The sequence below is a fragment of the Patagioenas fasciata genome, chromosome 1 (assembly GCF_037038585.1).
Source record: "Patagioenas fasciata isolate bPatFas1 chromosome 1, bPatFas1.hap1, whole genome shotgun sequence".
In the NCBI taxonomy this organism is placed as follows: domain Eukaryota; kingdom Metazoa; phylum Chordata; class Aves; order Columbiformes; family Columbidae; genus Patagioenas; species Patagioenas fasciata.
This window is the reverse complement of record NC_092520.1, coordinates 108,831-212,500: the sequence shown is the minus strand read 5'-3', so window position 1 is coordinate 212,500 and position 103,670 is coordinate 108,831. Positions and strand designations below refer to the sequence as shown.

The 103,670-nt window shown below is 54.4% G+C and overlaps 3 protein-coding genes, 1 long non-coding RNA gene and 2 other non-coding genes across 19 annotated transcripts; 4 read left to right on the top strand and 2 right to left on the bottom strand.

Annotated features, from left to right (window-relative positions):
- Positions 1–18,461: 18,461 nt before the first annotated feature.
- Positions 18,462–25,725, bottom strand: LOC139827543 (uncharacterized). The gene is made up of 3 exons (XR_011738266.1): positions 25,473–25,725; positions 19,759–20,048; positions 18,462–18,717 (listed from the first exon to the last, which is right to left on the bottom strand). It is a non-coding gene; the product is annotated as an uncharacterized lncRNA (long non-coding RNA).
- Positions 25,726–25,783: 58 nt separating this feature from the next.
- Positions 25,784–57,242, top strand: LCMT2 (leucine carboxyl methyltransferase 2). 3 transcript variants are annotated; one of them, XM_065835229.2, is made up of 14 exons: positions 25,784–25,870; positions 26,095–26,219; positions 28,189–28,270; positions 29,637–29,817; positions 32,759–32,915; positions 33,322–33,511; positions 33,937–34,044; positions 37,514–37,604; positions 39,718–39,969; positions 40,613–40,837; positions 42,293–42,390; positions 50,230–50,417; positions 50,506–50,641; positions 56,887–57,242. In XM_065835229.2, exons 1-14 carry the CDS (start codon positions 25,832–25,834, stop codon positions 57,154–57,156), a joined length of 2,142 nt encoding a protein of 713 aa, XP_065691301.1. In that variant the 5' UTR covers positions 25,784–25,831; the 3' UTR covers positions 57,157–57,242. The 3 variants fall into 3 exon arrangements, with proteins under 3 accessions (XP_065691301.1, XP_071662035.1, XP_071662061.1); XM_071805934.1 differs by lacking the exons at positions 25,784–25,870; positions 26,095–26,219 and adding exons at positions 26,249–27,370; positions 27,561–27,675; XM_071805960.1 differs by lacking the exons at positions 25,784–25,870; positions 26,095–26,219 and adding an exon at positions 26,251–27,370.
- A 2,704-nt stretch (positions 57,243–59,946) lies between these two features.
- LOC136097389 (U2 spliceosomal RNA) lies at positions 59,947–60,137 on the top strand. Its single transcript, XR_010650779.1, has one exon. It is a non-coding gene; the product is annotated as a U2 spliceosomal RNA (small nuclear RNA).
- Positions 60,138–64,483: 4,346 nt separating this feature from the next.
- On the top strand, positions 64,484–64,674 carry LOC136097390 (U2 spliceosomal RNA). The gene has a single exon (XR_010650780.1). It is a non-coding gene; the product is annotated as a U2 spliceosomal RNA (small nuclear RNA).
- Positions 64,675–67,482: 2,808 nt separating this feature from the next.
- Positions 67,483–71,570, bottom strand: LOC136109610 (aurora kinase B-like). 3 transcript variants are annotated; one of them, XM_071805544.1, is made up of 9 exons: positions 71,529–71,570; positions 71,297–71,345; positions 70,883–70,922; positions 70,650–70,698; positions 69,784–69,975; positions 69,128–69,266; positions 68,636–68,804; positions 68,119–68,293; positions 67,483–67,722 (listed from the first exon to the last, which is right to left on the bottom strand). In XM_071805544.1, exons 2-9 carry the CDS (start codon positions 71,342–71,344, stop codon positions 67,527–67,529), a joined length of 1,008 nt encoding a protein of 335 aa, XP_071661645.1. In that variant the 5' UTR covers position 71,345; positions 71,529–71,570; the 3' UTR covers positions 67,483–67,526. The 3 variants fall into 3 exon arrangements, with proteins under 3 accessions (XP_071661645.1, XP_065708493.1, XP_071661653.1); XM_065852421.2 differs by having other exon boundaries at positions 68,656–68,804; XM_071805552.1 differs by having other exon boundaries at positions 71,533–71,560.
- A 14,659-nt stretch (positions 71,571–86,229) lies between these two features.
- LOC136112142 (maestro heat-like repeat-containing protein family member 2B) lies at positions 86,230–101,376 on the top strand. Of its 10 annotated transcripts, XR_011737806.1 has the most exons (24): positions 86,230–86,300; positions 86,876–87,333; positions 87,435–87,713; positions 88,233–88,372; positions 89,039–89,161; positions 89,913–90,078; positions 90,475–90,573; positions 91,554–91,705; positions 92,073–92,216; positions 93,119–93,211; positions 93,751–93,820; positions 93,930–94,034; positions 94,494–94,567; positions 94,776–94,895; positions 95,683–95,790; positions 95,986–96,142; positions 96,454–96,494; positions 96,643–96,784; positions 97,098–97,150; positions 97,361–97,600; positions 97,675–97,794; positions 97,995–98,105; positions 100,518–100,639; positions 100,766–101,376. XR_011737806.1 is itself a non-coding variant. In XM_071805332.1 (23 exons), the coding sequence occupies exons 3-23, from the start codon at positions 87,689–87,691 to the stop codon at positions 100,527–100,529; spliced, it is 2,295 nt and encodes a 764-aa protein (XP_071661433.1). In that variant the 5' UTR covers positions 86,230–86,300; positions 86,876–87,333; positions 87,435–87,688; the 3' UTR covers positions 100,530–101,376. The 10 variants fall into 10 exon arrangements, 9 of the variants coding, with proteins under 9 accessions (XP_071661433.1, XP_065712751.2, XP_071661406.1 ...); XM_071805332.1 differs by having other exon boundaries at positions 100,518–101,376; XM_065856679.2 differs by lacking the exons at positions 100,518–100,639; positions 100,766–101,376 and adding an exon at positions 98,489–99,148 and having other exon boundaries at positions 87,437–87,713.
- The last annotated feature ends 2,294 nt before the right edge of the window (positions 101,377–103,670 follow it).

Genomic DNA, 103,670 nt, shown 5'->3' with positions numbered 1-103,670 from the left:
TGTCTGTGATACACACAATTTAACAAAGATGTTACCATTAGGTAACACAGAACGCTCTAATCCAAGTCACCATCCAACCCATCCCATAGGTTAACAACGCACACAGAAGCCTCCCACACCCTTTGAAAGGTGACTCAGGCCTCCAGGTTAATTCGCAGCCGTGCGGCTCCTCCAAGGCAAAGCCAGGCTGCGAACAACCCCTCAGCTGATCCTGCTTCACGCACCCTCGAGGGCCATAACTGACCCAGCAGGAGGAAGAAGATAATTTTGGTTTATCAGTCAACTTAATGATTCTTGAGTATCTAAAAATACCTCGGGCCACGGTGAGGCACTATGGGATGGAACAGGGACAGGTAATCCAGAGGGAACACAGAGAAGTTATCCAAGCAAGCGGATATGGGGGAGGCAAAAGCAAAGCTCACGTGGAGCCAAAGCCGGGAAGAGACGTGAAGGGCAACGAGAGGCTCCTGCAGGTGTCCCAGCGGCAACGTGAACACTGCTAAATGGGGCAAGAACACTGGTGACAAAGGACACAGAGAAGCAACCGTCAGGAATCCCAGGCCCCTAGGACCAAAGGGAAACCCTGGAGCAAGGCAGACTGACCCTGGGTGGAGGGGGTTGGGTCAGGGGCCGCTGCAGCACCCCGGGCTTACACAAGCCCATGGTGGAGGGGGGCTGGGTCAGGGGCCACTGCAGCACCCCGGGCTTACACAAGCCCATGGTGGAGCGGGGTTGGGTCAGGGGCCACTGCAGCACCCCGGGCTTACACAAGCCCATGGGACCTGGGAGAACGCACCACGGGTGGGGAGGGAGCTGGGTGACACCGCTGCAGGGCCACTCTCGATGACTCTGACAGGTCACAGTGACCGGAGAAGGCTCCTGAGGACTGAAGAAAGCCAATATCACTCCTGTCTTCAGGAAGGGCAAAAAGGAGGATCCATGGAGCCACAGGCCAGTCAGCCCCACCTCAATCTATTACAGGCCGAGAATTACATAGACATGACCCATTTTATCCAGCTCCCCTTACTGCATCCCGCAGCTCATGGACACGGTGGGGCCCATCAGACAGGTTTTACAGCATGTCTAATGAACTTCTGGAAGGTGTTTAGGTTTTGTGAGGAAGGCAGTTAAAAACTCTGTAGACTGGAAACTGCGCCTTGTCTGCTTCCTGTGCCTGCAGCCCCAAGGCAATTCAGGATAACAGAATCATAGAATCATAGAATCATTTCGGTTGGAAAAGACCTTTAAGACAACTGAGTCCAATCGTTAATCTGACACTACCAAGTCCAGCGCCATGTCCCTAGGAACCAGATCTCCGTGTCTCTTGAGCACTCCGGGGTGGTGACTCCACCATTCCCTGCGCAGCCTGTTCCAATGCCCCACAGCCCTTTCAGTGAATAAATTTTTCCTGATCATAGAATCATACAATACTCTGGTTTGAAAGGGACATTCAAAGGTCTAATATTGAATCTAAACTTCCCCTGGCATGACTTGAGGCCATTTCCTCTCATCTATCACTTGTTATCTGGGAGAAGAGATCAACACCCTCCATGCTCCACGCTCCTTTCAGGCAGTTCAGAGATCAGAAGGTCTCCCCTCAGCTCCTGTTCTCCAGCTGAACCCCCCAGGTCCCTCAGCCGCTCCCATCACACTTGTGCTCCAGCCCCTCACCAGCTCCGGTCCCTTCTCTCCACTCGCTCCAGCACCTCAAGGGATGTCTTGTAGTGATGGGCCCAGAACTGCCCCCAGGATTTGAGGTTTGGGCTCCCCAGGTCCCAGCACAGGTTCGGTCACTGCCCTGGGCCTGCTGGCCACCCCAGTGCTGGTCCCAGCCAGGATCCTGTGGCCTCCTGGCCACCTGGGCACACGCTGGCTCATGTTCATTCAGCCAGATGTCAACCAACACCCCCAGGGCCTTTTCCGCTGGGCAGCTTTGCAGTCTCTCTTCCCCAAGCCCGTAGCATTGCCTGGGGTGGTTGTGACCCAAGCGCAGGACCTGGATCTTGGCCTTACTGAACCTCATACAATTTGCATCAGCCCATCCAGTCGAACCTCCTTGCCCTGGGCAGGGACGTCTTTCACTGGATCAGGTTGCTCAAAGCCCCATCAAACTCACCTTGAACACTTCCAGGGATGGGACATCCATAATTTCTCAGGACAATCTGTTCCATTGTCTCACGACTCTTCCAGTAAAGAATTTCTTCCCCATGTCCAATCTAAATCTATTCTCTTCTAGTTTAGAACCATTACCCATTGTCCTGTCACTACAGGCCTTGGTAAAAAGTCTCTCTGTCTGTCTTGTAAGCCCTTTAAGTACTGAAAGGCCACAGTAAGGTGTCCTGGGAGCCTTCTCTTCTCCAGGTTTAACAACCCTGGCTGGAAGTGATCCAGCCCTCTACCCACTGACACGGCCCCCTCCGGGTGCAGGGCTGGCGCGGTGCTCCGGGTGGGCTCCCAGCAGGGCAGAGGGGGAGTCCCCTCCCTCAGCCCGTACCTTGTATCCCCAGCCAGGACACGATTGGTTTTCGGGGCTGCAAACGCACATTGCCAAGTCATTCCAGTTTCTCACCCACGCGTGCCCCACGTCCCCCTCTGCGGGTCCTCTCAACCCACTCGTGCCCTGGTCTGCGCTGATACTGGGGGTTCCCAACCCAGGTTCTGTGGTTCTTTAATGAAGGCAAAATATGATTTTAAGTAACTTCAGAATTCACCATTTGTTACAGATCTGACAAACCCGACAAAGCGTTCAAAGTGAAATCATGTGAGCAGGGGCCACAACAGCAGAGGCATCAGAAAAGTCCAGATGGGTTTTACTCTGATCACTCATCCCTGCCATCCCACCGGCAGTTTGACATCGTTTCCAGCTCCTCACGAGCGCATTGCCATAGCCAGGGAAACCCAGTGGAGCTGCACTGATTCCATTAAAACAAACACGTTGTCCAAGCAACAGCTGAAACTGAACTTTCAGGGGTTCTTTCTCCCCCGCTCACCTCCGAACTCAGCATTATTTCAGCAGTGTAGGTCTCTATTTACACACTAAGCAGCTTTCTGTGAGTCAACACAGACTCGTTTTTCCTGGAAGACGAGATGTCTTATAGAAGAAGAACTTCACAGTGTGTCTCAGGAGATTGTGTGTGTTACACAGAAGGGAGGACTGGCAAACCCTTGGCGAGTTGCACGTTGTCGTATCTATCTACTCAGTTCTAAAATTGCAGGCAAAACCCCCTCCAGTAAGCCAACGATAGCCCCCAGAGAGCTGTCACGTTCCCTACCAGCATCCGAAAGAGAAAAAAATGCCTCCTTTTCTTGCTTTGTGAGAAAGTGAAATACCAATTTGTTCTGTCTTAATTTTTGAAACAACCAAGTCACTGAGGTTTTGCACATAAATCTTCTCACATTAAGAAGTTGTTGTTCCTTATTGTCATCAGTTTAAGAAATGCCCGCCACATGTACATAGAGTGGTGTGAAGTGTGTTCGTTATAAATGAAGACATGCATCCAAAAGGTGGAACGTCCAAGGCGCCTGTTCTCGACCGGGGGCTCTGGGCTGGCGCTGTGCAGAGGGAGGGCAGCTCTAATCTCGTGGCTGTGTCCCGGTCATCCCGAGGGACACAGCTCAGTTCGGTGATGCTGCAGGTATCACGGTGGTTCCTCTGCAGCAGTTCACAGAAACCTTTGCCAGAGACAGAGTAATGCCCGCTGCCCAGTGCGTGGTGCCGCTGTCAATGCAGGGCTCTCCGCTGCTGACAGCTCAGGCGCTTTGTAGCTGCATCACGGAATCCTGCAGCAAGTCAGCTCCTCCTTCTCCACAGTCCTCGCCTTTGCTGAAGCCTCTTCTCTAACAGTCCTCGATTCTCTCTCTACTCCTGTGACATAATTCCTCTTGTTATGATTCCCCTGTGAACCTCAAATGTGGGGTTTTTCTTCGAACAGGAACTCTCCCGAAGCTGCCTGTGAGCAGGCTGCGGAGCAAGGCTGATTTGTGCGTGCCCAGGTCCTGATCGGCCGGGAGGCAGGGCCCGCGAGAGCTCTCTGCTTCCCCTCCGCGGGGCTCCTGCCGCCGGCTGGAACACCATGGGCCCCTGACACCGCTGTGAGGCTCCTGCTCTAACGTGAGCACAGCGGGAACACGGGCGGGTGGCCAGGAGGCAGAGCAGCGGACGGCTGTCACCGCTCCCCGGGGACGCGTTTCTGCGCGAGGCGTCTCTCTCCAGGCCCAGACACGCAGGGAGACAGTTTGCTTACGCTCTTGCTCCCTGAAGTATGCTGTGCGAGCTGGATGCCTCCTGACTTATCTGCCCTGGCATCCTCCAATTATTTCTCCATGCACACTGAGACCAGACTTAAGTGTTGAGCGCTCTTCTTTCCTATTCTAGATGGGCACGTTTGCTGCTCCAGTTCACTAATGCTGAAACAGGACTCGTGGGATGCTTTCAATGGTGCTTTTGCCTCAGTCTTTAATGCTAATGGCAGACCTGCCCAGTCCTCTGAGTTGGAGGACCATGACTGCGGGAACAGTGACTTTCAATTCGCGGATACTGAAACTGTAAGAGCAGTTTTACCAGCTGGGTGTTTGTGAGTCCAGGAGGCCTGATGGGACCAATCCTGGAGTATTCAAGGAGCCAGCAAAACGTTACGAGCGCCCTTCTTGATCATCTGCCAAAGGCCTGGGGAGCCTGGGCAGTCCCTGCTGGCTGGGAGCGGCCAGAGCTGTTCCGACCCAGGAAACCACAGACCTCCCAGTCCAACCTCAGTGCCCGCAACACCGACGGAGAAAATCACACTGGGTGCTACCGAGAGGCGTTTAAAGGACAATGCAATTATCAGGCACAGTCAAATGGGTTCACAAAGCTAATCTGAGGTCCTTCTATGAAGTCACCCACCTAGTGGATGCAGGGAAGGCAGTGAGTGTAGTTCTTCTGGATTAGTAAGGCTTTTGATCCTGTCCTTCACAGCATCCTTCTGTTCGGGCTGTCCCGCCATAGGATGAGCAAGCACCTGGTGCACTGGGTGAAGCAGCGCTGACGGGCAGGGCTCAACGGGCGGCAGTGAACGGTGGTCACCAGCGCCGCCCTCAGAGCTCGGTCCTGGGGCCGGTTCTGTTAAACACTTTGTAAATGAGCCTGAATGTGCCACTTGTAAGTCTGCTGTTGATACTAAACGGGGAGGAGCTGTTGACTCTGGAGGGACATGGGGCCTTGCAGAAGGATCTGGATTGATTGGAGCAGTGGGCAGCCATCAATGGCGTGAAATTAGCAAAACCGAAAGCTGGATTGTGCCCTGGGATGGAGTAATGCTGGACAACAGTAAAACCCGGAGAGGAACGGCTCGGAGCAGTCCCGCAGAAGGGACCTCGGGCGCTGGCTGCTCACTGTGAGCCAGCAGCGTGGCCCGGCAGCTGGACGGACAAACCGCGTCCTGCGGTGCACCCAGCACCGACACCCGGCCAGGAGAGGCGACCGTACGCCGTACCGAGCAATGGAGCGGCCTCGCCTGAGTACTGCGTGCAGCTCCGGTCCCCAGGACTGAGGGAGGATGTGAAAGTACTCGAATGTACCACCAAGCCACAAAGGTGAGGAAGGAGCTGCAAGGCAGGTCCTAGTGTGGCCGAAGACTCCAGGTTTGTTTGGTTTGGAGAAAAAGAGACTGAGGGGCAACTTCTTTGCTCTCCACAGCTTCCTCAGGAGGGGACGTGGACAGGGAGGTGCTGAGCTCTTCTCCCTGGTATCCGGGGACAGGACGCATGGGGAGGGTTCCGAGCTGCAACACGAGTAGTTTAGACTGGACGTGAGGAAGCGTTTATTTACAGAGAAGGCAGTCAAACACTGGAACAGGCTCCTGGAGATGTGATCCATGCCCCATGCCTGTCGGTGTTTAAGAGGCATTTGGACAATGCCCTTAATGCCTTAACGCTTCAGCTGCTGGTCAGCCCTGAACTGGTCAGGCAGTTGGACTAGATGGTCGTTGTAGCTCCCTTCCAAGCAGGTCTGTTCTATTCTAATACAGAATCATACTTTCTGGTTTCATCACTGTCACAGCTGAAAGACTCTTAGCACTTCTCCAGCCCTGTCCCACCAAGCGTCCACGTCTGCGCCCACAGAAACCACAAATCCAGCAGCACTCGCCTAAGAAACACGGGGACGCGAGGGGCTTTGGCGTCCTCTGCCACAGCCAGTGAACAACGTGCTGCTTCTATGTGATTCCGAGAAACGTTATCCCTCACCCACACCACACACAACTACAGCTGTGCTGGTTTAGTCTTACTGTTGATTATTTCCTCAAAGGAAATGTAATTTACTGAAAATCAACGTATCTGCGGCACTTGCTTTGTGCCTGAGTAATCCTGTGCATGACAGGCTTTGTGCCTCCCTCACGTTGTACCCGGTACCTTCGGAGGTGAAGTCCAGAGCCCCCTGTGCCACAGACGTGCTGTTTGCTGCAAAAATACCATCGACAAACTTTGTCTCCCCTTCCGGAGCAAATGATAAAAGAGTCTCATAAACTGTTTGAAATGCTGCACTTGAAATCCTCAGAACGTGTTACCTGGGATCACAATAGCAGGATAAAGTAGGTAAGAGATTCCTGCAGTTGTGAAGCACAGAAGAAAGAGCAGAGCGAAAGCCAGGCAGAGAAAGACGTTATTCCCCCTTCTTTTCCTGTGGGAGGAAGCAGAGAGCTCTTACAAAGAATCGAAAGCAAGGGAGGAAAAGGGTGAGGAATGAGCTGAAACAGGCTGCAGGAACCTGAAATTGAGGACAAGGGAGTAAGCAAAACTCTGACACCTCCCATTTTAAACTAGGACGGCAAAACTAGAGCAGGAGGAAAGCAGCGAAGCGGCAGAGTTCAGGCTGTTTCTGACAGTCCCTTAATGCCGGCGCAGGGGGTGAAAGAGATGCCTGTGTAAGGGATGAGGGCTGTGTAAGGGATGAGGGCTGTGTAAGGGATGAGGACTCCCAGGGTCGAGCTTGTAACGGAATGAAGGGAAAATGAATCAAGGGCGAGAACAGCAGAGCATGAAAGAACCAGAAGGTGGAGAAGTGCGAGTGGTAGCTGAGCAGAGAGACAGAAATTGAGGGGCAGGATGGACGCAGTGACACCGAAAAGCTGAAAAGAGAGAAGGAAGCAGGGCAGGGAGGAGGGAGCAATGGGAAACGGCGGTGTCCCCGCAGCCCGACTTGCTTCACGCAGCACGATCCATCAGTCTAGGCCCTGAGAGCTGTCACACAGAGGCATCAGCGTCTCTGAAGGACACAAGACAAGGGCAGGGAGCCCACGGAAATGCCGGGGACAGGGGCATTTTAGAGGGCACTTCGGAAACAGCAGGAGAAGGCAAAGTGATGTTAAAATCAACAACATGATCTGTGAGTGAGCAGAAGAGATGGAAGGAAATATTAATCAAACTAAGGGTGAGGGAAGGATGTAGCAGCAATAGGGATGCAGGATTTAGATTTATCCTTACAATGGGAAAGCAAAAACTAGGCAGAGAAAAGATCTAGCAAAAGTGAGTGGAACCACTCACAGATAGGGTAACCAGATGGAGAATCAGGATCAGCAGGACAGGAGGAACATTAAAGTGCGTAGGACACATATAAACCCTCCCTCAAAGCGTGTGAAAAATGCTGAGCAGATGATTTTCATAGCAGGACTCCAACGTGCTGGACTGTACCAAGGTACTCTCAACGAAAAGAGGATGATCACAAGGCAAAGCACAAACGCGAAGAGAGAACATCTTATCTTCCACGTGCCTGCAGCTTCTCTGCCAGGCTGTGAACAGCAGCAGCCCAAGCTCTGCATTAGTCCTCAGCAGAGCTCAGGAGGACAGCCCAGAGCACCATTCTCCACAGTACAATGTCACCTCGAGCGGAGCTGAGACATGGGGCAAAGGTGAGAAAAGCCTGTTGTGCTTCCCCTCCATTTCGAATTGGTGCTTGTTTTACACTATTGTCCCAAGTCTGGCAGAGTGAGTCCCCTCCTCTTCAGAAGAGCTCTGTTCTGGGTCTCACTAAAAACCAGTCTTGTTCTCCACAATAACCGCCTTCCCATAGGGTGAAGCACACTGCATCCCTGCAGCCCCTGGGCTGGGCCGGGCTGCGCTGCTCACCATCCCCTGTCACTGCCGGCAGCCCCTGGGCCGGGCTGCACTGCTCACCATCCCCTGTCACTGCCGGCAGCCCCTGGGCTGCACTGCTCACCATCCCCTGTCACTGCCGGCAGCCCCTGGGCTGCACTGCTCACCATCCCCTGTCACTGCCGGCAGCCCCTGGGCTGCACTGCTCACCATCCCCTGTCACTGCCGGCAGCCCCTGGGCTGCACTGCTCACCATCCCCTGTCACTGCCGGCAGCCCCTGGGCCGGGCTGCACTGCTCACCATCCCCTGTCACTGTCGGCAGCCCCTGGGCCGGGCTGCACTGCTCACCATCCCCTGTCACTGCCGGCAGCCCCTGGGCTGCGCTGCTCACCATCCCCTGTCACTGCCGGCAGCCCCTGGGCCGGGCTGCACTGCTCACCATCCCCTGTCACTGCCGGCAGCCCCTGGGCCGGGCTGCGCTGCTCACCATCCCCTGTCACTGCCGGCAGCCCCTGGGCCGGGCTGCACTGCTCACCATCCCCTGTCACTGCCGGCAGCCCCTGGGCTGCACTGCTCACCATCCCCTGTCACTGCCGGCAGCCCCTGGGCTGCACTGCTCACCATCCCCTGTCACTGCCGGCAGCCCCTGGGCCGGGCTGCGCTGCTCACCATCCCCTGTCACTGCCGGCAGCCCCTGGGCCGGGCTGCACTGCTCACCATCCCCTGTCACTGCCGGCAGCCCCTGGGCCGGGCTGCGCTGCTCACCATCCCCTGTCACTGCCGGCAGCCCCTGGGCCGGGCTGCACTGCTCACCATCCCCTGTCACTGCCGGCAGCCCCTGGGCTGCACTGCTCACCATCCCCTGTCACTGCCGGCAGCCCCTGGGCTGCACTGCTCACCATCCCCTGTCACTGCCGGCAGCCCCTGGGCTGCACTGCTCACCATCCCCTGTCACTGCCGGCAGCCCCTGGGCCGGGCTGCACTGCTCACCATCCCCTGTCACTGCCGGCAGCCCCTGGGCTGCACTGCTCACCATCCCCTGTCACTGTCGGCAGCCCCTGGGCTGCACTGCTCACCATCCCCTGTCACTGCCGGCAGCCCCTGGGCCGGGCTGCACTGCTCACCATCCCCTGTCACTGTCGGCAGCCCCTGGGCCGGGCTGCGCTGCTCACCATCCCCTGTCACTGCCGGCAGCCCCTGGGCCGGGCTGCACTGCTCACCATCCCCTGTCACTGCCGGCAGCCCCTGGGCCGGGCTGCGCTGCTCACCATCCCCTGTCACTGCCGGCAGCCCCTGGGCCGGGCTGCACTGCTCACCATCCCCTGTCACTGCCGGCAGCCCCTGGGCTGCACTGCTCACCATCCCCTGTCACTGCCGGCAGCCCCTGGGCTGCACTGCTCACCATCCCCTGTCACTGCCGGCAGCCCCTGGGCTGCACTGCTCACCATCCCCTGTCACTGCCGGCAGCCCCTGGGCTGCACTGCTCACCATCCCCTGTCACTGCCGGCAGCCCCTGGGCTGCACTGCTCACCATCCCCTGTCACTGCCGGCAGCCCCTGGGCTGCACTGCTCACCATCCCCTGTCACTGCCGGCAGCCCCTGGGCTGCACTGCTCACCATCCCCTGTCACTGCCGGCAGCCCCTGGGCCGGGCTGCACTGCTCACCATCCCCTGTCACTGCCGGCAGCCCCTGGGCTGCACTGCTCACCATCCCCTGTCACTGCCGGCAGCCCCTGGGCCGGGCTGCGCTGCTCACCATCCCCTGTCACTGCCGGCAGCCCCTGGGCCGGGCTGCACTGCTCACCATCCCCTGTCACTGCCGGCAGCCCCTGGGCCGGGCTGCGCTGCTCACCATCCCCTGTCACTGCCGGCAGCCCCTGGGCCGGGCTGCACTGCTCACCATCCCCTGTCACTGCCGGCAGCCCCTGGGCTGGGCTGCACTGCTCACCATCCCCTGTCACTGCCGGCAGCCCCTGGGCTGCACTGCTCACCATCCCCTGCCACTGCCGGCAGCCCCTGGGCTGCACTGCTCACCATCCCCTGTCACTGCCGGCAGCCCCTGGGCTGCACTGCTCACCATCCCCTGTCACTGCCGGCAGCCCCTGGGCTGCACTGCTCACCATCCCCTGTCACTGCCGGCAGCCCCTGGGCCGGGCTGCACTGCTCACCATCCCCTGTCACTGCCGGCAGCCCCTGGGCTGGGCTGCACTGCTCACCATCCCCTGTCACTGCCGGCCCCCCTGGGCCGGGTTGCACTGCTCACCATCCCCTGTCACTGCCGGCAGCCCCTGGGCTGCACTGCTCACCATCCCCTGTCACTGCCGGCAGCCCCTGGGCTGCACTGCTCACCATCCCCTGTCACTGCCGGCACCCCTGGGCTGCACTGCTCACCATCCCCTGTCACTGCCGGCAGCCCCTGGGCTGGACTGCACTGCTCACCATCCCCTGTCACTGCCGGCAGCCCCTGGGCTGCACTGCTCACCATCCCCTGTCACTGTCGGCAGCCCCTGGGCTGCACTGCTCACCATCCCCTGTCACTGCCGGCAGCCCCTGGGCCGGGCTGCACTGCTCACCATCCCCTGTCACTGCCGGCAGCCCCTGGGCTGCACTGCTCACCATCCCCTGTCACTGCCGGCAGCCCCTGGGCCGGGCTGCACTGCTCACCATCCCCTGTCACTGCCGGCAGCCCCTGGGCTGCACTGCTCACCATCCCCTGTCACTGCCGGCAGCCCCTGGGCCGGGCTGCACTGCTCACCATCCCCTGTCACTGCCGGCAGCCCCTGGGCCGGGCTGCACTGCTCACCATCCCCTGTCGCTGCCGGCAGCCCCTGGGCTGCACTGCTCACCATCCCCTGTCACTGCCGGCAGCCCCTGGGCCGGGCTGCACTGCTCACCATCCCCTGTCACTGCCGGCAGCCCCTGGGCTGCACTGCTCACCATCCCCTGTCACTGCCGGCAGCCCCTGGGCTGCACTGCTCACCATCCCCTGTCACTGCCGGCAGCCCCTGGGCTGGGCTGCACTGCTCACCATCCCCTGTCACTGCCGGCAGCCCCTGGGCTGCACTGCTCACCATCCCCTGTCACTGCCGGCAGCCCCTGGGCTGGGCTGCACTGCTCACCATCCCCTGTCACTGCCGGCAGCCCCTGGGCTGCACTGCTCACCATAGAATCACAGAATCACAGAATTGGCTAGGTTGGAAAAGACCTCAGAGATCATCAAGTCCAACCCTTGGTCCAACTTCAGCCCATTTACTAGATCATGGCACTAAGAGCCATGTCCAATCTCAGTTTAAAAACCTCCAGGGACGGTGAGTCCACCACCTCCCTAGGCAGGCCATTCCAATGCCTGATCACTCTTTCCGTAAAGAACTTCTTCCTAATATCCAGCCTAAACTTCCCCTGGCAGAGTTTAAGCCCATGTCCCCTTGTCCTATTGCTAACTGCCTGGGAGAAGAGACCAGTTCCCACCTGACTATAACTTCCCTTCAGGTAGTTATAGAGAGTGATGAGGTCACCTCTAAGCCTCCTCTTCTCCAGGCTGAACAACCCCAGCTCCCTCAGCCTCTCACCATAGGTCATGTGCTCAAGTCCCTTCACCAGTCTTGTTGCTCTTCTCTGGACCCGCTCCAGCACCTCAATATCTTTCCTGAACTGAGGGGCCCAGAACTGAACACAATACTCCAGGTGTGGCCTCACCAATGCAGAGTACAGGGGAAGGATCACTTCCCTTGTCCTGCTGACCACACTATTTTTGATACAGGCCAGGATACCATTGGCCTTCTTGGCCACCTGGGCACACTGTTGGCTCATGTTGAGCTTGCTGTCAATCAGTACCCCCAGGTCCCTTTCTGTCTGGCTGCTCTCCAGCCACTCTGTGCCCAGCCTGTAGCACTGAAGGGGGTTGTTGTGGCCAAAGTGCAGGACCCGGCACTTGGCCTTGTTGAACTTCATCCCATTGGAATCAGCCCATTTTTCCAGTCTATCCAGATCTCTTTGCAGAGCCCTCCTGCCTTCCAGCAGGTCAACACTGCCCCCCAACTTGGTGTCATCAGCAAATTTGCTGATGGTGGTCTCAATCCCCTCATCTAAATCATCAATAAAGATGTTAAACAGGACTGGACCCAACACTGACCCCTGGGGGACACCACTAGTGACTGGCCGCCAGCTAGATGCAGCCCCATTTACCAGCACTCTCTGGGCCCGGCCCTCCAGCCAGTTCTTAACCCAGCAGAGAGTGCACTTGTCCAAGCCATGGGCTATCAGCTTTTGAAGGAGTATATTATGGGAGACAGTGTCAAAGGCTTTGCTGAAGTCTAGATAGATCACATCTACAGCTTTCCCCTCATCCACTAGGTGGGTCACCTGATCATAAAAGGAAATCAGGTTGGTCAGAGAGGACCTGCCCCTCCTAAACCCATGCTGGCTGGGTCTGATCCCTGGTCCATCCTGGAGGTGCTGTGTGATTGCATTCAGGATGATCTGCTCCATCACCCTGCCAGGCACCGAGGTCAGGCTGACAGGCCTGTAGTTGCCAGGGTCAGCTTTGCAGCCCTTTTTGTGGATTGGGGTAACATTTGCCAGTTTCCAATCATTTGGGACCTCCCCAGTGAGCCAAGACTGTTGGAAGATGATGGAGAGCGGCTTGGCGAGCTCTTCTGCTAGCTCCCTCATCACCCTAGGATGGATCCCGTCTGGTCCCATAGACTTATGAGGATCCAGATGGCTCAGTAAGCCACCAACTATTTCCTCTTGGAATACAAGGGGACTATTTGGCTTCCTATTCCTGTCAACCATCTCCAGAGGCCAGTTATCCTGAGGGCCATCTGTTTGACTGGTAAATATTGAGGCAAAGTAGGTATTAAGTACCTCAGCTTTCTCCTCATCTTTGTTAACTATATTTCCCTCAAAGTCCAGTAGAGAATGGAGGTTTTCCTTGCCCCTCCTTTTGTTATTAACATATTTAAAGAAGGACTTTTTATTATCCCTAGCAGAATTGGCCAAATTAACTTCAAACTGCACTTTTGTTTCCCTGATTTTTTTCCTGCACGATCTAGCTATTTTCCTAAATTCTTCATAGGTAGCCAGCCCTTTTTTCCACAGTCTGTAAACTCTCTTTTTATTTCTGATTTCCTTCAAAATCTCCCTGTTTAGCCAAGCCGGTTGTCTTCCCTGTCGGCTAGCCTTTCGGCGCACTGGTATAGCCTGATCCTGTGCCCTCAAAACCTCCCGCTTGAAGTATGTCCAACCCTCCTGGGCCCCCTTGTTTTTAAGCATTGTTTCCCAGGGTATGCTCTGAACTAGACTTCTGAATAGGCAAAAATCTGCCCTCCGGAAGTCCAGTGTAGAGGTTTTATTGGTGGCTCTCCTTGCATCTCTAACTATTGAAAATTCTATTATTTCGTGGTCGCTATGCCCCAGGCGGTCGCCAACCACTACATCTCCCACCAGCCCTTCTTTGTTTGTAAACAGTAGGTCTAGCAAGGCCTTACCCCGGGTAGGCTCATTTACCAGCTGATGAAGGAAATTGTCCTCTATACACTCTAGGAAATTCCTAGACTGCCTCTTCTGTGCAGTATTGAGCTCCCAGCAGATATCTGGCAGGTTAAAGTCCCCCACAAGAACAAGGGCTGTCGATTTTGAGACATCTGCCAGCTGCTTGTAGAATAATTCATCTCCTTCATCATCCTGGTCGGGTGGTCTATAACAGACACCCACAAGGACATCAGCCTTGTCGGACTTGCCCCTGATTCTGGTCCACAGGCACTCAACCTTGTCACTACTGACCTCAAGTTTAACAGAGTCAAGAGACTCTCTAACATATAAAGCCACCCCTCCACCTCTCCTGCCCTGCCTGTCTTTTCTGAAGAGCCTGTAGCCACCCATAGCAGCACTCCAGTCATACGAGTCATCCCACCACGTTTCTGTGATGGCAACTATGTCATAGCTTTCCTGCTGCACGATGGCTTCCAGCTCCTCTTGTTTGTTGCCCATACTGCGTGCATTAGTGTACATGCACTTCAAGTGGGCTGCTGATTTCACTCTTAATTCAGGCTTTTTGTCCTTAGGCTGATCTTTGGAGAGCCCAGTTTCAATCCCTTCCCCCTTCAAACCTAGTTTAAAGCCCTCTTGATCAGTGCTGCCAACTTATGGGCTATAGTCCTCTTGCTCTTCCCAGAGGGATGAAGCCCATCTGATTTCATGAGACTAGGTACCATGGAGTTTGCCCCATGGTCAAAAAAACCAAAATTTTTATGGTGGCACCAATCCTTTAGCCATCTGTTAATGAGATGGGCTTTTCTGTTTCTCTCTTTATTTGCCTCCTCATCCATTCCGGATAGCACAGGAACTGAGGCAAATATCACCTGTGCTCCTGTCCCATGAACTGACTGACCCAGTGCTTTAAAGTCTTTTTTAATTGCCCTGATACTTCTTCTGTTAATGTCCTCACTGCCAGCTTGGACTACTAACAGGGGATAATAATCTGTGGGCTGAATTAGCTCCGGCAGTCTTCTATTGATATCCCTCACCCTGGCCCCAGGAAGGCAGCAGACCTCCCTGTGGGATGGGTCTGGGTGACATATAGGGCCCTCTGTTCCCCTCAGAAGGGAGTCGCCGACTACAACCACCCTTCTTTGTTTTTTCCTTATAGTTGCGGTTGTAATTCTTTTTGTAAATGAGGTCTGTCTAGGAGGCTCTCCAGGCAGATCTTCTTGGCTGTTCTCTGATGGACTTTCTGGGTCCAGGGCCTCGTATCTATTTGTTAAGGGCACCAAGGGTGGTGATGGTGTTCGAGAGAGTGCTCTTTTGCCTCTCCGATCAGGGACCCGTTTCCATTCCCCCTCATCAGCTAGCTTCCCCTGTCACTGCCGGCAGCCCCTGGGCTGCACTGCTCACCATCCCCTGTCACTGCCGGCAGCCCCTGGGCCGGGCTGCACTGCTCACCATCCCCTGTCACTGCCGGCAGCCCCTGGGCCAGGCTGCACTGCTCACCATCCCCTGTCACTGCCGGCAGCCCCTGGGCCGGGCTGCACTGCTCACCATCCCCTGTCACTGCCGGCAGCCCCCGGGCTGCACTGCTCACCATCCCCTGTCACTGCCGGCAGCCCCTGGGCTGCACTGCTCACCATCCCCTGTCACTGCCGGCAGCCCCTGGGCTGCACTGCTCACCATCCCCTGTCACTGCCGGCAGCCCCTGGGCCGGGCTGCACTGCTCACCATCCCCTGTCACTGTCGGCAGCCCCTGGGCTGCACTGCTCACCATCCCCTGTCACTGTCGGCAGCCCCTGGGCCGGGCTGCGCTGCTCACCATCCCCTGTCACTGCCGGCAGCCCCTGGGCCGGGCTGCACTGCTCACCATCCCCTGTCACTGCCGGCAGCCCCTGGGCTGCACTGCTCACCATCCCCTGTCACTGCCGGCAGCCCCTGGGCTGCACTGCTCACCATCCCCTGTCACTGCCGGCAGCCCCTGGGCTGCACTGCTCACCATCCCCTGTCACTGCCGGCAGCCCCTGGGCTGGGCTGCACTGCTCACCATCCCCTGTCACTGCCGGCAGCCCCTGGGCTGGGCTGCACTGCTCACCATCCCCTGTCACTGCCGGCAGCCCCTGGGCTGCACTGCTCACCATCCCCTGTCACTGTCGGCAGCCCCTGGGCTGCACTGCTCACCATCCCCTGTCACTGCCGGCAGTCCCTGGGCTGCACTGCTCACCATCCCCTGTCACTGCCGGCAGCCCCTGGGCTGGACTGCACTGCTCACCATCCCCTGTCACTGCCGGCAGCCCCTGGGCTGCACTGCTCACCATCCCCTGTCACTGCCGGCAGCCCCTGGGCTGCACTGCTCACCATCCCGTCACTGCCGGCAGCCCCTGGGCTGCACTGCTCACCATCCCCTGTCACTGCTGGCAGCCCCTGGGCTGCACTGCTCACCATCCCCTGTCACTGCCGGCAGCCCCTGGGCTGCACTGCTCACCATCCCCTGTCACTGCCGGCAGCCCCTGGGCTGCACTGCTCACCATCCCCTGTCACTGCCGGCAGCCCCTCGGCTGGGCTGCACTGCTCACCATCCCCTGTCACTGCCAGCAGCCCCTGGGCCGGGCTGCACTGCTCACCATCCCCTGTCGCTGCCGGCAGCCCCTGGGCTGCACTGCTCACCATCCCCTGTCACTGCCGGCAGCCCCTGGGCTGCACTGCTCACCATCCCCTGTCATTGCCGGCAGCCCCTGGGCTGCACTGCTCACCATCCCCTGTCACTGCCGGCAGCCCCTGGGCTGCACTGCTCACCATCCCCTGTCACTGCCGGCAGCCCCTGGGCCGGGCTGCACTGCTCACCATCCCCTGTCACTGCCGGCAGCCCCTGGGCTGGGCTGCTCACCATCCCCTGTCACTGCCAGCAGCCCCTGGGCCGGGCTGCACTGCTCACCATCCCCTGTCACTGCCGGCAGCCCCTGGGCTGCACTGCTCACCATCCCCTGTCACTGCCGGTAGCCCCTGGGCTGCACTGCTCACCATCCCCTGTCACTGCCGGCAGCCCCTGGGCTGGGCTGCACTGCTCACCATCCCCTGTCACTGCCGGCAGCCCCTGGGCTGCACTGCTCACCATCCCCTGTCACTGCCGGCAGCCCCTGGGCCGGGCTGCACTGCTCACCATCCCCTGTCACTGCCGGCAGCCCCTGGGCTGCACTGCTCACCATCCCCTGTCACTGCCGGCAGCCCGGCGGCACCGCGCTGGTGGGGATAATTAAAACCTTCTTCGGTGCCGCTTTCTCCACTCAGAATAGAAAGTGCCTCCCTCTCTCTTATGAAACCCATTCCCAGCCCAGAACAAAGGCTGGAAGTTTCTGGCAAGTACAGATCTCACCACAAGAAAGCGGGGGCCAGCATAATTTATATTGTTTCTTCCTTTGCCATCTATGTGTGGGGCCCCAGAACGATGACGTCGTGGCTCAGATGCCATAAACAAGGCCAGATTACGGACCGAGGCTCCCTGCAGCCTGGTGGATGTCTGCGTGATGCGTTCCTGGGAGCAGAGCTAACGCAGGATGACGCTGAGCACACGGGACGTGCAGAACGGGGAGGGAGGACACTAGAGGTGTTTTCCTCTTGCTACTCTTGTTCATCTGAGCCCCCTAGGCGGGAGCTGCTGAATGTGATTCTGGATTTAACATCATGTGGACAGTTCATTCTAATTTGAGGGATGCAGCACTGTGTCTGCTGGCAAACATGGCAGTAATGGCGATCCTTGAAACATCAGGAAATTGGTGAGAAATGATGTCGCTCCAGAGGAACACAGAAGGCATCGCGTCCTGGGACCCTGACAGAATTTACTGACAGTCCGAACACAGGTTGGACTTCACTTTCTGAAAGTCCTGCTGTTGTTCCATACTGGTTAATTTTATAACTGTTTTAAAACGAGAGAGAGACTGTGCCTTCAATCTCTGAATGTAGGGGAGACCCCAAAGCAGAATCCCTTTTAACTTGTAACCAGAATGGGTCTGAAATGCTGGTTCCAGGACACTGACATTACGTCAGTAATCATTATACTAATGTAATACACATGCAATACCAGTCCTTCTTTGCAGCTGGACTAGATGGTGGTTGTAGCTCCCTCCCAACTGAACCTGTCCTGTTCTATCCTATATTGTCCTTTTTACACACTCTTCAAAATACCTTCTGGTCTAGCTGTTTCATCAAACTGAGAACTCGTATTCTATTGGCCACCTAATGCAACCAAATCCTTTAATTCCCGCTCAGAATTCCTCTAAACAACCCTGCTGGCAGGGTTAAACTGAGTTTAAGTCCAAAGTTAATGAGTTACTGCTCAGTGTTTAATCACCTCTCCATGCACTACTGAAAAATGCCTTACAGAAATCCCTTATCCAACCCCGATGTGCCAAAATTGCCCTTTTTTCCCTCATCCTCGTGCATCTCCCCTTGGAGGTTTGAAATTTGGTCTCATCCCCATTTTACAGACAGTGAATTTCAATGAAGATTCGAGGAGGAAAGAGCCAGATTTTTGAAGGCTTTCAAGTCACCACAGAAACTATGAAACAGCCAGTGTATACTTTTTCATTTGGAGAGAAGAATAAAGCGAGGTCTTTATCTCTGAAGTACAGAGGAGCTCTGTGAAGTTTTGGTCTGCTTATCAAAGCAAGTGGACGAGCAGCACCCCACAGAGCAGGGCCCTAAACACGGGCAGACCTCCCTCAGTGTAAGTTAGAGGCTCCTATCTTGCTCGCCCCTCTGAGGAGTTCCACGCCGGACAGTAACTGTGATGGGAGTTTGACCTGCTCGGAGAGAAACAGCAAACTGAGATGGTGTGAGGAGGTCTTTGAACAGCACCAACATAAACGTAATGCAGCACAAAGTGCCAGATCATTTTACTGGAAGAATCATGTGCGCTTTAACCCAACCCATGTTTATTCACACAATGTAGGGAATCTCCGAAAGTAAACACAACAGATATATTTGGTAATGTGTTACTTAGAATGGGGACAGCAGCGGGTAGTGCAGCAGCTCCGGTGGGTGAGGAGATGAAGAGTGTCCCACCAGGCAGCCGCAAGCAGGGAGAGACTTCGAGTCATTTCTGTGGAAGCTTTGGTGTTTGTTCAGGAAGAGCTGATCATAGCAGTTGCGTAGCACAAGCTCTTGTCCTTCAAAACAGAATGGACAACATAATTTAATGAAGTTCTGAATTATTAACAAGGAGACTTTTAAAAGACCACAATATTATGCCATAGAGTCACAGGGTGTCCTGAGCTGGAAGGACCCACAGATCACGGAGTCCAAGTGCTGTCCCTGCAGTGACACCCCACAGGTCACCCCGTGTGTCTGAGGACGCTGTCCAGTCTCTTCTTGAACACTGTCAGGTTGGGCCGTGACACCTCCCTGGGAGCCTGTTCAGTGCCCAGCACCTCTGGGGAAGAACCTTTGCCTCATGTCCCGCTGACCCCCCCGGCACATCTGCTGCCATTCCCTGGGCTCTGTTGTTGGTCGCTGAAGAGCTCAGCACCCACCCTTCCTCCTCCCCTGTGAGGAACCCGCAGACCGTGATGAGGTTTCCTTTTAGCCTCCTCTGCTCCAGCTGAACAAACCCAGGGACTTCAGCCGCTCCTCACACGGTTTCCCCTCCAAACCCTTCACCAACTTCATGGCCTCTTCTGCACCCTCTCCAGCAGCTTTATCTCCTTTACGCTGTGCCCCAGCCCTGCACACAGTGAATGCTGCAGGTGAGGCTGAGCAGAGCGGGACATCCCCCCTGCCCGGCTGGCCGTGCTGTGCTGGGTGCACCAGGACACGGGGCCCTCTTGGCTCCAGGTCAATTTGCCGTTGACCAGCACCGCCAGGTCCCTCTCCGCAGAGCTGCTCTCCAGCACCTCGTCCCCCCACCTGTCTGTACAGACAGGGTTGCTGTGTTCCAGGTGCAAACTCTGGCACTTGCTCTTGTTGAACTTCATGCGGTTGGTGATTGCCCAGTCCTCCAGTGTGTCCAGACCCCTCTGCAGGGCCTCTCTGCCCTCCAGAGTGTCGACAGCTCCTCCCAGTTTTGTGTCATAGGCAAGATTACTAAGTAATGCCTCAAGTCCCGAGTCTAAGACATTTATGAAGATGTTGAAGAATGCTGGCCCTGAGATGGATCCCTGCGGAATCCCGACATGACCCCATTTACCAGAACCCATCAGCCAACTGCTCACCCAGTGCACTGTGTGTTTGCCCAGCTGTGCGGGACATCTTGTCCAGGAGGGGACCACGAGAGACACTGTCCACGGCTGTACTGGAATCCAAAAGGATCACGCCGACAGGCTTCCCTTGGCCAACCAGTGGGCGACGCTGTTGTAGAACGAAACTGAGTTTGTCAAACAGACCCTCCCCGATGCACCCGTGCTGGCTGGGACAGTGATCACGCTGCTGCTCAGAGGTTTCTCAATAACTCCAGAGCGCTCTTCCCACGGTTCTGCCAGGCACAGAGGTGCGGCTGACAGGCCTGTATGTGGGAGAAAAACAGAAACAAACCTCCTAGGACGTCAAAATATACCCAATGGTGGTATTTCAAACAGACATGATTGTCTGGCTCAGAAATGTCTATCAGTTGAACAGTTAATGGCAAACATCACTCCCTCTTACAATGTGTGGTCAACCCTTCCACTATTTTGCTCAGGGCTGATACTGTATTAAATGACCAACAATTTCACAAGATGTGTCATTCCCATCCTATGAACACCAGTCACCCAGATCTCTGCAAAACAAAGAGAACAGAAAAACAAAACCCCACCTTAACATTCTTTGTTCTCGCGTCTCCTCAGCCGGTCCTTCTGACTCTCCTCGATGATTCACAAATCTAAGTCTATTATGATACTGGTGCAGATGTTCCCTCTGGTCTAATATTTTAGCCATGCCATTTCCCCATCTCCCCCTTCTCTGCTGCACAGTCTCTACAAGGCAATGGAACAAACTACTTATTTTATATTTTGAAAGCCCTCACAACCATTTGCTGCACTTCCTAACTTCCGTGACAAGACACAGGATGACTTTTCATTCTCTCCACTTCCAACATCATTGCCATTAGTATCTAACAGTATTTTCTAAACTTCCTTTCCATCATCTTTTTGAAGGACAAAGGATTCCACTGAACATCAAAGAATGAGAAAATCACAATATGTTCCTTGACAGTGATGGATTTTTTGAGATGTTTACATTCCTAACAATCACTAGAAAGCCGGTTCCTCTGATTGTGTTCAAACGGACAAAGCCAGGCTGGACGAGGCTCTAAGCAACCTGATCCAGCGAAAGACGTTCCTGCCCATGGCGGGGGTGGTCTCCTCCAACACAAACCATTACATGATTCCGTGATTGCATCTCATTTTGTTAATCACACACTCTTTGATGACAGACGAAGTATTTGGGTTGTGCACTCCAGACTTCCATATGCATTTAAGACTTAAGTTATGTTGTTTATCTCTGAACTTTGCTGCACTGGCCTTAGCCTGACTGGACCTTGCCCTGTCACTGAGGTCTCTCTGTGGTACTCCATTACAACAGAATGATCAAGATCTGAGACTCATATGTGTTCTCCTGGATCCCATTCCAACCACGTTGTCCTAGGTTGGCAGATGAATTCCGCCCTCCACTCCTGCAGTGACCACGAGCAACAGGACAATCTTGGTAGCATTAGAACCAAATATTTTGGGTAGCAGTATGTTTGAGGCACAGCCCTAGTGCTTCGCACAACACAGATCTGTACCTTGTCATCATTCTCAGAACTGTTTCCCAGGTGCAAGCGAATACAGAGACTGTGCTGTAACCGGTAACCTTCGGTATGCATCCAAGTGGTTCAGAAAGCAGAGCAGATAAGGGAAAATGCTTGTAGTAGATGAGAAGTATGAATTTTGTGTTGTTGAGTCACGCCATAGAAAGACCCAAACTTCTTTGGCCCAGCTTGAACTGATGCCAGAGTCTTGATACTGTGGACAGAGCACCCTTCTGTGGGAAGGAATAGCTCCCACTTTATCTCCTGTGTCTTCCAGTGGTGCTGCTGTCGACCCCTCGCGCCGGGCGCCGCTGTCGCCCCTTGGCGCTGCGTGCTGCTGTCGCCCCTTCACGCTGCTGTCGACCCTTGGCGCTGGGTGCTGGTGTCGCCCCTTCACGCTGCTGTCGACCCTTGGCGCTGCATGCTGCTGTCGCCCCTTCACGCTGCTGTCGACCCTTGGCACTGCGTGCTGCTGTCGCCCCTTCGCGCCGGGTGCTGCTGTCGTCCCTTGGCGCTGCTGTCGCCCCTTCGCGCCGGGTGCTGCTGTCGTCCCTTGGCGCTGCTGTCGCCCCTTGGCGCTGCTGTCAACCCTTGGTGCTGGGCGCTGCTGTCGCCCCTTGGTGCTGGGTGCTGGTGTCACCCCTTGGTGCTGGGCGCTGCTGTTGACCCTTGGCGTTGCTGTTGCCCCTTGGCGCTGCTGTCGCCCCTTCGCGCTGGGTGCTGGTGTCACCCCTTGGCGCTGGGCGCTGCTGTCACCCCTTGGCGCTGCTGCCGCCCCTTGGCGCTGGGCGCTGCTGTCGCCCCTTGGCACTGCTGTCGCCCCTTCGTGCTGGGTGCTGGTGTCACCCCTTGGCGCTGGGCGCTGGTGTCACCCCTTGGCACTGCTGCCGCCCCTTGGCGCTGGGCGCTGCTGTCGCCCCTTGGCGCTGCTGTCGCCCCTTTGCGCTGGGCGCTGCTGTCGCCCCTTGGCGCTGCTGTCGCCCCTTGGCGCTGGGCGCTGGTGTCACCCCTTGGCGCTGCTGCCGCCCCTTGGCGCTGGGCGCTGGTGTCGCCCCTTGGCACTGCTGCCGCCCCTTGGCGCTGGGCGCTGCTGTCGCCCCTTGGCGCTGCTGTCGCCCCTTGGCGCTGGGCGCTGGTGTCACCCCTTGGCGCTGCTGCCGCCCCTTGGCGCTGGGCGCTGGTGTCGCCCCTTGGCACTGCTGTCGCCCCTTCGCGCTGGGCGCTGCTGCCGCCCCTTGGCGCTGGGCGCTGGTGTCACCCCTTGGCGCTGCTGCCGCCCCTTGGCGCTGGGCGCTGGCTGCGCACCCCTCTCTGCAGCACCCCCTGCTGTTCATTGGGCTCTCTGACGTCAGCGCTGAGGTCAGGCGGGCGGGACACGCCTGTCCCCGCCCGCTGTCCCGCACGAAGGGCTATAGATAGCTGCTGCGGCGAATGCTTCTCATTACGCGCTCCCCTCTCCTCAGCGCGCCCGCTGGGGGTGGGAGCCGCATGGGCCCGGGACGCCCGCGCTGCGCTGCTCCGTGTTTTCTGTTGTTGGGGCGAGCTGTGCATTCCTCACGAGCTTCGCGTGTCGTGCTGGGCCCCGGGGATCCCCGGAGGAGCGGAGGGCGAGGCGGGGCGGGAAGGTTGCCCGCGCACCCCTCCCCACGCCAGCCTGCGGGGATGTCAGCCCGGGACGTGCCAGGCCCGTGACTGCGTGCCCTGCACGCACAGCACCCGTCCGCTCTCTGAAAGGGGTTTACAGCCTTCTGCTGCCCAGGAGCGGAGCTTGCTTGGCTAGCCCAGTCTGGCAAAGCAGAGCAAGAGATGATAAATCTGTCTGCTTGTGCAGCGCCAGAATGGCAAAGGAACAATTTCAGATTAAAACTAACTGTGAATCAAGAATAAATGGATGCAAATTGGCCATTAATACATGCAACAAGAAACGTGGAGATTTTTAACTATCACAGCAATCAGGCTCCAAAGCATCCTTCCAAACTAAGGAGGACATAGGAGCACAAGTCCCATCTGCTTCTAAACTAGAGCCTGATAAAATGATGAGTGACTACAGTATCTGTGACACCCAGGAACGGCACAGGCAGCCCAAGAATGGCTGCGCGCCCCCTTCTCGCCCTTTACCGAGGAAATCTGATGTAGGGACTCCAGCCCTGGAGCACACATGCGGTGCCTTGTGCTAAGGGCAGGACACCAACCTCCCAGCACCCTTCCCACCCCCTCAAAACTATTTAGGTCTGTGTTTTTGTGTTAAACCCAAGAGGCCCAGTTCATGTTTCATATCATAGAGTTTGCACAGAAGATTGTTATAGATATAGAAATGCAGGACTGGGAAAGCCTTCCTGGAGTGGCTGAATGCAGGGAGTTCAGTGGTCACTGCCTGACTTGCTGCCACGTGTTTTGCTCCATCGTAATTTGCAGGACGCTGGTGTAACTGCAAACACTGCAGGTCCTGACGTGCCAGCAGGACTGGCTAGCATTCCCTGTAAATAACCTCTAGGAGTGGCTAGCATTCCCTGTAAGTAACCTCTAGGAGTGGCTAGCATTCCCTGTAAGTTACCTCTAGGAGTGGCTAGCATTCCCTGTAAGTAACCTCTAGGACTGGCTAGCATTCCCTGTAAGTAACCTCTAGGAGTGGCTAGCATTCCCTGTAAGTTACCTCTAGGACTGGCTAGCATTCCCTGTAAGTTACCTCTAGGAGTGGCTAGCATTCCCTGTAAGTTAACCTCTAGGAGTGGCTAGCATTCCCTGTGAGTTAACCTCTAGGAGTGGCTAGCATTCCCTGTAAGTAACCTCTAGGACTGGCTAGCATTCCCTGTAAGTTAACCTCTAGGACTGGCTAGCATTCCCTGTGAGTTAAGCTCTAACTGACTCAAAACATCATTTCCAGAACCCAGAGATGCGACAAGATCAACAAAATGATGAACAGCCAGGAAAAGAGAACCTGGAGGAAAACGAAGACTTGGTCTCTGCAGAAACTGTGCACACATCTAGAACGCGAACGCAAATACAGGAGCTACCATAATATATTCTATCCCACACTACGACTGCAGCAGCCAGGACTCGTTACTTCAAGCCTGCCAGGAACCACCTAAAAGGCAACGCTAACAAACTACATCTCAGAAAAGTTCTCATGTTGCTGTTGATAAAACGCTGGCACTGTCTAAGGACTGAGATTTGTGGGTCCCAGTTAGAAATATGCATACTGGCCACTCTCGGTAAAGTGACATTTTGAGATTGTAGCTTATTTAATGCACAATGTACTAATTTCTGGAGCGCAAGATGCACAGAGACACTGCATAGGAAATATGCACAGTATTTGTGACATCTTACATAGCTCAGGCTACCACGGTTGCTCCACTGAGCTCTGCACCCCACACGGAGCTCTGCACCCCTCCACGGAGCTCTGCACCCCACACAGAGCTCTACACCCCACACAGAGCTCTGCACCCCACCACTGAGCTCTGCACCCCTTCACGGAGCTCTGCACCCCACACGGAGCTCTGCACCCCACACGGAGCTCTGCACCCCACCACTGAGCCCTGCACTCCACCACTGAGCCCTGCACTCCACCACTGAGCTCTGCACCCCGCCAGGAAGCTCTGCACTCTCCGCTGAGCTCTGCACCCCCCCACTGTGCTCTGCACCCCACACTGAGCTCTGCACCCCACACTGAGCTCTGCACCCCACCACTGAGCCCTGCACTCCACCACTGAGCCCTGCACTCCACCACTAAGCTCTGCACCCCGCCAGGGAGCTCTGCACTCTCCGCTGAGCTCTGCACCCCCACACTGAGCTCTGCACCCCACACTGAGCTCTGCACCCCACCACGGAGCTCTGCACCATCCACGGAGCTCTGCACCCCACACGGAGCTCTGCACCCTCCACGGAGCTCTGCACCCCACACTGAGCTCTGCACCCCGCCAGGGAGCTCTGCACCATCCACGGAGCTCTGCACCCCACCACTGAGCCCTGCACTCCACCACTGAGCTCTGCACCCCGCCAGGGAGCTCTGCACCATCCACGGAGCTCTGCACCATCCACGGAGCTCTGCACTCTGTCCCGGGGAACCTCCACCCCCCCGGGGGGACGGACACTCTTCCCCGAGGGCCCCCGGGCTCGGGGCAGCTCCGCTCCCGGTCCTGACAGCGCTTCTCCTCCGCTTACCGCGCACAGGCTGCTCGTTGCCATGGCGACGTGCTCTGGCTCTCCCTCACTGCCGGGCCCAGGCACGGGACTGAGCTGGCGGGTCCGCCAGGTGCCGCGGCGGCCTCTCTGGGAGCGGGACGGCCGGGCCGGGGGCCCCGGGACCGGGAGCCCAGTGGCGGCCAGGCCAGGCCGGGACCCCGGGACCGGGACCGCCATTGTTGGGGCGCCCGGGCCGGCCCCGCTAGGGGGCGCGCTCCCCGGTCGCTCTCCAGCCCTGACGCTCCCCTGCCGGGAGTCGCGCGCGGTGCGTCACTTCCTGCGCGCGGCAGCGCGCGCGTGCTTCCCGTCGCTGCGGGGCGGCTTCCCGGGCCGGGAGGATGGGCCGCGGCCGCACGGGCGCCCCGCGCCCCGCCGCCGTGAGTGGTCCCGCCGGGCAGCGCCGCCCTCCGCGCGGGAGCGCACCGGGTGTCTGCGCAGGCGGCGCCCGGGCGGACGGGAGGCTGGGGCGTGAACGGTGCTCGGCGGCGCTGCCTGGCCCCCCCGTCCTGCCCCGCGGCCCCGAGCGCTGCTCGTCCCGCGGTGTCGGTCGGCGGAGCCGGCGCGGCAGGCTCAGGGCAGCGCTGTGTCCTTGTCCCGGCAGGTCCAGAGCACCGGCGGCAGCAGCGCCGTCAGCAAGTGCTCGGCGGCGGCGCGGGGCTACATCCAGGACCGGTTCCTGCGGCTCCTGGTGGGGCGGCAGCGGCGGCGAGCGCCGCTTGTCCACCGGTGAGGAGCGGGCGCTGCGCGGGGCCCGCGCTCCTCCGGCTGCCGAGTCCCGGTGCCGCGGGTCGCGGCCGGCACGGCGGGGTCTGGGGGCTCCCGGCCCCTTGGGTTGTCCCTTCTGTTTAAGGGACAGCTTCTTAAAATGCATTTCAAGGAAATGCGCGTAACGGCAACTTGCAGGGAACTGCCAGTAATATCACCTTTTAGAAATTTTAGTGTAGTTTTACATGGCTTGTGGGCACAAGTTGAAAGCTTTGTAAAATGTGACACTGAAGGAGAAACCTTTTTCTGTGGAGGGTGGCAGAGCCTGGCCCGGGCTGCCCAGGGCGGGTGTGGAGTCTCCTCTGAGACACTGAAACCCACCTGGGATCCTGTGCGATCTGCTCTGGTGACCCCGTGTGATCTGCTCGGTGACCCCATGTGATCTGCTCGGTGACCCCGTGTGATCTGCTCGGTGACCCTGCGTGATCTGCTCTGTGACCCCATGTGATCGGTTCTGTGACCCCATGTGATCTGCTCTGTGATCCTGTGTGATCTGCCCTGGTGAGCCTGTGTGATCTGCTCTGGTGAACCTGTGTGATTTGCTCTGGTGAGCCTGCGTGATCTGCTCTGGTGACCCTGCGTGATCTGCTCTGGTGATCCTGTGTGATCTGCTCTGGTGATCCTGTGTGATCTGCCCTGGTGAGCCTGTGTGATCTGCCCTGGTGAGCCTGTGTGATCTGCCCTGGTGACCCTGCGTGATCTGCTCAGTGACCCTGCGTGATCTGCTCTGGTGAGCCTGCGTGATCTGCCCTGGTGAGCCTGCGTGATCTGCCCTGGTGAGCCTGTGTGATCTGCTCGGTGACCATGTGTGATCTGCTCTGGTGACCATGTGTGATCTGCCCGGTGACCCTGCGTGATCTGCTCTGGTGACCCTGTGTGATCTGCTCTGGTGACCCTGCATGATCTGCTCTGTGACCCTGCATGATCTACCCTGGTGAGCCTGTGTGATCTGCTCTGGTGAACCTGTGTGATTTGCTCTGGTGAGCCTGCGTGATCTGCTCTGGTGACCCTGCGTGATCTGCTCTGGTGACCCTGCGTGATCTGCTCTGGTGACCCTGTGTGATCTGCTCTGGTGATCCTGTGTGATCTGCTCGGTGTCCCTGCTTGAGCAGGTGGGTTGGACTGGATGATCTCCAGAGGTCCCTTCCAGCCCCAGCCATCCTGTGATTCGGTATTCAGTGCTCCTGAAAACTAACTCAGACAAGTCTTGGAAACTAACCTACTAAAAATATTAGCGAGTCAGTAGTTTTCTCATTAGTTTTCAAGAACGTTACCATTTCAGTAACTTATTTGCTGGCTCAGGGATAACATGCTCGTTAAAGGAGGCGACAGGAGCTGGGGAGCCTGTTGGGGACATGATGAAACCAGCTAAAATAGAATGCCGAGGACAAAGGGGCGCCGGTGCCCGCCAGACTAGGTAAATGATACATGGTCCAGGAGTTAGGCTTAGTTCCAGTCATTCAGAAGAACAGGCGGTGAAATTCCTAACGTTGCTTCTCTTCCCTTTTTTGTTCCCTGCTCACTGCATTGCACACACTGTCAGTCGTTTGTTACACCCAATAGTCCACTGTAAGTGAAGGAGTTAATATTGTTATGGCATGTGATTTGGGGCAAGAACTCGGGTGTTGGCCACTCTCATTGCAGGGAGCGTTCTAACTGTCTGAATTTATACTGGTTTATTCAGTGAATGTTTAGGCAAGATGGAACAGGTCCAGCTAGGATATCTGTATGTTTTCTCTGGGTTATCTATAGTCTTGTTGGTTAACACTGAATACAGGAGATCTGTATTTATTACCAAGCTGTAGATATGACACAATCAGACATATTGGGTAGAAGCTGAGGGAGAAAACCCCAGTTTTTGAAAAGGAGAATGGTGGTGCTGGAGAAGGAGGGTTCCTGACAGTGACTGCGACTGAATTTCGTTCCACAGGGGTTATTACATCCGTGCCCGCGCTGTAGATCACTGTGTCCGAGACTTCCTGCTGAAGACCCAAGGCTGCCCCAGGACACAGGTGCGTTTTCTTTGTCCGGGTGAACTGGTCGTTTCCACTGTGTGTGTGAAAAGTGTTTTTGGCATCTTAGCACTGCAGTATCTCGTTAGTGCATGTGCTGTGATCCCTTCCCAAGCACTGCAGTATCTCGTTAGTGCATGTGCTGTGATCCCTTCCCAAGCACTGCAGTATCTCGTTAGTGCATGTGCTGTGATCCTTTCCCAAGCACTGCAGTATCTCGTTAGTGCATGTGCTGTGATCCCTTCCCAAGCACTGCGGTATCTCGTTAGTGCATGTGCTGTGATCCCTTCCCAAGCACTGCGGTATCTCGTTAGTGCATGTGCTGTGGTCCCTTCCCAAGCACTGCGGTATCTCGTTAGTGCATGTGCTGTGGTCCCTTCCCAAGCACTGCAGTATCTCGTTAGTGCATGTGCTGTGGTCCCTTCCCAAGCACTGCAGTATCTCGTTAGTGCATGTGCTGTGATCCTTTCCCAAGCACTGCAGTATCTCGTTAGTGCATGTGCTGTGGTCCCTTCCCAAGCACTGCGGTATCTCGTTAGTGCATGTGCTGTGGTCCCTTCCCAAGCACTGCAGTATCTCGTTAGTGCATGTGCTGTGATCCTTTCCCAAGCACTGTGGTATCTCGTTAGTGCATGTGCTGTGGTCCCTTCCCAAGCACTGCAGTATCTCGTTAGTGCATGTGCTGTGATCCCTTCCCAAGCACTGCAGTATCTCGTTAGTGCATGTGCTGTGATCCTTTCCCAAGCACTGCAGTATCTCGTTAGTGCATGTGCTGTGGTCCCTTCCCAAGCACTGCAGTATCTCATTAGTGCATGTGCTGTGATCCTTTCCCAAGCACTGTGGTATCTCGTTAGTGCATGTGCTGTGGTCCCTTCCCAAGCACTGCAGTATCTCGTTAGTGCATGTGCTGTGATCCTTTCCCAAGCACTGTGGTATCTCGTTAGTGCATGTGCTGTGGTCCCTTCCCAAGCACTGCAGTATCTCGTTAGTGCATGTGCTGTGATCCTTTCCCAAGCACTGTGGTATCTCGTTAGTGCATGTGCTGTGGTCCCTTCCCAAGCACTGCAGTATCTCATTAGTGCATGTGCTGTGATCCTTTCCCAAGCACTGTGGTATCTCGTTAGTGCATGTGCTGTGGTCCCTTCCCAGAAGAGCGCAGGGAACCTGGCACTGCTGTGCTGTCCATCTGCTGCTTTGGCAGAAATGTCTCGGAGGGAGCAATAACTACACAAAATCCTTCTCCCTCTCACAGATGATTGCCTGATCTTGTCGCTCTACAAACTATGTTGCTGAGTATTTCTCACACCCAGATGCCCAAGATGCTGCTAGAGTTGTGTATAACTTTTTTCTGGTACTTCTTCTGCAGATCGTGTCTCTAGGCGCTGGCTTCGACTCGCTATTCTTCCGTTTGAAGGACATGGGCCTTCTGCATGGCGCTGTGGTGTACGAGGTGGATTTCCCAAGTGTGGCACGCCAAAAAGCCGCTCTGATCAAAAGAACCAAAGAGCTGTCGGCGCTGGTGGGAGATGCTGGAGGGGAAGAGCTGGGTATGATATTTATGGGACGTTTTATAGATACTGAGTGTTTAGAAAAAGCAAATGCAGTTTCAGCTTTTAACAAGTGAGATATGATGGTAGAGGAACTACGAAGTGGTAGATGAAAAGCTTGTTCATTTTCTGAAAAAAATAGGAAAAAAGAAATAATTCACAAGCGCTGGGTGATAACAAGATGTATAGGTGCCAGAGTGGGTTTGTTAGGAGCAGGTCGTATGGAGCCCGGTTGGTTTCTGTCTGTTAACACCTCCGGAGTCCCGTGCCAGCAGTGGGCTCCCTGGCACGGGCAGCGGGAGCCCAGGGTGCTGCCCGAGGCACCGGAGCGGGCCGGGAGGGCTGCCCAGGAGAAGGCGGGGGAGAGCGGGCGCTGCCGCGCTGCTCCCGCGGCACCACCAGGGCAGCGGGCAGTGGGAGGTGTGTCTTGGGCCCTAGTGCATTGTGACTGAGGGGAGATAGACCCGTTAATTAACATGGAAATTAGAACAACCCTTTTTTCTGCCTGACACGAACTGATAGAAGCAGAGAGACGTGTCTGTGAACAATACCACTGCAAATGGATAACAGTTGCTTTTTTCAATAGAATTATATAGCTCTGAATTTTTAAAGGTCTCCGTAGGTTTTATAGCTCACCAAAGAAGAAAAGCCCTTACTTGGCATGTTTTGGTCTTGATTAAAAGAATCTCTGATCACTGTCTGTGTTGTAGAAGTTGGTAATTCATTGTGTCTGAGCACAAATGGAATAATTCCTGAAAATCACACAAAATCATTTTCGTGAGTCATATTTTACTGTGGCAGTGTTCAATATTTATATTGATTTGCTTAGGGATACCTATTGCAAAAGATTCTATTTTATAAGCAGTTAGACGGATTGCACGTAATGGGAAGAATGTGTTTCATGGATTAAATACGTGCTCAGAAAATAGGAAACTGCTGCTTTTTCTATCTCTTGAAAATGGTAATGCAACAGTTAGCAGGGTTGTATTATAAAGCACAGACTTTAGCTTAATGGATCTAGGGATATGCATTCATCAGCAAGGATGGATTTAGCATAAAATGACATGTAAATGATCATAAATCCACCCGATGGCAGCGAGCGGAGGAGATGGGGCCGGGCTCGTGGGGTCACAGAGCAGACTGTCAATGGGCAGTGGCTGCACGTTGCAATACGGGCAGTTCAGTTACGTATAATGAAAATGTTCAGGTGTTGTGTTGTTTGGTGGTTTGATTTGCTTTCCTGACATGTGAGTAGTTAGAAACGGTAACAGATTTCCCAGAAAGGCGGTGGAGTCTCCCTCCCTGCAGACAGTCAGAGCTCGGCTGGACAGAGCCTTGAGCAGCCTGATACCGGTGACCCCGCTGTGAGCAAGGACTTGGGCTGGAGGACCTTCAGAGGCTCCTCCCAGCCTAAACTGCACTGTGGTTTATGTGCTTTTGGGTAGGAGAGAAGCTATGACCCTCAGGTGTCTTGACTGTAATAAAACATTAGTTGTTATGTTACCTGACCTCTTTTCCTTCTTCCCAAGGAAGGAAAATATGAGCCCTGTGAAACTACTATAGAATACAAGCAGAGCTGAAAGGATTATTGTGCCAGCTAAGTACTATGAGGCAGTTCAGTGTTAAAATGGAAAGTATGGGGTTTACCAGAGGCTCCTCCTACATGTGGTTTCCCTCAAGGTTTCCGTTTGTGTTCTAGATGATGTGCTATGGAAGGTTAAAATGTAATAAACCAGTGGGAACCTGGGAGAGTTGCAGTGTGGTGGATGAGAGCAGGATTTTGACAAAGTGCATGAACGGTCTGAGAGGTGTGGAATGAAATACAACAGGGACATGTGTAAGCCACTGCATTTAGACCGTAATAATCAATTTAAATCGAGATGGACGACAGCTGCAGAGCACGAGTCCCTGGCTCCGGTGAGCAGCTGAACAAGTCTTAGTGAGCAGCTTTGCCACGAGCTTGTTCAGTTTCCTCTTGAGTCCATGCACATTTTTAATATCAGCAGCAAAGAGTTCTGTCCATACCAACCTTCGTTAAGTATTCAGACTAAAAGAGTAGGGAATGTCAAAAGAGTTGGGAATACCCTGTTATCTGTGTCCAGAGGACAGGAGTGAGGGATAGACAAGTTAGTTGTTATAAGAAATTATCTTCTGAAAGAGGCTGTTTTGCCTCCAGTAATGGGTGCCCTTGGAAACAGTAGAGATTAACAGTTCTCAAGACAGGTACAATTGTTGGATTGCACTAATACAGGGCTATAGAGTAGGTGATTTCCAAAGGTACTTTGCAGTTTGCTTTGTTAATTATTTGGTTTTGGTTGAAATGGGCCGACAAGCTATAGCTTATGGTGTTTTTATGGAGTACAGAAATATGCCATGACGGTGCTCGCAAATAATGAACTGGAACGTATTTCCGAGAAGGGCGCTCTGTGAGACCGGTCCTGGGGGCTCGCACGGGCTCGGTCGGGCTTCAGCGCCAGGTTACAGAGATGAAATCTGTTCAAAAACCCAACAAACCACGGAAAATGGAAACAGCTCCATGGTTGTGGGGCAAACCGCTCAAATTCTGTGAGAGCAGTGGTCCTTTTTTAGCCTGAACTGAAAGGTCTATGAATGAGAGCACCTGAGATTTGATTCTGTATTGTAGTGGTTCTATAAAAACGTTTTTAAAGGAAATATGTTCAAGTTTTGTTGTTATAGTAAATGTGATAATACTGTGGATGAAATTTACATTGGGAATAATGCATTTGATGGGTTGCTTCTTCGCATTATCCCTTAATGGTTCGTGTAGAGATGGGGATTGTCGTGGACTTGTCCCGGAGAATGGAGTCGGCGTGCACGGTCTCGGGAGTGCTTGCCTGTGTGGTTGGTTTTTCCGTTTGCCCTCTTTGGCCCCAGTGCTGCATCGGCTCTGTAGTGAGGTTGTACCATTTCTGTCTCCCAGGAGTCATTGCCTTTTCCGGAGAGGATTATAAGTTACTGGGAGTGGATTTGTCCGAGCTGTCGGAGCTGGAGAGAGCCCTGGAGGGAGCGGGACTGGACAGCGAAACCCCCACCCTCTTCATAGCAGAGGTGGTGCTCACCTACATGGAGAACAGCAGGTTGGTGGAGGTGTCGTCTGTTGGCGAAATGAGAAGAACAAGCTGCTTTGTGTGTACGTCTCCTGGGGACTTCCCGTCCTGTGACTAGGACCTCAGGAAATCTCTGGAAGTCCCAGTCAGCTCCTTGTAATACAATCAGTGCCGCTTGGCGTCCTGAAAGGGAGGAGGAAACAGCAGCAAAACTTCAAAGGAAGGGTTTGAGTTTTGTTCTTCTCATCCCCTGAGTTCTCTGCCCAAATTGGGGAGGGATGTTCATGGTCTCCAGCACAGGATTCTCTATGTGTATTACCTCTGTCAGGGTGCCTTAGTAACATGTTTAGTGGGGTTGCAAGAAGATACGTTGCGTTTGCCGTGTGACAGGTGGACCCTCAGTTGTTTCATGTCTTGTGCTCAATTTGCCCAACAGGTCGGACGCGCTGATCCAGTGGGCAGCAGATCGTTTCCCTCGGGCGTGCTTTGTGCTGTACGAGCAGGTGCAGCCGCGGGACCCCTTCGGACGCGTCATGCAGCGGCACTTCAGCCAGCGGCGCTCGGCGCTGCGCTCCTTGGCGCAGTACCCCGACTGCGGAGCGCAGCACAGGCGCTTTTCGGAAAAGGTGGGTTCCTGCCGCTCCGGGGCGTGCAGCACGCGTGATTTACTTGGGAAAGGTGGTAGCACTAAGTAACTTTGGAGGTCATTGGCTGTGTCAGTTTGAGTCGAAGCAAACAGGGCCAAGGCTGAGGCACTGCCTTCTCTAGCAGCATGAGCAGTCATTCAAAGGTCGTTCCAGCCAGTTTGCAGTGTGCTTTGTGGCATGGATGTGAGGCAAGGGGGGTTTCTCTGAGACTTTTAATATAAAAAATAAGTTCTTAAGAGCTTTACAGGTAAAAGATCCATCCTCACCAGATTCTGGGCTGCTGTTGATCCAGCTAGACAATCCTGAAGGATCACACAGGTGTTTAATTCAGGTGTTTTCTTTTCTTGTGGGAGGTGAGTTCTGGCCTTCCAGGGATAATGACTGTGAGGGATTTCTCTCTGCAGGGCTGGACCGAGTGCAGCGTCATGGATATGAATGAGTTTTTCACCCGTTGTACTCCACAAGAAGAGCGGCAGAGAGTGCAGGCTCTGGAGCCTTTTGATGAATACGAGGTAACCCTCCTTTACTCTGAATGCCAGTGCCTTGGCTTTGATTTGATGAGGTTTATGCAAGTTCTCGTAGCCACAGTTCTGTGCAGCAGCTGCTAAGGCACAGATGTCATACAGGCAGGAAGATCTGGGATCAGACTCGGTTAATGCAGGGCCTGCAGGCAGCTCTGTGTGAAGCTGGGCAGGTAGCGCTCTCTTTGGCGTTCGAAGAGCTGCTTGTTCCTTCCCCTGTGAGTGGCCTCTCAGGGTTACAGTCTTAGCATAGAAAACCCGCTGGTGATATAAAAGGTCTTGTAGGTGCTGTAAGTTTGCATGGGCTCGGGGCAATTGTTTTAATCAAAGAGAAATCCATTGAGGATTAATCAATACATAAGAATACACCCAATGTGAGGTTCCTGACTGCGAATGGTTGGGAGCGTTGCTGGGGAAAGTACATGCACTTGTCCTGCCTTTTGCATTTCTGTAGGCTGTTCCCGTGCCTCATTGTTGGGGACAGGTTAGTAGCTTCAGATATTTTTTTGGTCTTTGTACAGCCTTTCTTTCTCTATTCTTTGCAATTTTGACGTTAAATGCTGGCAAAGTTTGTGACTGTTTGAAGTCTGGATGAGAAGTCAAAAATACTGAGTAACTTTTGAGATAAATATCCTGTAGGACACTTACCAGAAGTTTCCGTTTTGACTTTGTGGTTCTCTGTAACGCTCTCTGGAAATGCAAAGCCTGCAGCGTGAGAACACTTTGACGTGCCTGCGCGTGTTTCGCCAGCATTTCCTACGTGAGTGCAAAGGCGATGACTGAAGGATGCTGGCCAGTTAAAAGTGGTGTGGGAAGAAATGCGCACAAGAGTTATTGTAGATCAAGGCAACCGCTTGTACATGAGAAAGTGAAAACTCTTTATCACTTCTCGTATAGATGAGGTTAACGTGTACACAACTGCAAGCTGAAAAACTTGCATAGGAGTAAGGTACGTGGTAACAGCAAGCTCTGCAATTGGCCATTGAGATAAAGTAGGATCCAGGTCTTACTGGGAAGAAGATAGGTTGAATTAGATAAGAAATGTAAAATACACACTTAGTACTGAGAGCGGCTCATTTTTAGAATAATTTGCCCATGGATGAACAGTGGATTCTTCCATTTTCAGTATTTCCATGAATTTTTGGGTATTGCTTTTCAAAAGATCACAGAATCCCAGAATGTCAGGGGTTGAAGGGCCCTGGAAAGCTCATCCAGTGCAATCCCCCCATGGAGCAGGAACACCCAGCTGAGGTTCCACAGGAAGGGGTCCAGGCGGGTTTGAATGTCTGCAGAGAAGGAGACTCCACAGCCTCCCTGGGCAGCCTGGGCCAGGCTCTGCCACCCTCACCAGGAACAAGTTTCTTCTCCTCTTGCAGTGGAACCTCCTGTGTTCCAGTTTGCACCCATTGCCCCTTGTCCTGTCACTGGTTGTCACCCAGCAGAGCCTGGCTCCATCCTCCTGACACTGCCCCTTTCCATATTGATCCCCATGAATGAGTCCCCCCTCAGTCTCCTCTTCTCCAGCTCCAGAGCCCCAGCTCCCTCAGCCTTTCCTCACACGGGAGATGCTCCACTCCCTCCAGCATCTTGGTGGCTGCGCTGGACTCTCTGCAGCAGTTCCCTGTCCTTCTGGAGCTGAGGGGCCACAACTGGACACAATATTCCAGGTGTGGTCTCCCCAGGGCAGAGCAGAGGGGCAGGAGAACCTCTCTGACCTACTGACCACCCCCTTCTAACCCACCCCAGGTACCATTGGCGTTCCTGGCCACAAGGACCCAGTACTGGCTCATGGTCACCCTGCTGTCCCCAGGACCCCCAGGTCCCTTTCCCCTACAGTGCTCAATGCTTTCTACTTCTGGTAAAAGTTGGGATGATTATGCTAATATTGTACCCTTTAAATTCATGTTTATGCTCTCTGTTCATGTAGTTGTCTGAATACATCCCACCCCATGGGAAGGGGCGTACTCAGTTCCCTGATGTCCATAAAAGCCGGGCTGGACTCCAGTCTTGCTATGGACTTCCTCTCTTGTTGCTTGTGCTTCTGCGTCTGGAGAGGTTCCGAGGCCAGACTGGAGTCACATTTATGTGTTGTCAGCCAGCAGAGACCATGTTGCACCTTGGGACATTTTGATTTCTCTGGGATCACTTGTATTCCCTGGCCTTTAAGAACCCCAGTGCCTCTGGTACACAGCCCTCACTCTTTTCTGTGCTCAGCTCTGAGAAGCACAAGGGAAAGCTGACTCAAAAGAAAGAGATTCCTTATGCAGGGTGTAATTACACTGTGGAACTCTTCACCACGATATGTTACAGATGATGAAAGTTTATGTGAGTTCAAAGAGTGACTGGATAGGGTCATGGATGAGAAATCCATCGAGGAAGGACACAGCTTCTCGCTCAGAAAACCCCTGAGCTGTAAGCTTTGGAAGGCTGGGGTGAGGAAGGTGTCCACACGCTTTCCAGGCTGACCTGCAGTGTCCTGATTCTCGGCGCTGTTGAAGCGGCGCTGGGCTGGTCTCTGCTCCCCGGCGTGCAGAGATCCTCGCTGCCGCGCCCTGCGGTTTGGAGGGGGATGTGTCACGGTCCGTCCGGCGATGGACTCCTGATGGTTCTTTTACCTTGATCTCAGAGCGCAAAATTAAGGCGACCAAAAAGCCAAGGAGTTATAATTCAATCAAGCAGTGTTACTTTATTAATTTGCCCGTAAAACAGCACGCGATAGAGTAAGAAAAGAAAGGGGAAAGAAACGGGGAAAAGTAAAGGAAAAGATGAGAAATGAGGTTGCGTTTATCACCAGTCCAGTTCCAGCAGCTCCCTCTGGTCTCCGGTCCCGTGGAGTCCTGCTGGTCCTCCGTCGTGGTTCTTCTCAGTGTCCCTTCTGGAGTCACCTTTTACGCTTCTTCACCCCCTCGCTCCCATTGTTTTAGCCCAATCTCCGCCTTGACTTCGCAGCCCAGGCTCGTACTGTGCAGGCTCGAAAGATCCACGCTTTCTTTTGCCAGCGCTAACGTGTCCAGCATTCAGGGGTCTTTCTCTGGTCCATTGGGTGACCTCAGGACCCTTGGCGAGCTGCTGGGCATGCTCCTTGTCGTTGGCCACTGTTTGGGGGAGCAGGTGAGGGACACGTGTGACCGAGGCTGCAGGTGAGCACACATCTGGACGGCGGCGATTGTCCCTGGGTCGAAGAGACCCTCATAACAATCACTTTCAGGAGGTGGGGGCTGGTTTGGCTGAAGCAGCGGCAAAGTCCACACAACAGCCACTGTAAGCAGCAGCCCCCCCGTATCGGAGAAATAGTGCAACACAATGCTTCTCCTCGGGCCTCTCTCCAAATCATTGTCCGTCTGTTCTTTCGGGCTCGGCTTCAGTTCTCTAAGTTCTCGATGGCGATGTTCAGGCAAATACTGCTCCATCTTGGACCGACTCTCACAGGATGTTTATTTCCTTTTTGGGCTCGCTGCAGGAATGGCACCTGAAATGTTCTCATTACTTTGTCTTGGCTGCGTCAAAGGGGATGGAACCTTCCTGGACTCCGTTGTTACCCAGCCTGGCAGGTACACACTGACTGCTTCTCATAGTATTGTTTTAACCATGGAGGCTTCTCTGGGAGATTTTGGGAAGCAGTAGGAGCCCGGAAGGAACAGATGGCATGCTGATCCAAGTAGCTTTCCCCATCCCCATAGCAATGGTGCTGCTGCCTGTAGTGAGGCCAGGGCCTCATCCTGACTCTGGTGGTTCTCATCAGTTTCATTCTTCCCGTTTATTGACCCTGGACAGCTCTCACTTCTGTTTGTACGTGGGACCCCAGTGCGTGGCTGCAGTGCCGGTCTGCCCTGCTCCTCCTCCGATGTTTGGGATCCTACAGTGCCCCCTCTTCAATTTACTCCTGCTTGCCTCCACACATGGCGTTCTGAGCCATTCTGCTCTTCCAGCTCGCGAAAGGCTGCTGTATTTTATTACTGCACTATCGCAGTGTCATCCAGCAGAGCACTCGGGACCGTCATGAAGTTTGTGCTTTGTTTTGTTGTCCCTTGTGAGTGGAATTGTGTGTGTAGTATTTCTGTTTCTGAAATGCTTTTAAATCTGTATGTGGCCTTTTTTAGATGGAGAAAAGCGGTGCAGCTGAGGAACAGCCAGGACCAAGCCTGTATGTCCCTGATAAAATGGCCTGGCAGCAGCTGCAGTCCAAGACGTTCCTGCTTTTGGCTGCTTGGTTCCTTTCTCAGGGTGGAAAGCAGAGTGATTTAACCTGTTTCACGTCACTAGCGTTGTCCGCAGTGTAGCACCACCAGTAATTCTCTCTGCAACTGGAAGGCTGTGTTCCAGGAGCAGGAAGGGCAGCTGGAAGGCGGTGAAGCAGGATGGCGCTCCTCAGGCCAGCAGGGCGCTCAGTGCGGTGCGTTGTCTTATTAGAGCTGAAAATGTGCAGTGACGCTGAAGCTGAATAAATGTGCGAGTGTCACTCATCTGATGTTCAAACCTTAAAGGTCCCTATATGCACAGGATCTGTCCTTAAGGTTAAAGGAAAACAAATCTGACCTTTGCTCAGTGAAGACACTTGATTCCTTGGAGACAGCAATAGGGCCTTTCTGCTGCTGCTTCTGTTGTATTCAAGACTGATAGCAAAAGCCTTCAAAATCTGATGTATTGTCCATGCTTAGGTATTTTTTACTGGGAACGTCCGAAGGTTTGTCTCAGATACCAGGGTGTACCCCCAGCTCTCCTCTCCTATAGATGTGGGTCCCCAGTCCCAAGTGCAGGTCCTGAGTCTTCCAAACAGAACATGGTGGGTGTATTTCCTGAAATGAAAGAATCCCTCGGTCTAGAAAGATCCAGCTGTAGGAAGACGTTTGAGCCCCAGGAGGTGAAATACAAGTCAAACAATACAAAGTAGGTTCTTTTACTAAACAGCGTTCAATACAGGCAGTTTTTCTGGGTATGGCGTACAAAAACCACAGCGAAACCCGCTTCCCTCCACCTCACCATCCTTATAACACAAGAATAAGGCACTTGGTTGAAACAAAGAAGATGCAAAATAGAAACTGATGAAAATCAAACCATTTGTACAATGTATGGGTGAGCTAGAGCCCCGTGTTCAAAGCTCGTTTCATACTAAGGGATATAGTATTTAGAGAGAAGAGATTTAGATAACTGAAAATATTCTGCTGTAGTACGATCATTGGAATTAACAGAGATGATTCATCGTGCTTTGGAACTTTATTTCAATGTGTTTGTGAAGGTAGCATCAAAATCCAGCAAGAAGCTTGGAAATCCAGCTTCCAGGTGTTTGTTCTCTTTCTACTGCTCTTTGCTATTTCAGTGACCGAATACTGTGTTATCAGGAAGGTTCTCCTTTGGAAGGTGTTGGAGCGATCCTGTCTCGCTGCAGCAGCTCAGGAGCCGGGCTCTCAGCCGGTCCCAGCTGCACCCCTTAAAGAGCCTCAGAACTCTCGGGAGTTGAGGGAGCGGAAGCTGAAAGTTGGCGCAGGGTAGTTGAACCATTGCAGGTTGATTTCTAGGTCACATCCAGCTGTGTGTGTGCTCTGTCGACTTGCTGCACAATGTTTTCTTCTTGAAAAGCTGAACAGATTTGCTTAACCTCTCGTTTAAAATGTAGTACTTCGTTCCTGTTTGTGCCGGAGCTCTTTGGTTCTCTTTGGCCTGCAGCTGACGGCGACGGTCCTGTCCGGACAGCGGGGACTGTCACAGCAACAGCCTGCGCGCTGCCCTCCCAGACTGGCCTGAGACGTTACGGTCACCGCTCTGTTCTCATAGAACCCAATGTGATTCTCACCACTGGAGGCTTTGGGGAGGAGGATGGACAGCACTGCCGTATGAGGCAGTTCAATGTGCTAATTAAGCATGCAGGCTGCTGGAAAGCTGGCTGTGTGAAAACGGAACATTCTGGTGAAAGATGGGGTGAGTTCCTGTACTGATGGCAAGTATAAGGAACAGGTTCTTGAGCTAACAGCAAAATATCTAATGGAAAGGTGATGTCACGGTGATGTCAAATCCTGGGGGCAGTTTTGGGCCCATCACTGCAGGACAGCCCTTGAGGTGCTGGAGCGAGTGGAGAGAAGGGAACGGAGCTGGTGAGGGGCTGGAGCACAAGTGTGATGGGAGCGGCTGAGGGAGCTGGGGGTTCAGCTGGAGAACAGGAGCTGAGGGGAGACCTTCTGATCTCTGAACTGCCTGAAAGGAGCTTGGAGCCAGGGGGGTCGGGCTCTGCTCCCCAGGAACAAGCGCCAGGAGCAGAGGAAACGGCCTCAAGTTGCGCCAGGGGAGGTCGAGGTTGGATCTGGGAACAATTTCTTCCCCAAAGGGCTGTGGGGCATTGGAACAGGCTGCCCAGGGCAGTGCTGGAGTCACCAGCCCTGGAGGTATTCAAAAGATGTGTGGATGTTGCACTTAGGGACACAGTTTAGAGGAGGACTCGGCTGTGTTAGGTTAATGGTTGGACTTGATGATCTTAAAGGTCTTTTCCAGCCAAAATGGTTCTCTGATTCTATAAATGTCATGGGAGGAGGATTGCTGTGAACCATGATGTTCTGTATCTCCACAGACGGGCGGTTGTACCACACCGTGTCACGTCTCTCGAACACTCTGGCCCTGGTGACAGGAGGACGAACATCCCCGTCAGGCGCAGGCTTGGGAATGTTGTGGCTGAAGTTCCCTGAATGCTGCAGTGACCCAGAGGACTTCACCGTGGAGCTTGTCGGTGTGCAGCGTGCCTCCGAGCCAGCTGCCCGGCGTTGGAGACACAGCGCAACGGAGGTCGTGTTCCAAGGTGAGAAGCCTGGAAAGAGTGGAATAGCTGTAGGTATGTGCGGGTGTGTGAATTCCAGGATGTATGGGACAGTCCTGTCCAGACAGTGAGGTCTAAAAGGCAAATTGTCGTAATATAGCCTTGCTTTTTGTGTAGTACAGGCTATACAGTTACTGTTGTTGCATTGTATTCCTTTGCCTGAAACAACGGCTTTTTGCTGAACATTTTTGAAAGAATACGATCTTCAGATTCCTCATCACTTCAGAGAATCCAATTACATTTTGTAAAGATCTTGTTCCAGTGATGGATTTTTCCCCAGTCTTAGAGGCTTAAGGCTTAAACTTCTCTTGAATGTGTTTTTCTCGCTGTATCTCACCAGTGCTGCCTGTGCCATTCTTGCCTGTCAAGTCCGAAAGGGAAACACTGAGCAGGCGCAGCCGAGTTTCCTGAATGGAGCAACTGAATGTTTTGATCCAACAATTGATCATGGTTTCAATTATCTATGCCGTTAACACGTGGTTGATTCGTTACAGAACCTATACAACAGATACCATGTCATAATGACTTTTATTATAGATGAACTGCAATCTTGCTAATTTTCTAGATGCAGGGCAGGAATAAAAAAATATATATGATTGTATAATGCTGAAACATGCTCATAATGCATTTTTGAAAGTGCTACAATATATATTTGCAACTGCAGTTTAGTTGGCTTCCTTCTCACAAACACACCTACCTACAAATGGAAAGGCTGATTTTCGGTTGTTCCTGTTCAGGGCTCGGGACGTGGCCAGACAGACACGCTGCCCAGCAGCCCGGTTACACGTGACTAGCCCTCTCCGTCCTGGTATTCCTCTGTCTTCCTGTGTTTGTACCTTTGCAAATCACCTAACCTATCCCTTTTCCTGCCCCTGGCTCCTCTCCTGAGCATCCCGTAATAAGTCTCATACAAACCCCAGATACTCTTCTCCTGCATCTTATCACGCGTCCCGTACCCTGGGCAGTACCCCTCCAGGGCGCTCCAGTGTGTTGCTCCTGTTTGCTCATTTTGGTGGGTTTCACGGCCGGGCAAGGGGGCTGGCAGTTCTGGGAAGAGCTGGGACAGGGTGGCTGATTCTGTACCGTGTAACTGGGGTTCTCTTGCCCACACACGGAACCACAGACCATTCAGACCTTAAACATCCAGCAACTGCATAAGTGGATTATGGGGGTCTTTTGACCAGAAATGTGAAAATTACAGCTTCTTCCTGAAAATACTTGGTCTTCTGTGCATCTTATAAAAGATTTAGATACGAGAGTAATTCCTGTATCTATGAAACAATTTATTGCTAAAATCTGGAGATGTTTATCAGGTTGTGGGATGTCCTAATATAAAACTTCTGCCTGACTGAATTAATTTCTGTATGCAAATAGAAATGTTTGCCTTCGTGGCATACCAAGTTATAACTTCCTCCACCCGGTTGCCTTTGTCTGCAGGTGAGAAGTACCTGTTTGTGTACGGCGGCCGCTCTGCGGTGGAGCCCGCGCTGGGGGACTGGCGTTTCCTGCACGCCGGAGCACTGTCCTGCGCTGTGGTGAGAGCCGAGGGGGGCCTGGCGGGGAGCAGACGTTGCCTGCAGTTCACCGGGGTCTGCCCGTGGTGTTGGGTCCGCAGTGGTAATGCCCTATTGAAGCAGGGGGCATTGGCGGTGTTGTCGTGCTCCATGGCGGTTTGAGTTAGAGCTGACTTCTAAACACCTTGCTATTTACTGAAATGCAGTCTTCTCAGAGTAGTTGAGGTTAGAAGGGACATCTGGAGATCATCTAGTCCAGCACCCTTGCTTAAAGCAGGTGTAACTACAACAAGTTGCTCAGGATATTGTCCAGTTGGGTTTTGGTCATTTCTACAGTGGAAACTCCACAACCTTTTTGGGCAACCTATACCAGTGCTCCACTGCCCTTGTAGTAAAACGTGAGGGGTTTTTATGTTTAAGTGGATTTCTTTTGTATTTCAGTTTGTGCCCGTTGCCTCCTGCCCTGTTGCTGGATGCTGCTGAGAACATTCTGTCTCCGTCTTCCTTCTTCTCTCCCATTAGGCAATTTTACATGTTGATAAGATTTCCCCGTGACGTTCATAGCCACCAAGGCAAGCCGCTCCATTTCTGGCATGATGCTGCAGGACAATGTGGGGAGGTTTCCTGATTCAGGAAAACGGGGCCAGGGGCAACTGCTGCCAAACCCCTACACCTGTAGAAGAAACCTCCAGGGAGTGCGAGCGACTGGGAGCGCTGCGATTAGGGCAGGTGAACAGGGCACAGTAAGTTCACTGGCTCAGCCAGGGAGCAATGGTATCTACCCAGCAGAGGGCTGTGGCTGCAGCTGATGCAGCTTGCCAGGCAGGGTGCTGCTGGGAACACGTTACACCCAGGTGTCACGCTGCACCGTGTGGGACAGCAGCAGTGAGACCCAGGTGTCAGGCTGCAGGGTCTGCTCTGCTCTTGCACCGTGTGGGACAGCAGCAGTGAGACCCAGGTGTCAGGCTGCAGGGTCTGCTCTGCTCTTGCACCGTGTGGGACAGCAGCACTGAGACCCAGGTGTCAGGGTGCAGGGTCTGCTCTGCTCTTGCACCGTGTGGGACAGCAGCACTGAGACCCAGGTGTCAGGCTGCAGGGTCTGCTCTGCTCTTGCACCGTGTGGGACAGCAGCACTGAGACCCAGGTGTCAGGCTGCAGGGTCTGCGCTGCTCTTGCACCGTGTGGGACAGCAGCACTGAGACCCAGGTGTCAGGGTGCAGGGTCTGCTCTGCTCTTGCACCGTGTGGGACAGCAGCAGTGAGACCCAGGTGTCAGGCTGCAGGGTCTGCGCTGCTCTTGCACCGTGTGGGACAGCAGCACTGAGACCCAGGTGTCAGGCTGCAGGGTCTGCTCTGCTCTTGCACCGTGTGGGACAGCAGCACTGAGACCCAGGTGTCAGGCTGCAGGGTCTGCTCTGCTCTTGCACCGTGTGTGACAGCAGCAGTGAGACCCAGGTGTCAGGCTGCAGGGTCTGCTCTGCTCTTGCACCGTGTGGGACAGCAGCAGTGAGACCCAGGTGTCAGGCTGCAGGGTCTGCGCTGCTCTTGCACCGTGTGGGACAGCAGCACTGAGACCCAGGTGTCAGGGTGCAGGGTCTGCTCTGCTCTTGCACCGTGTGGGACAGCAGCAGTGAGACCCAGGTGTCAGGCTGCAGGGTCTGCTCTGCTCTTGCACCGTGTGGGACAGCAGCAGTGAGACCCAGGTGTCAGGCTGCAGGGTCTGCTCTGCTCTTGCACCGTGTGGGACAGCAGCAGTGAGACCCAGGTGTCAGGCTGCAGGGTCTGCTCTGCTCTTGCACCGTGTGGGACAGCAGCAGTGAGACCCAGGTGTCAGGGTGCAGGGTCTGCTCTGCTCTTGCACCGTGTGGGACAGCAGCAGTGAGACCCAGGTGTCAGGGTGCAGGGTCTGCGCTGCTCTTGCACCGTGTGGGACAGCGGCACTGAGACCCAGGTGTCAGGGTGCAGGGTCTGCTCTGCTCTTGCACCGTGTGGGACAGCAGCAGTGAGACCCAGGTGTCAGGCTGCAGGGTCTGCTCTGCTCTTGCACCGTGTGGGACAGCAGCAGTGAGACCCAGGTGTCAGGGTGCAGGGTCTGCTCTGCTCTTGCACCGTGTGGGACAGCAGCACTGAGACCCAGGTGTCAGGGTGCAGGGTCTGCGCTGCTCTTGCACCGTGTGGGACAGCGACACTGAGACCCAGGTGTCAGGGTGCAGGGTCTGCTCTGCTCTTGCACCGTGTGGGACAGCAGCACTGAGACCCAGGTGTCAGGGTGCAGGGTCTGCTCTGCTCTTGCACCGTGTTGGACAGCAGCACTGAGACCCAGGTGTCAGGCTGCAGGGTCTGCGCTGCTCTTGCACCGTGTGGGACAGCAGCAGTGAGACCCAGGTGTCAGGGTGCAGGGTCTGCTCTGCTCTTGCACCGTGTGGGACAGCAGCACTGAGACCCAGGTGTCAGGGTGCAGGGTCTGCTCTGCTCTTGCACCGTGTGGGACAGCAGCAGTAAGACCCAGGTGTCAGGGTGCAGGGTCTGCACTGCTCTTGCACCGTGTGGGACAGCAGCAGTGAGACCCAGGTGTCAGGCTGCAGGGTCTGCTCTGCTCTTGCACCGTGTGGGACAGCAGCAGTGAGACCCAGGTGTCAGGGTGCAGGGTCTGCTCTGCTCTTGCACCGTGTGGGACAGCAGCAGTGAGACCCAGGTGTCAGGCTGCAGGGTCTGCTCTGCTCTTGCACCGTGTGGGACAGCAGCAGTGAGACCCAGGTGTCAGGGTGCAGGGTCTGCGCTGCTCTTGCACCGTGTGGGACAGCAGCAGTGAGACCCAGGTGTCAGGGTGCAGGGTCTGCTCTGCTCTTGCACCGTGTGGGACAGCGGCACTGAGACCCAGGTGTCAGGGTGCAGGGTCTGCGCTGCTCTTGCACCGTGTGGGACAGCAGCAGTGAGACCCAGGTGTCAGGCTGCAGGGTCTGCTCTGCTCTTGCACCGTGTGGAACAGCAGCACTGAGACCCAGGTGTCAGGGTGCAGGGTCTGCTCTGCTCTTGCACCGTGTGGGACAGCAGCACTGAGACCCAGGTGTCAGGGTGCAGGGTCTGCTCTGCTCTTGCACCGTGTGGAACAGCAGCACTGAGACCCAGGTGTCAGGGTGCAGGGTCTGCGCTGCTCTTGCACCGTGTGGGACAGCAGCACTGAGACCCAGGTGTCAGGCTGCAGGGTCTGCTCTGCTCTTGCACCGTGTGGGACAGCGACACTGAGACCCAGGTGTCAGGCTGCAGGGTCTGCTCTGCTCTTGCACCGTGTGGGACAGCAGCACTGAGACCCTGTGTGGGAGACGAGCCCAGGAGGGGCTTAGTGGCAAGCTCTGGGCAGAGGTGAGTGGGCTGAGGAATATCAGGGAGCCTGGGAGGTGCAGACTGCTGGAACCGCACCCTGCCTTCCCTAGGGCAGACAGGACACGGGATGTGGAGGATCCCCCGTCCTCTCTCTGCCCAGCAGAACGCGGTGACTCGAGACGGAGCAGAATGGTGGCAAGTTCCTGCCTGGTGTAGCAGGCGCATCTCCTCCATGACTGCCTCATCTTCCCAGGTGCCCTTGTACAATGGTATGAGGCTCTGGAACTGGAATCGAACAATGATGAGGATGATGGCCCATCTAGGTTGGACGTGTCTCCAAGGTTAAGTCTGCCTACGCCATGCATCAAAACCACTTACAACAGGAAAAAGAGATGGGTCATTGTCATAGGAGACTTTCCTCTGAGGAGAACAGAAGACCCAGTAGGCTGACCAGACCCACTTCTTAGGGAAGTCTGCTGCTTCCATGGGGCCCGGATCAAAAACGTTACAGGAAACCTTCCTGCCGGTATGGTGCTCAGAGCCATTATTGCTTTTTCAGGTAGGCAGCAATGAAGTTGCAGTAATAAGTCCGTGGGCGATCCAAGAAGGCCTCAGGACCACTGGTTCAGGAGCACAAGTTGTGTTTTCCTCTGTCCTTGTAGTTGCAGGGAATGATGTTGGAAGAAGCAGGAGGACCCATCTGATCAGTACCTGGCCCATGACTGGTGTCACCAGCAGAATTTGGGGTTTTTTGATGGTGATACACGACGCCAGGCCTGCTGGCAGCAGGTGGGATGCGCCTGGCTCAGAGGGAGAGAGGAGTCTTTGCGCAGGAGTTAGCAGGGCGCATTGAAGGAGCTTTGAGCTGGATTTGAAGGGGGAAGGAAATCAAACCAGGCTTGCTAGTGATGAGCCACAGGACAGCACGCTGGTGCCCGAGGGGCTGGCGAGGTCTCAGTCTGTTCCATGGTGTGCTGGGTGCACGGGTGCACGTTTCCAGTGTCTCTGTGCTAATGCCCGCGGCGTAAGGATGAACAGGAGGTGTGAGCAGCTTTGGCGCAGTCCCAGAGTTACAGCATCACTGGCTTGGGTGAGGCCTGGTGCGGTGAGTCCCGCGGCTGGGGCGCTGTGGCGGGTGTTACAGGCCATTCCGGAGGGCCCCCAGGGAGGGCGAGGCGGCGGTTGGTGCTGGCTGTAAGGCAGGGGTTGGACTGTATGGTGCTTGCCGTTGGTCACGACAGCAGTTGGGAGCCTCGGGTGAGGATTAAGGGGAAAGCGAATGAAGCAGATGTTGTGCCCAGCCAGGACGACAACACTGACGAGTTATCCTATAAGGAATTAAGGGATATATCTAGATCAGCTGCCCCTGTCCTTGAGGGTATTTTAACTTCCCAGATGTCAGCTGAGAACGTCGTACAGCAGACACTAACAGGACCAGCAAATTCCTGAAGCATGTTGAAGAACCTCTTGGTGCAGATTCTAAAGGACCCAACGGGGAATGGTGCTCTCCTCAGTTTGTTGTTTGTGAACAGTGAAGGACTTGTGAGCAAAGCGGTGATGGGTGCCTGTCTGGGTCACAGTGACTGTGAAGTAAGTCGTTTAGTTTCAATCCATTGGCAGCAGGATGTGTGTCCCCTCCAGCTCATGATGCTGAGACCCTCACTCGCTGCAGCCGCTGGCACAAAAGGCACAGGAGCGCTCCCCCTGCTCTGTTTCCGGCTCCGTGTTCACCGATGTTCTCATCGCTGTTCTCTGCAGCCGCAGGAACCTCTTGCATTGCTCACATGCATGGGGCAGGGAGCGATGTTACACAGAGACATGCTTAGGAAAGGATTCGATCAGCAGGATGGATTGGTGAGGTGCAAAGCTCAGTCAGACAAGTGTACTGACCGGTGACTGTTTACATGGGGCTGACCCCTTCTATACCCTTTTCTGTTTGTTCCCCAATGGTCCCCCTCTCTTGAGCGTTCCTTTATGAGCTTCGTTGAGTCCCACAGGGCCTCTCCTGAGTCTCCTGAACCTCCTGTTCTCACTTCCCCCCAAAGCCCAGGCTGGCCCTCTCCAGAGCTGTCTGGAGTTTCTTACTGGCCCGTGGGCTAGTGACTGGAGGTTGTTGATCTTCGGCATTGTCTCCGTTATCCCTCCTTTATCAGGTTTTTGCCTCTGTGTGATTTTGCTTATCAGTTCCCCCTTTACTTATTTTTCTTCTTTGCACTGAAAGTGACTGTTATTCAATAAATTAAATGAAACAGGTGCTCTCAACCTGCACATATGCCAAATCAGCTTCATCTCAGGTCCTCAAAAATACGGAAACCAATAGTAACAGCCTATAAATATCTGGCAGATAACTGGGAGAGAAATCACCGCCAACAAGAGTTCAGGAAGTAATTCGTTTAACATTGTTTGATTTTCTGTGGCATGGCAGTACATTTTGTCCTGAAGAAGGGGTGCGTATCGTGACTTTAGCAGGACTTTGGCACACCTCGTGTGACACTTTGATAACGTACTAAGGAAACGTGATTTAAACATGGGTATTGCAGAGTAGTGCAAAATTGATTGGAAATCAGACTTTCAAAATGTTCAGAAATCATGCTCTGGAAATAGTGCTGTCCCACCGGATCAGGCCTGGGGCCCAGCTGTGAACGTCAGGAACAACGAAGCAAAGAGTATCTATATCATATAGGCAGGTAACATCAGGCAGAGTAGGCCAGTAATGCACAAGGTGAAAGGTCAAAATTACTCTGACATGGAAGAAGTACCTGTGGAAAAACAAATTGCAGTTTATTAAAGATAGACTGAGATTTAAAAACAGTACATAGCACAATTATAGTGTGAGAGCCGCATAATTAGAGGAGATGACAAGCTCAACGTGAGTAAGCTGTGTTATGCTGTTGTTGTGTGTGTTCAGGTGTGTCACCGGGAACTTTGCCTGTGAGACACATGAGCTGGCCCTTCAGTGCGTTCACTCTCAGCAGGACCCTTGTAAAGCACCCAGAGCTGATTGCTGAGAGAAGGATGGAGAGAGTGCACTGAACAGGCTCCCAGGGAGGTGTCACGGCCCCAGCCCAACAGCGTTCAAAAGAGACTGGGCACCGTCCCCAGACACACGGGGTGACCTGTGGGGTGTCATTGCAGGGACAGCAGTTGGACCCCATGATCTGTGGGTCCCTCCAGCTCAGCACGTTCCAGAATTCATACTGTGATTCAATACAGCTCTATAGAGATGCAACAAGAGTGACCAGATCACGTGCCTTACAGGGAAAGATTTTGAAGGACTTGTAGCTATTGAGTCTGGAGAAGCTTCAAAATAGAAATAAATCTTCAAATATGTAAAATACAGCTGCACAGAGGACAAAGAAACCTGTTCTCCACATCTATTTGGGTAGTACAAGGAATCTGTTGAAAGGGCAACTTCAGTTGGGTGCCAAGAAAAGCCATTAATTGGAAGATAGTAAAGTGCTGTCATAGGTTGCCTAAAGAAATTGTCACTGCAGACTTTCAGAAACCACTAAATAACCATCTCCCCAGATGTGAATAGATAGAGTTGAAGTTGTGTTAGGAGACAGGGATGGACCGAATAGTGCTTGAAATCCTCTCCATAGCTGTGGAGTTTGCTGTGATATTCCTTTAAACCCTCCTCTTACACCTTTTCCTTTCGTGCTTGCACTTACGGTTTTCTTTCTGCACGTTAGTCCTGCGGTTCAGCAGGACAAGAACACAAGGTCTTGGGCACAAGAGCTATGGGGAGAGGCTGAGGGAGCTGGGCTTGTTCAGTCTGGAGCAGAGGAGGCTTAGAGGTGAGCTCAGCACTCTCTAGAACGACCTGAAGGGCAGTTCTAGCCAGGGGGGATTGGGCTCTTCTCCCAGGCAGTCAGCAATAGGACAAGGGGGCAGGGGCTTCAACTCTGCCAGGGGAAATTGAGGCTGGAGATGAGAAAGCAATTCTGTGCAGAGAGAGTGGTCAGCATTGGAATGGCTGCCCAGGGAGGTGCTGGGCTCACCGGCCATGGAGGTTTTGAAACTGAGATTGGCCATGGCACTGAGTGCCGTGATCTGGTCAATGGACTGGAGTTGGACCAAGGGCTGGGCTGGATGATCTCTGAGGGCTTTCCCAACCCAGTCCATGCTGTGATTCTGTGATTTCTTTTGCTCTGTCGTTGAGCCACTGATCCCTGCTTTGCTGGTCGCTGCATAGTCCATGTGTTTGTAAACTCATGGTCTTGGACAGAAAAGCAGCACGCAAGAATGCAAAATAAAATTACCTCTAATAAATGTGCAGAAATAGAACCCGTTAGGAAGGCTGAATGATGCTAAGTATACTAAGGGCAGAGACATGCTGGAGGTAGTGTAAATGGAAACACTTCTACTTCACCATCCCCAGAGGAAAATGTGTAGTGTTTCGATTGTTCCCTTTCAGGCGCGCTCCGTTCCCCTCCGGCAGCTGCTCCTGTCCTGCGGCAGGAGGGACGTCACGTCCCGCAGGACGTGCAGAACGCGCTCAGCTGGCGAACCCCAGCCTGGCTCTTGTGTTTCGCAGGTTCCCGTGGAGGGCCCGGCTCCCGAAGGCCGCCACTCGCACAGCGCCTGCGGCTGGAACGGGGGGGTGCTGATCGCCGGGGGGCTGGGGGCGGCCGAGCGGCCCCTGGGCTCGGTTCTGTTCCTGAGAGCGCTGGAACGTGGCTTTCGGTGGCAGACGGTGGAGACACGGCCTCCTCTCATCCCGAGGTGAGCAGAAGCCGTTCCGCTGCGAATCTTGGGCCTGTCTCTACCTGCCTCGGTTACTGATGAATTCCGTCTCATTTTGACCTCACAGGTATTCACACACTGCACATGTGCATGATGGAAAACTTCTGCTTGTTGGTGGAGTGTGGTTTCGTTCGTCTTCTGTGCCAGGCGTCACTGTTATCGACTTACTGACTGGTCTCTGCTTGGACTACGCAATTGATGTGGTGAGTACCGGCATTTTGCATTCAAGGTAAACGGTGTCCTGTGGAGGAAATGGTGTCCCCCTGAAACGGAGCAGGGGGAACATGGTACCTTTAGTGCTGTTCTCTGAAACGGAGCAGGGGGAACATGGTACCTTTAGTGCTGTTCTCTGAAATGGAGCAGGGGGAACATGGTACCTTTAGTGCTGTTCCCTGAAACGGAGCAGGGGGAACATGGTACCTTTAGTGCTGTTCTCTGAAACGGAGCAGGGGGAACATGGTACCTTTAGTGCTGTTCTCTGAAACGGAGCAGGGGGAACATGGTACCTTTAGTGCTGTTCCCTGAAACGGAGCAGGGGGAACATGGTACCTTTAGTGCTGTTCTCTGAAGTGGAGCAGGGGGAACATGGTACCTTTAGTGCTGTTCTCTGAAACGGAGCAGGGGGAACATGGTACCTTTAGTGCTGTTCCCTGAAATGGAGCAGAGGGAACATGGTACCTTTAGTGCTGTTCTCTGAAACGGAGCAGGGGGAACATGGTACCTTTAGTGCTGTTCCCTGAAACGGAGCAGAGGGAACATGGTACCTTTAGTGCTGTTCCCTGAAGTGGAGCAGAGGGAACATGGTACCTTTAGTGCTGTTCCCTGAAGTGGAGCAGGGGGAACATGGTACCTTTAGTGCTGTTCCCTGAAGTGGAGCAGGGGGAACATGGTACCTTTAGTGCTGTTCCCTGAAGTGGAGCAGGGGGAACATGGTACCTTTAGTGCTGTTCCCTGAAATGGAGCAGAGGGAACATGGTACCTTTAGTGCTGTTCCCTGAAGTGGAGCAGGGGGAACATGGTACCTTTAGTGCTGTTCTCTGAAATGGAGCAGAGGGAACATGGTACCTTTAGTGCTGTTCTCTGAAATGGAGCAGAGGGAACATGGTACCTTTAGTGCTGTTCTCTGAAATGGAGCAGAGGGAACATGGTACCTTTAGTGCTGTTCTCTGAAATGAAGCAGAGGGAACATGGTACCTTTAGTGCTGTTCTCTGAAATGGAGCAGGGGGAACATGGTACCTTTAGTGCTGTTCCCTGAAATGGAGCAGGGGGAACATGGTACCTTTAGTGCTGTTCCCTGAAATGGAGCAGAGGGAACATGGTACCTTTAGTGCTGTTCCCTGAAGTGGAGCAGGGGGAACATGGTACCTTTAGTGCTGTTCCCTGAAGTGGAGCAGAGGGAACATGGTACCTTTAGTGCTGTTCCCTGAAGTGGAGCAGGGGGAACATGGTACCTTTAGTGCTGTTCCCTGAAATGGAGCAGAGGGAACATGGTACCTTTAGTGCTGTTCCCTGAAATGGAGCAGAGGGAACATGGTACCTTTAGTGCTGTTCCCTGAAATGGAGCAGAGGGAACATGGTACCTTTAGTGCTGTTCCCTGAAATGAAGCAGGGGGAACATGGTACCTTTAGTGCTGTTCCCTGAAATGGAGCAGAGGGAACATGGTACCTTTAGTGCTGTTCCCTGAAACGGAGCAGGGGGAACATGGTACCTTTAGTGCTGTTCCCTGAAACGGAGCAGAGGGAACATGGTACCTTTAGTGCTGTTCTCTGAAACGGAGCAGAGGGAACATGGTACCTTTAGTGCTGTTCCCTGAAATGGAGCAGAGGGAACATGGTACCTTTAGTGCTGTTCCCTGAAGTGGAGCAGGGGGAACATGGTACCTTTAGTGCTGTTCCCTGAAGTGGAGCAGAGGGAACATGGTACCTTTAGTGCTGTTCCCTGAAATGGAGCAGAGGGAACATGGTACCTTTAGTGCTGTTCTCTGAAACGGAGCAGGGGGAACATGGTACCTTTAGTGCTGTTCCCTGAAATGGAGCAGAGGGAACATGGTACCTTTAGTGCTGTTCCCTGAAATGGAGCAGAGGGAACATGGTACCTTTAGTGCTGTTCCCTGAAATGGAGCAGAGGGAACATGGTACCTTTAGTGCTGTTCCCTGAAATGGAGCAGAGGGAACATGGTACCTTTAGTGCTGTTCCCTGAAATGGAGCAGAGGGAACATGGTACCTTTAGTGCTGTTCCCTGAAGTGGAGCAGGGGGAACATGGTACCTTTGGTGCTGTTCTCTGAAACGGAGCAGAGGGAACATGGTACCTTTAGTGCTGTTCCCTGAAATGGAGCAGAGGGAACATGGTACCTTTAGTGCTGTTCCCTGAAATGGAGCAGGGGGAACATGGTACCTTTGGTGCTGTTCCCTGAAATGGAGCAGGGGGAACATGGTACCTTTAGTGCTGTTCTCTGAAATGGAGCAGGGGGAACATGGTACCTTTAGTGCTGTTCCCTGAAATGGAGCAGAGGGAACATGGTACCTTTAGTGCTGTTCTCTGAAATGGAGCAGAGGGAACATGGTACCTTTAGTGCTGTTCCCTGAAACGGAGCAGAAGGAACATGGTACCTTTAGTGCTGTTCCCTGAAATGAAGCAGAGGGAACATGGTAACTTTAGTGCTGTTCTCTGAAATGGAGCGGAGGGAACATGGTACCTTTAGTGCTGTTCCCTGAAGTGGAGCAGAGGGAACATGGTACCTTTAGTGCTGTTCCCTGAAGTGGAGCAAAGAATGCAAAGTAGCCAATTTGTGAGTGGAATAAGCACTCGTGTTTGAGGCAGAATCTGATTTGGAGTGCTTTTACCAGCCCAGAGAGCACAGTGGTGTTAGGAGAGGGAGTCTGAGTGTGCAGAGGCGCAGAGCGGCTCCGTTCACACCGGGGAGCAGGACTGGGAAGGGCACAAGCACCATCGTTTCAGATTCTGTGGAAGACAAGAACGGATCACGCCCCAGCCTCAGTTAGTCTTTATGGAGGTTTGTGGTACAGTTTCGTTAAAAACTTAATAGTGGAAATTGCTGTGTACTATAGCTGCTGCCTGAAGGAGAAAACAGCGTGGGAATACTGGAAACTCCATTTTAACATAGAAAACTTTGTAGTGCTGGGGTGAACAGACACCAAACAGGTTGTTCAGAGAGGCTGTGGTGTGTCCACCATTGGAGATCCTCAGAACCTGACTGGGCAAGGGACTGAGCAGCTTGCTGTAGCTGACCCTGCTCTACACAGGGTGGTTGGACTAGATCGCACTCAGGTCCCTCCCAGCCTCAGCCGTTGTGCGATTCTGTTCTGTGGTTCAGTGAATAACAATCGTACAGGTTGTATCACATAGCTGGATTTTGCCATACTCTGGGCAAAATGTAGTCTAAATCTTTGAGTGAGTCTCATCTGTGATAACACTGCCTGGGCTACAAGAAGGACATGGCCCTGTTGGAGCGGGTATAGGGGTGGCCACAAAAATGATCAGAGGGGTGGGAACCCTCTCCTATGAGTATGGGCCGAGAGTTGGCGTCCAGCCTGGAGGAGGCTCTGGGGAGACCTTAGTGCAGGGCAGCAAAGATGCTGGAGGGAGTGGAGCATCTCCCGTGTGAGGAAAGGCTGAGGGAGCTGGGGCTCTGGAGCTGGAGAAGAGGAGACTGAGGGGGGACTCATTCCTGGGGATCAATATGGAAAGGGGCAGTGTCAGGAGGATGGAGCCAGGCTCTTCTGGGTGACAACCAGTGACAGGACAAGGGGCAATGGGTGCAAACTGGAACACAGGAGGTTCCACGTGAGTATGAGAAGCAACTTGTTGGGGGTGAGGGTGTCAGAGCCTGGCCCAGGCTGCCCAGGGAGGTTCTGTAGTCTCCTTCTCTGCAGACATTCAAACCCGCCTGGACCCCTTCCTGTGGAACCTCAGCTGGGTGTTCCTGCTCCATGGGGGGATTGCACTGGATGAGCTTTCCAGGGCCCTTCAACCCCTGACATCCTGGGATTCTGTGCAGCTCGTCGATACTTAAAGGGAGGTTGTAAGAAAGATGGGGACAGACTTTCTGGTCGAGCCTGTAGTGATAGGACGAGGGGTAATGGTTTTAAGCTTAAAGAGGGTAGATTCAAACTAGATATAAGGAAGAAATTTTTTATGATGTGGATGGTGAAACTCTGGCCCAGGTTCCCAGAGAGGTGGTGGATGAACCATCCCTGGAGACATCCCAGGCCAGGCTGGACGGGGCTCTGAGCACCCTGAGCTGCTGAAGATGTCCCTGTCATGGCAGGGGGGCACTGGGGGGCTGGGAAGGTCCCTTCTAATCATGTCAGTTCCATGACTCTATGAGAAAGTTCTGTTGCTTGAGAAGTTTTTACTTATCTTTTATGTTAGTTTCTTTAGGTATCTGTGCATATGGATCCTGTCCTTGGTGAAACTGGAATTTGTGACGGGTCTGTTTTTACAACAGGCAGCATGTGTGCACGTGGCTGACCCTGCAGCGTTTTCCTGGGGACATAAAGCATGACATGTGCTTACACGTGGTTTATTTTTTTGTTGCTCTCTATAGCACGAGCTGTGAGTGGCCTCGTGTCCTTCAGATGAAATGGGCTGCTCCTCTTGGACAGCAGCCAGGATGGGTACAGTGATAATAAACTGGAACCGTTTTATTTACGTTGAATAAGTGGATGCAGATGGATGGGTGGCTGCCTTTGCTTATGAGCTGTTTGCTTTGACTTAGGTGAAACTGTTCAGGCTTTTGAACCTGCCAGTACTGCGGTGAGGTGTTGATAGTGCTGTACAGTGCGTGCGGGCTGGTCCCAAGGCTTGAGGGGCTGGAACTGCCAGCGACGTTCTGCGCGGTGCTGGACACGCTCAGTATTACTGCCGTGGTACTTGCGTTAGAAGGCAGTAGCTCCACAGCCATTGCTGGCAGCTTCTCCATGCTTGAAAAAGCCATGGAGCGTTTACCCTGGGCAGATATATTGCTCTTAATCACTCTCGCTTAACTTTTCTCAAATAATACAAGTGAGGGTACCCCCATCAGCATTGCCTTCTGTCTTGAGCATTTGTACCAGTTTGGCTGAAATCGAGTTAATTTCTCTTCATGCAGCAGCGTTCTGATGTTTATGATCTGGTACGAAAAGAATGTGGGGACTCAGTGGTATTTCAGCTGTTACTAAGAAAACCGAGGATTTCCTTGGCTTTCAGCTTCAGGTGCGAGTTGGTGGGAGAGCAGCACAGATGGGACAGCGCTTGGATCGCCATCCAGATCGATCGGTGGAACATTCCCTACCATTAGTGCTATGCTTGGGGTATAATTTGCATTGGCTCGTTAGTTCTGTTCGGGAGCTGGATTCCATGGGGACTTTGGCGTTCAGCCGCTCACCATTCAGCTGTTTGGCCGTTGGGTGTTTCCGCCGTTTGCCTTTTGCCGGGGTCGGCTGTTCGGGACCTGGCTGCTCTGTCTCCAGGACCGGCTGTTCGGTGTGACTGCAGTTCTGTGAGGGGTTGCACTGAGTGTATTTGATTTATGTTATAGTGTAGTATATTTATTATATCATAGTATATTTATTACAGTAAATTTCTTACAGTACATTTCATTTTTATTAGCAGTGGTGTGTATATATATATATATATATATATATACATATATATTTTGTTGTTGTCTTATCAAACTGTTTTCGGCTCAGCCCGTGGGTTCCTCCCTTCCCGTTCAGCTCTCCGTCGTCCCCGCGGCGCGGGGGGTGAGTGTTCGTGGCCGTAGCTGCGGGCTGGGGTTGACCCGCGGCACCGTGTCGCACGGGAGCCTCTGCACGCCGCCTCTTCGGGCTCCAGTGGCCACAACAACAACTCAGTTGCCAACACGGCAATTTTGTTTCTGCTCCAGTCTGTCACCTGAACAGTGCTCGCTTTCCTGAGCTTTCGGATAACTACATGTCTTGGGCTCTCGCTTTTGTGGCGAGGAGCGTGTGACTGCTCATTGTTTCTGCTACTGTAAGATCTGGGAGGCATGAAGAGAAGCTGGCAGGTGATATGATTGAAAAGAGTCCCTCAGACGAAACATAGTTAAGCTCTGGAACTCTGACACAGGACACGAATGCCACAGATTTACAGGGGTTCAAAAAGTGACCGTCTGTGTTCTTGGAAGGGGAAACACTGAAGTTCAGGGAGTACAAAGACATTCTCTCTCGCCGAAAGTCAGTGAACTGCGGGCTGTTGGGTGCATGGAATACACCAGAGGAGCGTATCGCTTCCTGTTCCTGTGCTCTCTGCCTGTTTAGTTTTGCCCACGTTTGTGGGTGGTATAGTGGACTAAATGGTCCCAGATGAGACCCACTGTGGCCATGCTTTCTGGTGAAGGTACCGTATGAGATGTCTCTACAGCACTGTATGTGGTACATGTGTTGAAGTCCTGTATGTTCGAAATCTCCTTTCCTTTCTTAGGAGCATCTGGAGTGGCCATTAATGCTGCATAACCATAGCAGTGTCTTTCTGCCGAACGAGAAGGAGTTGTTGCTGATCGGCGGTGGTGGGAACTGCTTCTCCTTCGGGACGCACCTGAACGCCGAGCCTGTGGTGCTGAGCCTCAGCGGCATCCTGGCCAGCGGCTCAGCGGGACCAGCACCGACCGCACCGCGCTGCCGCGGGTCCGAGGGAGCAGAATGTGTCCACACGGGTTTTGTATCGAGTGCACCTGTGAAGGGGGGACTATGACAAGGGGTTGCATATCTCACTTGTCTTTTTTTGTACTGCTTTCTGTTGCTGTAAATAAAGTCTCCTTAGGCCTCCTTAGAATTAAACCTGGTGAGAGGGGTCAAGGACAAGAGGAGGAGCTTTTTCCAATCCGTGGCAGATAAAACTGACACCAGAGGCATGTAGGCCCACTGATGAATGAGGTGGGTGCCCTGGTGACAGAAGATCCAGAGAAGGCAGAGTTACCGAATGCTTCTTTGTCTCTGTCTGCTCTGCCGGGGCTGTCCTGAGGATCCCGCACCGCTGAGGCCCCAGAGGAAGGAGGACAATGGAGGAGTTTGCCTGGGTTGATGAGGACTGGGTTAGGGAGCAGTCAGGCAATCTGGACATCCATAAATCCATGGGTCCGGATGGGATGCGCCCGCGGGTGCTGAGGGAGCTGGCTGAGGTCATTGCTGGACCACTCTCCATCATCTTTGCAAAGTCTTGGGAAACGGGAGAGGTGCCTGAGGACTGGAGGAAAGCAAATGTCACTGCAGTCTGCAAAAAGGGCAAGGAGGAGGACCTGGGTAACTCCAGACCGGTCAGCCTCACCTCCATCCCTGGGAAACTGATGGAACGGCTTCTCCTTGGTGCCATCTCAAGGCACATCAGGGCTAAGAGGGTCATTAGGGGCAGTCAACATGGCTTCACCAAGGGGAAGTCGTGCTTGACCAGCCTCATTGACTTCTATGAGGACATAACAAGATGGATGGATGATGGCAGAGCAGTGGACGTGATCTCCCTTGACTTGAGTGAGGCATTGGACACAGTCTGCACAGCATCCTCCCAGCTGAACTGAGGAGTGCGGTCTGGATGAGCGGGCAGTGAGGTGACTGCGAACTGGCTGAAGGGAAGAACCAGAGAGTCGTGGTCAATGGGCAGAGTCCAGTTGAGGCCTGGATCCAGTGCAGAGCCTCAGGGGTCAGTGCTGGGGCTGTATTATTCAATATATTCATCAATGACTTGGAGGAGGGAATAGAGTGACTGTCAGCAAGTTTGCTGGGGACACCAAGCTGGGAGGAGTGGTGACACTGGAAGCTGTGCTGCCATCCAGAGACCTGGACAGGCTGGAGAACTGAGCAGGGAAAAATTTAATGGAATAGAACAAGGGCAAGTGTAGAGTCTTGAATCTGGGCAGGAACAACCCCAGGTTCCAGTGTAAGTTGGGGAATGAGCTATTAGAGAGCAGTGTAGGGGAAAGGGTCCTGGGGACAGCAGGGTGAGCATGAGCCAGTACTGGGCCCTTGTGGCCAGGAAGGCCAATGGTACCTGGGGTGGGTTAGAAGGGGGTGGTCAGTAGGTCAGAGAGGTTCTCCTGCCCCTCTGCTCTGCCCTGGCGAGACCACACCTGGAATATTGTGTCCAGTTGTGGCCCCTCAGCTCCAGAAGGACAGGGAACTGCTGCAGAGAGTCCAGCGCAGCCACCAAGATGCTGGAGGGAGTGGAGCATCTCCCGTGTGAGGAAAGGCTGAGGGAGCTGGGGCTCTGGAGCTGGAGAAGAGGAGACTGAGGGGGGACTCATTCCTGGGGATCAATATGGAAAGGGGCAGTGTCAGGAGGATGGAGCCAGGCTCTGCTGGGTGACAGCCAGTGACAGGACAGGGGGCAATGGGTGCAAACTGGAACACAGGAGGTTCCACTGCAAGAGGAGAAGAAACTTGTTCCTGGTGAGGGTGGCAGAGCCTGGCCCAGGCTGCCCAGGGAGGTTGTGGAGTCTCCTTCTCTGCAGACATTCAAACCCGCCTGGACCCCTTCCTGTGGAACCTCAGCTGGGTGTTCCTGCTCCATGGGGGGATTGCACTGGATGAGCTTTCCAGGGCCCTTCAACCCCTGACATCCTGGGATTCTGTGGAAGGTCCCTGCCCAAGGAGCGGAGCGGTGGAACAGGGGTGCTGCGCTGCGTCAGAGCTCTGTCTGCATTTTTCCTAAGGTACTTGTAGAGTGGACTTTAAAGCTAACATGAAAAATGTGCCGACTGTAATATATTTTAAAAATGAAATATATGAACACAAATACTAAAAATAGGGCCTGTTGCAGAGCAAGGTACGCTTCTGCAAAACTTACTTGCTGCTATTTATTCTGTCTTCCTGACAGAGTACTCTTCTATTTCTGTGCGCTTACTATTAAATGATGCAGTGGAAATGATATTGTACTAATAAAGGAAAGAAGCTGTGCGCATGCGCATTGCGCTCTGCGAGCGGGCGCTGTGCGGCACGAAGGGCGGGGACATGCAAATCAGAGGAGCAGATGTCGAACGGGCCGCCGGGAAAAAGAAACAGAAAATAAAATAAAATAAAATAAAATAGAAATAAAGACAGAGATAGAAAGAGAAAGAGGAGAAACAGAAACAGAAGAGGCTGGGTAGAAATAGAACAGAAGCAAAAGCCGCGGCGAATATGCAAATCGGCTCGGGATGTGGGCGGAGAGGCGAGTGGGCGGGGAGAATGCAAATGTGGATGCGGATCGTGCCAATCAGATCACGGATCGGAAAACAAGGGGCGGGGTGACGAGGAGCAGGGGAGAATGCAAATTAGAGGCGGGGATGCACCAATCGAGAGCCAGAGTGGCCGAAGGGGCCGCTGGGAGCCTCCGTCGCGGGGGTCTCCGGGTGCGGCGAGGGCCGGTGTCCGCGGATTCCGGTGGAACCGCGGGGAAGTGAGGGGAACAGAGCGAGAAAGGAGCTCGGGGGTTGGTGCGGGCGCGGCGAGAGTGACCGTGAGGTGGGAGGGTCTGGCAGTGGATGGGGCGGTGCGGCGGCGGTTACAAAGTATCGCTTCTCGGCCTTTTGGCTAAGATCAAGTGTAGTATCTGTTCTTATCAGTTTAATATCTGATACGTCCTCGATGAGAGGACTTTATATTAAACGGATTTTTGGGCCTGGGAGTTGGATCCGGAGCTTGCTCCCTCCGCTCCGCGCATCGTCCCGGTATTGCAGTGCCTCCGGGAACGGTGCACCCCCTCGGGGGACCCTGAGCTGGTTAAAAATAGAGCAAACTGACATCAGCTGGGAAGTGGGGGAGCTCTGCAGCGCGCCCTGCGGGGGCCGTTTCTCTGGTTTTACAGCTCCAGCTGAGCCGTGCGCAGCGGGTCCCCGACTTCCGTGCTGCTGCCGGCGGGGCCGAGCCCAGAGCGAGCGAGCTCTGGGGCGGGGCGGCCTCAGGAAGGCGGGGCCGGGGCCGGGGTGGGTTTGGGGCCGAGCCCCTGTCCGGCGGGGGGAGCAGGGGCGGCCAAATCCCATGCCCGGCAATGGTGGAGCGCTGCCCGCCCGTGCTGCCCGCAGGACGGGGCCGGACGCTCCGCAGCTCCCGGGCGCTTCCCAAACTGCGTGTGGGGCCCGGGGGTGCGGGGCTGGGCGGGGGGCGCTGAGCTCCACCCACCCTGAGCATCGCGCATGGGGGTGCAAGGGGCCAGAAAGCAGCTGTTGGGGGCCAGAAATGGAGGCAAAGATTTCCGTTCCTGGGGCTTGAAAACAGTCTTAGGGGGTGGATTTTGGGGCTCAGAAACAGATTGAGTTGTGTGGCCTCAGGCTCAGAAATACGGGTCAAGTCCTGCATTTTTGGGACTGGAGAACAGGCTCAGCAGGCGGGTTTGGGCTCAGAAATGGGCACTGAGGGAGGTGGTTTGGCTGGTTTTGCAGGGGGTGGGAGGGCAGCGGGCGCTGCGGGAGAGCAGGGACCGGGCAGGTGCGTGGACCTCCCAGAGGGGGGGTCTGGTGGTGTCGGACGCCAGAGTGCTGTCGGAGGCCAATGTGCTGATACTGAAAAGCTGGCAAAAAGATTCCTTAAAGCAGTTTTGAAAGTGCTAAAAGGCGGCACTTTTATTGCAGCGTACTGGACACTCAGAGGATCGTTCTTCTAATCGAGTGTGCGCATGATTTGCACTTCTTGGTATTTGTTACCTATATGTATTGAATATTCATTTGCTTATACTACTTAGATAATGCATAAAACGTAAATTATTTACACAAACCCGCCCCTTGCCAGAAGTCCATCTTAGGTATTCCAGAGTCTTCACCGGAGTCTCTAATGTCTCTGTTGTCTTAGCAGCCTGGTACTCCCTCCTCCCCCCGGTGTCGGCTTCTTAACCTGATTTCTTGAACAAGCCTCTTGTCATTTTGTGCTGCTACTCAGTAAAAGTCCTATAAGCTCTTTCTTCATTTAGTGGAACGACCTACTTTACCAACTTGCAAGCACGGGACACCCGGCTTAGCTTCGAGTCCAGTCTCTGTAGAGTTTCTCTGTTAGGTTTCTGTTACATTAGGCCTCGTCTTGCTACATTAGGCTTAGTCTTGTTACATTATGGCTAGAGGTTTCTGAAAGACTTCCGTTCCTTTTGTTGGTGCACCAGGCCAGACTCATTGTCTGAGAAGGCCTCTGGGGTGAAAGGCTCTTTTCAGACCCCACATTGTCCTTTTTGAGTCCAGCTCTTCTTTGTACAGTTTAGAATAGTTAGTTAATCATACAAACTCAGGAGTATTTATACAATGTATAACTATGGTGTTTAATCCTAACACTCAGTTTTTCACAGCAATTGGTTTACAACCTTGTCGAATGCCCAGACTGTAGGAGCAGCTGGAGCTTGTCAGGAGAAGGAGCTGAAGCAACTGGAGCTCCAGTACAGAGCTGCAGCTTCAGTCAGCCAGCACTGCAGTGAGCAGGAGCTGGAGCGACAGGGGCTGTGTGCTGCCTGGGGTGTGTGTCAGCCAGAGCAAAACCACCTGCGGCTGCAGCGAGAGGGGCTGTGTGCTGCCTGGGGTGTGCATCAGCCAGAGCAAAACCACCTGCGGCTGCAGCGACAGGGGCTGTGTGCTGCCTGGGGTGTGCATCAGCCAGAGCAAAACCACCTGCGGCTGCAGCGAGAGGGGCTGTGTGCTGCCTGGGGTGTGCGTCAGCCAGAGCAAAACCACCTGCGGCTGCAGCGAGAGGGGCTGTGTGCTGCCTGGGGTGTGCGTCAGCCAGAGCAAAACCACCTGTGACTGCAGCGAGAGGGGCTGTGTGCTGCCTGGGGTGTGCGTCAGCCAGAGCAAAACCGCCTGTGGCTGCAGCGAGCAGGAGCTGGAGTGACAGGGGCTGTGTGCTGCCTGGGGTGTGCGTCAGCCAGAGCAAAACCGCCTGTGGCTGCAGCGAGCAGGAGCTGGAGTGACAGGGGCTGTGTGCTGCCTGGGGTGTGCGTCAGCCAGAGCAAAACCACCTGCGGCTGCAGCGAGCAGGAGCTGCAATGGGCGGGGGTGTCTGTTGGTGGGAGCCCCGAGGGCCGGGCGGCGCTCCGGCACAGCTCAGAGCCGCAGGCCAGGCAGGGCTGTCCCACTGGGGCTCTGGGCAGCACGAGGTGAGTTCATTCTGACAGCGGGGAGCGGCCTCTCGCTGGAGTTAGACCCAGGCCTGCTCTGCTGCATGCAGCCGTACATGCAGGGATGCCCGTGGCTCTACATCAGAATAACAAAGTGTGCCTGGGCATCCTGAGGTTGTGCATGGGTCTGGGAGTGCATGCGTTTTTGCTGCTGGAAGATGAAACGTGCATGTGCCTGTTCAGTGTAAGGACAGTTGGAAGCTGGGGGGGACCCTAAGCAGGCTGGTGGCACAACTGCAGCTTTAGAAGATCTTGAATCACAGAAGCATTTCAATTGGAACAGACCCTGAGGATCACTGAGTCCAGCCACAACCTAACGCAACTCTAGCACTAAAGCATGCCCCTAAGGACCTCGTCTGAACACCTTTTAAACCCCTCCAGGGATGGTGACTCCAGCACTGCCCTGGGCAGCCTGTTCCAATGCCCCACAGCCCTTTGGGGAAGAAATTGTTCCCACATCCAACCTCAACCTCCCCTGGCGCAACTTGAGGCCGTTTCCTCTGCTCCTGGCGCTTGTTCCTGGGGAGCAGAGCCCGACCCCCCTGGCTCCAAGCTCCTTTCAGGCAGTTCAGAGATCAGAAGGTCTCCCCTCAGCTCCTGTTCTCCAGCTGAACCCCCAGGTCCCTCAGCCGCTCCCATCACACTTGTGCTCCAGCCCCTCACCAGCTCCGTTCCCTTCTCTCCACTCGCTCCAGCACCTCAAGGCCTTTCTTGGCCTGAGGGCCCCAGAACTGACCCAGGATTTGAGGTTTGACTTCGCTAGTGCCCAGTGCAGAGACACAATCACTTCTCTAGTCCTGCTGGCCACACTATTCTTGATACAAGCCAGGATGCTGTGGTCTCTTGGCCACCCACTGGCTCATGTTCAGCCGCTGTCACCAGCACCCCCAGGCCCTTTTCCAGCCGCTCCTCCCCAGCTGCAGCGTTCATGGGGTTGTTGTGACCCCAGTGCAGGACCCGGCACTTGACCGTGTTGAACCTCAGACAATTGGCCTCAAAACTCCCTGTATATAGAAAGGACTTAAAAAGTCAACCTTGTTTGATGTATTTCTGAAGAAATAAAGATATAGAAGCACTTTCAACAGCTGTCTCTGCCCCCTTCTCCATTTCCCCCTTTTCCCACTGCAATTTGGGGCCAGTTTCCCCAAATCGGGACTTTACTCTGCGGCGCCACAGGCACGGAAGGGGAGGCGTCGCCATGGCACAAAAATACCCCAAACAGCCTGAATCTGGGTCTGCAACGGCGGGAGCGGGGGAAAAGGGCGGGGGAATAAAATTAAACAGGACAATTTTGGGGAAAAAAGCCCCCAGCACTTCCGGCGGCCGCGCGCTGCCGCGGAACCACAGAACAGCGCCTGCGGAGCTGCGCATGCGCATTGCGCTTTGCGAGCGGGCGCAGCGGGGCACGAAGGGCGGGGACATGCAAATCAGAGGAGCAGATGTCGAACGGGCCGCCGGGAAAAAGAAACAGAAAATAAAATAAAATAAAATAGAAATAAAGACAGAGATAGAAAGAGAAAGAGGAGAAACAGAAACAGAAGAGGCTGGGTAGAAATAGAACAGAAGCAAAAGCCGCGGCGAATATGCAAATCGACTCGGGGTGTGGGCGGAGAGGCGAGTGGGCGGGGAGAATGCAAATGTGGATGCGGATCGTGCCAATCAGATCACGGATCGGAAAACAAGGGGCGGGGTGACGAGGAGCAGGGGAGAATGCAAATTAGAGGCGGGGATGCACCAATCGAGAGCCAGAGTGGCCGAAGGGGCCGCTGGGAGCCTCCGTCGCGGGGGTCTCCGGGTGCGGCGAGGGCCGGTGTCCTCGGATTCCGGTGGAATCGCGGGGAGAGTGAGGGGAACAGAGCGAGAAAGGAGCTCGGGGGTTGGTGCGGGCGCGGCGAGAGTGACCGTGAGGTGGGAGGGTCTGGCAGTGGATGGGGCGGTGCGGCGGCGGTTACAAAGTATCGCTTCTCGGCCTTTTGGCTAAGATCAAGTGTAGTATCTGTTCTTATCAGTTTAATATCTGATACGTCCTCGATGAGAGGACTTTATATTAAACGGATTTTTGGGCCTGGGAGTTGGATCCGGAGCTTGCTCCCTCCGCTCCGCGCATCGTCCCGGTATTGCAGTGCCTCCGGGAACGGTGCACCCCCTCGGGGGACCCTGAGCTGGTTAAAAACAGAATTGAAATGGTGTTGGGTACAAGGCTGTGCGGCTTGGGGCCGCGCTGGTGATTGTTCCGTGTCTGCCGCTCTCCGGACAGTCGCAGCGGAGTGCGGATTCTCAGCTGCGGGTTGACCCATGTGGATCGTCTGGTCTGGCTGACCCCGGGCGGACCCCTCGGTGCAGGGGCCCCCGCACACGTTTCCCCCCCGGCACCTCTATAGTTCGCCATGCAGCCCCCGTGCTCCACGCTGCCGTCCGCCCGTACCGGCCGTGCGGTGCTGCGGGGCCCGTGAGGCGCTGCCACCGCGCTCGTTGCCGCCGCTCGGGAAGGAAACGCCGCCGCCCCCGCCGTGCCGAGCGCGCAACGCGGGAACCGCAGCGCCGGTGCCGCCGGGTGTCGCCGCTGCTGCCGCCCGGTGGCCGCAGCCGGTTCTGCAGCCCGGCCATGCCGTGCCGGCTCTGGCGCCCGGGAGGACAGAATTGCTGCTGCTAAAAAAACCCTTTTATTTTAAAAAAGCCAATTACAAAAACCCTTAGACGCCTCTTTTTTTTTTGGGGGGGGGGAGGGGGTGGGTCGGGGGGTTGAACAGTGAGGGGCTCAGGTGAGGGACAAGCGTCCTGCTCCGCTCTGTTTTCACAGAATCACAGTGTTAGGGGCTGGAATGGACCTCCAAAGATCATCCACTCCAATCCCCCGCGGAGAAGAAGTTTCTTTTCCAAGGGAGGGAAGTTATGAAATTGAAGAAATAAAGTGGTGAAATTTATCCCTAGAAACTGGGATAAAAAGAGGGGGAAAGGCTGGTGGGGGAGGGGACTGGGCAGACCGGTGACACTAAAAGGGATTTACACCCGCGCCTCCCCGAAAGATTTGGGTTAAATCCGGGTGGTTTTAGGGATATTTTTGGAGTTGTTTCCTCCCCACCTCCACTGCTGGTGCTGAAAACAACAAATATTATCATTTTCATTTAAAAGGGGAAAAGTTCAAAGAAAAAAAAGGTTGTGTTTTTTTTTTTTTCATCACTTCTGCCTCAAGGCAGCGGCACGAAGCCCCTTTATTAACCATTTCCTCCCCAATTTGGGGTTCTCTAAACTATCCCATTTCCCAGCTTGCTGTTGAAAACGCTCCAAACGGGACAAACTTCCCCCAAACCACGAATTAAAAGCCCTGACCTCACCCTCGCGGCTTGCCCATTTGTGCTGGAGCTGTATTTTGGGCCAAAATATGCATAAATTGGTATATTTTCGGCATAACGGCCTGGCGATCTTAAAAAGAGCCTTTTGAGCCCCGTTGTTACACACACCCGCTGATAATTTACCTGAGTAATTGCAAACCCGTCCCCCAACTGCGCCTTTTTCCGCTTCAAACGGACCCTCCGAGGAGCAGAGGAGGGCGGGCGGCCGCGGCCTCTCCGGGGAGCCGCAGTCTTCAGTCAGGTCCGCTCCGGGGGGGAGGGGGTGGGCGGCAGGCGGCTCAGGGCAGCCCCCGCGGAGGTCCCCGGGGCCGGCGGAGGAGCAGGAGGCGACAGCCGGCCGGGGGCAGATGCCGGGTGCATCCCCAGCTCGCCAGAGCTCCCTCTGAACCTCCTCCCGCGGCCCCGCTCGCCCCGCGCAGCCGCCCCCAGCTCCGGCTGCTCCTGCGAACCCGTCCCGTGTTCCTGGGCCGCGCCCGAGCCCCATGGTGAAGGCGGCAAGCCGGCCCTCGGCGTCTCCGGCGGCCCCTGTGGCGGATGCGCTCGACTCGCCCCCACTCCCCCCCAGCCAAACCAGCAGCAGGTGCGGGCTCCAGAGCAGGTGGGGGCCTGAGCTCCTTCCAGGGGACCCACAAGGAAGCAGAACGGCTACTGAATGCTGGTGGTTTGTGGGTGCAGGCAGTTTCTTGCAGACTTTTCCTGCTGTGTGCAATTTGACTGCGAGTCAACCACTTTATTCTCTAAACACGACAGTCTGGGTGAGCCCACTGTGAGCTCTCCCTGCTAAATAAGTGAGCTGTATGGCAATGGTTTTACTACTCACAGGTCAGTGGCTGAGCCCAATTTAAGTTTAATATCAATAATTTGGCTTAAGTAGATGCACTCTAAATTAATTATTTAGAGATAAAAGGTTGTATGATTTTTAATACACTCTTTGCTTCATGTTACTTGGTAAGCTGGATTTGCTTAAATTTTAAAGTTCTGCTCATATTTACCAAAAGCAACTACAAACCACACTGAACGCTTGCAAGATAAGGTCTTGTTTGCACTTTGCTGGGAAGAACAGAACGGTCCAGGAAAAACAACGATCCAAGGCTAACACGGAGGAGACATTACAGACGTCTGCAAAATGGGGCCTATTTCACACTTTGCTGAGAAGAAAGGATTTATTCAGACAAAACAGTACCTGCAAGGCTATGGACCATAAACAATGTCTACAGCTGAAAACACGAAAGGCCCATGTGGAATCGGAGAAAAAGATCCAAAGAGAAGCAAGAAGACCTCACAGTGGAATATTGCTGTTGGACTAAATGATGGTATGAACTGTTTGTAAAGATACAGAAGTCTATGGTTTATATGCTGGGGTTGGACCTCTGTGGAGGTGCCAGCCCTGCTGCTATTCTACTCCAGGTTTCTTCCCCAAGAATTTAGTCTGCTGCAGTCTGCCCTGTGTGCAGCTGTCGCCCGCGGTCTGCCCTGTGTGCCGTTACCAGCCCTCGCAGCCGTGTCCCTGTGCTGGCACTTGGCAGCTGCTGCAGGGGAGTTGGAGCTTTGCTTTTGTTGTATGCAGTAGTTGACACCTTTGGACAGAACTGTGACACTGATGTTTAGCAAAGCTGCAGGCTGATATTTATTATATTACTGCAAATATTAATAATCCAAGCGTTTGAGCTCACGGGGGTGGGGATGTGTAGGCGGGGGGCAGCACCCGCCGGGAGTGGGTGCGCACCCAGGGGTGCTGCAGCACGTCCCGCAGGGGCAGGCGCTGGGCCGGGCTGCGGCGCAGCAGGCGCGAGATGAGATCACGGGCACCCTCGGGCACGGCGGGCGGGAAGTGCAGGTCCACCTGGCGGGACACGGGGGACTCAGGGACCCCGGAAATGGACGGGGCACAAGGACACCCCCACCCAGTACTGGTGTCCCTGGCCCCCCAGCCGTGGGTCTTGCCCCACAGTGGGAATGGAGGGTGTAGGGCAGGTGCTGTGTGTGTGGGGCCGGGATTCTGGGGTCCCGCCCAGCCCTTGGGTTCCCCAGCAGCATGTGTGGCAGGGGCTGCTCTCCAAAGGCAGGGTCCCCATGGCAGGGGATTCCGGGGGGTGTGAGCTCCCTAAACATGGGGTCTCTGTGGCAGGGTCCCCCCTGTGAGAGCACAGCATGTGAGTCTGGGGGTTGCTCTGGGGTCCTTGTGGGTCCCCGGAGGTGCTCCCCGGGTGGGTGGGGGTCCCTAGGGCGCAGTCCCCACCTTGGTGATGCGGTGGTAGGTCTCGTTGTGGGAGGGGCTCTCGAAGGGGGGGTGCCCAACCAGCAGCTCATAGCAGAGCACCCCCAGGCACCACAGATCCACCTTCTCGTCGTGCTCGTGCCCCTCCACCATCTCGGGGGGAAGGTAATCCAGCGTCCCACACAGCGTCCTCCGCCTGGGGGGCACCCCATGAGGAGACACCCCCACGTGTACACGCACCCACCGCCTCTCCAGAGGTACATAAAGGCAGCTCTGTTTCAGGGGGAGCCCCGCCTTGGCAGGTTCGGGCCCCCTGGGGTGCTTGTCACCCCCAGGCCAGTGACACCATCCCCATGGGGTCTCAGCCCCTGCTGTGTCCCTGTCCGCACAGGGTGCCCCATGGAGGACCCCCCCCAGAGCCCCCCCAGCCCTACAGGGCCCCTCCCCAGACCTTACCAAAGGGGAGTGGGTGCACAGACAACCCAAAGTCAGTGATCTTTAGCTCTTCCAGCCCCACGGGGTGCTCCCCCAGACTCACAGGGCCCGCCACAGCCGTACCGGAGGGAGGGGGCGTGCACAGACCACCCGAAGTCGGCGATCTTCAGCTCCCCCATCAGCCCCAGCAGCAGGTTCTCAGGTTTGATGTCCCGGTGGATCACCTTCTTCCCATGGCAGTACAGCACCGCGTCTGCCGCCTCCTCCATCAGCTGGGGGAGACAAAATGAGGGGGTCAGGGCACCCCAAACTGGTCAGGGGACCCCCACAGCCCCCATGCAACCCCAGGGTCCCCCACTGAACAGAGGGTGGCCACTGTGGGTGTGGCAGCAGCTCCTCCATCAGCTGGGGATGGGTCAGGACACCCTCAAACTGACCAGGGGGCCCTTGGGGACCCCAACACCAATTCTTGGGTGGGACCTCAGCATTTGGGGCTGGTCAGGAGGCCCAGACCCCCATGTGTGTGGGTGACCCTGGTGTCTGGGGCGGTTCCAGCGCTCCCCCCTAGGGGTGCCCCATTTTGGGGTGACCTGACCGTGGCGGTGCGGGTGGCATCGAAGCGGCCTTGGCGCTGCAGCTCCTTGTAGAGCTCCCCCCTGGGCGCGTACTCCAGGATGAGGAACACCCGCCGCTCATCGTGGAAGCAGTTGTAGAGGCGCAGGATGTTGGGGTGCCTGAGGGGAACAGGGACACATGGTGAGGTCCCAGGACCCCTCACTACCACCCCAGGGTCTCCAGTGCCACCCGTGGGCTCTCTGCAACCTACCCCCGCTGTCACCTAGGGGACCCCAGAACACCCCCAGTGTCACCTAGAGGACCCCAGTGCCACCCACCATCACCCCAGTGAGCCCCAGGACAGCCCTCCACTGTCACCCCAGGGTGTCCAGGACAGCCCCCACCATGACCCAGAGGACAACAGGAGTCCCACACTGTCATTCCAGTGCCACCCACCACCACCCAGGGGGTCTTCTGGGACCCCTTGATATTCCCCAGGATCCCCTCACTGTCACCCAGTGGGTCCCCGAGTGCCACCTCATCACCCCAGGACCCCCAGCCTCATCAACCCAGGGTCCCGCCAGTGCCATCCACCATCACCCAGGAGGTCCCCAGGACCCTACCAGCACCACCCAGGGGCCCCAGGCTCCCCCACCCCGCCTCCCCCCAGACACCCCCATGCTTGTGCTTCCTGACTGTAGGTGGGCCATGATCTCGATCTCTCGCCGCAGCTGGTGCTCCACCCCTTCCTTCTCCACCTGGGACTCGAAGAGGACCTTCAGCGCCACCAGGAATTTCGTGCTCCGCTCCCGTGCCAGGTAGACGCTCCCGAACTTGCCCTTCCCCAGCGGCCGCCCAATCTCAAAGTCATCCAGCGTGAAGGTCCGTCTGCAGGGTGGGGGGCAGAGACACACGATGGCTGGGGTACCCCATCATAGGGGGGACACCCAGCACCTGCGCCCACACATAGTCAACACCAGCCCCGGTGTCACCCACCAATGCCCAGGGGTCACAGGACCACCGCACTGTCACCCATGGGGTCTCTGGGATGCCCCCCCGTCATACTGCGGGTAACTGGGCACCCCCAGTGCCACTCAAGGTGTCCTTGGACCCCCCATGATCACCCCAAGGTCCTCAGGGCACCCCACAGTGCTGCCCACCATCACCCAGGGGGTCTCTGGGACCCCCCCACTTATTATACTTGGGTTCCCAGGATGCCTCACAGACCACAGGACCTCCCCACTGTCACCCCATGGATCCCAGGAGCCATCCTCATTACCCCAGGGTCCCCTCAGTGCCACCCACCATCACCCCAGGGGGCCCCAGGGCTCCCTTCCCCCCAACACCCAGGGAGTCTCTGGGACCCCCACTCTGTGGTCCCCAGAAGCTCCCCAGGACCCCCTCCCCCCGCTGTCACCAGGGGGTGACTGGCATCCCCCAGTGCCACCCGGTGGGTTCCTGGCACCCCCTCCCCCATCACCCCAGGGTCTCCAGTGTCCCACATCACCCCAGGGGTCCCTGCTACCCCCAGGCCCCCCAGCGCTGCCCCCACCGTCACTCACTGGGGCGGGGGAGAGGCCTGCAGGGCAATGGGCTGCAAGGGCTCAGCTCCTGGTGGGGAAGGCTCAGCTGCGGGAACCCCCCACACACCCTGGGGGCCCCGAGGACCCTCCCGTGGGACACAGGCGTCCACGGACCCCCAGGTAACACCCGCGCTTCCACCAAGGGACCCAGGCGTCCGGCGCCCCAACCCCTCCCCAAGGGGCTCTGTCCCCCGGACCCTCCCTCCCCGTACCTGGCCGGCGCTCCGGCGTGAGCGGCTCCTCGCGGCGAACCTGCGGCCCGGCCGGGGAGGGGGGGTCACCCCGAGACACCCCTGCAGGGGTGGGGGACCCCAACACCCTCCCCAGGGACAGGACACCCCCAAAAAGGGCCCGCGTGTGCCTGAGCGCACCCCCCCTGGGACGGGGCCACTCCCAGGGGTCAGTGCGGCCCCAAAGAGGTCGGGACCCGCCCCGAGGGTGCCCCAGGGATGGGGCCCGGGGGACACCCCGAGACCCCCTCCCAAGGACGGCCCCCCGGCGGGGTTTGGGGCACTCCGAGACCCCCCCCATCCCAGAGAGCAGGACACTCCAGAAAGGGCAGCGTCACCCCAGTGCCCCCGGGGGGACACCCTGGCACGGGAACGTCGCGGGGGAGGGGCTGTCACCTCGGGCAGGCTGGACACGCCGGGATTCGCGTTCTCCTTCTGCGCCATCCTGGGGGCGGCGAGGGGACACAGCATCACCACGGGACCCCAGATCTCGGGACCCCCAACCACCCGGGACACGCTGTCCCTGGATCCCCAGCCCCTCGGGACCCCCAGCCCCCCGGGAACCCCGAGACCCCCGGGACACGCGGTCCCCGGATCCCCAGCCCCCCGGGACCCCTGTTCCCCGGACCTGCTGTCCCCGATCCCCGCCCGCCGCGCTCTGCGCCCCCTCCCGCCGCCGCCTTCAAACCCGCCCTCTGGCTGGCACGCACCGCCCGCCTATTGGTCCCTGCTGCGGACGGCCCCGCCCCCACCCGCCTTCCTCCCTCCCCGCCGTTCTTACGCCGTTTTTCATTGGCCAGCCACGCCGCCCGCCTGGCGGGCGGGGCGGGAGCTCAGCGCTGATTGGCTGTCGGGCGCAGTTGGGCGTTCGAGCGCGTGCGGGGAGGCGGCGACCGGGGTAGAAAGTTGTTGAACAAGGGGCGTTGGTGAGGAGACAAAATGGTTTCCGGGGGTGCGGGCGGGCGGGACGAGGTGAGGGTCACCCTGCTGAGCAAAGAGCGGCTGTGCGGGCAGGGAGTGTTTAACGGGGAACGGCGGGGCTGGCGCCTCAGGTTTGTCAGAGGGCAGCTGAGGCAGCACGGGCGATGTGTGAATTCAGACGGGCTGCAGGGTTAAATGAGCCGCAGCGTTGGTGGCAGCGATGAGTCTCTTGCAGAGCTCGCGGGTGTACCTGGCATTAAGTAAAAATTCTCTTCAAGCATTTCATTTCTTTCTTGGCTATTACTGCTTTAAGTGAAGCACCTGGTTCCGCTGGAATCCCTGTCTGCCAGGGACACTTTCCGCAGGAGCGCTGGTGTCAGTGCCAGAGCCCTGGGGTCCTCCTGCCCGAGGACACGGGCTCGTCCCCACCCCAGCGCTGGGAGGACGCAGCGCGGCCTGGCGCAGTGACACGGGACGGGTGGTGAAGAGCAATAGCAGTAAGTATGTACTTTTTTAAAAATGTCTTGCCAGTTAATGATGAATCGTACTCCAGTTTTTGCCTTGTCATGATTTCTAGAAACCCTGGCTGTCTTTCTCTTCCTCTTTACTGGTAAAGTTGTGGTTTTGTTACTAGTAGGTTACAATCAGGTGTTGATTCTGGAGGTGTTGAACATGCCTGGGGAAAGCTGTAAATACAGTGAAATTGGTGATTTGTAATGTACAGTGATACTGACTGCATCTCTGGTTTTCAGTACTTTGTTCTGAGTGGCGTTTGGGAAACGTAACAGGAAAGCCCAGCTGCAAGAGTTTAAAATTGGCTACAGGGTTATGTTGTGGGTTTTTTTAACAAATTTAATTGGACTGTGGAAATAATTTTATAGATGCTACAAAGGTAAAAAATATAACAAGATTCGCAGAAACTGTCATCAGCTGTAATAGGAAAAAAAGCAAAAGTAACTTTTACTTTGGTTCAAAGGAGGTATTCCAGAACTAGAAATGAAGATGAAGCTTTGCGTGGGAGGGAGATCAGCTCGGCACTAGGGAAGCTCCTTTTCCCTGGGTTTGCTGCAGCAGAGACTCAGGCACGGATTCCAGAAATTCTAAAATATCAGTTTATTTGCCAGGCACAGTGTAGAGCAGCTCGAGCTGCTGCTCCTGAAGAGGGACCGGAGCAGGAGGTCTTGGGCAGTTCTGCCCGCACGGTCCCGTCGGTCCAAGCTCTGGTGTTCGGTCGGCGTTCTGCACCCGCAGCTCTGGGTGAGACCTGGTCGGACGTGGTTCTGTCCCCTCGCGGTGTGACGGACGCGGCTCCGCTCCCGGGGACACCTCGGTGCCTGTGACCCAGAGCTGGGCACCGCTCTGCGCTGTGACGCCTGTGCTGGGCACCAGCAGCACCTCCGGCTGCTGCCAGAGAGGCTCCTTTTCCACTGTGATCTCACGGGCGTGGGGGAGAGAGGATAAAAGTGACAAAAGCAGCTGGATGGTTCAACTTGTTTCAAAAAAGCCCCAACATTCCAAAGCCAGCTGCACAGCCAAACGTATTCCTATACATCCGAGTTTTTCAGGCAGTTCCGGTGGACTAGAGAGTCTTTTAAAAAAATACAATAAAGGCAGCAAGCATTGGGACCGGCAGCCAGTAACAGGAGTGAGGCAAATGTGTATCAGTTAAATCAGCTCATCTCATATTCTGATAATGCTCTGTTAACTTTCCAACACCAGTGGAGTCCAACTCTCCTGCATCCCGTCCATCGGCTGCGGCAGCTCGGCCACCTGTGCTTGTTTGCTTGGCTGGGGTTTGGTTGGTTGGTTTTGGTTGTTGTTTGTTGTGTGTGGGTTTTTTGTTGTTGTTGTTTGTTTGTTTAACCAGGACTTGAAATGAATGGGGCAAAAGAGAGGAAGGAAAACTGGGAAGAGCAGGCCAGGCCTGACAGAGACACTTAGAAATAAATATTTAGGAGTGGCAATGGCACTTGCCACAATAATTATCCACGTTTCCTACGTGTCTATTCTAATTATATACTAATAATTTATCCATTTCTTTCAATAATTTAATGAAGAAATATGTTCAGAAAACATTTTATGCTGAAAAAATATTCTATATTCCAGTAGTATTTTCCTGCCCGCAAAGAAAAGCTGCTCTTACAGTTCATCTTATGATCGTCTGGCTGAAATACACAATTTAAATACAAGTTTCCAGCAAAGCTGCAGCAAGCCAGAGTAAGTCACTGTCAGGGAATAGGCTGCCTTAGCTTATCAAATTACTCAGTATACGGCTTTGTACAGAACCTGGTTAGAAACGGCTTGTACAGAACTCGCTCAGCGTAAGGGAGTTTGCCCAACGCAGCTGTGAGCTGTGGACCCTGGAACTTTCTGTTTGTTACGGAAAAAGGCCTCAGAGTGCTCAAGACGAGGGAGCTGCTGAGAGAGGAACAGGACGGGTCTGCAGGGACGGGACACAGAGGGGAGTTTTGGCTACCGCAAATAACTTTTTATCTGCAGCTGCAGGTGCAAAATAGGAACTTGCAGGTCAGGACTTGGACTGACGGCCCCATCTGAGGTGAATGAGGAGATTCCGTGGAGAGCAGGGAGACCCCAGGCTCTAATGGTGCAGTTGGCCCGAGGGACGTGCGGGGGCTGGCGCTGTGGGCAGAGCTGCCCAGGGTATTTCTGCAGAGGGTCCTGTGCAGCAGACACCCAGCTCGGGGTGCTCTGCGCTGTGCTGGCAAATCAGTTAATTAACAGTGATTTCTGGAATCTGTGCCAGTGTCTGCAGTGCAAAGCCTGGGGAAAAGAGCTGCCCTAGCTCGTGTGCTTTGACTCCATCCCCAGGCTCATTGAATTCTTGTCTAATTAAAAAACAACAACAACAGCAACAAATAAAAACCACTACCACCAAAAAACCAGAGACACACACAAAAAATCCCCCATAAGACTCAGAGGCGCTCCAGCTGCTGTAATTGACTTCCCCATCAGCTCTGCATGTTGTGTTTGGTACATTCTCGCTTGCAGGTCTCTGTGAGCCTGTGTAACCAGAAGGCTTGGAGTAAAAGTTATGAAGGAAAACTGACAGCTAATGTAGATAAATGTCTGCTGTGGGTTGTTCTACTTCTCCTCCAGCCGCTGTTCTCTGGGTCTCAGCTGAGCCCGGCTGATTCACTGGTAATGTAAATTGCACTAATTAAAGAAAGAGCTGGGTGACAAAGCTCTGATTTTAGTTGTCTGCTGAGCACTTGAAGATGTTGAATGCAGCGGGGTTACAGCCCCTAGAATTGCTCACGGCGTTCTTGCCGTTCGGAACGCTGTGGTTGAACTCGTCTGTGCTCAAGCACAGGGTTGTGTGTTCGCTGGGTGAGGTTGAAGCAGGCGCTCCGTGGAGGCGTTAACGTTCGAGAGGTGCTGCTGGGAAACCTGTGATCGCAGCTCGTCTGGGAAGGTGAGGGACAGCGGCAGCACAGCGGGTCACACGTGTGCTCTGTGAGATCGTCAGCGCGGAGTCGGCAGGCGGTGTCTGCAGTGGGGATTTGGGCAGCCCTGCTGTGGGGCTGTGCAGAGCCGAGCCTTACGAAAGCACGAGAAGTTCTTGGGAAGATCCGGACGTGTGTGACTGTCGTGTTTCTTGTTAGGATGGGAAGAGGCTTTGTCCTGAATTGGGAAACAGTGGGTTGAGTTCTGTCACTCTTTGGTTGGTCTCTACAGAACAAGTGACTTGGTAATGGAATTGGTAAATAAACCCATGAAGAGACCGGGAAGGAAAGGTTGGACAGTGTTTTTTCCTCCTGTGGGCTTTGACTTGTGTACAATATGAAGACAGTTGCTTCACGCTGTATTTTGGTCACATTGCGTGATCCTGCAGCTGAGGAGGAGCAATCAGTGCAATAAGGTGAGTGTGCTCGCAGAGGGACCCTCAGGAACGTGTCACCTGCCAAAAAACACAAACCTTTTTATTACCAGGCAAGAAGTGGCAATAAAACAGTTTTCTGGAACTATGCATTTCAAATAAAAGCGGCCTGTAGAAGTGAACTGGGAACGGTGGGAAGCGCTGCGTGCCCGGGCTGCGTCAGATGGACTTTAAATGTCACTGTCCTTCCTCTGCCGCCCGTTACAGTGAAACTTGTTATTCCTTAAATAAAGGGTTTTCTCTTATCCTCAGGATGCGTTATTGAATGATGTTGAGGTGGGAGAAAATCTGCCATGTAGTCCATGCTGTTTTGTGATACTAAAAGCGATACTTCAGGGCAGACTGAAGACAACAGCATCTACTTACTTAGCAAAGGCAACTTCATCCCCTTGTAATCTTCATAGTGCACAGGAGTGCACAGTGAATACTTGAAATCCAAACATCTTCTGTGGTTTTTATGTTCATGGCCCGAGTGTCAATTTTTAAATGTTCAGTTTCTGTAGGTTCATTCCCTTGCGGACAATCTGGTGAGCAATGGATGGGAATGCACTGAGCTCTTTTGCCTCATTTAGCGGTGGTTTGGGTGTTTGTGTGACTGACCAGACTTGTATAAACACTGAACTGCAGGGAGGTTTTGCCTCTGGTGTCACAGGATCACTGCAGCCTTAGTATTTTATCAGCTTGCAGATGAACGTGTAGTGTGACCTTCACGGGGGTTTACTGTGTTGTGCTAACACGAATCAGCTTTGACCAGACCAATGTTGATAAGAAGAGAACCTTTTATGAACTGTTTATATAATTGTAAATATTTTTTAAAATAAGTTGTTTGGCGATACAAAAACTATGTATTAACCTTAAAAAATAGTTTTTTCTGGTAACCTTTAGGCTGCTTAATATTTCCTTTTGTCTCATGGATGAGAATGTAAGACAGAGCTGCTGACCAGGACAGAACAAAGGGGTTTTTGTGGCCCGACGACGTCCCGCTGTCCAGCTGCACGCTCTGTCGTGCAGAACCTCGCTGAGCTCCCCGGCCCCAGCACCGCTCACAAAGGGGACGCAAAGGGGAGAGGGCAGCTGGTTTGGGGCCAGAAGCGGAGATGAAGTTTCTGTTCCTGGCCTGAGAACAGGCTCATGCGGCCGACTTTGGGGCTCGGAAACAGGTTGAGTTTGTGGCTTTGGGCTCAGAAATACAGGTCAAATCCTGCGTTTTTGGGACTGGAAAGCAGGCTCAGCAGCCGGGCTTGGGCTCGGAAACGGGCACTAAGTGAGCTGGTTTGGGGCTAAAAGCAGCAGCTTACGCTCCTTAGAATAGTTGTTAACTAATCATACAAACCCAGTAATGTTTATACAATGTACAACTATGATGTTTAATCCCAATACTCAGTTTTTCGCAGCAATTGGTTTAACAACCTTGTCAAAAGCCCAGACTGTTGGAAGCAGCTGGAGCTTGTCAGGAGAATTGTAGTGGTAGCAAATTCGACGAATCCAGACGCCGGCATAAGCTCTTTGATCGAACGGGCGGGCCGGGCGAGAGTAAGGAGTCTAATTCAATGTGAATTTACCATCCGTACTCTTTAATGAACTCTTAAACAACACTGAATATCAATGTCCCCGAGACCACGTTTTTCCAAGCCTTATATACTCTCTACCAAAAGGCCATGCGGCAAGTGCAGGCTACAATTGGTTACACTCACAGTCACTCATCCCCCCCCACTATGGTGATTGGCTGCAGGGCACTGTTCACAGACTGTTCATGCGCAGCGGCAACGCCCCTCCTGCAGCCTGGGTCGAGGGCAGAGCGGCTTCTGTTTACTTTCCTTTTGTCTCTGGTGTCTCAGGGAAATCCTTCCGTGTAGCACAGCCGCATCAAGCCCTGGCTTGTTCACAGCACACAGCCAGAGACTCTCCACAATTCCTCCTTTTTTTTTTTCTTTTTGGACAAGCCAGGATTGATTAGCTGTGTGTTCTAATCCTTTTTTGATATGTGATAAGAAACAACTTATACATAACATATAAATAACAACAATCAACGTAAACAGTGCACTTTGCAATAAACCTGAGGTATTCCATTGCCGTTTAAATATCGCAATGGATTGATTAAACAAATTCCAAGAACTTTGGTTTAAAGATACTCAACTTATAACAAACGATGTGCTGGGTGTTGATAAACTTACTCAAGAGGTAGTGGTGTTTAAAGATCTACTTATATAACTATAGTACGCATACATGTCACAGCTAAATCAATGCAAAGGTTACACCTCACTCTGTGACCTCCGAAGGTTCTGCTGCAGGGAGTTGACTTGGTTGAGTTTGTTTCAACTCCGGCTTTACTGCTCGGCTTGGAACCCACAATGGACCTTGATCTGTGGAGAGACACATATACCCTCTACCATTAAAAATAACAGGTACTGGTCCCTTCCACAATCCAGTGGTGGGATCACGATATCTCACCATGAATTCCGGTAAGGTGTTTTTCCTTCCTAGTCTGATCTGATAATGATGAATGATCACAGGAGGCTCCTCATGATCTCCAGTTAGACATAAATAATTCAAGGTAAACAACACCTTTGCTAAACGCTGTTGACAATCTAACTCTTCCTGCTTCTGTTTGCTCAAATACCCTTTAATCATTTGATGTGCTCTCTCGATGATTCCTTGGCCTGTTGGGGAATGAGGTATGCCTGTAACGTGTTTCACTCCCCATCTCATTAGAAAAGTTCTAACTTTCTGGCTAACATAGGCAGGGCCATTGTCTGTCTTAATCTTTTCTGGGACACCCATTACAGCAAAACAAGCTGTAAGATGTTTACATACATGTAGTGCTTTTTCTCCTGGTAAAGCAGTAGCCCATATCATTTTTGAAAAAGTATCAATTGTGACATGCACATATTTAAGTCTTCCGAATTCTGGCACATGTGTCACATCCATTTGCCATACTTCTAAGGCTTTTAAACCTCGAGGATTGACACCGATTCCTATACCTAACATCTGGCTTCCACACTGAGGACATGCCTGTACAATACTTCTTGCTTCATTTAAAGTTAAATCGAATTGTCTTTGGAGACCTCTGGCATTCTGATGAAAGCTCTCATGACTTTGTCTCGCTTGTTGGAATTTATCTGTTGGAGGCATGTGCTGTACTGAACTTACTAAACTATCTGCAATTTGATTTCCTTCACCTAGACCAAGATTCCATTGATGACTGCGGATGTGAATCACACAACAGGGTTCTTTTCTTTGATTTAAAATAGCTCTCAATTGTACAAACAATTTTCCTAATCGAGGATTATTCGATTGTCTTAACAGGGCATTTTCCATTCTGGGTATTACACCTGCTACATACAAAGAATCTGTGACAACATTTAAAGCAGATTTCAGCCAATTATTTAAGGCCCATATTACTGCCGTGAGCTCTAAAGTCTGCAATGAATCCTCTTTTGAACCTTCAATTAAATGCTGTTTCCATTGACTATTCTCTTGCCAGACACATGCTGCCTGGTGTCTTTGTTTTCCTGCATCTGTATATACTGTAAGGCCTTCAACAGGTTTTGCTTTTACTTTGCTTCTCTCTAACCACTGATTTGTTCTAAGGAATTGCCATAGTTTACCTTTCGGTTGTCGTGAATGTACCTTGCCTATAAATCCTAATAATGCATTCTGTATAGGCATCGAATGTCTCAGCCACCATTCTAAATCGGCTCCATTTATCGGAATACTGATATCATCTGGTTCCTGACCGCTAATTTCTAATATTCGAGATCTTCCTTTTCGAATCAATTCTCCAATTGCTTCTGGTCTCGTTTGAATACTGAATTTTGGTTGGACACTGAGAAAAATCCACTCTAATAATCGCAAATCATTTTCTGTTTTCGATCTGACAGTGGCACAAAAGGAAGAATCTGTAGCAACATCTATGGGGAATTCCCCGTTTTTGTTTTGCCACTGGCAGATGATTGCACACGGATGTTCTAGATTGCTAATAAGGAGGGAAATTGGTCGATCAGAAAGTCTTCGGCTAGACCAATTTGTCTGTACTTTTTGTATAATATCAGAAAGACATTTGAGATGCACGGACTCTAAGCTTATTTTCTTAGCTGGATCACCTCCTTTTAGAAGTGAAGTAAGAGGTGCTATATCATTGTTAGTAATGCCTACGCAATTTCTAATCCATTGTATGTCCCCTAACAATTTTTGGACATCATTTAATGTTTGTAAATCAGTATGTAATTCAATTTTTTGTGGACGAATCTGTGCATCACAAATGGACCAACCAAGGTATTTCCAAGGTGCAGACTTTTGAACTTTCTCTGGAGCTATAACCAACCCCTTTTCTTTGAGTTTGATCGTAATTTGGACTATGGAATTTTCTGTGAACTCAGCTTGTTGACAGAACAGAATATCATCCATATAATGATAAATAATTGTTTGTTTCCATGATGCACGAATAGGTTGAAGTGCCCATGCAACATACATTTGGCACAGTGTAGGAGAATTTTTCATACCTTGCGGTAGCACTACCCACTCATACCTTTTAGCTGGTTCCGCTTTGTTTACTGAAGGCAGTGTAAATGCAAAACGCTGTGTATCTTGCTCATGTAAAGGAATGGTAAAGAAACAATCCTTTAAATCTATAATTAGAATATGCCAATTTTCTGGTAATATTACAGGTGATAGTAATCCAGGCTGTAAAGCACCCATGGCTTGCATTTGATCATTTACCTTTCGCAAGTCATGTAATAATCGCCACTTTCCACTCTTTTTTGGTATTACAAAAATCGGGGTATTCCATGGACTAGTAGAAGGCTTGATATGGCCTGCAATTAATTGCTCTTCTACTAATTCACGTGCCTTTTGCAGTCGCTCTTCTGTTAATGGCCACTGGTCAACCCAAACTGGGCTATCTGTTAACCAGGTCAATGGAGGGTTGGGCAACTGCTTTCCAGTGACCACTAAGGAAAAGGTGAAGTAGTTAACACGGCACCAAGTTGCCCCAAGACGTCACGGCCAATAAGCGCCTCAAGGCTGCTTGGCAATTCCATTACATACACCCTAAGGGTAACACATTGACCTTCAGGGAAACTAATCGAAATGGGATCAACACTTATATTTGGAGTAGTTTGACCCCCTACTCCAGCAACAGTGGAAGAGATTGATTTTTGAAGTTTCCAATTTCGTGGCCATTTGAATTGACTAATGATGGAGACATCAGCTCCAGTATCAAGCATTGCATTTACCTCTACAACAACAGTAGAATCAGACTGAAATAGTTGCACACGTAACATGGGACGCTGAGTCATTGATGAGGTGAAGCAAACTGCAGGACCGGTCGATCCAAATCCTTTATCATGCCTTTGTGTTGAGGATGCTGGAGGGACTCCTGGAAGCATTGGTAGGCAGTTTTCCAGTGCTACTACCTGAGCTATTCTACTCCCAGAAGGAATAAAAATTGGCGGATGCAGAGTGTAGGCCAGGATTTGAACAGTTCCTGTGAAATCTGCATCAATTATACCTGGTATTACTATAAGACCTTTGATACTAGCAGAAGAACGGCCAATCAATAGGCCTCCAATGAGACTATCTTGTCTAAATAAAGGTCCTTTAGCATTAGTTGGTATTCTATGAATTGCAGTATTGGTCAATGTTATATCTACTGCTGTCTCCACATCAACTCCGAGGCTTCCTGCGGTGCTTGGCTTGTTGAGGTGAAAGAAGCCTGGTTCACGGTTGTGTCGCTGATTGTGATACAGGTTCGGAGATGTTCTTTGTGTCTGGTAGCTTCTGAACGTATACCATAGCTTGTGGTTGTTTGTTTTGCTTGCTGCAAAATTTTCCAATCGTGTGGTTCCCATACCGCTGTCTGAGTGTTCATATTTTGAATTACCGGTAGGGCTAATTTTGCTGGAGACCAATCACCTTCTAGAATGGCATCTTTGATGACCCCTGACCATCTGCTACGTCGGGGCTGCGGCTGGTCAGTAGAGTCTATAGGCACCTTTGATGGCATTGTTTGTGAAAGGCAAGCTGGTTTTTGAAACTCAATTTGTTCCTTATTTTTCTCTACATTTGACACTCTTAAGTTAAGTTGTTCAAGCTTGTTGGTAATGACTTGCAGTAACTGCTCTACTGCTTGGGTTGAGCCCAATGATGTAGGAGGAGGCTCACAAAAAACTTCCGCGGGTGCTTGCGGAGGCAAAGTTTGAGGCGGCCCCGGCCCTCGCGGCGGCGCCGGCCCGGCCTCCACGCTTTTCTCGGAGGGAGGGGGGGCGTCCGGCTCGGGGCAGGGCAGAGGCGGAGCGGTAGGAGGAGGGCGGCACTCAGGGCCTCCCACATCCGGACAGTCGACTAGTTGCACTTCCGCCTTCTTGGCACATTGCCCCAGAGACTCGGAGGGGGAAACTTCCGGTTCTTTGTTTACGAGCCGCGCAGTTTCTAATCCGCGTTGCAGATCGGATTGTGAAAGTATTGGCTGAGCCGGGACCCCGCGACCACCCCGAACGGCAGGCAGACCCCACAGAGTAGCCCACAGGCCCCTCTTTTCTTTTGGACGACAAGTTTTATCAGTCCAGGTTTGTTCTGGGACAAGCGCCTCCGCGGCTCTTAGGGCGGCACGTTGTTCCGATTTCATAACTTCTAATGATTCTAATACGGTTTTCCACAATTCTCTCACAGCTTTAATTTCTTTCTCTTCTTCCCCTCTGATAGTTTTGTCCCACATAGTGTCCCCCACTGATCTCCATTCTGTTGGGGAAAACAAAAGTGGAACTTCCCCAAAGTGTCCCCACTTCTGAGCTAAAAAAATCAATGTGATTAGCTTTTCCTGTGACGATTCAATACCTCTCTTAGAGAGAATAGTCGTCAGCAGTGCCGCGGCTGTTTCAATATCCATTATCTTATCAGCGCGGTCTTAACGTAGGATGCGAGTGGCCAGCTCGACTGGTGCCCGTCTTTTGATATCGGACTAAGCACACTATCCCACACCCCGGCTTGGCTCCGTTTTTATGAACGCTGCTCACCGCAGTAATTTCGATCCGGAGCGATATGCTTTGCTAACGATCCATCCTTCTGCTACCATATGTAGATCCGAAGCGTTATGCTCTGCTAACGAACCATCCTCTGCTACCAAATGTAGTGGTAGCAAATTCGACGAATCCAGACGCCGGCATAAGCTCTTTGATCGAACGGGCGGGCCGGGCGAGAGTAAGGAGTCTAATTCAATGTGAATTTACCATCCGTACTCTTTAATGAACTCTTAAACAACACTGAATATCAATGTCCCCGAGACCACGTTTTTCCAAGCCTTATATACTCTCTACCAAAAGGCCATGCGGCAAGTGCAGGCTACAATTGGTTACACTCACAGTCACTCATCCCCCCCCACTATGGTGATTGGCTGCAGGGCACTGTTCACAGACTGTTCATGCGCAGCGGCAACGCCCCTCCTGCAGCCTGGGTCGAGGGCAGAGCGGCTTCTGTTTACTTTCCTTTTGTCTCTGGTGTCTCAGGGAAATCCTTCCGTGTAGCACAGCCGCATCAAGCCCTGGCTTGTTCACAGCACACAGCCAGAGACTCTCCACAGAGAATTATAGAATCATTTGGTTTGGCAGAGACCCTCGGGATCATGGAGTCCAACCATAACCCAGCCCTGCCCCTGCCCCCTGTCCTGGAGAACCTCATGTCTGTCTGTCCAGCCCTCCAGGGACGGTGACTCCAGCACTGCCCTGGGCAGCCTGTTCCAATGCCCCACAGCCCTTTGGGGAAGAAATTGTTCCCAGATCCAACCCCAACCTCCCCTGGTGCAACTTGAGGCCATTTCCTCTGCTCCTGGCGCTTGTTCCTGGGGAGCAGAGCCTGACCCCCCTGGCTCCAAGCTCCTTTCAGGCAGTTCAGAGATCAGAAGGTCTCCCCTCAGCTCCTGTTCTCCAGCTGAACCCCCCAGGTCCCTCAGCCGCTCCCATCACACTTGTGCTCCAGCCCCTCACCAGCTCCGTTCCCTTCTCTCCACTCGCTCCAGTACCCCAAGGCCTTTCTTGGCATGAGGGGCCCAGAACTGCCCCAGGATTGGCGGTTTGTCCTCCCCAGGTCCCAGCACAGGTTCGGTCACTGCCCTGGCCCTGCTGGCCACCCCAGTGCTGGTACCAGCTGGGATGCTGTGGCCTCTTGGCCCCTGGGCACACTCTGGCTCATGTTCAGCCCATCACCAACAGCCCCGAGTCCTTTTCCAGCCGCTGTTCCGCAGCTGCAGCGTTCATAGGGTTGTTGTGACCCGCGTGCAGGACCCGGCCCTTGGCCTTGGTGACCCTCAGACACCATCCAGGCCATGAGCTGCAGCTTCTCCAGGAAGATGCTGGGGATACAGTGTCAAAGGCTTTGCTGAAGTCTAAGTAATTCTTTAATAAAGGTAGTTGAAAAGTCCCTTGGAAAACAAAATGCAGGGAAGACATAAAGCTTGAATCTGAACCTTTTCCTCTGTGATTACTGTGATGTAATTTGTTTTCCAATAAAATAAGAAATCTCAGTAAAACAGGGGCAAAGACAAAAGGTCGGTTTTGAGACTTTTTGTAGGAACTTTTTCTTCCCTTTGCCCATGCTGAGCCGCCCCATCCCAGCTGAGGCACAACTTGCCAATTTTTAACTTTAGTTTTATTGTTAGGTATTTTTAGAGGTAAATTTAGTAATGAAGTATCAGAAATACAGGCCACAAAGATGATTAAGGGCCTGAAACATCTTTCATATGAAGAGAGGCTGAGGGAGCTGAGACTGTTCAGGCTTGAGAAGAGAAAGCACAGGGGATCTTATCAATGTGTGTCGATATCTGACGTGCAGAACGAGCAGGAGGGAGCTGGACTCCTAGTGCCCCATGAAAGGGCAAGAACAAATGGGCATACACTTAAAAACAACCCGAACACAAGAAAAACACTTTTCTAGTCTATTTTTTTAAACTGTGCGAGGCTGCTCAAGCCCGGAGCAAGTTGCCCAGAGAGGCTGTGGAATCGCTGTCTGTGCAGATGCTGAACCCTGGCGCCGCCAGGACGGCTCTCGGGGCAGGACAGACTGCCTGAGCCGGGCTTGGACCCGCCGAGCTCAGGAGGGTCCCTTCCCGCTGAGCAAGCCTGTGATCCGCGACATCCTGAAAACCGTTGTCCTTAGTTTCCAAACCTGACTTATTTTATGTTGGGATCTTGTGTAATGGATAAAAATTTCCACTTCAACCCATTTTGTGAAACCCAAAAAACCCCTCAGCATTACTGGATTTAAAGAAATTGCAAACTAGACAAGAGCAGCCGTCTGACCCCTGTTATTTTAACAGCCTCGAGATATTCCAGCTGGGCACTGAGCGTCTCCGTTGTCTCAGTGTAACAGCGGCGCCCACAGCAGCCGTACCCACGCCATCGGTGCCCACACCATCGGCGCCCCCAACAGCCGTACCCACGCCATCGGCGCCCGCAGCAGCCGTACCCACGCCATCGGCGCCCGCAGCAGCCGTACCCACGCCATCGGTGCCCACGCCATCGGCGCCCGCAGCAGCCGTACCCACACCAGCGGTGCCCACACCATCGGCGCCCACAGCAGCCGTACCCACACCAGCGGTGCCCACGCCATCGGCGCCCCCAGCAGCCGTACCCACGCCATCGGCGCCCCCAGCAGCCGTACCCACGCCATCGGCGCCCCCAGCAGCCGTACCCACGCCATCGGCGCCCCCAGCAGCCGTACCCACACCATCAGCGCCCCCAGCAGCCGTACCCACACCATCGGCGCCCCCAGCAACCGTACCCGCAGCAGCGGTACCCGGATGCCCGGCGGAGCAGACAGGAGCAGTAACAGCAGCAGTAACAGCAGCAGCCGCTCCCAGCCAGGATCTCCAGCCTCGTTTCTCACCATCTCGAACAAAGGCAGTGAAGAAAGTCCATGTTCTGCAGATGATCTTCTTGCTGATGCCAGAGATAAAGGTACTGTGTAACTCTAAAAGTTTAACCCTGCTTAACTTTACCCGTTGCTACGTGCATGACCATGTAATAAAAGAGGGACTTTGTTTCCCACATCCATGGGGAAATGGTGGAATGTTTTTTTCTTTGTGAGTGATCTTTTTTTTCTGAGTTGTTCCAAATATACGTGTGCACACATGTGTGGTGCTCTGTAATTGGAGCTGCATAGATATGACTGAGGAATATGCTTCCCAGACAAGTTTTTGTTTTTAAAGAATAGATTGTTCAAGTCCTCTGAACAAGTTGAAGAATCGAGAGTGCACAGTGACAGGTGGAACAGCAGAAATAGGCCAGTCCTGTTGCTTGTGTCAGGCATTGTTTTTATTTCAGACAAAGCGGGCAACCTTCCAGCATTTCGTGCATGCACACATAAAAGTTTAACTGGCTTTTTCAAATCATTATTTTGTACCAGAAATCTGCTGAGATACACTGGGAGAATTTCAGAATTCCACGTAAGCTTGTTCTGCTTTTTAAGAATATGATTTCTGTCTGTTTCCTTGGCCAGGTGGTGATGGCACAGGACCGCAGATTCGTGTTTGCGGTTACAAACAGGAAGTGGCCAGGAATGGACAGAGATTGCAGAGGAGCCTGAAAAATGGTATGAGGAGAAATGGAAAGGAAGGAAAGGGATTGAGATAAGGAAACCTATTTGCAAATGAAAACTTCAAGGTCACTGAAAACGTTCCTTAGTTTTATAACATTGGTAATGATGTGGGTTTCAGTTTGGGGGACGTGTAAAGATAGCTGTTGTGTTTTTTCCTAGTGTGGCACACTGAAGGAATGAGATGCTCTCTTCCTGCAGAGAATGGGAATAATTCTCCCTTGCCAAAATATGCTGCCTCACCAAAACCCAACAACAGCTACAAGTACAAGCGTGAGCCGCCAGAGGGCTGTGAAGAGGTGAAAGTCTTTGAGAAAGGCTTGTGAGTTGATCTTTACTACAGAATAAATAACATTCAACATTCAGAGTTACTCATTGGTTTATTGATTTTTGTCTGGGATCAGAATTATTAGTCCAGTTGCTAAAATCATGCTGACACCCTGATCTCTGTCCTGTGTGACTGTGTGCTGGTAGATGCTTTAGGCATCTGAGATGCAGGGCAGCAGCCTCAGACTCCTCCAAGGCAGCTGCCTGGGATGGTTTTGTTATCTGTAGGAATCTCTCTCCTCCAGGATCCACCCAAAGTCTCCACCCAGGCATCTCCTGGGTTCTCCAGGGCTCCTCTGACAGTGCCCCAGGATCCTGGTACCAGCCCCAGACTCCTCCACAGAAGCTACCGGAGAAGACTTTTTTCTTCTGCAGGAAGCTTTGACCTCTAGAACGCGCCGAGACTCTTCCCAGACTCTGCTGCAGCTGTTTGAGCTCTGCTTTCACTGTCTGAGATCCCAGCTCGCTGCCCCCGACTCCTCCAAGGAAGCTACCGAAGATGACTTTTCTCACGCTAGAAGCTCGCTTCTCTGGGAAGAACACAAAACTCCTCCCAGGCACCTCCTGGAGTATTTTGACCTCTGCTTCAGGGACAGAAGATCCTGGGTGGCAGCCTCAGACTCTTCCAATGAATCTACCCGAGGTGATTTTTCTTTCTGAGTGGAAACTCTGTCCTGCAGGATCCACCCAAGACTCCTCCCAGGTACTCGCACAGTCACCTCACTTCCTATAGGAAGCTGAGAGCCCAGGTGGGAGCCCCAGACTCCTCCAGTGAAGCCACCTGACATAATTTTTCTCTTTTAGAGAAAACTGCTGCATCTGGGATCTGCCAGAGACTCCTCCTGCTCTGGTCCCGTCTGGTCCCTGCCCCACGGTGTGTCCCCAGCACGTGTCCCTGTGCCACCGCAGCCCTGGGCCAGGCACCGTGCCCTGCGGTGAGGTCACAGTGTCTGGGTCCTATCTCCTCCTCCTGGGGCTGGTGTTGCCTTGGTTTCTTGTGGAGTTTGAGGGAGGAGAACCTGGTGAGCGGAGAGCGTTGATCTGGGAGATCTGCAGCCATGAGGAGGATGAGGGCGCTCCGAGGTGAGGGGCTGGCGGGAGGCTGAGGCAGCGTCTGTCCCTCCAGGTGCTGGGGGCCGTGTCCCTGTCACCTCCCCTGCCGTCCTGCTGCCAGGCACCTTCCTGAGGGCTCCATCTTGTCCCTGCCCTCCATGGAGCAGCCTGGCTGTCCCTACCCTCCATGGAGCAGCCTGGGATGGCTCCGAGACAGCCTGGCCCAGCGGCTCTTGTGGTGCTGCCCAGCCCCAGCCCTCCCGTCCCCCTGGCAGAGCCCCGTGTCCATCCCTGCCCAGCTCAGCCCGGCGCTGGGCTCCCTCCAGCACGTCGCTGCTGCTCTGGCACTGGGGGCCCCCAACTGGGCCCAGTCCCCCAGGGGGTCTGCCCAGTGCTGCAGCGAGGGGCACACTCCCTCCTCTCATCCCACCGACTGCTCCTGCCAGCCCAGCCCAGCACGGGCTGGTGGTGCTGGGGAGGCTGGGGAGACCTTCACCCCTCTGCTGGAAGCTCTGCGGCCAGCAATACCAGTTCCTTCTTTCCTTCCAGCTCTCTGTCCATGCGTGTGTCCCCCGTCCAGAGCCTCCAGTCCTGAGGACAGAGACCGGGCAACCGGAACTGTCCCTGAGGCTGTCGACACCTTTGTGGCCATTGGGACATCTCGGCTGAAACAGCTGCAGGACCATGAGGTGAGGCAGGGGGTGAGGGCTCCCCTCCGTGCCCCGGGCTTCCCCAGGGCCATGGCAGAGAGGGATCTTGTCCGATGGCATCTCTGCCCTGCAAGCTGTGTCCCCAAGCGCTGATCCTGCCGCTCAGGTGGGACTAATGTCGCTGCTCCCTCCCTCCTGTCCCCAGGAGCTCTCGGCTCTCTCCTGGGCAGGGCAGGGCCTCTGCCATCAGCCCCAGCTTCTCCCCACTGCCTTTCCCCAGGTACCCAAGGCCCCTCCTGAGCTTTGGTTTGGAGCTGTCCCAGCAGCCTGGGGCTCTTGCCTGTGCAAGGAGCGACACCGGGTGCAGGGTGCTCATGGTTTCTCCCCCTCAGGGCAGGGACTGCTCCCCACGCCTTCCCCTTGCCCACCTGGCACCTTCCCTCTGACCGCCACCTTCCCCGTCCTCAGGAGTGACCCCCACGGCCTCTTCCCCGGTGGGGTCCGTGTCCCTCTCTGGCTCTCTGCTTGTCTCAGAGCTGCCGCAGAAGATCTTGCCGTTGCCCGTGGCTCTCCTGACGCGATGCCTGCAGCTCGTACCTCATGCCCGTGTCCCACAGATGGTTCGGAGGACAGTGGGTCTCTGGTGGCTCCCTGGGAACGAGGGCAACGCGAGTCCCATCACTGCCCTTTGTGGTCTGTCCCCAGGGCGAGCGGGTGGACACGTACCGGGAGCTGGAGCGTGCCTTGCAGGGAGAGGATGGCTGCTTGCCCAGTGGTGTCGTGAACCGCCTCATCACAGAGGCCTTGGGTGACCTGCGAGCAGCCCAGGTGAGCTTGTTCTCCGGCAAGGCCACCAAAGCAGCCTGCCTCCATCCCTGGGTTCTGGGGAAACACAGGGATGTTCCTCGGTTATTCAGACACAGGGAGGTCCTCAGAGAGAAGCTCTGGGGACTCCTCATGACAGAATTTGAAGAGGGGACACAAAGCTGTGCCGAGAAGTGGACTTGGGATTGTTTCTAACTGAGCAAGAGCTGGGGTCAGGCTCAGCGTTACTTCTCGAATACTGTGTTATACCTCGAATCCTGGGGTCAGTTTTGGGCCCATCACTGCAGGACAGCACTTGAGGTGCTGGAGCAAGTGGAGAGAAGGGAACGGAGCTGGTGAGGGGCTGGAGCACAAGTGTGATGGGAGCGGCTGAGGGAGCTGGGGGTTCAGCTGGAGAACAGGAGCTGAGGGGAGACCTTCTGATCTCTGAACTGCCTGAAAGGAGCTTGGAGCCAGGGGGGTCGGGCTCTGCTCCCCAGGAACAAGCGCCAGGAGCAGAGGAAACGGCCTCAAGTTGCCCAGGGGAGGTTGAGGTTGGATGTGGGAACAATTTCTTCCCCAAAGGGCTGTGGGGCATTGGAACAGGCTGCCCAGGGCAGTGCTGGAGTCACTGTCCCTGGAGGGCTGGACAGACGGACAGGAGGTTCTCAGGGACATGGGGCAGTGCCGGGGTTGGGTTAACAGTTGGACTCAGTGATCTTGAGGGTCTTTTCCAACCAAAATGATTCTGTGATTCTATGCGGCGCTTTTTCAGGGTGTGATGGATGATGTGAAGATGGCCACCAGTGACTTCTTGGTGGCTCTGGCCCACTCCCACTTCTATTTCGTCATGGCTGAGCTGCAGAGCCACCTGAAGGTGGTGGGGAAGGTCCCTGATGAGGCTGTGCTCGTCACCTTGGGCAAGATGGCTGGCAGCTATGGTACGGCACATGCAGCCTCCTGGTTTTGGCAGGGGTCTGTGATAACAGGGAGAAGGGATCCCCCCTCCCTAAATGCCCTGTCTTGAACTGGGGGGACTCTGGAGTTGCCGTGCCTCCTCGCTTGGTGCCAGGACCGGCCAGCAGCTCTGCCTCACCAGCCCAGTCCTGGTGCTTGGACAGTAGGACCCCACTGGAGACAAACCCGCAGGGTCTCTGTCCCCCACTGTCCCCCCTATTTCCCCACAGGGCTTCCACGTGTCCCCCTCGGGAAGGCCACCCTCCCCACGCCCTCCGGTGTGTCCCACATGGCCCAGCAGCTCCAGCCTTGCCAGAGATGGACCCTGGTGTCCCCTGTGTGCCACTGACCCTCTGGGTCCCTCTGTCCCTTCTCTGCAGCCCTGCGCTGTGTCCCCTTCGCGGGAGCGACGCTGCTGGCCCTGCGCAGGACACTGAGCTGGGCGGGGAGCGGCCGGACCCTGCGCACCATCTGCGGGGGTGAGTGTCAGCTCGGCCAGGGCCTGCGCAGGGGCTGCGTGGCCTTTGGTGGCTCCATGTGGTGGGTGGTGGGTGTCAACCCACCCGGGACCCCAAACTGCTGGGGGTGCGGAGGAGAGGGGGAAGCCTGGGAGGTTTCTGTGGCAGGACACGTCAGGAGCTGCCGGGTCCCTTCCCGTGGCTTCTGTTCCTTACAAAGAGGAGCTACGAAGATACTGAGGGGTCTGGAGCATCTTTCTTCTGAGGAAAGGCTGAGAGAGCTGGGGCTGTTCAGCCTGGAGGAGGCTGAGAGGGGACCTTATTTATTCTGGTAAATATCTGAAGGGTGGGTGTCAGGGGATGGAGCAGACTCTGTTCAGTGATGCCCAACACCGGGGTGAGGGGCAACGGGCACAGACTGAAACACGGGAGGCTCCATCTGAACATGAGGAGAAACTTCTCTGCTGTGAGGTGCCAGAGCCTGGCCCAGGCTGCCCAGAGCAGGTGTGGAGTCTCTTTGAGACATTCAAACCCGCCTGGACTGACCTGTGTGATCTGCTCTGGTGACCCTGTGTGATCTGCTCTGGTGACCCTGTGTGATCTGCTCTGTGACCCTGCGTGAGCAGGTGGGGCTGGGGATCTACAGAGGGCCCTGCAACCCCAGCCAGTTTGTGGTTTTGTGATTCCCCTGCTCTCCCCTGGGGTTTGGAGTTCCTGCACTGAAAGCAGAGTGTGTGGGAAGGGAAGGGGCTGTAGTGGCAAGTGCTGGAGGCAAAGGGGCCACTGAGGAGGAACAGGTGCAGTGGGGAGGAGAGAAACAGCGGGGTGTTAGAATCCAGACACCTGCAGAGCACAGCTTGTCCTCGGATCCAGATCTGGTCCTGGACTGGGCCCTGCTGAGCCTGGGGCTGTACGTAAAGCAGGCTTGGGCGAGGGCACAAGGGCAGACCCTTACTGCAGACTCCCATGTGCTCCCTTGTCCTTTCCCTTTCCTGGTGCAGTTCTGGAGCGATGGTCCGAGGCCATCACCGTGTACTTGTGCAGCCAGAAGCGCCGCCCCTTTCCTCGCAGCAGGGCAGCACAGCTCTGTGGAGACATTTACCCGCTCTTCCATCACGCGGTGGTAAATTGGCTGGGCTGCAAGGAAGAACGGGTGAGAGGTGCTGCTTCCCACAGCTGGGGCTGCAGCGGGGGTGTCCACGTCAGTGGGTCCGTCTGTGCCCTGTGGGGTCAAGCAGAGGGAGGTGGGGAAGGGAGGGGGTCTGGGGGGAAAGCCCCTGAGCCAGGAGCCTGCTGGCACTGTGCTGGGGCTGGAGGCTCCCTGGAGAGAAGCAGCCGAGTCCTGTGGCCTTGGGCTACCAGCCTGAGGAAACGCCGGCTCTGCTCTGGAGTCCCTCTCCCATCGGGCAGAAGGGAAAGGGAACCCCTCCCAGTGGGAAGGGCAGACTGGTGTCCAGGGCGTGCTGAGCACCAGGCAGAGCTTCAGCTGCCCAAGCAGAGCCTCTCCCTTCCCTCCCCAGGATAACCGGGCTGTCCTGGGTGTGGTGGCTGCCGTGGTTGGTGTCCTTGTGTGTGAGCAGCGGCACTGCCAGCGTGCCCGGGAGCAGCTCCTCTGGCTCCTGTGCCAGCACCAGCGGGTCCAGGACACCTCCCGGGTCACCGAGGTGAGGACTCACGCAGGGCCTGGCGTGGCTGATCGGCGGGTCTGTGCCAGTGCCACGCGGTGCTGGGGGCTGTGGGGTGCCAGGGGAGCTGGGAAACCCTTAGAGGAGGAGCAGGGAGAGCAGAGGAGGCCTGAGGCTTCCTGGGCTCTTTGGGCAAGAAAAGAGCAATGAGGGGGATGGGGACAGGGGGAACCAAGAGTCCCTGGGGCTCATCTTCTTGGGAAGGGAGGCACTGGCACCTCCCTGGGGCTCTGTGTGTGGGCAGAGCTTTGCCTCAGAGCTGGTGAGGGGCTGGAGCACAAGTGTGATGGGAGTGGCTGAGGGACCTGGGGGTTCAGCTGGAGAACAGGAGCTGAGGGGAGACCTTCTGATCTCTGAACTGCCTGAAAGGAGCTTGGAGCCAGGGGGGTCGGGCTCTGCTCCCCAGGAACAAGCGCCAGGAGCAGGGGAAATGGCCTCAAGTTGCCCAGGAGAGGTTGAGGTTGGATGTGGGAACAATTTCTTCCCCAAAGGGCTGTGGGGCATTGGAACAGGCTGCCCAGGGCAGTGCTGGAGTCACCATCCCTGGAGGGCTGGACAGATGGACAGGAGGTTCTCAGGGACATGGAGTAGTGCCAGTGTTAGCTTGACAATTGGACTCGATCCTGATGGTCTCTTCCAACCAAAATGATTCTATGATTCTACGAATCGGAGTTGTCAGCAGTGTCCCTGTGCAGAGAGCAGAGACCTTCTGATGCTGCTCTGAGAGGGGCAAATGAGGACCCCGGGCAGGAGGGTTTGGGGATGTCCCTGGGAGCTGACATCAGGGGCTCCCCTCATCCCAGCTGTGCTGGGCTTCTGCTTTCCCTGGAGCATTGCGGTGGCTTTAACCTCCTCTTCCTCCCCTCCCTGTTCTCCTGTAGAACCTTGGCCACATACTGCAGATGCTGGGGGGAGGTCAGACCCCAACCGCACGGGGCTCAGCTCTCGCCACCTGCACCACTGGGCACCGCCAGGTAAGGGGAGCCTGCGGGGCAGGGCAGGGTGTCCCTCCGCCAGGACCAGCTGCAGACCAGCGTGCCAGGGTGCGAGCCAGGGGCCATGGAAGAGCCTTAAGGGTGCAGGAAGAGCAATGCTGGGGTCCCAGGGAATGGCAGAAGATGTGCTGGAGAGGGTCAGTGGGACATGAGAAAAAGGTTCTTCACCCAGAGGTGACGGACACTGAACAGACTCCCAGGGAGGAGTCACGGCCCCAATCTGACAGTGTTCAAGAAGAGACTGGACAATGTCCTCAGACACAGGGGGTGACCTGTGGGGTGTCCGGTGCAGGGACAGGAGTTGGACTCGAGATCCTTGTGGGTTCCTTCCAGCTCAGGACACTCTGTGGTTCTGCGCTTGGAAGGGACTGGAGGGGCAGCCTGGTTCCCACAGCCATTTCCCTCTCGGCCAAGCTGCAGGAGGAGCAAGGGAGGGGAGGAAGGCAGAGAGCACCAATTCTTTTTGGTCCCTCTCAAGGCCGATGCACATTTCTCTCAAATGACCCACGTTCCCACAGGTCCCTGGTGTGACTGAGGTGCCTGGCCTGGCCTGTAAGGCAAAGCCATCCCGCCCCATGATGCTGCAGGGTAAGGAGGGGGGACGGGGCGATGTCCCTGTGCCGTGGCAGCTCTGTCCCTGTCCTCGGCAGCCAGGGGCAGCCGCCTGCTAATGCAGAATGCGATTTCTTCCCTGCAGCCCAAACCTGCCCCGCAGCTGTTCTGCGGTCCCAGCTGAGGCACAGGAGCAAGACCCAGCGTGTGTCAACCCTGAGCCTGCTGGGAGAGCTGGCCCGCTCTGACAGTCAGTGCCAGGGGCCGGGGACACACGGCAGGGGCTGGGGCTGCTGGACCGAATGCTGGAATGGGCTGGAAGTGGTGCAGCTGCACCCGAGAGGAGCTGCAAAGAGCGGGTCCCCCAGCTTAGCTGACCCCCTGTGATGATGCTCGAGCTGTCCCTGGCAGTTAGAAATGGGGGAACACCAGGGACGGTGCTCCAGACTCAGTGACACGAGTGGGTGGTTTGCACAGGAGATGCTCGTACCAGTGCCATTTCTCCCATTCTCTGTGTTACCAGAGCTTTCAGTGCCTCTAAAATAGCTGTGCCTCTAGAAAGAGTCACTCTGGGCACACCCCTGCCTGCTGTGAATTCAGAGTCAGGCCCTGCTTCTCTGTCCCAGCAGTGTACGTGAAGCTTGGAAGCTTCAAGGAATCCTTCTGCCGTCAGGCTCTGCCTCAACACAGCTCTCTGTGTCTCTTCCAGCTCCTGTAGCAAGGCAGAAGCTGCCCCAGGGGGTGTTGGCCATGCAGCTGGTGTGCACCGACCCCAGCGTCCAGGTGAGCTGGTTTGGGAAGGGACAGTGCTGCCAGGGAAGGCAGAGAAACCCTTTTCCTCGGGGCAGAGCCTGACCAGGCCATGGCAGCAGCAGCAGAAGCTTCTGCCGTGCCCTCGTCATCTCCCCGTGAGCCACAAAGGCTTCCCCAAGCGCAGGCGGCTTCCCTGTGGTTTGGAGCAGGAGGGTGATAACCACGCTCTCCCTGGCAGGTGCGGAGGGCAGTTCTGGAGTTCATGCGGGAACTGCTCAGCTCCAGCTCCCAGAGCTGCTGGCCATGGGATGTGGTGGCGCACATCTTCAGGGAGTACAGCCGGAGCTCGGGCAGACTGGTAAGGACAGAGCAGGACACTGGGGCTTCGGCCGGTGCCGGGGCCGTGCTGAGAGCTCCGCAGGCGCCCTTGCCCATGGAGAGCTCCACACTGCAGGGCCATTGGCGCCAGCTCAGCCATCGCAGCAGCCTCCACAGGGCTGTACCATGGTGGTGGAGATGTTGGGGTGACGTGGGTTTGCACCTGGTCACGCCACCCGGGACTGCCTGCACGCCCCACGGGCTGAACTGTGCACACACGCACCTCCAGCAAAGCTGCCTTGTGAAGGGAGGGACAGACTTGTGGGGACAGGACATGATCCGTCCCGAAATGCTGATGGGCCATCAGCCCAGCTCAGCCCGTGCACACAGGTGGGCCTGGCTAGAGGAGCTTTCTGTGGTGTTCTCGTGCCCCGGCCCTCCAAAGCACGCCCTGGCCATCCCATAGCAGCCTGGGGCCCACATCCCTTCTGGCAAGGGGACAGGCTGCGCGGCAGCCCCTGCGGTGAGTGTTTCCAGCCGGGCACCCAGGAGATGAAGGCCAGGGATGGCCCAGCCTCCTGCTGGCTTGCCAAGGATCTTCCCTCTCTGGCTGGAGCATCTGTCTGGCTGGGAGATGTGTGTGTGCCACTCTTCTCCAGGGCTCCAGGAGGCTGTTCTGGGAGCAGGGCAAAGGGAAGGGCTTCTGGGTTCTCCTTCGGGAGGTCGCTGCTCCCGGGATGCTGGTGCAGCAGCAGTGGGGGGGCCGTGCCTGAGCCTGGTCGGTCAGGAGCTGAGAGGAACGGGGTTTTGCCAACTCTGTCTTACAGGCGGCAGGAGGCCTTTTTGCCTGGGAGCCCCAGGAGGACAGAGCTCTTCGAGCCCCGCACGTGGACATCCTGGGCTCGCTGGATGTCTCTCGGAGAGGAATGTCTCAAGTAAGTTGCCCTCTGGCCTGCTGCTGTGGCCACTTCTTGCCTTCAGAGTGTTTTTTGTTGCTCTTCCTCATGGCCTGAACCTCTCCCCTCACATGTGCTGAAGCGCACGAGGCTCAGGGAAACGTAGACCATCCTTTACATCTTGGAGCCGAGTGGAGATGCTGGTGTGCTGAATTGCTCGGTTCTGCTCTGCAGCTCCAGTGGCCCAGGCTGCTGCAGTACGTGGTGCCAGCCCAGTGCAGCGGCGTGCTGATCCCGCTGTCCCGCTGCCTGCGAGCCCTGCTGGAGAGACGGGAGAGAGCGGGATGTGAGGAAGAGGAGGAACCCGATGCTGTGGACTCGCAGGAGCAGGGTAGGAGCCCCAGGGAGTGCTGCTGGGTTTGGAAGGGGCTCAGACCAGTCTGTGTCTCCCTGTGCCCCATGAACCCTGAGCAGGAGCCCAGGAAAAGCAAATGGCAGAGTCAGGCTCTGGCTCTTGGGGAGCTGGGGCTCCTTCCTGGCCGTGCTGGATCTGCCTTCATCCCATGCGGGGCAGCCTGGGGAGCCCCCGGGCCAGCACTGTGGCCGTGCAGCTGCTCTCAGCCCTGTGTGGGCCACGGGAGGTACAGGGGTCAGGGCACAGCAGGGCCTCTTCATCTCACCAGCCTTTCCCCCTCCCCGCAGCCCGGCTGCCGGCTCCCCAGGCGCTGCTGGCTGGACCGCTGGTGAGTAGCGGGGCTCTGGGGAAAGAAAGAGCTTTTCTGGCAGCACTCCCGAGCCTGCCCGAGCCCCGCGGGGATCCCAGTCCTGTCTTGGGGCTGGCAGGGGTGGCTCTGGTGGCAGGGGTGACCCCTCTCTGCTGCCCTTGCCCAGGTGCTGGCAGCAGCTCCTCACACCAGCAGTGGCCACGCAGTCGCCGCTTTGCAGCTGCTGCAGGCCCTGCAGGGCTGGATCCGCGGGGCCTTGGGGACAGTGTGGGCCACCGAGATCCCCCTCCTGCTGCAGCACCTGCCAGGTAAAGTGTGGGTGGGGGGAGAGGCTGGAGGGGAGGGAGGGCAGGAAAATGCAGCTTCCCAGCAGTCACACAGTGGGGATCAGCCATGGTCAGTGTGTCCTTCCCCACCGTGAATCCAGTGGCTTTGACAAATGCCCCTGGGTTTCCTCCTGTGTCTGTGGCCTTGCAAGGGCTTTGGCATAGGCACTTGTGGGCCCTTTCCAGCCTGATGGCCTGGGACTTCTGGGAGGTCTGACCACAGAGGAGAACACAGAGTTCTTCTTTGCTGTGAGCTTGAGCAGCAGCAGAGCTTTTGCTTCCTCTTGCTTTCTAGGAAGAGCTGAGAGCTCCCTGGACTCTGCAGAGTGGGAGCAACATGTGCTTAAGGTACAGCATCCTCAGGGGTGTCATAAACAGACGGGGAGAAGAGGGAGCAGGCAGAGTTGTGGGGAGCTGGTGAAAAGAGGGCTGGGCTTGGCAGGGGGAGACACTGCCATTCCAGCAGCTCTCCCCCAGCAGCATCCCAGGACACATGGGTGTGGGAAGGGCCCTGGCCAAGGGCAGGGGGACACTCACTTCCTCTCCTCTTCCCCCTAGTTCCTGCGAGCGTCCCTGGAGCCCATTGAGGACGAGACCTGGACCGTGGGCCTGAGCCAGCAGCTGAGCCGGCAGCTGGGCAGCTCTGCCCCCGGCTCCTGGGAGAAGGTTTTTCTCCTGCCCCACACTGGGACTCTGCCCACACCGGCAGTTTTCACTGCTTCACCCCCAAACTGCGCTTCCCCCGTGCTGCCCCGGCCTGGCACTGCGGCCAGTCTCGCCTGCTCCGGGGGCAGTCGGGTCAGTGTGGGGCCAGCCCTCTCCTGACAGATCGGCCTGTGAACGCATCTCAGGCTCAACCTCTTCTCTTTCAGCTTTTCCTGTACGAGGCTCTCGGGACAGCGCTGGCAGGTTGTCGGGACCTCAGCCATGTCCAAGGGCAGGTGCTGATGTTCCTCCAGGACACAGACTCTGTGGAGCTCTCTGAGACCCAGGTGAGGTGATGCTCATGTCCTGAGCATCCTCTGCCTGTTGCTGGGGCAGAGGGCGGGCTGGTGCTGGCCCTGCTCCAGACCTCCTTGATGTGCCCATCGCTGCTGTTTCCCCCTTATTGCAATGTCCTACCTGGCCATTGTCACTGGCCATGGCTGAGTGCCTGGGCTGCAGCCCACTCCCCATTTCCCTGTGGTTGCAGGGGATGATTTCTGTGGTGTCCCATGCTGCTGAGACCCACTTCAACCTGGTCTTGGACACAGTGACTGCTTTAACCAGAGACAGGTTTTATGAGACTTCCATGGGCTGGAAGGTAAAGGATCCAGGGTTTCGCTCTTTGACTTTCCTTTTTTTGACCTTATTTTCACTTCTACACCTTCTGTAGCCAAACTGTGGCAGCTGTGTTTATATCAGCCCTCTTGTAAGAGCTGCCCAAGACTTGTGTTTCAGAGGGGATGTCCCGGCATTGGGGCCCCTGAGATGTGCTGGGAAGGGCGGTGGTAAATCCGCCAGCAGTGTGTGCGATGCTGGCTGCTCCCTGCTCCGCAACCCGTGCCAGAGCCCCGGCTGCAGGACGGGAACAGCTCCCGGCCCCGGAGCTCGCAGCTCGAGGAGCTGGAACATGAGGGTGGGCAGGATCAGGGCAGTGAGCAGCAGGGAACACCACAAGTCACTCATCCTTTCTTCTCAGGACAGCACCGCACTGTGATCATCTGCAGTGCTCAAAATCCTGTGGTTTGACAGCACAAATTCTTCTATCATGCAACAGTTCCCCACATCTGGTATCTTCTCAGCCAGGAACAAGATGGATTTAGGGAGGGGACTGCAGATGTAAAGCGTTACCCGCAGTGTGTGGAAAGAAGATGCTCAGAGCCATGAACTGGTTGAGAACTGGGGGTCCCCGGTCTGCAGTTGGTGTTCTGTCTGCTCATCAGACAGCGGCGCTAAGTGCTCAAGCAAACTTTCCTTTCCACAGTCAGGCCCACCTGGGAGTTGGTTGAATGCATGAGCTGTCTTTAAAGAACACGTGAATTTATCTGATTCTCCGCTGGATTGTTTTCCCCCGTAGCTTTATGCCACCAGATTTGTTGCATTAATATGTTACTTACATAATTCCCTGCAGACCCACCTCTCAAGCCTCTTGTCATGTTACTTACCTGACACATTCAATGCCTATACATCTCAGTAACAGTGTGCATCTTTGTACAACACAAACATGTGCGTGTGTGTATGCACATAAAGGTATGTAATTTGGGTCAAATCTTTATTTGCTGTATGTAGGTATGATAACACAACTTGCAGAAAAACACAACCTACCAATAAAAACAAGTTTCAGCTCTGCCTGTGGATGTTTTACCCGGATGAGTGTTGATTGTTCACTGTTACCCACCGGTGTCCTTCAGAACTCACAAAGATATCGGGACTAGATGTGGTTTTTCATAACATGTTTGTATACTTAATGTATAATACATTAATAAAGTGCACATTATACAGTAATTTAAGCAACAAAATAATTTCAGTGAAGATTTCTGGAAGTAAATGAAGGTATAACTGATATATCTTATAGCTGCCTAATTTGTAGTTAATCTGGTAAGAAATGTGCAATTACATGCAGTTATGTTGTGTGTAGATGTGCAGTTGTATACCTTGCTGATAACTGCATCCTATTGTGGGTATTGTCATAAGAACTGATATGGGAAAATGAATCCAGGTGGTGTTTCTTCCACTCCCCCCTCCCCTATTGTTGCCCGTTTGCTCTTTAGAAACGGTTTCTGATAATACGGCAAGTTGTTATTGTTGGTTTGAATTCCCTGTAGATCACTGAAATGAAACACACACAGCTTCATTTCAGCAGGTTTAATAGAAATGAATGGAAGGTGTCAGGAGACACTGAGGGAAATGTATCACATGAACTACTTGTGAGACCATTTAAAACTATTTATTATGTGCTAACTACACTTATTTTGTCCAATTAACAGCTAATTGCACGCTTTCTTAAAGCTATCTTTCTGTTGAGTTGTGGCTACTTACAGAAATAATCCAAAGCACACTGATCCAGTGTCCTTCTTGAGTCAAAAAACCCTCACAAAGTGTGTTTTATTAAACATGACTACAAACATATAGGCATTTATCAGTAAGGGTGGCCTTCATATTTACTGATTTTTATGGGTGAATTATCTACACAAAGTGACACAATGCATTAATTCTGTAATGCAGAATGGTTACTTTTAGTCCGTTCCTTGTGTCTGTTCTGTGTTGTCCTTGCTGCGGGTCGGTTGCTCTGCCGTCTGGTTCAGGAGACTCACTGAGGGTAATGTCGCATGTCAATTTTATGGACATTCTTTCTAGAAACTCTGTGGGGTTTCTATTAACGTGAGGGCCTAGGGTAATTAGAGTTGCATTTGACGTATTGATAAAGCACGCTTGATTCCATAGCTGTATGTTTAGTTCATTCTCTTGTGATGCTTTCTTATGAGCTGTTGGCATTTGAGCTGTGTGTCCTGTGTCTGATAGCAGAATTTGACCTGAGATGACGGTATAAGCTTGGAATTTGCTTCAAATAAATACATGCATTTGCCTGTATCTGGCAGAGATGATTGCATTTTATGAGTAACCTCCTATCCTGATGTATGGAGTATGAACTTTATGAGCTTGCTTTGTTTCTCCAAGTTGTGTAAAGTGACAGTATGTGCTGTGCAACAGTTAAATCAGTGTCTCTTTTCAGAATAGTGTGTAAAGTATTGAACAAGACCCGTGAGCGTGTTCATTGTCTGTACAAACTCTGACACCGTGTCGGTGCTGGATTTGCTGCTCTCATTGCCCACGCCTGCACTCTGTCTGATGATGGTGAGTTTCTCCATTGATGACATGATCATGGCCAGATAAAGACCCTCCTGGTGGAGAATAACCAGGCTGTTTGGTCTGGTTCCCCAACTGCTAAGCCCACGTGACTTCTTTTTTTGGTCTCCGTAGGCTTTTGGTGAGTGTCTGTGGTCTGTCATTGCTGGTTTTGTGCTGATCTTCTTTCTGTCTCCATTCACTGGAATCACATCCTCCATTCAACTGCTGCAAGTCTGCACAGCCAGTCTGTTCAAGACAGCCAGTTTAAGCGTATTCTATTCAAAAGAAAGAAGTCTTTGGACACTCTGAGTTTACAGCTCTGTTCCGAAAGGGCACAAGTTAGTACAGGTGGATCAACGTTACGTAATGCCATAGGACAAAATGTGGCTACTGTTGTTTATCTGCTACAATTTCTGTAGCATTTTCAGACAATTTTAGAAGTAGACTCTTGTAAGGAATCCAGGATCTTGTGCTTACCTGCATATTGCTCGTTCTGCACGTTTTCTTCGATTAATGCTGGCCTGAGGTATTTATCTGCAGTACAACACAGTGTAGATACTAAATCAGGTCTGGAAGCCATCTCAGGAAATGTATTAGCTCATAATTACATCAAAAATAGAAGGAATGCCACTTCCTTGTTTCCTGTGCTTATGTAATAAGGCACATATGTGATAGTAACAGAGTTCGTGACCCCCATACTTCATATGCTTATAGCAGTGTACAAATAAATTATTAAAATTAAACTGGCTTTCAGGTCTTCTGTTTTAATTACTTTTCCAATTTGACTCTTTGTGTTTTTCTTTATCACTGGAGTCCAACCCCACTCACTGTCCCGCGACTGGGGACTCCAGACAAGGCGACACAGACGTGGGGGTGGCTGCACAGTGGAGCTCAGCGGACTTGAGAACCACTCAGCTGGTGTGAGGATCAGACACGTACAAAGCAACTTTGCTTTTTAAATGATGAGGATGATGTGCTTTGTTTTGGAAGACATCAGATTTTGAATGTTTAAGGAAGCTGTAACTACCTCGATGTTTCCTTCTTACCGCAGTCGGATTTCTGGTTCTGTCTGTCGAGTTGTGCTCCTCTCCCGCACCAAGTGGTGATCGTGGGGCTCAGGGTGAGGGGGGCAGGGAGGGTGGGGGTGTCCATGGACTTGAATAAGTTTTGTTTGGGGTTTTTTAAACGCCTCTGTTGACACATTGTATAAAAACTGATTGCTGCAGTGCTAATGAATGAACAGGAGGATAAGCAACAGATTTGAGAACCTGTTTGGGTTTTGGTTTATTGAAAAATTATTATTTAACTCAAAAAGCAATAAGATCTTGCAGTGGTCTTCTAATACTTAGTGATAGCTTTTTAATGTACTGGTTTGGAACTTTGAGATTATATTTGATATGAAGTGGCTGTTCCATCGTGGAATATTGCAGGAGTAAACTCTTGCATTTCAGCATTCCTGGCAGATCTGCAGCTTGATAAAGACCTCAGGCTGTTTAGTTTAATCAGACTTTTGTAGATCCCACCTTCACTGTTCAAAGCACTGACTGTCAATGTGTTTTCTGGTGTTGTCACTTCTTTCTGAACAAAGACGACAGAGGTAAACAGCTCTACTGGTATCGTCTGTTTTATTTAAACATGGAACTTTAACTTGAAAGCTTAGAGAGCTGTGGTCTGTGGTATATCTTTGTAATGTTTGTAAATTCTTATGCAGATACTCTTATGCCAACCAGCACGGAACTTTTGTGAGTGTGAACTGCTGTGCAGTTAGAAAGAAGAAAGGTGTGTGAGCTAAACCAGCAGGAAGGCTGCAGCCGTGTAACCCGGGGGGTGCAAACGGCACGAAACGGGCTGCAGCGGCGGAGCCCTCGGTCCCGGGCTGTCCCGGGCAGACGCAGCCTGAAAGCTCCCGGCCCCGCCCTGCGGGCGGACAGCGCCGCTCTGCGGCCGCCGGTGGCTCCGGGACGGGAGGCGAGGGGCGGGGGGGGCCAGTGCCGGGCGCGGAGGCGGGTGGGGGGGCGCAGCCCGGTGGCGGACGCGGACGGGATTGGCTCCTGCGCGGGATGGGCGGGGACACGCTGCGTAAGTGCGCGGGCCGTGGAGCGCGTGCCGGCGGTGCGGCGGCTGGAGCAGCGCGCGAGGAACGGCGGGGCCGGCGGTGAGCGAGGGGCGGGCGGACAGCGGGGAGGCTGGACGGGGCCGGCCCGGGACCGGCTGAGGGGCGAGGCCGGAGGGTGACAGACGGGCTGGTTTCGGAAGGAGGAAGGCGAGGGGCAGCCAGCCGCAACAGCGCGGCCCCAGGCCGGGGCGAGGGGGAAACACGCGGGCGGCTGTGAGGGAAGGGAGCCCCGCGCTGAGCGCTGCGCGGGGCTCGGGCGGGGCCATGGGGCGGAATGGGGAGCCCCCGTAGTGACACAGGACAGAGGGAGGAAAGCGAGCGGGAGGGGGGCAGCGGCGGGTCGGGAGCGGCGCAGGCGGGGCCGGGGGCGCGAGGGGCGGGGGCGGCGCTGCCGCGGGGAGGGGCCGGAAACGGCGGGAGCGGCGGAGGAACCTGAGGGCGGGACTGCGCGGAAGGAGCTTTGGCGGGAAAGGCTGAGGTACCTCTGGGAGGGGATGACATTGCGGGAGGCTTTGGCGGGAAAGGCTGAGGTACCTCAGGGAGGGGATGATATCGGGGGAGGCTTTGACGGGAAAGGCTGAGGTACCTCAGGGAGGGGATGATATCAGGGGAGGCTTTGACGGGAAAGGCTGAGGTACCTCAGGGAGGGGATGATATTGGGGGAGGCTTTGACGGGAAAGGCTGAGGTACCTCGGGGAGGGGATGATATCGGGGGAGGCTTTGACGGGAAAGGCTGAGGTACCTCAGGGAGGTGATGACATCGGGGGAGGCTTTGGCGGGAAAGGGTGAGGGACTTAAAGGAGAGGACGGAAGGGAGAGAGGTTTTGGTGGTAAAGGCTGAGGTACCTCAGGGAGGAGATGGCATCGCAGAGGCTGCAGTGGGAAATGCTGAGGTAGCTCTGGGACGGGATGGCACTAAGG

What these genes read in the sequence shown, in the direction of transcription:
- LCMT2 (XM_065835229.2), top strand. Translation starts at nt 25,832, where the DNA reads ATGGGCCGCGGCCGCACGGGCGCCCCGCGCCCCGCCGCC. An exon ending in AAGGCTGCCCCAGGACACAG is followed by an intron (nt 28,271 to 29,636) that starts GTGCGTTTTCTT and finishes CTTCTTCTGCAG; the next exon opens with ATCGTGTCTCTAGGCGCTGG. An exon ending in AACGGAGGTCGTGTTCCAAG is followed by an intron (nt 40,838 to 42,292) that starts GTGAGAAGCCTG and finishes CTTTGTCTGCAG; the next exon opens with GTGAGAAGTACCTGTTTGTG.
- LOC136109610 (XM_071805544.1), bottom strand. Translation starts at nt 71,344, where the DNA reads ATGGCGCAGAAGGAGAACGCGAATCCCGGCGTGTCCAGCCTGCCCGAG. An exon ending in GCGTGTCCAGCCTGCCCGAG is followed by an intron (nt 70,923 to 71,296) that starts GTGACAGCCCCT and finishes GCCGGGCCGCAG; the next exon opens with GTTCGCCGCGAGGAGCCGCT. An exon ending in CAGGCCTCTCCCCCGCCCCA is followed by an intron (nt 69,976 to 70,649) that starts GTGAGTGACGGT and finishes CCCACCCTGCAG; the next exon opens with ACGGACCTTCACGCTGGATG.
- LOC136112142 (XM_065856679.2), top strand. Translation starts at nt 87,689, where the DNA reads ATGAGGAGGATGAGGGCGCTCCGAG. An exon ending in GCCGGAGCTCGGGCAGACTG is followed by an intron (nt 94,896 to 95,682) that starts GTAAGGACAGAG and finishes TCTGTCTTACAG; the next exon opens with GCGGCAGGAGGCCTTTTTGC. An exon ending in CGCTGCTGGCTGGACCGCTG is followed by an intron (nt 96,495 to 96,642) that starts GTGAGTAGCGGG and finishes GCCCTTGCCCAG; the next exon opens with GTGCTGGCAGCAGCTCCTCA.